Source organism: Dasypus novemcinctus, chromosome 4 (genome assembly GCF_030445035.2).
Source record: "Dasypus novemcinctus isolate mDasNov1 chromosome 4, mDasNov1.1.hap2, whole genome shotgun sequence".
Taxonomy (NCBI): Eukaryota; Metazoa; Chordata; class Mammalia; order Cingulata; family Dasypodidae; genus Dasypus; species Dasypus novemcinctus.
Genome location: NC_080676.1, coordinates 17,668,957 through 17,813,135, shown reverse-complemented (window position 1 = coordinate 17,813,135; position 144,179 = coordinate 17,668,957). Strand labels below are relative to the sequence as shown.

Below are 144,179 nucleotides of genomic sequence, written 5' to 3'. Positions count from 1 at the left end.
AAGATGTTTTCCTACATTTTCTTCTAGGGATTTTATAGTTGTTGCTTTTATATTTAAGGCCTTGATCTATTTTGAGTTCATTTTTATATAAGGTGTGAGATAGGGATCCTCTTTCATTCTTTTGGATATGGCTATTCAATTTTCCCAGCACCATTTGTTGAATAGACTGTTATGGCCCAGATAGGAGGGCTTGACAGTTTTGTCAACAAATCACTTGATCATAGATGTGAGGGCCTATTTCTGAGTTCTTGATTTAGTTACTGATGTAACTCCATCTGTCTTTATGCTACTTCCATCCTGCTTTTACCACTACAGCTATATAAAATGCTTTAAAGTCAGGAAGTGAGAGTCCTAAAACTTCATTCTTCTGTTTCAAAACATTTTTGGTTATTTAAGGCCCTTTATCTTCCAAATAAATTTTATAATTGGCTTTTCCACTTCTTCAAAAAAGTCTGATGTTTGTTGGGATTATGTTGAATCTGTAAATTAGTTTGGGTAGACTTGACATCTTAATGACATTTAGTTTTCCAATCCATGAACACAGAATGTCCTTGCATTTATTTGTCTTCTTTCTTTTATTTAGAAATGTTTTGTAGTTTTTGGAATACAAATCCTTTATGTCCTTGGTTAAGCTAATTCCTATATATCTAATTCTTTAAGTCATCATCATAAATGGATTTTTTTCCTGATTTCCTCCTCAGATTTCTCATCAGTAGTGAATAGAAATGCCATTGATTTTTTAAAATTAAATTGTCTTTTTTTAAAGACACATAAATCACAAAAAATGTTACATTAAAAAATATAAGAGGTTCCCACATACCCCACACCTCACATGTGAACTCCTCCCATATCAACAACCTCCCTCATCTTTGTGGCACATTCATTGCATTTGGTGAATATATTTTGGAGCACTGCTGAACCACATGGATTATAGTTTGCATTGTAGTTTACACTCTCTCCCAGTTCGTTCAGTGGGTTATGGCAGGATATATAATGTCCAGCATCTGTCCCTGCACCATCATTTAGGACAATTCCAAGTCCCAGAAATGCTGCCACATCTCATCTCTACTACCCTTTCCCTGCCCTCAGCAACTACCTTGGCCACTTTCTCCAGATCAATGCTACAGTTTCTTTCATTACTCGTCCCAATAGTTCTATAGTAGAATACCAGTAAGTTCACGCTAATCCATATTTTATTCCTCCATCCTGTGGACCCTGGATTGGTGATGTCCACTCCACCTCTATATCGAGAGGGGGCTTAGATCCATGGTTGATGGATGTGATTCTCCTGCTTGGAGTTGTAGGCACTCTCAGTTCCCTGGTCTGGTGGTTGACCATCTTCACCTCCCTATTAGCCAACCTGTGCAAGTCCAACAAATTGGAGAGTAGGACCTGCAACTCTGCTGAGACTTATGGCCTAGCTGGCACATGGCCATTACAGAGATTGAAGTCTCCTGGGTATACATCAACCCCAGCACCAAAAGATTCAGTAAAAGTGACAAAAGAGGCATGTGTAGAAAGTTCATATCTGAGTTCAACTCCATCACACTCAGGAACACAAATTACCAGGTAAGGCCCACTGACAAGGTACTGAATTCCATAGCCATCTGCCATGATTGTAGAACCAGTGTGTCTCTTTAGCCCTCAGGAGCACCAGTACGTGAGATTGTACCTACTTTGGCTGTCTCTGGGATCCTGCTGAGGTGTGCATAAGCATGACCCCTCTGATGACCTCCTAACTCTTTTTTGAAGACTCTTAGCCATATAACCTAAATTTATCTTTACATTTTCCCCCTTTTATTCAAGGTCTCTTTCTAGTTGCATCACCAGTAGTGATTGGTAGTAATCCCTCGGCGCCAGGGAAACTCATTCCCAGGGGTCATGTCCCATGTTGGGGGGAAGGTAATGCATTACCATGCTGAGTTTGGCTTAGAGAGTGGCCACATTTGAGCAACATGGAGGCTCTCAGGAGTTAAATCTTAGGCACCCTGCCGCTCTAGGCCTAGTTCAAATTTCAGGCACACGGGTTCATAAGCATAATCATCAGTATGAAGGGCTCATCATTGGGCTTCTTTGCTGTCTTTGCCATTGCACTTGGGGGATTGTTGCCACTCCATTGGGGAATGTGCCAGAGCTCCCCTGGCTAGGACTCAGCACTCCCTCAGTTGTCATTTGTAACTGTAACTACTATGAAAATACCCAACATATATTCAACAATTTTATGTACCCTATATACATGTCCTGGAGAATTTCCTCCCAAACATGTATTCTCCATCAATAACACCCCACACCAAAATTCCTCCCTTGCCATAGTTGAACCCTTCTGTGGTCCAAAATTTCTTAAAAAGGGTCCAAAACTTCTTAAAAAATGAAACCTAATATATTGCCAAATTCACTTAATAGGAAAATTAAATAGTAGTGATAGGTTTAAAGATTAGAAATAGAATACATACTAATTTAGAAAAACTAAAATAAAGTAAAAATAATTTGGGGTATTAAAAATGAAAAATATCATAAAAACTTTGTTACTGACATTTTGCCTTCCATCACTGTAATAGGTGTTGTCCTGTATGTACAGTGGTAAGACAATTTCTTTCATTTCTTCCTCAGTGTCTGCATCCTTTCTTTTCTTTTTTCTAATTTTTAATTTTGCCTTCAAAAAAGTTTTTGATCACAGTACAGTCACATATACAATATAGGGGACTCCCATATATATCCAATATCAAACCCTTTCCCCTTTAATTTTTTTGCATTAATCTTGTATCCCACCACTTTGAGGAAATATCTATTCTAATATTTTGTTGTGGATTTTTCAGGATTTTCCAGCTATAGAATTATAATCATCAGTGAACAGTGAAAGTTTTATTACTTCCTTTCCTATTTGGGTGCCTTTTATTTCTTTATCTAGCCTAATTGCTCTGGGTAGAACTTCTAGCACAACATTCGGTAACATCAGTGACACTTGGCATCCTTGTCTTTTTCCTGATCTCAGCAGGAAATCCTTCAGTCTTTCACCATGGTGTACAATGCTAGCTGTAGGTTTTTCATATATGAACTTTATCTTGTTGGGAAAACTTCCTTCTATTCCTTTCTTTTGGGGGTGTTTTTATCAAGAAAAGATGCTGGATTTTGTCAATTGCCTTTTCTGCATCCAGCAAGAGGATCATGTTTTTTCTGTTTTTGTTTTTTCCCTCAGTTTATCAATGTGGTTGATTACACTAATTGATTTATTGTATTGAACCACACTTGCATACTGGCATAAAACCCACTTGATCATGACATATAATACCTTTGATGTGATTTTGGATTCTGTTTGCAAGTATTTCATTGAGGATTTTTGCATTTATATACATTAGAGATACTGGTCTCTATTCTTCTTTTTTAATAATATTTTTATCTGATTTTGGTATTAAGGTGATGTTGACTTCATAAGATGAGTTTGATAGTTTTCTTTCTTGTTCACTGTTTTGGAGGAGTTTGAGCAAGATTGGTATTAGATCATCTTTGAATGATTGGTAGAATTCACCTAAGTAGAAGCCGCTTGGTCCTGGAATTTTCAACTTTGGGAGGTTTTAGATGGCTGTTTCAATCTTTTATTTGTGATTGATTTGTTGAGGCCTTCTATTTCTTCCAATGTCAGTGTAGGTTGTTTTTGTGTTCCTAGGAATTTGTCCATCTTGTCTACATTGTCTAATTTTTGGCATACCGTTGCTCATGGTATCCTCTTATGATCTCCCTTATTCCTGGGGATCAGTGGTAATGTTCCCCCTCTCATTTCTGATTTTTTAATTTACAACTTTTCTCTTTTTTTCCTTATCTTACTAGCTAAGTGTTTGTCGATTTTGTTGATCTTCTCAAAGAACCAACGTTTGGTTTTGTTGATTCTCTGTATTATTTCTGTTGTTGTTAGTCTCAATTTCATTTACTTCTGCTCTGTTCTTTACTATTTCTTTCCTTCAGTTGGTTTGGGATTAGTTTGCTGTTCTTTTCTAGTTTTTCCAGGTGTGCAGTTAGATCTTCAATTTTAGCTTTCTTCTTTTTAAACTTAAGGATTGGGAGCTATAATTTTCCCTTTCAGCACTGCCTTTGTGGTGTCCCATAGTTTTGATATGTTATATTCTCATTTTCATTCATCTCAAGATATTTACTGAATTCTCTTGAAATTTCTTCCTTGACCCATTGATTATTTAAGCGTGTGTTGTTTCATCTCTATAGATTTATGAATTTTCCCTTTTTATGTCCATTACTGATTTTCAGCTTCCTTCCACTATGATCAGGGAAAGCGTTTGTATAATTTCAATCTTTTTCTATTTATTGAGATTTGTTTTGTGACCCAATATATAGTCTATCCTGGAGAAGGATATATGAGTGCTTGAAAAGAATGTATATTCTACTGTTTTGGAGTGTGTTGCTCTATAAATATCTGTTAGGTCTAGTTATTTATCATATCATTCAGGCTTTGTTTCCTTATTTATCCTCTGTTCAGATGTTCTATATAATAGTGAGAATGGTGTATTGAAGTCTCCAACTATTACTGTAGAGGCATGGATTTCCATTTCTCAGTTTCTAACATAAGATGTATTTTTGTGCATTTCATGTTGTCAATGATTCCCTGAGGACTTATTCTATTCTTTCCATTCTTTTCACTTTCCATTCTCCTGTCTTTTCCATTTCAGACTTTCTGTCCTTGAAATAACTAATTCTGTCTTTGAGCAATTCAAATAACCTCATATGTGCCTCTAATATATTTTAATCTCATCCATCATGTCTTTCATTACCATAAGCTTTGTTTCTTTTGTTTGCAGGCCCTCAAATTGTTCTTTATGCTCATCCAATGTCTTCTTAATATCCTTTATCTCATTAGTCATATTTTCTTTCAATTCTTTGAATTGATTTAGGATACTTGCATGATTATTATTGATTAGTTGTCTTAAATCCTGTATCTCATTAGGATACTTGGTTAGTTCCTTTGGCTGGGCCATCTATTCATGTTTTCTAGTATGACCTGTAATATTTTGCTGATGTCTAGGCATCTGAATATGTTGGTGAATTTACTCTGGTGGTTGATTTCTCTTGTCTTTTTTTTTTTTTATGGCTCTTCTTTGATATTTGATTCACCTTATTTTAAGTCTTTAAAATTGCCCAGGTAAAGTTATCAAAATTAAGCTAGGAACTAATTAATGCAGAGCAGGTTTTCTCCCAGGAAGATTAAGAGACCTAAAAACAGTTTTTCTGCTTGCAACTTCCTGGCCAGGCAGCAGGTGGCACTTGCTGGTGAACCTTTCCATGGAGGTGTTTCTTTTAATCTCTGCTTTCCATTGTACCTGGTCTGACTGGAATTGAGGTTCAAAGCAAGCTCTGCTGTCTGAATTCACTGTAGAGAAGCCTCCAATTCACCCTCCTTCTTATTTTCTAACAGCTATTGGTGTGGAAGATATCTTTTACCCTCTCAGTCACCTTCAGTGAGTCAGGGGTTTCATCCAGGCTTAATGTCTTCAGGGTGATGGATGGGAGCCCTTCCCAGCTGCCATGGAGATTTGGTAACTCACATTTGTTGTTTCAGGTTCTTCATCTCTCTGTCCCTTGCCCTCTTGGGAGTTGTGCAACACTGTCCTGGTCTGCTGGCTCCCAAAGCAGGTCCTTCAGACAGCTTTTGGCACTTTCTCCATTATTTTTTTGAGAGAATTGAGATCTGCCTGCCTACTCTGATGCCATCTTCCCAAAACTCCTCCCCTATATTTTTGATATAACTTTTCTGTAATCTAAAACTTCTCTAAAAAATAAAGTTTATACTGATTTTTCAAAATATATAGGAAAATGGTGAATTCTACAAACATTTCCAGTAATTCAGGCAGAAGGAAAGGATGCCAACTCCATGGCTCCCATTCAACAGCAAAATGTAGGTAATGGTCAATGCAATTTTCAGAAATGATTGCAGAAAGAAATAAAAGGAAAGAAGCTAGAATAATAATATTAATTACAAAGGAAGGCAAACAATGGTCTTTATTTGAAAAAGATATGATTATCTCCATGCTTCATGGAAAATTCAAGAGAATCAGTAGACAAATTATTAGAACTAATCAACATATAAAAGTCAATAGCCTTTATAATGATGCATATGCTAATAATAACTAATAAAATTCAATCAATACAAAAGAACTTGCTTAAATAAGGAAAAAATGTATCGAGTGCAAGGCTGAACAGAGAAAAATTACTGTAGATCATACAAAGAAGACCTGAATAAATGAAAAGTTATATCATACTCATTGTTGGGAAATCTTAGGGTTATAAAGGATGATGCATCCTTAGTAATCTCTTAATCTAATATAATTTCAATAATGATATTTTTAGGGTTTTTCATATGCAAGGGCAATGGCCAAGAATAACTAAGACAATGTTCACTGAGCGTAAGAAATTATTTTATTAGAAAATCATCTTAAAGTAAGTGAAAAGTCAGTATTCCTTAGAAGATACAAAATATCAGGGGAAATCAGACAAGTCATCATAGCCTGATACTAAGACAATTTTAAGAAAATACAGGATAGTTGATTTGACCTCCTAGATATAGGACTTTTATAAAGGAATAATGAAGATAGTGGTAGAGGGATAAACAAATAGACCAATGGAATAGAAAGAGCCTTGAATCTGACTCATACATGACAATAATGAATGAAAGATGTGACATTATAAATCAATGAGGGAAAGGAAGGGCTATAAGATAAATGGTGCTGAGAAAATTGGTTATTCATATAGAAAAAGTAAAATTAGATCACTAAAAAGTTTTTGAGGAAAATATAGAATATATCTTTATGACTTTCCTGTAAGAAAATATTCTTTTACTCATGACAAAAAATGTACAAATCAGAAATGAAAATTCTAATATATTTACTACATTATAATTAAAACTTTTTGCACAAAACAGAGTTGTAAACAAGAGAAAGACTAGCCATAGACTGAGAGAAGATGTTTGCAGTAAAATGGGTGGTAACCAGAAGTAACAACAGCACAATGAATATATGCAAAGAATATGGATAGACAATTCACAAGAGAAGAAATAAAAATGGCCAATAAATGAATAAAATGTTGCTTAACTTCACTACTAATCAGGGAAGTGCAAATTAAAACTATAAGAAAACATTTTACAACCATGATTGTCAAAGATGAGAAAAATATCTGACAATAACTTGATGCAGAGACAGAAACTCTAATACGACTTGTAGGAGTGTTAAATAGTAAAAATTCTTTGGAGATCAGTTTGATAATGTACAGTATAGCTTATGACATAGGAAGCCCACCATGTATACCATATACACCATGGAGAAATTCTTTTATAAGTTAGTAAGGAGGCACATACAACGATGATCATTGTGACATAATTCACAATGGCAAAAATTAGAAACAATTAAAATGTACATCAACTGGAAAACAGATAGGGAAAATATTGGGCATTCATATAACCAAGTAAAACAAAGATTTAAAAATAAGTAATCATATATATGTATACCATATATTTAAATATCTATATAGAAATACATATGTATATATACATATTATATAATATGATAGGGGCAGTTCTAGTTTTGTCTACCACCTTTTTCTGGAATCCACAAATACATCCTATGCTCAGTACCAGGTATGTTGTCCTGTTAGGATAAATCATAAACCCCTAGCAGATAAGGGAATTACTAGCAGAAACAGCAGGAATTAGAAAAAGTTCTGAGCATATGTCAACATACTGGAGACATCCTTACTCTGGTGGACATGGGTTACGACATCCAGCTCACCACTCTAACCAGTGGTAGATCTGTCCCTGGGGAAGGAACCTGGTTCTTCCAGAGTGGCTGCACATGAACACAATAGAATATCACCCTGCACTGGCCATCAATTGAGACCTGATGGCTTTAGGTTACCTATGCCCACCAGTGAAGCTGCCCTTGCTCTGTTTCTTCTCGATGTGACTAAAATGTCTTTCCACCAGAGCCTATGTTGTCCGTGCTTCTGCTGGCGATCCTGACACCTGTATTGGTGTGAGTTGCCATCCCTTTAGGTGTCTCTCTTCCTGAACAACATTTAAACACACACACATAGATATGTTTATCCATGTTAATATACATACGCCATATATATATATCTTTTTAAAAATCATATTTAAAACATGAGTTCTAGACTATGTGAAGAACTATATACCACATATAAATTTGTAATTTCTTCAGTGTAATATAAGAGCAAATAATGTATTAGTATTAAATTTTTTAAAAATAAAGAGCAAAATGATGGTCTTTCAAAAACATTGTTTTAAACTTGCTATTAGATAAGCATATTTTACAGTATTTAAAATATATTTGAGTTGGCCCTTTAGCATTACCATTTATCAATAAGGGAATAAAATCTTGTTCATTAAATTAAGCTGAAACATAAATTAAGGAAGAAGCCAAATATAATAGAACATGGAAATCTATAAACAATCCAGGTTAATTCTTCCAAATTCTGTCTAATGAGAATTTGTCAGGATTGCTAACAAGGCAGAGCATAGCATGTTTTGTGTAATTTTCTCTACCCACCATTCAGCAGAGAGGCTAATTAACGGTAAAATGGCCAAAACTCAGGAGCCAGGGGAATAAGAGAAGACCAAAAATTCCCTAGATAATTTGCAAACTAGATAATCATCTCCTGACTAATCAGGATTTGACTTTAATAAATACCAGTTCACACAATGAAATTAAATCAAATATGTAAAATCGCTCTAGGGTTGTGCTCTTGAATCCGTCTGGTCTCCTTGAGTGGCAGATATCCCTACCACTGTCATCACCAAGATGTAGAACAGGTGCAGATCTGTTGTTTCCTAGCTTTCAGCTTTTCAATATAACAAACATATATATTGATCCCTTTCTATGATTTAATTTGACAACTCTTCATAGGCCACTATAAGTACTCTTTTCCAACACAACATGGGATTTTGTGTGTGTGTTTGTACTCTTCTCTTTGGAATCCTAGAAGTCCAATTTAATCCTTTCAACATTCTCTTTTGAACTAAAAAAATGCAGACTCTTTTTATTAGCTTTTCTAAATATTTTATCAAGAAACTTTGGAATGAGCCATTTTAACCGTAAACATTATAAGTAGGGCTTTCTGTAGAAAGTAATAAAGAATTCTACTAAAAACAATTGCTTATTATTACTGCCAAAGTTGAAAACTATCTTTCTGCCTAGATATGTGCATTTGCACTAAAGAGAATGAGTATATAGGGAGGTTGATGTGGGGCATTTACAAGGGAATAGTTGACATATGGTTACAGAATTATGCTTAATGATTATAGAGCACTTTAAGGTTTTAGAAATGCTTTCCTATTTATTATCTTATTGGATTCTTAAAATCAGTCTATAAGGTCAAAATGCAGAGTTTCTTATTTTGCATATGAGGAAATTGATGCCTCAAAAGGTTATGTGCCTTGACAAGATCCTCTAGCTAGTAGGTAGCAGAACCCATTCAAATTCAAATCTTTTGAGTCTAAATGCAGGGCTCCTTCATCTTACTTGAGGGTGTCAACACCATCCCACACAGTATCCAAACATTTTTCCTGGAGGATCATACAGGATTTCTGGGCTTCTGGATGGGAGCTTGTCAATATTGGAGTGGGCATGGGGAGTAGACTGAGGGCTAGGTGGAGTTTCAAAGAACATATAAGCATCAGGCTAAATTAGATGATTGTCAGAAATGGGCTGACCCCTGGGTTCAGACTGCCCTGGCTGGCCTTTACCATAGGGAGGCTTTGCACTGAAACTTTCTTATTCACACACTCCCTACATGATTCCTAACTCTATTCTTCATCTCTGCCTATAATATTCTTTGATCTAGTCTTTAGGAATAGGGCAAATCTGTATCAGAAATTCTATTTGTCTAGAGATGGGGACCAAGAACTTTCAGTATAATAGTCACTAGTGCTAACATTTGATGTTTCCTGTGTGGCAAGTACCACACAATATTTATTTACATCAATAAAATACACAGTTTTTAATCATTTAAATCCTTATAACAACCCTGTTTTGTATGTGAGGAAACTGAGGCACACAGAGGTTAAATGACTTGACTCAAATTATTCAATTATCTGCTTACAAAGCTAGGAATTGAACTGAAAGAGTCTGGTTCAAGAGTCTACATTCTTAACTGCTTGGTCACATTCCCTTTCAATAATACAACTTAGTAGGGGACCATGGTGAGACCTCCAGTTCTAGCTGCTCAGGATTGGAGTAGTAGGTGCAGAGGGGTGTTAAAAAATGCTTTAAATGTAAAAGAGAAGGAATTGGTGAGTGCAAAAAGGGAGAAAACATATCAATTCATGCCTCAAAATAGTAGCATCCACAAATGAATATTAATATTACACATAGTAGGCCAAATATAGAGTGATATCATATTGGATGTGATGTCTTCAGCTTTTCAAGCAGGGGGAATATGTATTTGTTTTCATATCATCATTTTTACAAGATTTGAATTCAAACTGCATGTCTGCGAATTTTCCACTTTGCAGGATTTGAACAAAACTTCTAATTCAATAATGTTGAAATCAGCTAACAGATTTTATAAAAATAGGTGACTACATGATGAATTATCTAATTTGGGCAGTATTTTAGCTCTTGTGAAGTACTCAAACTCAGAATACAGCTTTTTTTTTTTTCCTCCTCTTTTTTTCTTCTCTTCCGTGTATGTAACCATATGAGAATGCTGATCTTTCATTTCTTATTGGAATATATTGTTAAATCTGGATCTTTCAAATATTTTTTTAATTTTAAAATATCAACTTGCACTTATATATGTAGCTGAGCTAGATTTTGAATTCTCAGTTGAATTTTGTATTGTACTCATATGATGGACTATGAATTTAAAAGTATACTAGAGCTAGTACATAAAACAATCTAGTAATAGTCTATTACTTTTGTGATAGTTGCATTACTGTTGTAGTGACAAGAGTTGTCCTGATGAACAAGAGTCATCTCATTAGTCACCCATATATTTCAAGCATTAGTAAATAAAAGTCACAGTTCTGGGTATAAATTAGGAATGGGTGAATTGACTGCACCAAATTAGTATTCCACTTTTACTATTCTATCTTATGAAATAATGTGGCATAATTCAGAGTCACTTTTTGAAACACTTTTCCTTACTCCTTTTGCTTACCACTTTTAGTCCCTTAAATGATTACCAAGTAGTGATTTTTCTTTCTATAAGGAGAATATTGCATGCTCCTCTTTCCTTCCTCTTTTTTATGTTTCTCTGAACTTTTTAAAGACCATGCTTCCTGAAGAACTCCATTTAAAGGTCATTTTTATGTTCCATTTACCTTTTAATGACTTCTATTTTGGTGATATTTTAAAGATTATTTCTTATTTTTCCCACCTCAGGTTTACTCATTCATCTTCACACAAGGAATTATATGTAATTGTATTTCAGAGAGTGAGGTGGAAAGAATTTTTCAATACCCCTCAAATAAATGCAATTTGAAATTTTAGTGCTTGTTTCTTGATCATGTATGGTTAGCTATAATTACAAAATCAACGTTCTGAATTATTTCTTAATTATTTCATACTTCTTTTTAATGATTTCCACCAAGCCATTTTATAGCTTATTAATTATATCTTAGATTTCAAAAAATGTCCAATGACTTTTGATTTACTCACTCAGTATTACTTCATTTTTCTTCCAATCTTATAATCATAGACCATAAAGAAATGTCCCAAGCTTTATGTTTTTATGGGTATAATGAAACATGTACTATGGCCAAAGCTCTTAATTACAAACATTAGAATCTACTCTAGGATTAAACAGAAAAATAATATGTTAAAGGATGTTCGACAACTTAGAGACTCTTCAGAAGGTCTGAAAAGTCAAAGATCCAAAACTAAGTTTCCAGAAACAATGTTCAGACCAGAGTGCATTGGCCTTTTGAAGAAACCACCACTGGCACCACAACTACCACAGAGAAGCAAAGGCCAAAAACAGGATTTTTCTGAAACTAATCCTGCCACACAAGGATGTCACTTCTGTTTCAGGAGCTCAACTTTGCCAAATACTCTTGTACAAATTGCACCAACTAAATAGAAGCTCTGTGCAGCAACATGCATAGTGTTTATCATGTCTAAAATAATCTCATGTAGGTTTGTCTGATTGATGTCACTGAAGTCATATTTCTGGGCCATAGCTGCAAGGGAAATAGAATATTTGGGTCCTGCCTTCCATACTGGGGAGGAAATACTTAAATGTAAGTATTCAGAAGATGATGAGCAGTCAAGAAAATGATTAATATTCACCAAGACATCTTGTAGAATAAAAAGTGTAATATAGCTATTACTTATCTTCCTTTTAAACAAACTGAATATGTGGTGATCATAAATTACCCAAAATACAAATTTGAAAGTCAGTTCTTATATAAAGAGGAAGCTCCCATTGACTTTTCTTTTTTTGATGTACTTGAGGAATTGAACCCAGGACCTCATGTGTGGGAAGCCAGTGCTCAAGCCACATTGGTTCCCCTAAGTTGGTTTTTGTCATTTGTTTTGCTTGTTGTTTGCTTTTTGGTCATTTTTTAGGAGGCACTGGGAACCGAACCAGCAACTTCCCATGTCAGAAGCAGCTGCTTAACTGCTTGAGCCACATCAGCTTCTTCTATTGACTTTTTTTAAAAAAATTAATTTATTGAACTACATCACTCATACATAAACATACATAAACAATAAGTGTATAATAATAGTTGTGAACTTTTAAAACAAACATAGATAACATTATACAGGACTCTGATAACTCATCCTACAACCAATAACTTGCATTGTTAAACCTTTTTAACTAGTGATTAAAGAGCATTGTCAAAAATATTACTACTAACCAAAGTATTTTCCCCCAACCAACCCTATTATTACTATCTTTATATTATTTATATATGAACATACATAAACAATTAAGTGTATAGTAAAAGAGGTAATGAACTTACAAAGCAAACATGCATAACATCATACAGTGGTCCCATACATCAACCCCTCACCAACAGTTTGCATTGTTTATGAGATATTTGTTACAAATTATAAAGAGTATTGTCAAAATCTTACTACTAAGCCTACTCCTTATCTTACATTTGGTGTGTTTTTCCCCCAACCCACCCTATTATAATTTTTTAAATATGTATTTATTACAGAATTTGTAAACTTCTAAAACAATCATGCACATGTGCAGAATTCCCAAACAACACCCCTCCATCAACACACCACACTGCTACAGATAAGATGATATCATCTAATTGTTACCATGTCCATAGTGTACATTTGGCTCACATTTTCCATACTGCCTCATTATCAACACAGTATATCTTTCACGTAGATGCAAAAATATTATATTATTACCACTAACCACAGTCCATAGTTCATTCCAGCTATAATTTTCCCATGCTTCTCCACATTCCCTGCAGTCGTGACGTATATTTGCTCTAGCTCATAAAGGACACTCTTCCATCTGTACCATCAACCACAATTCTCATCCACCTCTTGGTTTACTGCACTATTCAGTCCCTAGATTATTCTCTAGCATTCTGTCAATCTACATTTACATACTTAAACTACCATTTTCAGCCACATCCCCATTTATAAATTAGCTGTTACTCACTATGTGTTACCATCCACTCTACACATTTCCACACTTTTTCAGTAAAGTTAATTAAAACTTCTACATGCATTAAACATCTGTAGTCCAGCTTAGTCCTCCTCTTATCTCCTTAAGAATCCACCACCTACCACCAGGTCTTTTTATTTTTTTTTAAAGATTTATTTATTTATTTATTTCTCTCCCCTTCCCCTCCTCACCCCGGTTGTCTGTTCCATGTGTGTATTTGCTGCATCTTCTTTGTCTGCTTCTGTTGTTGTCAGTGGCACAGGAATCTGTGTTTCTTTTTGTTGCATCATCTTGTTGTGTCAGCTCTCCATGTGTGTGGCACCATTCCTGGGCAGGCTGCACTTTCTTTCATGCTGGGCAGCTCTCCTTACAGGGCAAACTCCTTGTGCGTGGGGCTCCCCTACGCGGGGGATACCCCTGCATGGCACAGCACTTCTTGCGTGCATCAGCATTGCGCGTGGGCCAGCTGCACATGGGTCAAGGAGGCCCCGGGGTTTGAACCGTGGACCTCGCATGTGCCCTAACCACTGGGCCAAGTCTGCTTCCTACCACCAGGTCTTGAAGATATTTTCCTGCAATTTCTTCTAGAAGTTTTATGGTTCTTGCTCTTATTTTTAGGTTTTTCATCCATTTTGTGTTAATTTTTGGATAAGGTGCGAGATAGGGGTCCTCTTTCCTTCTTTTGGCTATGGATATCCAATTCTTCCAGCACCATTTGTTGAATGCACTGTTCTGCCCAAGCTGTGTGAGTTTGACAGGCTAGTAAAAATCACTTGACCATACCTGTGAGGGTCTGTTTCTGAACCATAAATTTGGTTCCATTGGTCTATGTGTCTGACTTTTTGCCAGTACCATGCTGTTTTTACCACTATAGCTAGGTAACATGATTTAAAGTCTGGAGATGAGGGTTTGCTTTTCCTTTTAATGATGTTTCTGGCCATTCAGGACTCCTTACCCTTCCAAATAAATTTGATGATGTGTTTTCAATTTTTTTTTTTTAATGCTGGTGAAATTTTTATTGGGATTGTACTGAATCTATATATCAATTTGAGTAGAATTGACATCTAAATGATATTTAGTCTTCTAATCTATGAGCATGGAATGTTCTTCCAGTTATTTAGACCTTTTTTTATTTTGTTTAACATTGAGTTGAAGTTTTCTGAATACAAGTGCTTTACATCATTGGTTAAGTTTATTCCTGATGATTTGAGTTTTATCCATCATATTTTATTTTCACTACTCTCAACACTTTCAGCTACTTTTATTGATATACTCTTCATTTCTAGACTCTCTTCCAGGCCTCTCTCTCCTGTCTTTTCTTTTCAGGGTCTAACACACCCTTTAGTATTGCCTGAAAATCTGGTCTCTTGTTTAGAAATTCTCCCAGTTTCTGTTTATCTGTGAATATTCTAATCTTGCCCTCATTTTTGAAATCATTCTTGCTGGATATAAGATTCTTGGCTGGAAGTTTTCTCTTGTAGTGTCTTAAATCTATCAGACTGTCTTCTTGCCTCCATAGTTTCTGGTGAGAAATCAGCCCTTAATCTTATCGGATATCCCATATATGTTATGCATTGCTTTTCTCTTACTGTTCTCAGAATTCTCTCTGTCTTTGGCATTTGACATTCTGATGAGTATGTGTCTTGGAGTTGATCTATTTGGATTTTTTTCAGATGGGAGTATGTTTTGCTTCTTGGACATGTATATCTATGTCCTTCAAAAGGGTTGGGTAATTTTCTACCATTATTTCTTCAAATATTCCTTCTTCCCCTTTTCCCTAATATTCTCCTTCTGAGACACCGTGACACATACATTTGCATGCCATTTGCTGTCATTTAGTTCCCTGAGACCTTGTTCAATTTTTTCCATTCTTTTTTTCAACTGTTCTTCTGAATGTTCATTTTCAGAGGCCATTTCTTCAAGTTCACCAATCCTTTCTTCTGCCTCCTCAAATCTGCTATTATATGATTCCAATGTTTTTTTAATTTCATTGATTGCATCTTTCATTCCCATAAGATCTGCTATTTTTCTATATATGCTTTCAAATTCTTCTTTGTACTCATCAAGTGTCTTCTTAATACCTTTAATCCTTTAGCCATCTCACTGAATTTATTAAGAAGATTTGTGTGAACGTCTATGATTGGTTATCTCAACTCCTTTATGTTATCTAGAGGCTTATCTAGTTCCATTAACTGGGCCATATCTTTCTGTTTCTTGGTGTGGATTGCTATTTTTGTTGGTGTCTTGGCGTCTGGATTACTAGAATATTTATTCCGGGTGCAGTTTTTCTCTTTATTTTAGGACTTCCTGCCCTTTTTCCCTTGCTGGTTGTGCACTAGGAGCCAAGATTGTAATTGGTGCTATAAGCTGTGGAGGCTCAAGCTGCCCTCATTGCACCAGGGACCAATGAAGCTTCTCCCAACTTTCTCCTTTGCCAGGGGTAGGGCGGACCCAGGCAGATTCACACCCCAGTTGTTCACAGGGTTATATCTAAGGCAGCCAAGTCTACCAATCAATAGCTGACATTGACAGCCAACTGACTCCTCCTCCCCTGTTTTTGGGAAATGGAACTTCCAATTCCAGCCACAGAAAAGCTCCTGGGGTGGCTCATGCCACCAGAGTAGGATAATCACCGACCTCCACAGCTTGGCTGGTAGTTTCCTGGAGAGGCTGGTGCAGGTCCCCACCACTTCCTCCCTGCTGTTTATCCTAAAAGTTTAATTTAATGCTGTGATGGTTTGAAGCTGTATGGACCCCAGGAAAGTCTGATCTTAATGTTAATCCATTCCTGAGAGGGTTGACCCATTGTCACCCATTTTGGTGAGTAAGATCTTAATTTATATTAAGATGTGAACCACCTCATTCAGTGCTGGTCTAAATCCTCTTACTGGAGTCCTTTGTAAGAAAATGGAATTCACATGAAGAGAGAAAAACCATGGAAACAAGAATCTGAGAGCAACAAACTCTGAAAGAGAAGGGTGAGACCAGCAGATGCAGCCATGTTCTTTGCCATGTAACAGAGGAGTCCAGGATTGCCTGCAGCCAGTACTCAGGAAGAAGGCATCATCTTGATGGCCCTTGATTTGGACTTTTTCATGGTCTCTGAACTGTGAACTTGTAAGCTAACAAATCCCCATTGTAAAAGCCAACCCATTTCTGATATATTGCTTTCAGCAGCCTAGCAAACCAGGACAAGTACCAACACTTTCTGAAATATTGCTGAAAAATCTATGTAATCTGTTGTTGGGATAGAGAAATCATGTTTTAAAGAATGACTAGCAAAATTTTGATTAAAAACATTAGTGATATAATATTAATGCACATCTAAACTTTAAACCACTTATTTTAATATAGACTCAGTCCTTAGAGGTTTATTCATATTTAATGTTTTAAACCTTATTCAATATTCACCTTGGGCTCACATTTCACAACAAAGTACATAGTATGAAAGTAATGAGATGAACTCTACTGTCTATATTATTATTTTGGAAATTGAAAGGCACATACATTGGAACATAAATAAGAACAACTACCGGGGCTTTGCATATATTGAATAAACAAAATTCCCTCCATCTTGGAGGAGTTATATCATATCGGAACATTTAGTGTAGTGTTTTTGAGGCAGGACTGGAGGCAGTTCCATGAAAGAAACAATTGTGGATAAAACCCAAAGGATGCTTTAATGGATCTTTTTTATATCTCTAATTGCAGTAATTCTGTGGGTGAAAAAAAACAACACATGAGGCAGTAAGAAGGAAAACTTGAAATACTTATGTTTCTAAAAACATCATTTAATAAATTATAAGAAGACTAAGAGGAAGTCAACGACTGAGTGGGAAAGCTGGGTTTATTCCCCAGATAGTCCTTAAAAGATGGGAAGGAGAGGAAGCTGAGTGTGGACTGTGGATAAAATATTTACAAAACAAACCCCACAGGCAATAATAATTGAATATTTTATATTTTGACTTATTCAACTTTTATGATTTAATTTTTTTCTTCGTTGAGTTTAATTAAGCTTTCCCCAGGGTCACGAGCCTTGAAAACTTTGAAAAAAATAAAGCCATTCTGTTTACCAGGAAGGTTTTCACAGCTCTCTTTAAACTGAAGTATGCATTTTGTTAAAATATCTTTCTAAGGGCTGCTGCTCAGCGTTTTTTAAGGTGTGTGCTGCTCCATTAAAAAATTAGCCTTTAATGTTTGGAAAAGACAGTGCCTTTTGGGCTGAAATATGTCTCTAAAATTTTCCACACTTTGTTAGTATTTTTCCTTATCAAATATGAATAACACCTGCAATACTTATATATGGAAATGTATAATATTTTATAAATATCTTCTACTGCAAGATAACTAAATGTGAGTGCTTAATACAGAAAACAGCTGGATGGGACAGATACTGAAAAATTACTTCATTCATTTATTCCAAATATTAATTCATTCATTCATCTATAGATCCATTCATTCATTCAAACACAGCCCACAGTGTGTCACAATGCTATGAGGTACTAGAAGGAGAAATAGGAAAATTTTTTAAATGGCTGAAAAATAAGTTGTTGAATGCTCCTAGATATTTCTCTTTCCCATAAAATGGGATCAGCTGTGTGTACATGTTTTAGATTTTTTCAGAACAAGTGGGCCTAAATGGGTCTGGGATAGATGTGGACAAGTAGGCCAAAGGAGAATGCTCTCCAGCTCTTGCACTTCACCCAAGAACTCAATTTTCTAGGTATAAAAATAGAGTGACTGGGTATGACTCCTTTGGCTATCACCAGGAAGAAATGTAGCTATGATGAAACAGAGAAGCGTAGGTAAAGAAAGAATCTTGTTACTTTTTAAATAAAGTAGGCCATTGTAATATTTACGTCATCTAAGATTCTATAATATTTTATTTGGAACTAAGTTCAAGGATCAGAAAGGAATTATTGGAGGATCAGCAATGATGAACATACTCTACCTTCTTGTTAAGTACTCTCATCTCCATTAAGAACATTATCTTTTCTGTCATCTTGATGCTACCCAAAATGGTTTTTAAAAATTAAGTTGAATGTTTGTGGCTCAAGTAGTTGAGTGCCCACCTCCCACATTGGGAGGTCCTGGGTTCAGTTCCTGGTGCCTCTTGAAAAAAAAAAAAACAAATAGCAAATGAAAAGCAAACTATAAAAGCAACTGAGGGAAGTTGATTTGGCTCAGTGGTTGAGTGCCGGCTTCCCACATACGAGGTTTCAGGGTCAATGCCTGCCCTCTTCAGGTACCTCAAAAAAAAAAAAAAAAAAAAATTGAGTTGATAGCCACATTAATTTTAATGATATTGAGGAGTTTATTACTAGTAAGTGAACTGAAGAAATAAAGACTGGCTTATGAAAAATAAGTCATAGAAGACTGAGTAGAAATAAACACGGTGCGGTAAACTGAATTGTACTTTCAGTTTGGACATGTTTATGGTCTTGTTCTGCATTCTGCTGGGGATGGAGCAACTGTAATTAAGATCTCTTCAAGATGTCACTTCAGTTAAGGTGTGCACCAACCAGGCTGGGCTTTAATCCAGAGCGCTGGAGTGTTTTATAATCAGAGTGAAAGTCAGATGGCGAGAGAAGTCATGGGAGCAGCCAGAAGTTGGAGGTTAACAGACTCTAGAAGCAAAGATTCTGTTTACTTCTATGTGCTTTGCCATAAGAGAGAAAAGTCACGAACCAGGGATTGTTGGCGGTCAGCCCCAGAGTGAGCAGCCTTCCAGAAGGAAGAATCACCTTGCTGAGGCCTCCGTTTTGGACTTCTCCTAGTCTCAAAACTCTGAGCTTATAAATTCCTGTTGTTAACCCAACACATTGTTTGGTAGTAAGCAATGGCTATAAGGAACAATCTAAACATGACGATTCTACAAGTTATATATATTTCTGTATGTGCAAAAGGACCACAGAATTAAAAAACTCAGTTCACTGGTTTAATTTTTTTAACGGAGTATATTTTCTTTTCTCCTTACGATTTTGAGACCTTTTTATATGGAATCAAAAATCTTGATCACACAGTAACAGAATCCAGATATCTGAGTAATTTTAAATATTTTTGACCCCATTATTTATGAAAAGATCTCTAATTTCTTCTTTGAATATTCATCCATTCCATTGATAGTTATTGACTGGAACCTCTGAGTAAGGTAGTATGCCATTACTAAAGGGACACAGCAGGGAGGAGAACTTAGTTTTGCTCACATGATTATCCAAACACATTCATATATTTTACTAAATAATTACAATTTGGTTTGTTTTCATTGTTGTGGAAACACAGAAAGTAGCACTGGCAAAAGTGTTTGGTAAGCCTTATAGGTTTAGCAACCAAAAAGCTATCTATCTATCATGCAGATTATATATATATATTATATATATATACACACACATACACATATATGTATTTATATAGATATGCATATATATTTGTATATATGCACATACATACACACACATATATTTCCAAAACATTTGTTAAACTGTTACCATCACTTCTTTACCACCAATAACCATGGCAGGAAATACTAAATGTTAACAGTAGGCTGTTTATTTTTTCTCCTTAATTTGAATCAAGTGATCTCAGAGACCCTTAACCTCATCTTCCATCCATGAATGCCCTTTCATTGAAAAAAAAAAAAAAAGGATAGAAGTTAATCTCTGAACAGACAGATCCTTTGGAAAAGGTGACTTTTGACACATTGTGATACCATAAGATTTATCACAAGAGGTTAATCTTTTACACATATGCACATATATAATCACACACATACACATGATGTACTTTTGTATTCCCTATTATACAAGGATTCCCTATTATTTTCCTGACACTTCTGACATGCTGTAATGTCCTTATTGGACTCTGAAAATAAACTGCTATAAATAAAACAACATAGAAGACTTGAGAGTTATTTTTTTCTTGTGCAACAGCCAGCCTCCTTCTATGGAAGCTATCCTAAGGTCTTGTACTATAGCTCTGTTGAAAAATTGCACTGGCTTGCCAAATATCTTAATGACTTTTCTCTCAGCAGTTGGTAATGGTGAAATGTTATTCTAGTAACCATAATGTCTCTCATAAAACAATTGCATACAATATGTACTGTACTTCTATTTTAGTGAGCTCTTCTGTCAGAATAGCAGTGCCAGTAACCATTTAGCATTTCATAGCAAACTGCTTACCAGTCCTTCAAGTGTAATATTGCAGAAAGAGTGAAGAAATGCGTGATTAAAAACGTTCACTGAGAGTAGACCATTTAATGCACCCCGACGCTGCAAAATAAACCAGCCTTCACATATGTAGGCGCTCATCATATAAATGACAGTTCTATGTGGTCATTTAATTTTACGATCTCAATTCTCGCATATATTGCTCACATAAATATAGTGTTCTCCTGCAGGGAGGTCTGCTGGGTGTTATAAAATCAGTGAGACCTCAATGGGTTCAAATGGACATCTTTTATAATTATTGCTATAAAATTTCTTGACAATGCATTTTGTTGTCCAATGGCTAAAGAAAACGATTTTCCAAAAGAATGGGTTTCAACAAAGAGAGTAACAGAGCCTGGGAATTTGTTCCTGTATTCAACCATATTTAAATTACCTTAGTTACTCTCACCTATTGGAGGCCTTTCTGCTCTTTGAAATAAGTTTTTTAAATGTGGCTTCCAGTCAGATGCAGGCTAGGTTTGAATTGTTTTCTGGTTTGATGAAGCAATGTGAATATCTAGAGGGAAGGATTAATTTGCTACTAAGTGCAATTAAAATCTATTTGCAGGGGATACTTTCATGCACTTGGAAAGATAAAGAAAGGATAGGGAAAAGAGTTCCATAAACTCAGGATTAGAAATGGTTTGGGAAAACACACATCAGCTTTAAAAGGTGGTGTGAATAGTACAATGCATTACTTGAAGGTTTCTATTACTTTTTCTGACTTCTTTTGGGTCATGTATTTGCCATTATAGAGAAATTAATATGGCAGATTTTCTCTAAAATATATTGGCATATTTTGATTGCCTCTTGGTTTTAGTATTTCCTCTAGGACAATAAGTTGTAATTATTATCGTTGCCTTGTGTGACAAGTGTTTAATGGCACAGTAATTGGATTTGGGCATTTGTTTCTTATGATCATCCTGTAACTACTGCAGCCAATATTTATTTGTTGGTTTAGAAATGCAATTAAATATTCACTTTTCATTTATTGTAGAAAAGGCAATGCATTTCTTTTAAGTTTTAAAAAATTTAAGATAGTATCGGGCATCTCCTTTTTTTCGCTAGAAGGGAGGGAATTGAGCTATTTGTCATATTTAAACCCTTGTAGAGGAAAAAAAAAAAAAACCCTTGCAGAGAAGCTCCAGTGGAGGAAGCATGTGCTGAGGGCATTCAGGCCCTGGGTTATTTGTCCGTAGGTCAGCTCTATGACCACCTGTAGGAGTCATTTGTCCTTTGCCTCTACTGCTTTCAGTGCCAGTTTTGGCAACAGTGGTAATATTGGTATGGAGATTTTTCTTTCTCCTACTCTTTCTTCAGAGATCCAGACAGGGTTCTACCACCCCACCCCACCCCATTCCAGGAAGGGTATGCAATATAAGCTTACTCAAAAACTGATTTGTATCCTTTTCATCACAGTAATGGTTCAGAGAAGACAAATGACCTAGCTCAGTTAAATCATAGTGGATTTCAGAACTTTTATAGAAAGCATTGGAAAGAAAAAAAAGTTGCTCCAGTAGATGACCTGATAAGGGACTTTATGTCCCCATCTTACCACCCAGTGGGGCCTGAGACTGAATTTTTCACATCCAGCCTTAGCTATAAGACCCACTATTTTTTAAAAAATCACTTTGGGACTTGTAGTTTGAATGATACTCCCTTCCTCCACCTAGAGCCACAGTATGTGATCTTATTTGGAAATATGGTTTTTACGGATGTAATAACTTAAACATCTAGAGAGGAAATCATCCTGGATTTGGGGTGAGCCCTAAATCCAATGACTGGTATACTTATTAGATGAGGAAAGGGTACTGAATCACACAGAGAAGAAAGCTATGTGAAGATAGAGGTAGGCAAAGAATGGAGTTATATTGTCACAACCAGAAGCTGAAAGAGGCAAAGGATTCTTCTCTTAAGACTTCATTAGGAGTATGGACTTATGGACATCTTAATATGGCCTGTGCATGAATTCAAACTTATCTTAGTCAATATCCAAGTATGCCTAGTTCCCAGAAAGCTAATTCAGTGATATAGGCTCTATAGGGAGGATGCAGATTGAATTTGTAGTCGAACTTACACCCAGACGGAATGTGGGGGATATGTTAATTCAAAACTTATCTGGTACTCAGACAAACTCTTAAAACTCTAAGAAACTAATAAAGAAAGTCCTTTTTGCATAAGAGCACCATTTGACTCACTACTCCTACATCCTCTGTATAAAAGGGACCCAAAAATCCTATTCCGGGCTCAGCTTTTTTGGATAGGAGTCTGCCAGGCCTGGCCGGTTGAAATAAATCTTCCTTCTCAGAATTTTCTCACATCCTGGCCTTCAATACCATGATCCCCCAACTTCTCTCTGCTGCAACATCTCTGGGGACTCATTCGGGATTCACTGAGAAGGTCAGAGGTGGCAAAGTGTTGATTACAGTACTTTGTGAATTAGAATGGCAGACTTTTGTTGTGGGCTGCTCCAGGAGAACACCTTTGACCCCTGGATCATCCATAAAGACCATGACATGGTAACTGTAAAACCAGGGCATCCTGACCAGTTCCCCTACATCAATACCTGGCAGGATGCTGTGAGTCAAAGTTCACCCTGGTTAAATAAATGTATGACTAAAGAAGGCAGGATTTGCCTGATACAAAAGTCCAGGGGTGCTGTTCCAGGAACCAGACCCAACAAGTGCTGTGCGAAGGGTCCAGAGGAAGTGAGCCCCAAATCTAGTGCCAACCCATGCATTCTAGAAGGGTCAGACGATAATGACATCCCCTGTCTTAGATGATTGCTCCTACCATGCCAGTGCTGAGGAGTGGGGATGAGACAAATTTCCTGAGCAGTACATCTTCATCGCCTCCACAGCCTTCTCCACCACCGTCAACCCTGAGCAGAGCTACCCTGCAGGCACTTCTGCAGCCACTGACACAGCTGCTTTCTCAAGCATCATGGAGCAGCTGCCCCCACCCCCCTAGCCATTTCCACAGCCCCTTTCTCCAAACAATGCAGCCTCTTAACCTCCACAACCTCTATCTTTGCCAATCATGGCCTCTGGCAGTGTAGTGCCAATCATCAGTAATTAAGGAGTCCATGAAAGATGACAACTCAGACCATGGGAAGCCCTGGGGACACATGGAGCAGGGAGAAGGGCCTCCCTAGAGCTTCCTCTCCATGACACCCAACTTCCAATTTATTATGATGCACCTGGCCAGATTCAAAGAGAAAATTGAACATTCATGTACCAGCCCTTCACCACCATCGACCTCTTTAACTGGAAAAGCCACACCCCGTCATACTTGGAGAAGGTTCAGGCCATGACAGACCTCTTCCTGTCCAAGATACAGACCCACAAATCCACCTGGGCTGACTGTAATCAACTCCTCATGATGTTACTCAACTTCAAGGAGAGAACACAAGTCACACAAAGGGCTCTAACCTGGCTCAAAGAGCATCCATCTGAGGGAACCCTGGACAGTGACCAATATGCCCACACACAGTTCCTAGACAAGGATCCCCAATGGGATCCCAATGACATGACCAGGCTCAACCAACTAGAAACTTTCCATAGGGCCTTAGTTGAAGGGAGCCAAAAAGCAGTAAACATGGCAAAGACCACCCAAGTCCTACAGACACTTGATGAAAGTTTGGCCCAATTCGATGAGAGACTGTGTGAGGCATTTTGTGTATACATGCCCTTTAACCCAGAAGCTCCTGAAAGCCAAGCAATGGTCAATGCAACATTCATTGCTCAATCACAGGCTGACATCTAAAGACAGCTACAGAAGTTATATGGGCTCACTGGTATGAATATTTCCTAGCTCATGGAGGTAACCACCAAGGTTTACATCAACCATAATGTAGAAACCAGGAGAGAGGAAAACTGGAAAATGAAAAAGAAAGCAGACTTTCTCACAGCAGCAATAGTCGAAAGAAGCAATCCTGTGTCGAGGAAAGTAAACTGGGAAGTCCCAGCCCCAAGGAGGGGGGACCCACCCCTAGGACAAAATCAGTGCACATACTGCAAGGAGGAGGGACACTGGAAGCAGGAGTGCCCCAACAGGCCACTCAACCCCTTCGCCCCCAATAAAGTGGCCAAAGCATTAGCCAGGAGAGCAAGCAGAGCATTGCAAACTAAACCCTGGGTTTGCAAAAATTCAGAAGGAAAATCTACAAATCAACTCATGGGACTTGTGGGAATAGAGGGCTCTGATGAGGATTATTAGGACAGACTGAGCTCCTATTCTCTTGGCCTCATGGAGCCTATGGTCAGAGTCCAAATTGGAGGCCTCACTATACATATGATGGTCAACACTGGAGCTCAACACTCTGTAATGACCAGGCCAGTCAGGCCATTATCAAAAGACAAGCCACTATCGTAGGGACAACTGGTAAAAGCACCCAGTGGCCCTACCCCCAAGCCAGGACCTGTAACACTGGGGGTAAAGAAGTCACTCATGAGTTCCTGTATCTCCTAGAATGCCCAGTTCCCCTCCTGGGTTGGGACCTGCTGTCCAAACTACAAGCTCAGATTACCTTTGATGGCACAGGGCAGTCCACATTAACATTGGGACCACCAAACTGCCAAAAATAGTACTAACTCTCCCTCTGCAGGAGGAATGGAGACTCTTCTGCCTCAGCAAAGCTGGTCAATCTAGACTGCACAGCTCCCCTTCGAAGATGTACCCAAAGTACTGGCAGAGGGCAACCCAATGGGGATGGCACACATCATTCCTCCAATTATTGTTGATATAAAGCCCACAGACAGCCCAGTGAGCATAAAGCAATATCCAGTTTCATGTGAAGTACAAGAAAAAGTCCGACTACATATTCAGAGATTGCTGAATAAAGATATACTAAAGCCATGTCAGTCTCCATGGACTACCCCACTCTTTCCAGTTAAAAAGGCTGATGGAGATTACTGCTCGGTCCAGGATTTGAAAGCAGTCAACTCAGCAATAGTGACCCTACACCTGTTGGTCCCCAACACTTACACTCTCCTCAGCTTGATACCTTATCAGCAATCTGCTTTTCATTCCTGGATCTTAAGATGTCTTCTTCTGCATTTGGATAGCACCCCAGAGTCCACCGATTTTCACCTTTACATGGACAATCCAAGCTCTGGTGAAAAGCAATAGTCTAACCTAGACACGGCTTCCTCAGGGATTCAAAAATGCACCCACTATTTTTGGACAAGTCCTGGCCAGTTATCTCAAACCCTTTAAACCAGAAATCCATAAATGTTTTCTTATTCAATATGTAGATGACCTCATCCTCAGAAGTCCCATCTACCAAGACAGTGGGAGTGGAGCCTGTGCCCTCTTAAAACATCTCCAACAAAATGGTTATCAAGTGTCCAAAAGGAAAGCCCAAATCTGAATACCTCAAGTCAAATATCTAGGTTATAAAACAGCACAGTGGCTCCATGAATTAGAACCTGAAAGAAAAGAAGTAATCTGTAGTTTCCCTGAGCCAAGCACTAGCTGAAAGTTGCGAGAATTCCTTGGAGCAGCTGGATTCTGCCACATTTGGATCCCCAATTTTGGGATCCTCATGTGACCTTTGTATGAAGCCACAAAGGGGGGAGATCATGATTCCCTCCCCTGGGAAAGTCCACAGAAAGACGCTTTCACTGTTCTCAAGCAGGCTCTGATAAAAGCACCAAGGCTCAGGCTTCCAGATCTCAGTAAACCATTCTGTCTCTGTCCATAATTGTCAAGGCATCGCAGTAGGAGTACTCACTGGGTTCCTGGCAAAGATCTGTAGCCTATCTATTCAAACAACTGGACACTGTTTCCGAGGGATAGCCCTCATACCTGCAAGCTGTAGCAGCTGCAGCAATGCTAACACTAGAAGTCATAAAATTAATTCTTGGGCAGCCTATAATTGTTTGGTTTCTGCAAGCTGTAGTCACAATCTTAGAAACCAAAGGAACACACTGGCTTACTAACAACCACCTGGTTAAATATCAAACCCTATTATGTGAAAATCTACCCATCCACCTGGAACTTGTAAAAATCCCTGAATCCTGCTACCCTGCTACCCATGGAGCTGGGGATTCCAACCCATAACTGCCTGAAGACATTGCAAGAGGTGTATTCCAGCAGGTCAGACCTCCAAGACCAGCCACTACCAAATCCTGACATGGAGTTCTTCACAGATAGGAGTAACTTTGTTCAGGGCAGTGACTAGCAAGCAGGATATGCTGTGGTGACCTCCGAAACCACAGTGGAGGCCTAGCACCTCCTGGATAACACATCACACACAGAAACCAAACTCATTGCCCTCATCTGAGCCCCACAACTTGTGGCTGGGGCCAAGGTTAACATCTACACAGATTTCAAATATTCCTTCCTTACCTTTCACACACATGGAGCCTTATACAAACAAAAAGGACTCCTTAACTTGGGAGGAAGGGACATTAAATATGGCACACAGATTCTGGAACTACTAGAAGCAGTTTGGGAGCCCATCAAAGTGGCCATGATGCACTGCAAGGGATACCAGACAAGCCACAGCCCTGCCACTCAAGGAAATCAGAGGACAGACACTGAAGCAAAAAGAGTAGCATGGAAGGGATCACTATTTGAGGACCTGGCCACTGCTCTCATTCCCCAAACTCTTAATTATCAGAAACTTGAGTATGCGCTGCCTGTTCTCGGCCTGCAGCATCTGAATCACTGAGAACGGCAGTAGACTCGAGCCGAGAGAGAGAGGATCCTCTCTGAGAGCTAGACATGAGGAGAAAATGGCTGGTGGACATTGCCTGATCATAGAATAATTGTGCCTCGACTGTTAGCTGCAACTGTAGTTCAGGACTACCATGAAAAAACACACTTGGGAAAAACCCATCTATGTATGTGGAGGTACTAATATGGGAGACCAATGACCCTGGGAAAATAGAGAATACAATTACAGCCAACCATATAAAGAAACTGGCCTCCCAGCCATCCCCCAGGATGGTATGTGGTGCTTGCAAATTTCTGTTATAGGAAAATATTGTGCTTCAAGGGTATGCCTAAACTCCTCTATATCTGTTGGAAACCTACCATGTATGAGGGGGGGAGATTCCAAAATCACACCTCCAATACAATGGAGCCTTGGGGAACGTGGAATGAATCTGACCTTATTCTCATAAATTGTACTTACCCTAAATTAATCACAGTATGGAACTCCACCACAAAGGGCCTCTTTACTGCCCCAGTCTGTACTGGATTTGTGGGAAAGTCACATTCCAAGAACTTCTCCAAAATTGGTGTGGTATATTTATGGTCAGTACAATAAAACCCACCTTCTTCCTCATTCCATTAGCAGAAGGGAAAGAGCTGAGCCAGCCAGTATATCAAAACATAAGAGAAAAAAGGGCTGTCATGATGTGGGGAGGTGAAGAATGGCCCTTGAGCATATAATCCAGTACTATGGGCCAGCAAATTGGGCAAAGGATGGCATGTGGGGTAATCAAACCCCTATCTATGTGCTAAACAATCATCTGCTTGCAACCTGTAGTAGAAATAATAACTAATGAGCCTGCCCATGCTCTAAATTTAATAGCCCAACAGCAAACTAAATTCAGAAATGCTATCTATCAAAACCATCTCTCCCTAGACTATCTCCTGGTAGCTGAAGGGGGAGTTTGCAGAAAATTCAATCTCTCTAATTACTGTCTTGAACTAGACAGCACTGGAAAAGTTATCGATGAAATTACTAACAAAATGGTAAAAATTGCTCATGTTCCAGTGTAGACCTGGAATAGCTGAAATTTAAGTTATCCTTTCGGAAACTGTCAGTCAATAGCAGACAATTTCAAGCTTCTGGTGGGAATAATTGCCTTCCTCCTAGGAGGATGCACTATACTTCCTTGCCTCTTTCCTTTCATTGTAAGCAGGATATGCACCCTAATAAAAGGTATAGTAAAGACAGAGACCACTGCCCATCTCATGGCTCTATATACATACCAGTCAGTCCAGAGAGACTGACAATAGTGATGCTGAGGCTTAACAGCCTGAAGCAGGCATCAAAGGGAGAAAGTAATATGGCCTGTGCATGAATTCAAACTTATCTAATTCTATATCCAGGTATGCCTAGTTCCCAGAAAGCCAATTAAGTGCTATAGGCTCCATAGGGAGGAAGCAGACTGAATGTAGTTGAACTTACATACAGATGGAATGTGGGGGATATGTTAATTCAAGCTTACCAGGAATGTGGGGGATATGTTAATTCAAAACCTATCTGGTACTCAGACAAACACTTAAAACTCTAAGAAACTAACAAAGAAAGTCCTTTTTGCGTAAGTACTGTTTGGCTCCACACTTCTACATCATCTGTATAAAAGGGACCCAAAAATCCTTTTCCAGGCTTGGCTTTTTCGGACAGGAGTCTGCCGGGCCTGACTGGTCAAAATAAATCTTCCTTCTCAGAGTTTTCTTACATCCTGGCCTTCAATACTGCAATCACCTGACTTCTCTCTGCCGCAATGATCTAAAATTTGAACTTCATGAATGGAGTAGCCATGGTGACAGGGAAACAGCATATGCATTGATCCTATAACCTAGGCTTCTTCTCACCAAAGCTGAAGTAACTACTGCTGTTGCTGAATATCTGACTGACATGCAGCAGGGACCAGCAATATGAGATCATTAATTTCTGTGGTTTTAAACTTAACATCTAGTTTGGTGCTTTGTTATGGCGGCCCTAGAAAACTAATGCAGGGCTAATAATACATTCTAGTTTGCAATAAGAATCTCAATAGTTGAATATATTTAGTTCATGATTAGCCATAGGTGAATATATATGTCTCTGTGTCTACAAATGGATTTTAATTACTATTTCTCCATTGGTTCCTTAGGTAGAATATATAGCTATGTGTCATTTTCAAGAAGGACTCAAGAGAAATAGTTACTTGAGTTAATACATGCCTCAGTTTGCCAGAGATGCTATGACAGACATCATGCATTAGGTTCACTTAAACAAGAATTTATTGGCTAATGGTTTTAGAGAGCAGCAGCCCTAAATCAAGGAATGAGCAAAGCTTATCTTTCTTTTGAAGAGTGTAGTGTTCTGATGAGGAGTTATCACAATCCTGGGAGTTCCCTAACTTGCATCTCTGCCTCTGCACATGGTGATGTCCTGTTCTCCTGTGGGTTTCCTCTGACTGACTGTATCCAAGTTTCCACCCTTTATAAGACTGCCACTAATATGGATTAAGGCCCACTCTGAACCAATTCAGCCACAATTTAACTAAAAAGAACATCTTCAAAATACTTTCTTTACAAATGGATTCACACCCAAGGGAACAAACATTATAATTTAAACATGTCTTTTGGGGGGTATATGGTTCAATCCCTAACAATACATATTAAAAATTATAGGCTTTTACTTTAAAACTTAAAAAGCATCCTGCTTGGTTATAAAAGTATTGATAATCTCCCACTTATTTTCTGTCTTTACTCAACGGTCTTGTAGCCTTGAGTGTTGCTATAGAGATGCAGGACACAAACCTACCAACCCTCTCTCAGGGAGGATTGCATTCTTTTTCTAACTGCTTATTTCACAGTCTTAGATTTCAGGGTTTGTCTCAGTGTTTAACACTTTTGTATCAAAATTTTCTCGAATATGCGGAATATGTTTTGCTCATTCAATCAATATTTGCAATTTTTCCAGTTACCTTTTATGATATCTTTTTTTTAAAGATTTATTATTTTTTTATTTTTTATTTCTCTCCCTTTCCCTCCTCCCCACCCCTGTTACTGCTCTCTGAATCCATTCACTATGTGTTCTTCTGTGACTGCTTCTATCCTTATCAGTAGCACCGGGAATCTGTGTTTCCTTTTGTTGCATCATCTTGTTGTGTCAGCTCTTCGTGTGTGCTGTGCCATTCCTGGGCAGGCTGCACTTTCTTTTGTGCTGGGCGGCTCTCCTTACAGGGTGTACTCCTTGCACATGGTACTCCTTGCGCACATCAGCACTGCGCATGGGCCAGCTCATCACACAGGTCAAGGATGCCCAGGGTTTGAACCGCGTACCTCCCATGTGGTAGGCGGATGCCCTATCCATTGAGCCAAGTCTGCTTCCCTGATATCTTCAAATACTTCTGTCTCTTCCATTTGTTTTTTTCTTCAATTCAGAAATTGTATATACATTGAATCCCCATTGTCTATCTTCCTTATTTTATCTTTAATACTTTTAATTTTCTCCTTTTCCATTTTGAAAGATCTTTCTTTCTTTCCTTTCATGTGTATATGTCAGCCTGCTCATCTTTTCTGACTTAGCATTAGGGAAATGGTAAAGTCTGCATTTTAGTTTAGGTCTGGCCTTCTTAGGTCTGGCCTAAGGCAAGTGCCACAAAGGCTATGCTGCAAACCAGGTTTATTGTAAGAATAGATACGCCTCTAAAAAGAAGCCACTTGTGTGCCCTGCTCCCTTAAGAAGCCCATGGTGAAGGGCGATCATAGTTGTTTTTTTTAAAGATTTATTTTTTAAATTTATTTCTTTCCCCTTCCCTTCCCCCCCCCCCATTGTCTGCTCTCTGTGTCCATTTGCTGTGTGTTCTTCTGCGTTTGCTTGCGTTCTTGTCAGTGGCACTGGAAATCTGTGTTTCTTTTTCTTGCATCATCTTGCTGTGTCAGCTCTCTGTATGTGTGGCACCATTCCTGGGCAGGCTAGGCATTTTTTCACACAGGGTGCCTCTCCTTGCAGGGCGCACTTCTTGCGCATGGGGCCCCCACGTGGCAAGGCATTCCTTGTCCTCATCAGCACTGCATGTGGGCCAGCTTAACCACATGGGTCAGGAGGACCTGGGTTTGAGTCCTGGACCTAACATGTGGTAGGCGGGTGCTCTAGCAGTTGAGCCAAATCCACTTCCCAATAGTTTTCTAATCACACTTTTTTTTTAATCTGCAAGGCTGCCAAAAGCAATATACCACAAATGGATTGGTTTTTAAAGTGGGAATTTATTGGCTTGCAAGCTTACAATTCTGAGGCCATTGAAAAATGTGCAAATCAAGGCATCATAAGGGGATGTTTTCCCCTGAAGACTGGCTGCCAATGATCCTCGTCTGTCGTAGGACAGCATCTGCAGGTCTCTCCTTTTCTTCTGGGTTTCCTTCCTTCATTTTCCAGCTTCCTTTGACTTTCTCCTCTCTTTGAATTACATTCCCTTATAAAGGACTTCAGTAAGAGGAATAAGACCCACCCTGTGTCATGCCTTACTGAAGTGACCTGATTAGAAGGCCTCTAGCTGAAGTAACCTAATCAAAACGTCCTACCTACAATAGGTTCCCACTCATAAGAATGTACCAGCTTTAAGAATGTGATTTTTCAGAGCCTTTTGTGGTTCATAAACATGATGAATGGGTGTTCACTTGCTTGTGTGAGGTGTGCCTCCCTTCAACTTTGGTACGATGTAGGCACATTACCCGTCTGACGTGAAAAATAAAAAAAAAATTTTTAAAAGAATTTGATTTTCTGAGGTACATACAGTCTCAAACCACCACACACAGCATCTAATAGGGCCCATTTCTCACCATTATTTTATATCCAACAACTTGTAGGTGACAAAGAAGAATTCTTTATAATAATTCTTAGAAATTGTATATTAATGATCAATGCCAACAACTGCTGCCTCATCAATTACCCAAATCATTATTTTGGACAAATCATTCATTTGATTTGGCAAAATATTAAGATGTAAATCAGATATTTAACTAAAACATGTATCTTTTTCCATAACAGAACTCTCCTACTATGAATACCTTTAGTATTTCCCTTTAATTAGATCCTTTCAATAAACATTATATTAATTTCTTCTAATTCAGTCTCTCTTTACTTGCTTTAAATACTGGACTAAAGCTCTTTTATAATTATGATTTATGTGATTATTATAGAATTCTATATCTGTTCTTCTAAATTTAAGAATAGAAATTTTTTTAAATCTAAGAAAAAAATTTATTCTTGTATATATCTTCCAATTGCTTTATGTGGGTTGACAGTCTTTCCATATTTCTGCAAGAGTGTCTAAGTTTGGTGCTATAGTTTGCCAAAGAGCTGCCAATGTAAAGTGCCAGAAATAGGTTGGCTTTATAATGGGAAATTTATTATTAGTAGAAACTTGTAGTTTCGAGGTCATGAAATGTTCAAATCAAGGCATCAGCAGAGACGTTTTCTCAGGATCCTGCTATATGATGAAGCAAGATGGTTATCAATCTCTGCCAAGTTCTCTGCCTTCCCCTCCAAAATTTACCATCTCCTGGAGCTCAGCTGGGAGCAACCAGGTATAGGTGTTGTCTCTTATCAGGACTCTTCTCTCAGTCTCAGGGTGTTACAATTTCTTTCTGAGTTCAGCTGTGAGCTATCTGACATATGGCTTATCTTTCCTTGAGCTTCCACTATTTGAGTTTCTCAGGGTTCTCTCCTTAAGTTCAGCTGTTGGCGAACCTGAAGTCCTTTCTCTCACGTTGCAGGATCAAATAAGGTAGAGCTACTTTTTCCTGTGCATCTTCTTTTATATCAGACCCAACAAAAGGGTTGAGGCACAACCTGACTCATACCTCATTGACATAGTCGGATCTAAAGGATCTCACAGACACAGGACTAGATTAGTTCAGAAACATAGTTTTTTTCTTTTGGGGATTCATAAAAGAACTTCACACAGTCACAGTTGGCTTCCCCCAGAACACAGCCTGAGACAAGGATTTAAGTAAAGGTAATTTGATGGGCAAAAGATTCAAGAACTTGAATCTGGTATGAGAGAAGAAAATAAGTCAGAAAAAATCCCATTGAAGAGTGAATTTGTTAGCAGATTGTTACTGTTGAAACTAAAGTTGAATCCTAATGGGAACCCCTGAGACTATAATTCATATTATCCTATGGTAGAAAACTAGTGTATATATTCTTCAACTTTCAGTCATCATTGGTTGAAGACTTCTCCTGGGGGCATTAGTACCCCAGCATATTTAGACAACCAAATGTGGTTTAGTATGCTCCTCAGCATATATAAAGCCTTGGGCTCTTAGAGTAAGAAGCAGTCTGGAACAGTAAGTGCCATGGATAAATGGGCAAGGTAATAACAGGGGCTGCTATGGTCCACCCTAGTGTTCTTCAGATTCACTCACACTCCACTTTAGTTTCCCTGTGTTTGATCATTGATTCTTCAAGATGATGGGTAGTCATTACCTCAAAAATAAAATATTCTAAAAAATGTTAGAAAACAAAGGAACAAGTGAAGTTACGATTTTTCCTACTGCTACAGTTGGTCCCTAGGTTGTAATTTGTAAGCAAAATTCATCTTCTCAATCCTCTACAACCCAATCTTTATTCCCCTTACTCTCAGCCTGCACTTCCTATCTATGTTGCCTGCCCAGTGGATATCACAAACCTTCATTCTTTATGGGTGTAAGCCTCTGGTTACTGATGATAATTAGGGCCAACTACCATGCTGACACAATGGTTTTTTCCTTTGCCTGATGGTCTATCAGGATGAGGATTCTAAGAAGACCAGTAGAAGGAATGGATTTATATTTAATGGAATTTTTCATCTCCTGAAAGAAACACACCCCTCTAGGAACCAGGACTTCTAATCTCGCAGTCTCTAACATTTTGGGCAATGGAGGCAACATCATCCAATCTGCTAATGGAGAGTGACAGTAAGGAGGGCCACTATGACATCTGCCTGGTTCTAAGGTCATTGTATTCCAACTTTTAGGACACAACATTATCATATAATAGTGATTAAATGGAAGTATATCTCACATTTTGAAAAATAGTGTACTGGCTTTGCAGGTGCCTTATTTGAGTCTTTTAAGATGCTATCAAGATGTACTATAAAGTTGAATCAGTGGATCCTATGACCACTGCCCATTTCCCCACCCTAGATCCAAGGCCATAGAATTTCAGGTCTTATAACAGACACACTGTGAACTCTCAAATATGGTGCTAGGGAGGCATTGAAGGCAGATCCATAGTAGAAGTCAAACCACATCTACCCCAGGAAGGATGAAACATTCCCTCCTCTTGAGGGGAAAAGGGTCTAATGTAACCAGTTTGCTATCATCTGGCTGGCTGGTCCCTTCAGGGGATGGTACTATACCAGGAGAGTTAAGTGTTCAGTGTTGATCACTGTTGTTTGTGGTTTAGCTATTCAACAACAATAGTATCTACAATAGCCTTGGTGAGAAGAAACCCAGGATATGGGGACAATACATAACCTCCTTCTCAGTTACCATGGTTACTCTGTTCATGAAGATAAGCACTGGGATGGCCAAAGACCAAGCCTGGCTGATATCTACTTATCAAGTCATTCTGTTCTTTTGGTTTTCAAGTTCATCTTCTATTGTGGATGTTCTCTGAGGCATAAAGATCTATATATTTTGTACCCATTCCCTTTGGCTTCCCACATGCCTCTTTCCCAGACCTGCTGGTCTCCATTTTTCCAGTCTCAATCTAGGTCCATGAATGTCCTGGTTTGAATATTTTGTGGGCCCAGAAAATTATGTTCTTTACCTAATCCACTCCTGAAATTATAAGCCTATTGTACGTGGAAACTTTTGGTTAGATTCAGTTAAGGGACCTTTGATTAGATTGCTTTCAATGGGCTTACTTTAGCTAAAGGCCTTTGATTATATTGTGGGACCCAGGGTGTGTACTAATACTCTTACTGGAGTCCTATATAAATGAAAAAGAAATGAACAGAGCTGTCATTTTATCCTGCTATGTGAGAGAGGACTCCAGGTTCATCAGCAGTCACAGAAAGAGAAAAAACCTGAGGAGGCTGAGAGAAAGGCAGGAGGCTAGAATCAGTGGAGCAGCTAAGCTGAAGCAGTGGGGCCCAGAAAAGACAGAGATGAACCATATACCTGATAACTCACTGCTAAGCTCTGGGAGAAAGTGAGCCAGGAGGAGAAGGCAGAGACTGACTACCATTTTTCTTTACAGGAGTCTAAGAGTGCCAGCAGTTGATCTTTTGTTGAGACAGCATCTCTGATGATATCTTGATTTGGACATTTTCCCATCCTCAGAACTATAAGATTTTAACCTAATAAATTCCCATTATTAAAGTCAACCTAATTCTGGTATATTGCATTGGCAGCATTCAGCAAACTCAAACACTGACCTACAAACCAAGTCATTTGACACTTCCCAGGAATCTTAGATATTCTCATCTCAGGCCATTTGCTTTCCCAACAGAGTTAATGACCATGTGTACTGCTAGGAGGATTTTACCTGGCACCCTACATTAAGGCCACCCATGTGTGGGGCTGTAGTTTGCAGAAATCCATTTTTAGATTTATAAAGATATAGAGCCTATGCATCTGTGAACCAGGCTTGGGTCTGATGTTTGTCTTCTGTCAGTTAGTCATAGAGAATAACTCCCATACCCCATAAGGCCATAGAAGTGAGCTAAAGGAGAGAAGTCAGAGCCTCAAAGTTAAGTGATAGTAGGTATGGGCCAACTGTTTATAGAATTTGGGCCCATAAGTTATCAAAGGAACCACTTCCATTACACGATACTCTGCCTGCTTGATCTTTTCATTTGGTGAGTCTGATAATACACAACTCCTAATGGGCTGTTCCACTTGGATACTCACTTGGTGCTTCTTGATCAGGAAATCCTCAGCCATTAGCCTATTTTCCTTTATACCAAAAGCCCCCTAATTGCCATTCCAGCATTGTTGCCTGTTACGGAAGACTGTAGCTACTTTGCCTCTGTATTGCCACCTAGCTCTGCTATTCTGCAATCCTATTACCCCCATAGACACTAGAGAACCCAATAACATAACAGCATTTCCTACTGTCAATTGCATCTTAAGAGAACGATCAACTTTGAGCTTCTCAGTCATTGCCCCTCACTAAAGGATTCTTTATTGTTTTAGTAAAAGGAATTACCTCTGAAAGCTCTCCTGGAACAAAGTCAGCAGATGGGTTCTCTGGTTTCATGCAATAAATTCTAATACACCTAACTCTCTGGACTCTTTCACTTCAACCTATTAAGTCAAGGTATAACTAGCATCTCCCCCCTCATTTATAGTAGGTTAATTTTTTTTCCCAAAACTTCAAGGGTACATCTTAGAAATGGACACCTCCAGGTGTCCGTGATAGGAAATTAAATCCTGAGTCACAAGAGAGTGACTCCATTTCAATAAATTCAAATCAATCAATATCCAAAAGCCTTATCATCTACTCTTCAGGTATAACATCCTCAATATTCATCTGCAAACTTTCTCCTGGCAGTTCCCATTACAAATTTTCAAGTCCTACATCTCTATTGAATAATCCATCTCCTCCCATAGCAGGTACTTTCCCACACAGACCATACAGTAACTTACTACTTCCCACAGTCACACAGCAACCCACATTACCATCCCCCTCTGCCTCTGGAGTACCGAACAGAGACCTCTCTGGGTGGATCAAGGCAATCTTCCTTCTTCCTACTGTCCTGGCACTTTCCCTAACCTGCCTCTGTTCCCTCTTTATAATCACTGAGGTCTGAGGTCCAGATTTGAAGGCAGCAGAATGCTGTGGGACTAGGTAGGGAGAGGACCAAGCCTGGATGGACTTGGCCTTGCTCCCAGTGAGTTACAGACTCGGTTCTCTCCTCTTCCATTAAGGGTGTGGTTGCTTGGCCCAGAAAAGCATATTCTTAATCTTAACCTATTCCTGCGGGTGTGAACCATTGTAAATAGGACCTTTTGATGCATTTACTTTAATTAAGATGCGGCCTAACTGAATCAGGAAAGGTGTTAATCCTATTGTTAGCGGTTTTATAGAGAAGACCACAGGGGAAGAAACTGGAAGTCAGCTGAACCAGAGAGAAAGGAGAAGACGTCATTGTGTGCATTGCCATGTGACAGAAAAGTCAAGGACCAAGGACTTCTGGCAGCTAGCCCCAGAATTAGACAGTCCGTAGGGAGGAAACATTGCCTTGCTGGTGCCTCAATTTTTTAACTTCTCCTAGCTCATGAGCCAGTAACTTCTTGTTTAAGTCAACCCATTGTGTGTTATTTGGTTTAGCATCTAGAAAACTAATAGAAAAGGAGCCAATCCTGCTGGGTGGCATCACAGTGCTCTCAAACCTTGTTTGGCCTCACTAGGAAAAGGATAGGCAAAGGCTGTACTCCTCCATCTATGCCAGAGGGGTAGGACTCTATGTCTGGGTCTCTAGGTGTGAGTTAGCTACCCATGTTCTATCTTCTTGGAGGTCAATTTTATTTGGTAAGCAACTACTTTTATATTAACAGAAACAAAACTCCTTTGTGAAGTAGAACACAAAAATTTTTTTGTGTACTTTGTAAGTTTATGTTATTACCCATATATATCTATTATCCTCTTACATAAGTATAGTATAGTAAAAACTTGGCTAGTTTTTATCCCTAGTTCCTGAGAAGCAACCTCTAAATCTTGGGAATTTCCCATAATAGGAGTGTCTTTTGTTCTTCCTGGTGGACCCAATACTAATCTGATAGTTATAAGATGGGGCCAACCACACCTGGGGTTTTAGGATGGGGACTGGCCACACCAGAAAGACTAACCATGGTATTAGGGGATTAGAGTTTTGAAGTAGGTCATATCAGCCCATATCAGCAGCCCACATCAACCTATATCAGCCCACCTCAGCCCACTTTGGCCCAACTTCCTGACTTCTGGGAGGGGAGGGGAGCTGGAGATTATGCTCAACCATGTGGGCGTTGATTCCATCAGCCATACCTATTTAATGAAAAGCCCTACAAACTTGGACACTGGAAGCTCTGATCAGTTGGGACACTGGAAGCTTTAATCAGCTTCCACAGTTGATAAGATACACTTCATTGCTAGAATAGTGATATGTTCTGACTTCACATGGAGAGAACATTCAGTTTTGAATTTGAAATCCTCCCATACCCCAGCCTATGCAATTCTTTGGGCTTCTTATTTTTACCCTTTTGCTAGAATAAAGCTTTAATCATAAGTATAGAATTATCAGTGATTTATGTGAGTCATTACATTGAATTATCAAACCTGAGGAGGTAGTGGGAAGCCTCAAATTTGTAGCCACTTGGTCAGAAGTGCAGGTGGCCTATGTTCCTGAACTTGGGACTGGTGCCTGAAGGACTATTCTGTGATGTTTGCCTTTAACCTAACTACCTCTGGGTAATTAGAGTCAGATTGAGCTGACTTTGCAGTTGGTGCAGTCTTTGCAGTTGGTGTCAGCAGCTTTTGTTGAAAGTTGTAGAAGTTTTTGATAGCCTTGATAATAAGTAATAAAATATTTCTAAAGAAAAAAGACTTCATATTTTAGTACCTTAAATGGCACTATTTTCCTGCTTTTTGAACAAGGGTTCTGGAAACAAATTATGAATGAAAGCTTCTTGAAAGACCTCAATGAAGGAAAGGAGATTGAAGGATAAATAGGAAATCAGGGAGAAAGAGTGAGAGAGAAGAAACCTACAACACAATTATCTGACACAATTATAAAAACACTCATTATATATAAAGATGTTTTGTGGCACATGTGAAACAAAAGTTAACTGCAATGTCAGAGTTAATTATTGTTCATAAATAGTGGTAATCACTTTGTGACCCTTGAAATTGGTTTTGTTAACTATCAAAGGCACTCTTTTTTTTTTCCATTTGCCTTTAACTAAGGTTTGATTTTGATGCCACTTAATTGATGCTTTTATTAATGGCTTAACTTTCCAGAAGTTGGAGCCAAATACATTTGCCTTGCAATCAATTAAAACAAACTGTCCATTAACCATAGAAACTATGCATCAAACTCTACATTGTATTGCGGACTGCCAAGAAAAGCTTTATTTATTCAAAATCTATTCAAAAGAGAAAAGTGAAAATTAATTGCCCTTCCCTTTTTTTTTTTAAATGGAAATAATCCAAGTGTAAGCAATTTTACTTGGACATTTTATAAAAGTAATTCTTTCTGGAGATAATAATTACAGGTGTACCTCAGGAAGGTCAGTCAGTCAGGCAGACACAGGAAGTGAGGGGAACAAGATGAGAGACGAATGCTGGAATTGCAGAGTGGGTGAATGGCAGTGTGGGTGTTAACTCCATGAACAATAGAAGACTGGGAAGGAAAGTGGTGGGAGGGGGCAAGGCTAACCAAGGGCTCTTTGAAATGCCTCAGTATTTGTGGGAAAGGATGGAACTCCCATGGAACAAGACTTATAAACCAGAGCTTATCAAGCAGTCCTTCTTTTCTTCCTATATTCTCTTTCCAAATTTCTCTCATATTTTCTGCTCAATAGGGCTGTCCCACCAGCATGTCTCTTGATCTTCATGTATTGCGTTTTCCTTGATTCTTTTGCCCACCTGGCTTCTGTATTTTCTTTTTTGTAACCTCTTCATTTGCAGTGGAATTTGATCTGTTTTTACTACCGAAGAAAACGAGACGCTTAAGACAGATGGAGGTTGGAGTAAACCTGACCAGGAATTGTGTTAACAAAAGAGTAATAAAGAGAGAACGTAACTTGGGTGGATAAAAGCATTTTAGAAAAACAGAACCAATATGTCAACCAAAACACAAACAAAAAAATGAAGGACTGTCCCCTGGTAGAAGAAGTTTAATGATGGATGATCATGTATGTGATAATCTCAAGGGAAGAGGGTGGTCCTAGATTGCTTTCATTCCCACCATGCCCACTGCCTCTTTGTTACACAACTGTGAAAGACTGCTATCAAGACAAAACTGATAAATCTGGCTTCACTGATGAAAGAAATAAAATTCAGACCCAGTGAAAAAATTTATGCCATTCTTCCCTTAATTGTTTTAGTATAAAAACGGGTGACTTTTTGTAGAAGGCCGTTACTGTGCAGAGAAATGCTGCAAACAAACCTTGTCAACAGCTTTTTTCCCAACCGTCCAGGTGTGTGAAGATTTATGTAAGACGAGGTTCTGCACTGATTTTAATACATCTTGAGTATGGGTGATAAAATAATCGCCTTTTTTTTTAGGGGGCAGTAGCAGTTTCACATGGTTAAAGCATTCTTATTTTAATGAACATGAGAGTGAGTTTCCCTAATTCTCTTTCCAAAACTGAGTTCTGTACACTTGAACTAAGCTTTGGTTATTTTATAGACCTGCGTGATAAGTATTTTAACTTAGGTAGGAATTTCCCATTATTCTTTCTCAGCTGGTATAAAATGCCAGTTACAATTTATATTCTAACTATTTCACAGAAGGAACTGGGAATAAAATCAATTAAAGTTGAAAATTGAACAGAAGGGACACAGAATTGAAATTAGCTTAATTTAATTGTACTTTAGAACTATATATATAACTTTAAACACTTATTTGTACTTTGGTTTTAGCAGAATAAGTATTGAGGATTTAAAAAATTTTTAAATGTGACAGGTAGTTTGGTTTTATTTTTAAATGCTTAGAACAGTGCCTGGTCCATAGTAGGTGCTCAAGGATGCAAAGTCATCGTCATTACTATAATTTTGTTAAAATAAAGATTTTTTTTAGCAAAAAATTAGAAAAATCTGCAGATTTGGCAATTTGTAGGTAATCTCAGTGTACTGTCTAAAAGAAGTCCACTATTTGCTTGAGAAAGTAAGGGTTTTTTTTTTTTGATGGACCCAGAATACACATGTAAAATGCCAAATTTTAAAATTGGGAGTCTGCTGGGATAAGGAAGTTATTGGCATAGCTCAAGTCCCTAATATTTTCATATTCCTATCCAATTTTTACCAAGTTTAAATTGTGTTAAAGTGATGAAAAAATGTCTTAAATGGTAACAAAAACTACAGGAAAGAGAGGAACATATTAAATGACATCACAAGGATGGGATCAGCAAAAATTTTGACTATAGAAAACCTTACAGCACTAACCAACTGGTTTCTTAAATGAATAAGTTTCACAAATGAACACATGTAGAAGAAAGAGAAAAGACAAAGACTGAGGTAGGACTATATTTAAGCAATCTTGAAAGACATTTCAACCAATATCAGAGTGTAGATATGATATGGCTCCTGATATGAACATGTAAGTCTATAAAATAGTATTTATTGGGGAATAGATGTGGCTCAAGTGATTGAGTGCCTGCTTTCCATGTTTGAGGTGCTGGGTTTGAGCCACTGTACCTCCTAAAAATAAAAACAAACAAACAAGCAAAAAAATGAAAACAACAACTCGGGGGATCTGGTATAGATCAGAGGTTGAGCACCAGCTTCCCACGTAGGAGGTCCTGGGTTCAATCTCCAGCCCAGTATCTCAAAAAAAAAAAAAAAAAAGGATGGGAGTGGATGTAGCTCAGTGATTGAGTGCCTCTTTCCCATTTACAAGGTCCTTGGTTCAATATCCAGCACCTCCTAAAAAAATAGTGTTCATGATGCATTAATACATAAGTTGTTTTTAGGTCTTATAATAGTATTGTGGCTATGTTTATAAAAAGAGCCCTTACCTTTTAACAGCATATGCTGAGGATTTTACAGATGAAATTATAAGATATATGGTATTTATTTGAAAACAACCCATTCTAGGAACCCTCACAGGCCCTCTGGGTTCTTGCTGGGAGCAGAATTAACTTGATTTGGGAGTGACAGTTTAAGTCTCCTGCCAAAGGTCTAATAGTGAGCCATTTGAATCTTGCCTCAAAACCCATGTACAATGGGGAACAGCCCTGGGATATAGGAGACCTCATTGGGCCCAGGCTTAAAGAAAATATACTGGAATAGGTTTTACTCGCCTGAGGTCCACATGAAAGTTAAAATGGAAAATAAGCAGAGCTCTGAAGTACAGGAAAATGTCCTCTAGATTGTAATTTAAAGCACTGAGAACAACTTGGTTATAAGCCAATGACTACAAAGAACGAAATTTTTGTGCAAAACTGCATAGCAACAGTGCAAATTGGAATGTTCAGAAACAGACTTCGAAGAGATCCCTGGAATATAAAGCTATTACAGTTAAACTTGATTTGTATGAAAATGGGAAAATGAAATGAAATCACATATCTACAATCTTTTATGTCTTTGGATCAGAATAAGAATTTGCAAACAAAGGGGCAAATTATGATTCAAACTAGGAAGCTCTGTATTTCTGTGTTTCTGTTTGTGTGTCTTGTCCATTTGTGTCTGTCTGGTTTGCCCAATGTGTATCTTCATTTCATACCTCTGGATGGTAATACCAATTTAACATATGAACATTCTTAAGAGAGCTCTATTCAAATTGCTAAAAATTAAATAAGTGCATATATATATATATAAATTTATATATATATATATATAAAATGAGTACTGGATTCCCAAATTAGAAGTTCTGAGATTCTGGTGCTCTTTTAAATTTATAATCTAAATACTCAGATCTTGGCCAATTAATTTTTCAGAATGAAAAGTCATATAGAAATATGAAGAAAGAAACTATTGGCAGAAGGCAAAGAGGTTTTTCCTAGGCTCCTTGACCTACCTTGCCACCCCCCACTCCCCAGGGCCTTCTCCTAACCTTTCCTAAATTCAAGATACTCCTTAAAATGGGTTTGAGAAACCAAGTGAGGAAGAGTTGGGTGGCGAAACATGGGAAAGATATGGGTTTAGCTTAGGATTCTGCCTACCAGACTTGGAAATGAAGAATGACAGGGACAAAGGGAATATTACAGAATAAACTTTATTTTGCAAAGTTTGTCCTATAATTCCCCACTTTAAAAATTTTAACATCCTTGATATAAGAGTAATTAATAATCCAATTGCCAAATTTCAGTAAAGAAAATGTCCTTAAAAGCTATAAAATGTTTTTTCTGAATTATGATGGAAACAAATTAAACAATTACAATGTATTTCCCAGAACCTGATAGTATGTTTTTGAAGTTATTTATAATTTTAAGGTATTATGGAAACAAAGAGGTTTTAATCTATGGAGGAAAAGGAAAATAGCATTTCTTAAGTAAACTACCATTGTTTCAATTTTATTCTATTGGATATTAATCTCCCTAGGTTAAAGCAAATACCATTAAAATAAATTAGCATTATACTTATTAAATCTTTAAGATGATGAATATATAAGTTTGTGGTTAATGGAATTAAGTTATTGTTTTTGCAAACTTTTTTTGAAAATAAATGTTCTGTAGAATACATGAAAGCAGTTCAAAGATCTTTTTTGGTAATTTAAAGCATGAAGTATGCAGGTCTGTAAAATGTGCACAATATGCTTTGAAGGAGGAAATGCAGTTTTGTCCTATAGTGAAATGACTAGTTTTTCTTAGAAGTGAATGAAGAATGTGAGACAAGACTTAGTGGGATATGGAAAGAAGTAGAAGATTTGTGGAAGCTTGTTTAAAGGAGTGTGTTTTGTCTAAGATAACATGGCTGGATTTCATAAAATCAAGGTGCGAATATGTAGGACAAAAACTAAATGGATATGAAAGGTTGTAGAGGGTTTGTGGAACTAAATTTCTCTTGTTGCTGACTGCATTTCAATAAGCTTATTTAAAGGTGAGATTTGTCTTAAGGGGAAGTAGTAACTAGGCTACATGTTTATGAATGGTTGTAGGATGTTTATAAAAACATTTTCTAAATTGAGGAATTTCAATGTAAACGGCTGGTTGTGGGACGCCATTACCTACTGGAAATCTATGAGCTGATATTGATAACAAAAAGTAACTTCATGGCAGAGAAACCTGTCAGGCGCCACATCAATCTGTTATTACCAATGTAAGGTAGGATTTGTTTGTCGGATGGTGCACTGAAGCACAATTACAGGATGATTTTCTTTGTTAAAGTGACATAAATTTTCTTAAATTTTTGGTGTGTTTTGACTGGAAGGATATAAAAGTCCTTTTGAAACAATCAATATAAAAAGGACAAAGTGTCTGTGCCTGTTTTAGTTTGCCACAGGGCTGCCGATACAAAGTACCAGAAATGGGTTGGCTTTTATAAAGGGGATTTATTTGGCAGTAAAAGGTTAAAGTTCTGAGGTCATGAAATGTCCAAATCAAGGCACCATCAGAGACACTTTCTCACCAAAGTCAACTACTGGTGATCCTGGCATCCTGGCACGAGGCCATCAGACAAGACGTCAGTACTGCGGTTCTCTTTCTACTTTCTCCTTTAACTCTTCTGTGGTACATCAGTCATCTTTCACTGGCCCTAGACTCATTGAGCCTCTTGGAGCTTCTCTCCTTGAGCCTTGGACTCGCTCCTAAACCCCATGGGTCCCTCACCTCCTTATGAGGGTGGCATGGAGGGTGGAGAAGGAGACAATCCAGAACTACCCTTAGAGTCCCCAAAAATGGCCTCTACCACCTCATTCCTGGAGCAGTGCTCAGTTTAGCCAGGAAGTGCCTTCTTCAGCTGGGCAATTTCCATTAAGGCAAGTGCTGGCCGGCATTGATAATTAAGGCCAGTGACTGTTTAAGACACCCCCATTAATGACACTTATCCATCGAGGCATTCTTGATATAAAGAGAAAACTCCAGAAACAGGAAAGGGGATTGTCATACCTATGTCAGAAATAATAGAGATTGTCTTTAAAGTTTTTCACAGTTGGGAGACTACTCGTGAGATGCAGCAGAAATGTGCCGCCTACAAAGCCAGCCACATAAAAGCAATAATCAGCAAAAATTTCAGACACCGAGGTGAGGAAGAACATGGAGATGACAGGTAAGACCCCCATGGGCCCCCAGAAGACAAATTGGGTCCCCAGTCATGTGCTTATATTGGGAAGAAGGACATTGGAAGTGGAGATGCCTGAGTCTCACCAGGAAGAGAGGAGCTAGGACATCCTATCAGGTTCCCAATTTCCACAGTAAACAGGTGATGAAGACAATGACTTGGAATGTGGGGCCCAGGGGCAACTTCCACCAGTCAGGAAACCATCCCAGTCACCAACAGGTGATCACCTCAGGTCTTGTTCCAAGTGGGTAAAAAGTTAATTGACTTCTTGGTGGACACTGGAGTCACTTATTCAATCTTAAACCGGAGACTAAATAAAGAAACTGATGGATCAGTCCTTATCATTGGTGTTTTGGGACCTAAACGGCTTAAACCAGTCTTACAACCACTGTAATGTCAGGTTGGAGAGACTGAACTAACTCATAAATTCCTCTATCTGCCCACATGCCCAATCCCCCTCCTCAGCCAAATCACAGGCTTCACTTTGATTTTCACCTAACAAAGTGGACACAGCTGTCCATGCCTGTGTCCACTAAGCAGTCCTGTTAGGCCTGGCTAAAAATACTGCCAGATGTTTGGAGTACCTGAAAAATATAAAGCAGTCAGTAGCATCTGAGGTAGGGGCTATCAGGGGATCCCAGGACAGACAGGTGAAGCACTGAAAGTCAAGGTGAGGTGGTGGCTACACCACCACATCTAAAACAGTACCCACTCAGAGGGGAGGCTAGAGCCCACTCAGTGGGATGCCTTCTATTCATCCCACTAGAAAGGGAATTACAAAAACTTTAAGAATGCCCCAAGCTTGTGCTTGAGACCAAGGGGTTGAGCTAGGAGTCCTAACCCAATCTTTTAAAGATAATACTTGACCAATGTCCTATTCGTTTAAGCTGTTAGATACAGTAGCCAAAGCTGACCTGTTTGCCTAAGGTCTGTGACAGCTACCTGTGATCTTTTGCAAGAAGCTGAAAAGTTTGGGACAGCTTACAGTGCTCTTCACTCCTCAAATTAACTCCACTGTAATGCCCAAAGTGACCAGAAATTTCTTTTTCTTTTTTAAGATTTATTTTTATTTATCCATCTCCCCCACCATTGTTTGTGCCCACTGTCTGCTCTCTGAGTCTGTTCATTGTGTGTTCTCTGTTTCTGCTCATTTTCTTTTTAGGAGGCTCTGGGAACCAAACTCGGCACCTCTCATGTGTGAGGGAGGTGCCCAATTGCTTGAGCCCTCTCCTCTCTCTGCTTGTTGTGCCTCTCATTGTGTCTCCTCATTGCATCATCTTGTTATGTCAGCTTGTCATGCCAGGCCATCACATTTGCTCACTGTCTTGCTTGTCTTTTTTGGGAGGCACTGGGAACCGAACCTGGGACTTCCTATGTGCTAGGTGGGCGCATATACTGCTTGAGCCATATCAACTTCCCAAGAAATTTCAAGCACTTGCTAGTTTTTGTAGCCACCAGATGTGTAGAAACCTTCCCTTGCCAGCCAAAAAAAGCTCAAGAAGCAAAAAACATTTTAAGGAAATCATTCCAAAGTTTGGACTTCCTATTACTACACTATGCTATAAAGCAGTCTTTATCTCTAAAATACCCAAAGATGTATCTGGGCTATTAGGCGCAGACTAACTCATGCTCCCCCTGGAGGCCTTAATGCACTGGAAAGGCTGAACAAATGAATCATACCTTAAAAGAAGTCATAGCTTAAGATGTGTTAAAGAATCATCTCAAGTGAGATAAAGCCTTACCCCTTGCCCTGCTGAGAGTAAGTTCTGCTCCCTAAAGAGGACTTGGTTTAAGTTCTTCTTATGGAACTTATGGACTTATGGAAGGTCATTTCTAAAAATGAGTATATAAGTTACATGCATGCTATTTTTGAATTAACTACTATCCAAGATGTTAGGTGTTTGGGGGCAACCCAGAATGAGGTCCAATGCTTTGCCTCTAATGGCCTTAAATTCCCACAGATATCCAACTGCATAGAGTTGAATAGGAGATAGTGTAGCTTGGCATCTGAAAGTTCACCATCCTGAATGTCAACTCAGCCTAAGTGAGCTGGGCCCCACCTAGCGTTATGTGTCACTCATTCTTCTCTCAGGCTGCAGAGAATCACGCCATGGATCCACCACACCAGGGTGAAAGGGCAGACATTCCAGGGTGGAGGCAAAATTACTTTTCAGGAAACACTCTCATGCCCAGATGCCCAGGGAAACATTCCAACCTGAATATTTAACTAAGCACCTTGCAGGCCTTGCTCTCTCATTATCATCTCTCTTCTAGTGGCAGGGATTATCTGGAGCCTAGTGAACCTAGACTTTTGGATTTTCCTCAAAGACAGAACCCACTAAACACCAGAATAGCTCCCTTTATTTGTTCCTTGAAATTCTGTTCCAACCCAGCTTTCCTTGCCTCATGCTTATATGAAAAGAAGATTTCATCATCAAAACTTCACAAGCCTTCACCTAGGGTAGAGAATTAATAGGTTACGATATACAGAAACTATATAAACAAGCAACCTGGCTAAGTGATTTTAGCAACCCCTTTGTCCAGTCAATCTGGAAATCAATAAAAGTTTCCCTTACATGGACATCTAATTGTCAATAAGTTTGCGTGACCCTATAATAACTGTTATTCTTGTGTTTCTCCTCACCCCAATTATCTTAAAACTGAGAACATTTTTTGTTTCTAAGTGATTGCAGCCTTCTGGATTCTTTGTAGCATACCAGACTCCCCAGACCAGTAACCCGGAAAAAGGAATGTCCCATTCACAATATTTCCATTGCGTGGATCTTACCTTCCACCAGAAAACTACCTAAAACCTCCCCTTACTGGTGGGCAGCAGTTAAAAATGGTCTTCATTCCTTTCTCCAAGATTGGTGAATGATCCTATTTGAGGGGGGAATTAAACCAAAGCAATTTAAATGCAGCCACACCTTGGTTTTTGCAAACACCAGGGTCTTGATTGTGGCAGTCTTGTCCTTCATAACCTAATGTTAAAGTAGTTTTAGTTGCTTAGTTGATAAACAAAAATGCCCAGCCACCTTGTTTTGAAGCACAAATGAAGACTGAAACTGTAACCAAGAGTTGAGAATTAACAAATGATTAGGATTACTGAAACATATAGATGCTTTTGTTACCTGATTTTGTCTAGGTTCTTGACTATGCTGCAGAAATGAATTTCAAGGGAGAGTTAGGCCAATAATTTATTCACGTAAGGAAGGATGAAAAATGGAAGAAAATAATAGATCATGGGTCTCAGGTGAAGAGGATGGGACTGAAAAGTGATAAAGTGGGCTGATTTACAGATTACGATTCCCCATTATAGATTATAAATGCCCAGGTTTTGATGTGGGCTATGGGTGGCAGGCTCTTTGTCTCTTCAGAGATAACCTAAACTATCTGTGACTTGTGGGTGTGGGATGATGAAAGGTTGCAGTCCTGCCCTTTGTGAGCAGGAGACAGTTTAACAATGGAAGGTCTATAAACTTTAAGTATTCAGGGGAAATGCAAAGCAAATATGCTAAAAGCTTATCGAATGCCTGAGGTCCACGCTAAAAGCTTACTAAGATGTGGAAATATATGCTAATTCAAGCCTATTGAGAACTGAAACAAAAGGACCCTTTGGCCTTTCCTCTCTGTATAAAAGGGACTAAAAAATCTTGTTCGGGGCTCTGGATTCAAACAGAAAGCTCCCGAGTCTGGCCGGCCGTCAATAAACCATTTTTCCTTCTCAAAATCATTCCTGAGTCCTGGCCTCTCTATACTCAAATAATTGAACTTCTCTCAAATTCTACAAAAGTTTTACTTGTGCAATGATCCAAGAAGGGGAGAAGGTGGCCAGAATTGGGGTCCAAATGTGAGAGTTCATGCCTTGTGCCTGCTCTTTGAACCATTCATTACTCCATCCCTTTGCTAATGGCAGGGGAGGAGTTCTAGCTCTTTGCTGTTTTGATTGATTACCCCTGCCATCAATCCCCCATGAGGGTCCAATGATAAAGTCCTTGAGGAATATCCAGAGCTTCTCCTGGCTTCCGGAGAAAATCCCATACCAAATGGCAGAATCTTGGGGAGGGTGTTCCAGCAGCCATCTTGGGGTTTTTGATGTCCACGTGGACTTCTTGCCAGGTTCCAGATCCATCTATTGATGGGTTACTTACTAGCCAGCTTTACTTTGTCATGCTTTTTCCTTACCTTTGTTTACAGTTATTTCAAAACTAGACTTACTCTTGTTGTTTGACGTTCTCGCACAAATCCCAAAAAAGATCATGTTTTTGAGCTAATCCATTATTGTGGGTGTGAGACCCTTTTGTTGGGCTTTATCAGTGAGGCATGACTCAGGGTGAGTCTCCACCTCTTACATGGGCTGATAAAAATGGAACCAGAGAGGCAAACACACAGGAAAAGGGAGTTCTGCCACATCTGACCCTGAGTGAGGGAGAAAGGACTCCAGGTTTGCCCATAGCAGAGTTCACGGGAGAAGCCCCAAGAGGCTCAAGGGGAGACTGAGTCCCAGGGAGAGATGAACCATGTGCCTGATAGCTCACAGCTTAACTCGGGAAGAACATGGAGCAGCTGTGACTGAGAGGAGGCCAGAAAGAGACAGCTGAACTCTGGGAGCTGGGCTCTGAGACCTGCAGATTCTATGGGGGTGGGAGGGAGACAGAGATGTAGTGCCTGCTGTCTTTCTTTACCATGTGGCAGCTGACTTTGGTAAGAAAGCATCTCTGCTGACACCTGGATTTAGACATTTCATGGCTTCTGAACTGATAGATTTTACCCTAAATAATATTCTTATTTTAAGAGCCAACCCATTTCTGGTACTTTGCATTGGCAGCTTCTGGCAAACTAATCCTTAAAAAAAAAAAAAAACATCTACCTCCCTTGTTCGGAGAAGGCAGATTTGAGACATCCGCATCTCCTGTCCTTGTGCTGGCTTTAATAAACCTTCTTTCTCTCACAACCATCCCAGTGTGGACTCCAATTCATCTGCTCTGGGCAAGAACCCAGAGGGACCCCTGCAGGGTTTCCTGTACATTGGAGAACAGAGCAACAAGGGGGATAAGGGATTTGCGGGGCATGGTCTTTGCAGTGAGGTTAAGGGAACATTATTTGCCCAATTTTGCTTAGAGAATTGACTGTACAAATGGCCATGATAGAGCACAGATAGTTGGGAGGTGATAACACCCAAAAGGAAGAGGCATTCTTTAAAGTTGTTAAGGGTAGTATAACGAGGTGTAACAGCCTGAAACTGCACCATTAGGTTAGGCATTAGGAAAGCATTTCTAAATGTGGGGTTGATTAGATTTTGGAATAATTTGCTAAGGAAAGGTCACTAAGGTGTCATCACTAGAAATACTCAAGAGTAGATTAGATGAAATTGTATATTGCTATTTATGGCCACAGTGACAAGGTCAAACCTACAGTAATACAGAGAAGCAAACTCTGTGACACTGGAAATGTTTTCCCCTCTTTATGATATGATCCACCTGATTTTACAAAACAACAAAAACAAAAACATCATAATTTGTAATATTGAGTCTCAACCAAGTATTCACACAATAAAATGCATTTCTCTTTATCCTGTTTTCCTTTATATTAGCTTTCAGTGTAGAGATGTTTGTATCAGTGAAGAGAATGAAAATGGTGCCCATTTTACATTATAAGGAATTAATTTGCAGCCAATGTGCTTATATTAACAAATTGTTATTTGGTTAGAAAATAGCCTGAGCAGTGCTTTGTCTCCTTAATGGCCCTATTTAACAACTCAGTTTAGCTGTATTTGCTTAATTTTCATGCTAATTTTAAGCTATTTTCATTCTTTTAAGTTTTAACAGTATTTTAAATTTAACAGTTTATTGACATTTGCATGTAATTTTTACTTGATTTAGTTTATTTTATTCAACAGGGCTTGAGTGGCACTTGATTGTTTAACTAGTAATGCAAAGCCCTGGTTTATATTCCTATACACTGGTTTCCTATTCAAATGAATGCCGTGGCAGAACCTCCTATTGGAGGGTCAAATGTAAATTCTCTGTAGTAATTCTGAATATTTCAACGTATCATCTTTCCCGTCCAAATAGGGGAGATTCGTATGTGAAGACTGACTGTGGATTTTTGTCAGGAATGTCGGTTCATCTTGCTACTGTAGTGCCTCTAGCTCTTTCTTGATTATTACATTTAGCCATTTAGTGAATAGTAAAGAGCAGACTTGTGTATGGGGAGCTATCCTAGATGTTGCACCACACAGCAATAAGCAAGAGCAACACAGTCCATGCCTTCGTGGATTACATCCAGCGGGGAAGAGGACAACAGTCAATCAGGGCTGGGGAAGGGGCATGCGGATTAAGAAGAGTAAGGGACCTCAGGTGGGATGGGGTACGTTTTAGGTAGGTAGTGAGGCCTCTCTAAGGAGGAGACACTTAAGCAGACACCTGCATATCTCAGGGTTTGACCTGTGTGTGAATGTGATGGACTGGGTTCCAGGCACAGGGAACAGCCAGCGTGGGTGTCCGGAGACTGGTTGGAATGTTCCAGGATCTGCAGTTGTGGATGTGAAGAGAAGAGATTGCACTTCTCAGTTCCCCTCTCTCAAGAGTGCGCTTGAGAGATTGAACTGAATATAAATATAGACCACACAGGTCCTGCTCAATGTACTTAAAGAAACAGTTTTCTTTGTGTGAAAATCTTTTATTTCTTTTCTTTTCTTTTTTTCCCACTTATTTCTTGCCAGGGAACAATTCAAACTCTTTTAATTTATACGGTTTAAATTAAAGTCCCCTGATGCTATTTACTCTTTCACTTATTTATTCATCCATTCCACAAATATTTACTGATTACCACTATTTTTCTAGCATTGTTTGAGGACTTTATAGAAAGTTTCTCTTAAAACCAGAAAATTTCTTCTTTGGGTACAAATTTAATTCCATATCATATATATAGGTTTTTAATTAAACTTGTAAGTATATAGATCTATATAGATCTTATGAGAAACTGCCCTGTGGCTATGGTTCATTTATAATAAAATGTTGCTTAGTCCCAATTGTTATTTGAAAAAGATACCCAATACGTGTTATTTTGCAGTGCCTCCTACATTACCTTGAATGTTATTAGAATTTACCTTTATCCCTTTTAAATAAAAATTCATCTCATCTGGATTAGTGCAATTCCCTTCTGACTAGCACTTCAGACATTTCAATTATAAGTCTTTAGTTAAGGAAGAATTATTACCTATTTTAAATGTTCATCTCCCATTACTTCTCAAATACTAGCTTTAAGATTAGTTCACTTAAGGAACTAATCTGCTTTTCTGTATTTAAATTAGGTGAATTTTGTGGGATCTCATCTCTGTCAGATTGAGAAAAATTTTTATGGCTGCATGCACTGAAAATATGGTTAGCTGGCAGTACTCAGATATTTTACAGCAGGAAAAAAGATAAGCTTGCCCACTGAACTTGCGAAAAGGAGACCAGGGTTTAGTTTTGACTCTGCCACTAACTAGATACAATATGTGGGTGAGCTTTTTAAGCATTTAGAGCTTCAGTTTGCTACTATGAATAATAAATCCTCATTTCACAGAATTTTTTTTTTTTTTTTTAGGTACTGGGTGCCAGTGATTGAACCTTGGACCTATGTGGGAAACCTGTGCTTAACCTCTGAGCCACATCAGCTTCCTTGAGTTGGCTTTTTTTTTCACCTGTTTGCTTGTTGTTTGTTTTTTATTTTTTTTAGGAGGCCCCAGAAACTGAACCTGGAACCTCCCATGTGGGAGGCAGGAGCTCAAATGCTTAAGCCACATCTGCTCCCATGGAAATTTTATAAGGTTTAACTGAAATTGGAGAAAGGTTGGTGCAGTAGTTAATATCATAGGCTTGGACTCAGTCCTAGCTTTCAATGCCAGCTCTACCACTTACTGGCTGTGTGTCCTTGGGAAAATAAATTGACCTTTCTGAGCCTCAGTTGCCTCATCTATAAAATGGGTCTAACAATACTTTCTTTGTTCTGGTTGTCTATTGTTGTGTAATGAACCAACCCTGAGCTTAGCAATGTAAAACAACCATTTTATTATTGTTTTGTGACTCAGTAATTTGGCAGAGTACAGTGGAATTATCTCCTCTTCTGCTCCATGATGACTGAAGCCATAGCTGGAGAGGCTTGAATGACTGTGGGTGGCATACTGGGGGCCATCGATCTGTCGCCCTTGTTCTGGCTGTTGACTGGGTTCCTTTGTTCTTCATGTGACACCTTCTGAAGACTTGCCTATCACTTCAAGATGGCTTTCTTCACTCTGCAGCTTGATCTAGGTTAGAGAGAACAGCTGGAGCTGGCCGTTCTCAGTGCATAGCCTCTCCACAGGGTGTGCTCCCATTCTTTACAGCATGGCGGCCTCAGGGAGGCAGTCTTATTCAGAGAGAGAGAGAGCTTCATGGAAGTCATGGTAAAATCCGCAAGGCTTCTTATGACCTAGTCTTGGTGGCTTCAGTAGTCACTTCTATCACATTCTATTGTTCAAACAAGCCATTAAGGCCAGCTCATATCAAAGGGGAGGGGAAGAATGGAGTCTCCTTCTCAATGAAGGAATGTTATGATCTTGCATGGAGGGCAGATTTGGGGGTGGCCATCTTGGAGATAAATTCTAACATTCTACTTTAAGAATGTTGTGGGGATTAGAAGAGTTAGTTTATGTTATGTATGTTTCACTCAGTCAGTGGTAGCTAATTACTATATCACTGCATGAAAAGTCACTTTTTAAAGAAGTTGGTACTTATAAGATGGCATTATTATTATTTGTGGAAAATGGAAATGCAATTATTTTTCCTTTTCTTTCTCTTGTTTTTTTTTCTAATCAATAAAACATAGTTTGAATAGTCAGTCTCATGTGTAAGTTAGTTAGTTTCACATCTTACTACAAAACTGGGAAGAAACAAAGATCATTGTAGTTTACCTCCTTATATGAGAAAACTGAGCCCTTGGAAGATGGAGTTTCCAGCTGTATTGGTCAGCCAAAGGGATGCTGATGCAAAGTTCCAGAACATTGTTGGCTTTTATAAAGGGTATTTATTTGGGATAGAAGCTTACAGTCACAAGGCCCTAAATAGTCCAACTCAAAGTACCATAAGAGGTACTTTCTCGCCAAACTCTGTTGCCACATGTTGAGGTATGATGGCAGGTGATATCTGCGGGGGTTCAGCCTTCCTTCTTCCTCTTAAGGTTCCGTGGCCCCAGCTTCTTCCAATCTCAGCTGTAGGCTGGCATAGGGCTCATTTGTCTCCCCAGGGCTTGTCTCTTTCCGGACTCAGCTGCTCAGGTCTCATCACATGGTCACCTCTAGACTATGGGGCTCATCTGTCTTCCCAGGGCATCTGCTGTGTCTAATGAGCTGTCTCTCTTCCTCTGTGTTCTTCTTTGTGCATTTACCTCCCTGTGAAAATCTGATTTATCCCCAAAGGGGCTAGGACTTGATGCTGAGTCACACTCTAATGACATGGTTGTATCGAGCCCTAATCTTAACATAATTTAATCAAAACCATCTCATCTGAATCTAACACAATCAAAGGGTATCACACCCAAAGGAACAGACCAGTATGCAAACATAATCAATATCTCCTTTTTGGAATTCATAAATAATATCAAGCTGCCACACCAGTCATATTCAAATTATAATAATAGCAGATGGTTTGTATTTCTTTTGAGTTAAAATGATTATATTGAGGATGGAGAATATAGTAAATGCTTGGCACACAAGCACTGCTCCCCCTTTCCAGCCTCCATGACTTCCTCATTACTCATAATACTGTGATGCTAAGGCAAAAGTCAGCTAGAGAGTCCTTCTCAACAGTGTTTTAGGCATCCACTACCATAGACAAACAAATTTACTAATATCCACACACTGGCACGTGTTCAGGAGTCACAATGTAGCACACACACACAACACACACTGAACTGGGAGTTAGAAGACTAAGGATGAAGTTTTATTCCTGTCACAAACTATTCATATGACCTTGGACAAATCATCTCACAATTTTGTGTCTGAATTAGATTATCTATAAATGATGTGTAATTTTATGAAATTGGGGATTTCCATGTGAATCATTTCAAAAGGGCCTTCTGATCCAAAGTCACAAGAAATGTACATGTTGAGAATATTGCTTTATGAGAGACCTTCTGCCTTGCAGCAGTCATTTGAGTAATTACAGCTCGATAGTAGTGATGTTATGTTCCTATGTTTTAAATTGGATATAAGAGAGCCATAAGTCCAGAATAGTACTCTATTTTGTGAATTAGATCAAAATGGTATAGGACAGTAATATGTGATGATTGGAAGATTGGATGATTGGAAGAATTATTTTTCATTTTTTCACTTATTCTTTTGACAAATATTTATTTAATAAATAATCATGGTTGGTAGAAAGCATTTCAGACAGAAGAAGAAGGACAGCAAAAATCAAGAAAGCCAAGATGTAACTTGACATGTGCAAGGATTGCCTGGAGAGCTCAACAGAGATTTGATTATGTGGGAAATTTTAGGCCAAGTTAAGAAACTTGCAATTTATCTGGTAGGTGATGCCCATGAAAAACTACCATCTAATTTTTTTATGCAGGGTGTAAATGTGAAGTAAGATATGTATTTGAGAGATATATGGGAAATAAAATCAGAATGACCTGGGGATTGATTGGATGTAGGGAATGAAGGAAAGAATGAACACAGAGACTGAGTCTGCTTACCAGATTGTGACTACGGATAACAGGAAGCTTGCTGGATCCATTTGTTATGGAATGCATGAAAAGAGGCAGTAGTTGGAGAAATCTGTGCTTTCATTATTTTGTTGGCAAGGATTCATGAGCTTCTTATGGACTAAGTGGATTCCAAGGAAGGTAAGAATGTTCAAGCTATCTCAATGGGACCTGCTAAGAAAGTAGCTTATAAGGAAGAGGAGACCTCAAGAGTTAAAGGCTATGGAATGGACTGCCAAGACAAGAGCTGAGGGGACTAGGCCCAAGAAGTCTGTAATAAAATGTATTGCCCATGTCTGTATAGGGTTTTGTTTTAGTTTTCCAAAGTGCTGCCTGTGCAAAGTACTAGAAATCTTATGGCTTTTATAATGGGGATTTATTTGGGATAAAAGCTTACAGTTCCCAGGCCATGAAATGTCCAAATCACAGGCATCAGTGGAGATGTTTCTCACCAAAATCAGCTACTGTTGATCCTGGTGTTGTTGCCACGTGGTGAAGCAAGATGGCCACCAATCTCTACGGAGGTCTCTTTCTTTCCCTCCAGAATCTACAGTCTCTTGGAGCTCAGCTGTGAGCAATCAGACGTAGAACTTGTCTCTTTCTGGGCCTCTGCTCTTTGAGCCTTTCAGGGACTTCTATTTTCCTGCAGTCCTCTCTCTCACATGGCAGAATCAAATATGCCAGCTCCCTTTTCCTCTGTCTATCTCTCTCTGTGATTCTGTTTATATCAAACCCAGCAAAGGGGCAGAGACTCAACCTGAGCCATGTCTCACTGGTCCAATCAAAAGCCCTAAAGCTCTCTTATCAAGTAAACTAATCAAAGGCCCCCCTGCTGAATATAATGCAATCAAAGGGTGCCACACCCAAAGGAACAGATGAGTTTATAAACATGATCTTTCTCTTTGGGGATTCATAAAATAATCTCAAACTGCCACACCATCTCTAAATTCTTGTCTAGATTTCTAGGGATTCAGAGTTGTATAGTATAAAGGGCAAAACTCTTTAGATGAGTTGTTTGAATTCAAATTCTGCCACTGAACCACAAGTTTCATATCTTCTGTTAGCCTCAATTCCCTCACCTAAAAACGAGGGCATTAATACTTATCATAGAATGTTGACTTGAAGATTAAAGGAGAAATAATGCACTTTAATATTCAGCATAGCATAGCAAGGTTCAGATAGTACAATAGCATTCTACTCGTTTAAATTCCACGAACCCAATGACATGAACTGAAAAAATGGAGAGAGTGACTGACCAAAGGATTTTTCCTAGTTCAAATTACACCTTGACTTAAAAGATTCCAGAAGAGGCCACAACTAAAATATAAAGAGAAGCAAAACGAGACAACTTCTTGCTCTTCAACTTTATAAGGAACTAAGTCCTGGAGGTTCAACAGCAGCTCAAGAGGTTTTCAAACGTTATTTGGACTTCACCAGATTCTTATCTTACTTCCTGACTTCAGAACTCAATTCCTATATAAAAGGGAATGCCTATTTAATGTGTTGTACAAGTTCAATTTCAAATCTTTCATAAAGCACCCCATTCAAGGTAAGAGGTTGAATCTTATAACGGCCAACATTAATACAGTCTGTAGACATAACCAGATTTGACAACCAGCACCCTGGATTCAGATATCCCCTGTGGGTGGTGGAGATGTGACCTTCGTTTAGATTCTTACAGGCATCTAATTAGAGATCTTGCAGATGAGTGTGGTGGTGTCTTTCCCTGTTTCTGTGCTAGCATATCTGCAACATCTTGCTAGTTGTCTTATTACAAAGGCTATGATCATTAGGTGAATTATTACATTGCATTGAACTGTTCTTTTGTGTGTCTGTGTGTTTTTTTAAGGTGAATCAATACCTAACATTTAACAGCCAATTTTTTATGATTAGGAATAAAACAAGTCCTGTCTGGATAGATATAATGTGGTAACATCTGATGTAGTCATTTTATTTCTCTTCATGCTTTTATTGTGCTCTATACACAGATAATATATGTATCTCTTGATTTGCTTTGTTAGAGATTGTAAATGAAACTTCACAAAACCATCTTGAAAATCATATAGTGAAACAAGAGTTGGAAACATTTTTTTCTCCTTATCATCATTGTTGCTTTCAGTTGAATAAATGTACATTTCTTGCTGACTGCAAAAAAAGCCATTAAAAAGCTGTTCCCAGCTAAAAGGTTTCAACACATAGGGAATTATATCACTTGCTTTATTTTCCCCCCTTAGCACAGACAGACATGGTTATAATAGCCAAATCAGAGAGCATTTGTTGAATGATCTATAATCAGCATTGCTGTTGTCCATGGAAGTTGTGAATAGTTTTACAGAACCCAGAAAACTGCATGATTTTATTTCAGTTTAAGCATATTTTCTTAAAATAAAATAATGGGAAAGTACAACTCTGACAAATGTAAATGCAATATGATGATTAAAAATGCAATCCAAATAACAAATACCAGAGATACATGGTAGAAGGGGAACAAACAAAACAAACAATTAAATTCAGTGGTTAACTGGTACAGCCTGAAGTAGTAAGATAACAGGGTACTAGAAATTAGACACATTATCACACCATTTTTCCCTATGAACTGCACAATTTCTTGATAGAAAATTCAGGTTATTATCTCTTTATCATCTCATTTGAAACACATTGCTTGAATTCTAATTTTAAAATAATGGAAGAATTTTACAAGTGAGCATACTTCTATTTCTGATCAAATTTAGTCAGCTTAAGAAAACATTTAGATTAGGTTGTCAGGTGCTGCTCTCTTTTTGCTCTGTGCCCATACACATTATTCAGAAAGACCAACACTTGCATTGCACTTTAGAGTTTACAAAATTTTTCCATCTGAAGTCTCATTTTATCTTCACTATAATTCTGTGAGGTAGTCATTACTTTTCAGGGGATAATATATAATTGATTTATCATCATATATCCTCTGTCTCTGCCAACTTGACTTCTTTGAGTCATTCTTTTCTCTAAAAGACAAGAGACTTTCCAGGGAGAGTTTCCCCCTTAGGTTACTTCTCAGTGTGCAGGTAACATTGATATATATTTCTGTTAAAATACAATATAAGAAAAAGGAAAAAATAAAACTGTAAGCTCGGTCACCAGGAAGAACTGTATAGTACAAGAATGAGAAATACCCACATTGTGTGGATTTAGCAAGAAGTTGGATATATATATATATATATATATGCAAGAATTTTGAAATTAATACCTTCTAGCTTTCAGTTATTATGGGATCCATTGAATTTAGGAATGGTAGGGGAGAGAATGCAATATGCTCAATCTTCACAAAATGTTTTTATTCTTTTTCTGAACTTTTATTAAAAAATTAAAGTGAATTTTGCAGTAAGAAAAAGAGCAGTGGTTATAATTGAAATTATAGTTACATTGCTCTGGCTGAATGCCTTTCTCTTTTTTTCCCCCCACAAAGTCAGAATGCTGACCACAATAATTTCCACTTGTAAAAAATAAAATCAAAAGATGATTAGCTGGGAAGCGGACATGGCCCAGTGGATAGGGCATACCCCTACCACATGGTAAGTCCACAATTCAAACCCCAGGCCTCTTTGACCCTTGTGGAGTTGGCCCACATGCAGTGCTGATGTGCTCAAGGAGTGCAGTGCCAGAAAGAGGTGCCCCCTGCATAGGGGAGCCCCATATGCAAGGAGTGCACCTCGTAAGGAGAGCTGCCCAGCACAAAAGAAAAGGCAGCCTGCCTAGGAATGGCGCTGCACACTTGCTGATGCAGCAAGATGACGCAACAAGAACAAAAAAAGAAACTTAGATTCCCGAGCCGCTGACAACAACAGAAGCAGACAAAAAGAACAACACACAGCAAATGGACACAGAGAAAAGACAACTGAGAGGGGCAGCGGGGAAGGGGAGAGAAATAAATAAATCTTTAAAAAAAACACAAAAAACAAAAAACCTTATCTTTAAAAAAAAAAGATGATTAGCTGCTTACATGGAGATTAGCATGGGTGGAAGGAATGGTTCATAATGCATTTTGGTTTCGTTATGCAAATCTGCTTATCTTAAATCTCAGTAGTTGGCAAAATTTGGTTTCCTTTCCTCCATTCCACTTAGAGTCCAGAAATATGGAAGTACATGTTTCTATAATCATACACATGTATATATTTAAATTAATTACAAAAGGAAGGCACTGTTTTTTAGATCTTTTAAAGTTTGGAATTAAAAGTTACAGTTGATTTTATCTTTATTAAAACTGCTTTATATATCTTTATATAAAACTGCTTCCATAGGATTATGGATAAAAAAATAAATAACTCAGGCATAAGGGTTTAAAATTAATCACTGCTTTTTCAAAATGTAAATAGTATTATTTTTTATTATTAAAAATGTATTACTTTTGTGACTGTTTCAAGGAGGTATAAAGAAGAAAGTGAATCATGAGTGATCCCACCATATAGGAAAAATGACTTGGAATATTGTGTATAATCCTTCCAAAATTACAATGACTTGGAGAAGATGGCAACATAGGAACCTCCAGGAATCAGTCCCTCCACCAGAACAACTATTAAACAAGCAGGAATTATCTGAATTAACTATTTTGAAACTCTGGATTCTAGAAGAACACTGTGCAGTATCCAGGGAAGAGTGGAAGAAACTGGTAAGTTGCAGGAAACACCAGGGAATCGCACTCTCTGGGCAGTGGCTATCATCACTGATCCCTCAGGCTCACTGAATGCTCTGTGTGGTACTCAACCTAGGTCCTGGTACTGATATAGGCTATGGGTGGGGGCTGTTCCTCTCTTTGTAGCTAACCTAAGCTGTGTGTGACAAACAGTGAGAGCTGCAGCCCTGCCTTTGGTAACCATGGCAACAACGCCAGTCCTGGAAGAACAATTAAGCAATGTAAACTCTATAAACTTTAAATATTCAGGGAAAATGCAAACCAAATGTGTTAAAAGCTTACATGGAATGCATAAAGTTTCATGCTAAAAGCTTACCTAGAATGTGGGGTTTATGTGTTAATTCAAATTTATTGCACACTGAAACAAAGGGCCATTTAACTCTTCCTCTGTGTAAAAGAAACTCGAAAATCTTATTTGGGACTTGGGTTTTGACAGAAAGGTCCCAAGCCCAGCTGGTCGTAAATAAATTCTCTTTTCCTTCCCAAAATTATTACTGAATCCTGACCTTTCCATACACAAATAATTGAACCTCTCTCAACCTCTATTACATCTGTGGGCTCTCCTGGGATTTGCAAATGAAGACCAGAGAAGGCAGTATTTTGCTACCCCTTCTGGATCCCTGTGGAAGCCAGCAGGACTCAGGTGAACCCCAAATCTGGGTGCCCCTGGACTATATTTAGTTCAGAAAAGATGTGGGCTACACCAGAATCCTCCTGATGAAAATCAGGGCAACAGAAGCTCTGTAAAAATTCTGGGAATGAAAAAAGACTCCAAACATGGAAAAAGGTAAGACTCCCCCGGGGGAGCATAGTATCAGGAAAACCCTAATTTTAATTGTTAGGAATGGAAGTCTAATCAACTTCCAGGAGAGCCCTTTACCCCCAGAAATTTGGGGGGAAGCCATTCTTTCCAGGTTTGAAAGGAAAGGGAAAAAAGCCTGACGTTTGGGTTTGGCTAGTTGAGTGTTAGCATCCAGTTCTGGTCTTGTCTCCACTGAGGTAGTGAAGGCTTGATTGTAATAAGAAAGGATGTTTATAGGTTTGAGTTCTAACATCCTAAAAAGTGGTGTTTTGTTTTGGTGCTGAATTGCAGATGAATTTGCTTTATAGACAGTGAGTTTAAGCAGGAAATCCTGTTCAATTTTAGCACTAAAACTTCTCTCTTCTAAGGTTTGTAATGGTTGCAGGAGCAGCCATGTCCAGAAAATAAAAATTGTATGTCAGATTAATAGGCTTTGTGCTTCTGTCTGTGTCTGTCCAGTGCTGGTGTTAAATTATATAATTATGTAAAATGGTGAACTTGGTTAAGCTGGAACACTCCCTTGCCATTAGCAAAGGAGTGAAATAATTATAGTTTATAAAGCAAAACTGCTGAATCCAAATGTTTGTACATATTCTGCTGTCTTGCCTCTCTGGGTCCACCCCACTTACTGGTGTTTGGGGGATTGTCTGTGTCTGTGTTATGCACCCAAGTTTATTAAAATTGGCCCCAGTCAGGATGGCTGATGAAACCAGTAATTTAGATCATGGCCTTGACAGGACAGGGGTCTGCCAGGAAGATGCCAAGCCTGAAAAATTATTTTCAAGCCATTTTAGCAGCCTGGAACTTGCTACCATCACCTTCTCTCCCCTCTTCCCTTCAGGAGGATGCACAAAGTGGGGAGCTAGGGAAAGGGAGGAGTGGCTTGTACCTTTCCAGTGAGTCCACACCTTCTATTCATAAGTCACATTCCTATGGGGGAGGGGAAGGGAGGGAACCTAGCAGAATCAGGATAAATGCAATAAAATTCCCTCCCAAAGGTATCAAGGGCCAAAAATAAATTTGCGTAATTGACTTCTGCCCAGGTTCTGCTTTCCTAAATCTCTTTCTTTGCAAATCTATGTAAAATGCTTTGAAATATTTTAAAGCTGTAAAACTGGTAAAGTACCTTTATCTAAAGGAAGGAGGCTATTGCTTGAGATAATAAACCTCAAATCACTTGATAGTTCTTTTAATGGTTTGGCTGAAAACTATCAAAAGTAAAGGTCATAAACCTATGAAAAAAAAGGAAAAAAAAAAACAAAACCCAATTCGGCTTGACAACATCATGACTAAATTTAATCAGCCCATTTCCCAATGCCCTGAAAATGCTAGAGATATGGAATTCCTCTGTTTTGATCTGTGCTTAACTTTGGGTTCAGCTTTAAAATCTGTGTTTGGCTTTGTCAGTTTGCTTGTGCCTAAGGAACTATGGTAAAAAGTAACTTAAAAATGAACCAAATGCAATGAATGTCTCATGATGATTGAGGAGGTTGTTGTTATGGGGGGAGGAGTGGGGTGAGGGGGGTGGGGGGTATATGGGGACCTCATATTTTTTTAATGTAACATTAAAAAAAAAAAGACAAAAAAATGAATCTTTAAATGCCAATGCTGTCTTGCTGATGAATTGAATGCATAGCTCACAGATAAATTTGTTCAGTTACTAGAAATACAGGGAAGCTTCACAGGATTGTTCCTAATAAGATTCCTGTAATTTAATTAATAAAGGTATCCAATTCATCTTAAAGTAAAAACATACTAAAAACTGTAACCAAGAATTAAAATCATTGTATAAGTACCTTTATATATATATAAATTTATAACTAAAACTATTACAGTGGAGTAAATGTGGTCTGGATTGCAATAATAATATTAAATTAATTTGCCTCTATTTATGGCTACTTCAGGTTTATCTAGTGCTTACTGTGATAGTGGTAGTTATTACTTAAATTCATCCCATAGTTATTTTATAACTAATTTCACCCCTGGTCTTCAACTATTATAATAATAATTATAAACTGCATTTGCATTTGCCTTTACTTACAGTTTCCGCAGTTCTGGCCCATCCCGTAACAATTCAACTTGATAATTAAACTTTAACTTATAGTTACATTTTTTTAAAAAAGGGAGTTTATGCATATCACTTTTGTGCCATTCTTCTCATTTCCTCTTTACCCTTTTAAAGGAAAACCTGCCTTTTTCCATGACCTTTAAAATAGTATAAATTAATTCTGATTGGCCATTTCCACCGGGAATCAGAAATAACTTTTGCCAGGTTTTCCAAAAGTAGGCAATGCTCTTCCCAGTGTGCCAGGCCTTACTAAGCAGCCCCCATTGTTCAGGCTGTCTCAGAGAAAAAAAATGAGTAAAAGCTACCTGGTTTCTTTCCAGTCAAAACAAAAGCCCAAATGCTTGCCAGGTTCCCTCCAAACAGCAATGTAACTAGGAAAGTCAGTGAGGGAACTATATTTTGAATTAACCAGCAAAGAAAAAGGTTTTAAATAACTAAATGGTGTTTCCATATCAAACTATTCATATCCGCCTATCTCCCCAAATTGTTGAAGTTAAATATGCAGTTACATAAGTAATATATATTTAATGATTGCTTTATATTCCAGGGCCTAAAAGTTAGTATACTATTAAAATATTCACAGTTTTAAAATTATAAAAAAAAAACCCTTTTAAGCCCCTGTAAAAAGGAAAACAACATTCTTTGTTTAATCAATAACAAATTCCACTTTTTTAGCTTAAATATTACCTCTTGAGTTTATAGAACACCAGGTTAATAAGGTAACATTATATGTTTAAAATTTTTAAAATAATAAAAACTGTAAGCATGTATTTAATGAAATAAATTAAACATAGAATGGTTCTTTCTGAAATGCATATGGTAAATTCCATTAGTCACTAATTGTAATCTAAAATAAATTTGCCAGTCTATAATTGTGGTCAACTGTAAAATGTTTGTAAAACCATCTTCCAAACTGAAGCATTTAAATGGTTCTAGTTCTGAAAAGCCATTATTAACTAAATACCTGGATTAATATTAATAACAAGAAGTAACTTCATAGTAATAAAACCTGTCTAAAATCACCACAAGGTGCATATATAAGTAATGGTAATAAAAGGTTACCTTAATTTCATTAGAAATCTTCCATTTTCATTTTAACAATGAAAAAATAGTTTTTCTTCTACTACTAAGGTAAAATGCTTGCTAATATCTTCATGGTGAAAGTGTAAAAATAAGCAAAGTCATGCGATATGTGATGTGTTGCATTAAAAATGTTTAAAAATATATAAAATCAAGGGATAAACTTTAACATTGTCAAACTCTCTTGTACATTCAAACCAGGCCTTGAATATATTGCAGGTTGCCTCTCCATATGAGTTATTGGCTAATTTGGTCACTGACCTTTAAACAATAAATAACTACACCTTTCTGGTCATGCTCCTGAAGTGGATGGAAACTACTTTGCAGTTTTGAGCTCCTCTAGCAGCCAAAAGTGGTTAAGGACAGTTAACTCTACAATAAATATCGTCTTCAAACTGGCACTGTTTCTTAGTGCCAGAGAGTGCTATGCACCAGGCCAGTAAAATCTACTCCCTAGTTTCTCTCTATGATTAATGGTACTGCAGCTTCTGTGAAGAACATACGAAGGGGAGCAATAAATACCAGAATACGTAAGTGGAACTTAAACACAATTGGCATTATGGCTTGCTCCCATGGAGAGATAACATGTAAAGCATTACAAACCTGATACTTGAAACTGGAACTCAGAGTCCTTATGCAATAAGTAATATATTAATTAATATTAAGTGCTGTATCTTTATACTGTTCTAAATATATGACTAATAATTATAATGTTATCTTTTCTATTCAAAATCATGTATAGAAGTACATTAGACATGTTAAATTCCTGGTAAACTTCATTTTCTAAATAGTTAATGAATATGTCTGTAAAATAAAATCATCATCCTAGCTAGGAACAATGGGGCTACCAGTGGCTTACAGGTAACCAGTTAATATCAGGCTAGGCCACCCTACTACTTTACTCTATTCTACTCTGTAACAAAACAAGGCTTGCTTACTAGCAGTGGGTCACCTATTAAACAGTCAAAATTACCAGAAGTTATTCAATTAAAACCAAAATGTAAAAAACTTTATTCTGTAGTTCTGATCACTCCCACAGCTAAAAGAATTTCCTATTAGTGCACTAATTCTGAATGAAAACAACTGCCCAAGAAGGTGCCAGTTCACCAGGAACACCTGACAAAGCACGTAAGTGCCAATCATTCAACAGCCTGAAATGCATCTTCAGAACAAAGCTAAGTACCTAATACTGTTATCTATTACAATATCTCTCTGAACATAAAGTAACTTTATATATATATATATATATATATATATATATATATATATATACTGTTCCCCACCAAGTTTTAAAAGAAGTGCTATCTTTGCAGTAACCTACCTTTGTAATCCAGTGTCCTCTTTTAACAAACAGATTTTCCAAAATTCTAATTAAATTTGTTTCTTTCAGAATGAACATCTTATTAGCCATATGAAAACTTCATCCATCTTCATACAGAATGCCAGATCCATCTTTCTCCAGTCAAAATAAATAACAAAGTTTTTATACCTTGTTAGGCAAGGATGACAACCCATGGCCAGCAGAAAGTAGTTACAGAAAAAAGATCATCTCACTTCAGCACCCCTTTAAGATTAAAGGTGTAAACTCTCTAAGGGTAAAATAAAATTAATAGATGGATCTGGAGCCCAGCAAGAAATCCACGTGGGCACCGGTAACCCCCAGGATGGCTGCTGGGGGGGCCCCACCCCCAGGATTCTGCTGTCCAGGACGAAACCTTCTTCTGGAAACAGGATAAACCCAGGATGTTGCTCAGGCACTTTGTCTTTGGGCCCTCACTGGGAAATTGATTCGTGGGAAAATCAATCACAACAATGAACAGTCACCCATCTCATAACTCCAACAGTAATTAGGCCAAAGCCTAGCAAGTTAAGCTGGTATAAAGGGGGGAATGATATAGGCTATGGGTGGGGGCTGTTCCTCTCTTTGTAGATAACCTAAGCTGTGTGTGACAAACAGTGAGAGCTGCAGCCCTGCCCTTGGTAACCACGGCAACAACTCCAGTCCTGGAAGAACAATTAAACAATGTAAACTCTATAAACTTTAAATATTCAGGGAAAATGCAAACCAAATGTGTTAAAAGCTTACTTGAAATGCATAAAGTTCATGCTAAAAGCTTACCTAGAATGTGGAGATTATGTGTTAATGCAAACTTATTGAGCACCAAAACAAAGGCCCATTTAACTCTTCCTCTGTATAAAAGGAACTCGAAAATCTTATTTGGGGCTGGGATTTTTTTGTTTTTTGTTTTTAAAGATTTATTTTTTATTTATTTCTCTCCCCTTCCCCTCCCCCCAGTTGTCTCCTCTCTGTGTCCCTTCGCTGTGTGTTCTTCTGTGTCCACTTGTATTCTTGTCAGCACTGGGAATCTGTGTCTCTTTTTGTTGCGTCATCTTGCTACATCAGCTCTCTGTGTATGTGGCCCCAATCCTGGGCAGGCTGCATTTTTTTTGTGTTGGGAGCTCTCCTTATGGGGTGCACTCCTTGCACATGGGGCTCCCCTATCTAGGGGACACCCCTGTATGGCACAGCACTCCTTGTTTGCATCAGCACAGCACATGGGCCAGCTTCACCACATGGGTCAGGAGGCCCTGGGTTTGAACCTTGGTAGGCAGATGTGGTAGGCAGATGCTCTATCCATTGGGCCAAATCCACTTTCCTGGGGTTTGGGTTTTGAACAGAAAAGTCCCAAGCCCAGCCAGTCATAAATAAGTTCTCTTTTCCTTCCCAAAATTATTACTGAGTCCTGGCCTTTCCATATGCAAATAATTGAACCTCTCTCAATGTCTACTATAGTACAAGCTTCCTGGTGCCAGAGTAGGATGTAAATATCTAGTTTCTCAAGATCCAGGCATGTGCCACCTGATCACTGATCACTGCCTTTGAGTAGATATTTCAGATCCCTGAGGTGCTAGGCTTGGGAGGTGGGGGGCATTGTTCCAACATAAATCAGAAAAAGCAGCAGAGGAGCCTTAAAGACAATACCTCCCTCAAAACTATAAAAAATAGTTAAAGGCTACATTTACTGGGCAAATGCTCATTTAAGAAAATGCAGCTTGAAAGAGCTATAAGAGAAGCTCTTGGCACTCTTGCTGGCCCTTCTCTCACTCCCTCTCCAGGGCATCATGGACCCAGACAGTGCTCCTTTCATGGGTCCTAGGCTTTCTTCCATCTAGAAAAGAATAACCTAGGAAACTCCTCTCTGGCTTGATCCCTCCAAAATTTGTCTTCCAGAAAAAAGCAGCTTGAGACAGTGAAAGAAAGTAGTATAAGAAACAATTGAGCCAGATGGCCTGGGGCATATGTTTATGAACTTTAAGTTCTGCTGTGGAACACAGAGAGGGAGAAGGTCTGTTTCTTGGTGAGAAGAGGGAGACATTCAAATTCCTGAAAACAATGAAACTCCTAAGACTACTAGCAAGCACAAGTCAAAGACTCAGAAAACACAGGGAGGACCCTGCACTTTGCATTCATCTTGAGCTGAACTTCCTGTGAGGAGAGCTGAATACTGAAGGAGAGCACCAGCCAATGCAAATCCAATTTGCAAAGACTGTGAAAGGTATTTTTGCATTGGTTTGTTTGATTTTAATAGCTCTTGACACTCCAGAAAAATCTCTGTTATATTAGTAGCTGCACACAAACTCAAGAAACAAATCTCAGGGAATAATTCCCAGAGTTAACATTTTAAAACATTACAAGACAAATGAAAAATGATTGCTCATCTAAGGAAGAGAATAAAAATCCAGAAAACCTCAGTGAAGAAGACCAGACTATGGATATACCTAACAAAGACTTCAAAAATATAATCTTCAATATGCTCAAGGACGTAAAGGAATATATAGAGAAAGAACTGAAGACTATCAGGAGAACAGTTAATGAACAATATGAGAATCTCAATAAAGAGAAATTTAAAAAGAAATCAAATAGAAATTCTGGAGTTGAAGATCACAATAATTGAAATGAAAAAGTCCCAGGAGGTTTCAATAGCAGATTGGAGCTGGCAGAAGAAAGAATCAGTGAATTTGAAGACAAAACAATTGAAATCAGATAGGTAGAGGACCAGCAGCAAAAAGAAACAGAAAAAGAAAACAGCCTAAGAGACATGTGAGAGAACATCAAGTATACCAATCTATGCAATATGGACATCCCAGAGGGAGAAGAAAGAGAGAAAGAAGCAAAAGTAACTTTCAAAGAAAAAATGGCAGAAAACTCCCCAAACTAGGCAAAATATGTGAATACGTACATTGAAGAAGCCTATCTAACACCAATCAAAATAAACTTAGAAAGAAATATTCCCAGACACATGGTGTTCAAAGTGTCAAATGCAAAGGACAAGGAAAGAGCTCTGAAAGCTGCAAGAGAACAGCAATGTTATATGTACAAGAGAGCCCCAATAAGGTCAAGTGCCATTTTAAAAAAATCAGGACCCCCCTTTTCCCCTATTGTCCTAGTCCCTCTGACTTTCCTCCCTCTTGCTCTTCTTTATACCCTGTGGACTCCCTTGTCTCTCTACTTCCAGGATTGATCTGTCATGTTTCATCTATTCAGAGATTGAAACTGAACATGAAATGATAAAAATTATGGCTCACTTTTAACTTTTTATTGCTCATTTTTAACTTCAAAAATAAATGATAACAAAACCTCCCCATGTCTTCTCAGTGCCTTCTGTGTCTCTCTCTATCTATCCATAGAGTTTTTAATAAGACTTTTTTTTTATGGATATTTTAAGACTGATAAAGATGATTGGAAATTACAAGGTTTGTGGGATTTTTTTCTTTTTTTTCTTTTTTTCTTTTTTTTAAAAGAGAAAATGTTTTTCTGCAGGAGTATTGTGCTTTAATTTTTTCTTTGTTAAATAAAATTCTCCCTGTTAATTAAAAAAAAAGACTGTGAAATGAAATACTTAAAGTACTGAGAAAAAACAATTTCCAACCAAGAATTCTATATCTGGTGAGATTTCCTTTTAAAGATGAGGGAGATATTAAGATATTTCCAGATAAACAAAAGCTGTGGGAAGTCATTTCCACTAGACCTCCTTATAAGCAATGTTAAAGGGAGTTCTTCATACTGAAGAAAAGAATGCTAGGCAGCTAGATCAAAGGGGCTTAAGTAAAGATCTCTGATAAAGGTAACCATTTGGATAAGAATAAATTGCAGTACTTTGTTTTGTATTTTTGGTTGTAACTCCACTTCTTACTCCTTAAACTAAAATACATATGTATAAAAAGTAATGATAAATCCTTGGTTTTTGACATTCAATGTACAAAGTTATACATTGTAACAAGTACAAAAAACAGGCTGGGGGATGGAGGGTTTTACGAACAGTATACGTGTATGATACTGAAGTTTATGGTATCAAATAAAAAATGTTCATAGTATCCTCTAATAGCCCTTCTTATTTCTGTGGGATTGGTAATGATGTCATCATTTTAATTTCTGATTTTAGTTGTTTGCATCCTCCCTCTAAAGGTGCCAATTTTATTGATCTTTTCAAAGACTCATTTTTGGTTGTGTTGATATTCTCTATTGGTTTTTTTCCTTTATTTTCTTTTAAATGTTATATTAAAAAATATGAGTTCCTCATATGCCCCCTAATCCCCTCACCCCACTCTTACCACTCAACAACCTCTGCCATTGTCGTGGCACATTCACTGCACTTGATGAATACATTTCGGAGCACTGCTGCACCACATAGACAGTGGTCTACATTGTAGTCTACACTCTCCACCAGTCCACCCAGGGGGCCATAGCAGGACACACAATGCTAAAGCAAAAACAAGCAGAGGAAAGGAAATAAAGATTAGAGTGGAGGTAATTGAAAGAAAGAATTAAAAATCAATAGAGTACCAGAGACAGCCAAAGTAGATAGAAACCCAGGTACTGGTTCTCCTGAAGGCTACAGAGACCCACAGAGTCTATGGTCATGGCAGATGACTCTGGAGTTCAGTGCCATGTCAGTTGGCCCTACTTTGGAGTTTATATTCCTGAGCGGATGGAGTTGAACTCAGATATGACCTTTCTACACATGCCTCTTCTGTTACTTTTACTGGACCTAGGTTGGCATTGGAGTTGGTGTATACTCAGGAGACCTAAATCTCTGGACTGTCCATGTGACAGCCAGGCCCTGAGCCTCAGCAGACTTGCAACTCCTACCCTCTGGATTATTGGACTTACCCTGGTCAGCTAACAAGGAGGTGAAGAAGGTCAACCACCATACCAGGGAGCCAAGAGTGCCTACAACTGCAAGCAGGAGAATTGCATCCATCATCCATGTGGAATCTAAGCCCCCTCTTGATGTAGAGGGGGACTGGACATAACCATCCCAGGGTCCACAGGATGGAGGAATAGAGTATGGATCAGAGTGGACTTACTGGTGTTCTACTGTGGAACTATTGTGATTAGTAATGGAAGAAATTGAACATTGATATGTCAAGAAACTAGATAACCTACACAAAATGGACAAATACCTAGAAACAAACTACCTACGCTGACAAGAAGAAATAGATTTCATCAAATCAATGCCTAGAGATTAAAATTCAATCATTCATCAAAAGCATCCCATTGAAGAAAAGTCAAGGAGATGGCTTTGCAGTAGAATTTTACCAACATTCCAAGAAGAATTAACATGAATCCTGCTCAAATTCTTCCCAAAAATTGAATAGAAGTTTGCACTACCTAATTCATTCTACAAGGCTATCATCATTCTTATACAAAATCCAGATAAAGTTCAAAGAACTTTAAAGAAAATTAAAGGCCAATAACTCTTAGGAAGATAGGTATAAAAATCATCAACAAAATACTAGCAAATTAAATCCAACAGCACATTAAAAGAATTATACACCATGAAAAAGTGGGGTTTATCTCAGATATTAAGGGTGGTTCAACATAATAAAATCAATTAGTTTAATACAGCATATTAACAGAATGAAGGGAAAAAATGCTTGATCATCTCAATCGACATAGAAAAGGCAATTGGCAAAAATCCAACACCACTTCTTGATAATAACACTTAGGAAACTAGGACTATAAGGAAAGTTCCTCAACAAGATACAGGGCATATTTGAAAAAATCCACAGCTAATACACTCAGTGATTAAAGATTAAGTTTCCCTCCAAGATCAGGAACAAGGCAAGGATGCCCACTGTTACCAGTGTCAATTAACATTGCACTTGAACTTCTACCTAGAACAATTAAACAAGAAAAAGAAATAAAAGGCATCCACATTGGAAAAGTAAAATTTTCCCTATTTTCAGATGACATGATCTTATATGTAAAAACCCTGAAAATCTACAGTAAAGTCCTTAAAACTAATAAAATAATTTGACAGAGTGACAAGGTACAAGATAAAGTGCCTATACAGTATTAATGAACAATCTGAAGAAGAAATGAAAAAAAAAAGCAAAAAACCCATCCTGTTATAACAGCAGCTAACAGAATCAAATATCTAGGACTAAATCTGATGAAGAATATAAAGGACTTGTACACAAACAGTAAACCATAGAGTAGACCAAGGACTGTAATTCATGGTGCAGATATAAAATATTCTTTCATCAATTGCAGCAAATATACCACACTAATGCAAAGGGTTAATAGTAAGGTAGTTGTGGTAGTATGAGACTTTTAAGATGTCAAAAAAATCATTTTGTTGGGGCTAACCTATTCCTGTGAGTGTAAACCTGTTGTAGATGGGAACTTCTTTTGATTAGGTTACTTCAGTAGGATATGACCACAGTGGGTCTTAATACTTTTACTGGAGTCCTTTATAAGTGGGATGAATACAGACAGATGTATAGATAAACCCACAGAAGACTGAGAAAAAGTGACAGGAACAGAGAAAGAAAGCCATGAGAGCAAGGAGCAGAAAGCAATAGAACCCAGGATGCCAGAAGCTAAAGCAATGAAACCCGAAAAAGAAGGGAGAAATCTAGCAGATACCTCTGTGTGCTGGTCTCCAGGGAGAAAGCATCACCTGATGATGCCTTGATTTAGACACAACTACAGCCTCAGAACAGTAAGCTTGCAAACTAATAAATTCCCATTTAAAGGCCAATCCATTTCTTTCTTTTTTTTTCTTGCAAATAAATTCCCATTTAAAGGCCAACCCATTTCTTTGTTGTTTTTTTTTTAAGATTTATTTTTTTCTCTCTGCTTCCACCCCCCCCCCCCGCCCCTCGGTTGTCTGTTCTCTGTGTCCATTTTCTGCGGGTTCTTCTTTGTCTGCTTCTGTTTTTGTCAGCAGCATGGGAATCTGTGTTTCCTTTTGTTGGGTCATCTTGTTGTGTCAGCTCTCCGTGTGTGCAGCACCATTCTTGGGCAGGCTGCACTTTCTTTCACGTGGAGCACCTCTCCTTACAGGGTGGACTCCTTGCGCACGGGGCTCCCCTACACAGGGGGGACACCCCTGCATGGCAGGGCACTCCCTGTGCGTGTCAGCACTGCGCATGGGCCAGTTCCACATGGGTCAAGGAGGCCCGGGGTTTGAACAGTGGACCTCCCATGTGGTAGATGGATGCCCTAACCACTGGGCCAAGTCCACTGCCTCAACCCATTTCTGGTATATTGCTTTGGCAGCTTTTAGCAAACTAAAACAGTAATATATGGGAGTCTGTATTTTATGCATGATTTTTCTGTAAACCTACAACTTCTCTAATAATAAAACTAAAAATCTGGTGACTTCTATGTTTTGCAAATGTTCCTTTGAATCACAAGTTATTCTATTGCATTGGTTTGAAATTATTTTATGAATCACAAAAAGAGACAGATTGTGCTTGTGGGCTGGTCCACTTGTGGGGTGAGACCTTCTTTAACTGGATTACCTCAGTAAAGCATGGCTCAGGTTGAGTCTTTGCCTTGTCCTGGGTCTGATAAAAACTGGAGACACAGGAAAAGAGAGCTTTGCAGACTTTATGCTGTCATGTAACAGAAAGGAGAGCCTCAATGAGCTGAGGTCCCAGAGAAAGACGAGCCATTTACCTAATAGCTTGCAGCTGAAATCAGGAGGAAAGCAAAGACGCTAAGCCTGAAAGAAAAGGCCCAGTAAGAGACAAGCCCTATGCCAGGTTCCTTCAGTTGAGATCCAGGAGATGGTACAACCTGGAGGGGAAGACAGAGAACAGGCAGAAATCACCATCTTGCCTGCTATCTTGCTTTAAAAGGTGGCAGCTAATTTAGTTGAGAAAGCACCCCTTATGGTGCCTTGAGTTGGACTTTTCATGGCCTTAGAACTGTGTGCTTTTAGCCCAAATAAATACTCTTCATAAAAGCCAACATATTTCTGGTACTTTTTATCGGGACTCCTTTGACAAACTAAAACAACTATTTACAGTGTAGTACAAGATAGTAAGAAAGAGAATAAAAACTAATGAAGCAGAAGAGGTCCAGAAGAAGTAGCAGCATTTAACACAAACATAAGTTTTTATGTTATAAATCAAACAAGAGTTTAAAAGCAGTTGAAGATATGATACCATCTGCTCTTATTCCAGATGTACCCAGGTAAGAAACAGGAAGCTTTATCTTATGACTATAAAATACCTGAGAGCATGTAAAGATTATGTAAAAGAATGGAAATAATCTTACAACATTGTAAAGAGATATGGAATTGAAATATACTATTTTATTACTGAGTATTTTAAAATTTATTTAAAAACCAAAGTTCTTATAAACTGTTACCTAATTTTACATTCCATCAATGCAAATACTTAATCTCAGAGCTTATCAACTTATATAGGTACTTTAGTTTGCTAAGGCTGCAGATGCAAAATACCAAAAAATGGGTTGACTTTTATAAAGGGAATCTGTTAGATTAAAATTTTACAGTGCCAAGGCTGCGGAAATATCCCAATCAAGGCATCATCAGAGATGCTGTCTCACCAAGGTTGGCTGCTGGCAAATCCTGGACTCCTGCCATGTGGCAAGGCAAGATGGTGGCTCTCCATCTGGGTCTCTGCCTTTTCCTTGCTTTGGGCCTGGTCTGTTGATTATAGCCTCTCTCTCAGCCTCTCAGGTTTTTCTGTCTTCATGTAGCCCCCTCTCTCTTACATGGAATAGTCAAAATGGTGGCTGTCATGCCTCAGTGACATAAAGTCCAATCAAAGGCCCTAAAGTGATCTAATCAAAAAGTGATCTAATTAAAGGTCCCTTAACTGAGACTAATCAAAGGACTCAATCTGCATTGCATTTATAGGCACTGGAATGGGTTAGCTTTAGAAAATAATTTTCTGTGGTCCACAAAAGGCAAACCATGGAATTCTACTCTCTGAACCCCCAAAATACATGTTCTTTCCATATGCAAAATACATTCATTCATCACAATTTTTCAAAAATCTTGACATATTGCCTGAGAAGATGTCTTATGCCCAGACCTCAGCTTCCATGGTTTTTCCCTTGAAGTGATTTTTCCTTCCATCTCTCCCCTCCCTGTCCCTTTTAGTTCAGACTGACAATGGTTCCACTCACACAGATCTTGCAAAAAGCTTGTTGGTTTTGCATGAAGTTCACAGGGGTCCCAACCATCAGACAGCAAGACTTTCCAGAAATCCTTCCTGGATACCTGCATTTGCAAATGGCTGCCTATGTTCCTGTTCAGTTAAATCCTCACATGAGGAACTATCCTCTGAGCTTTCTGGAAGCTCAGAATTTCCTAAACTGTCAACTTCTGATTCTTTGAGTTCAGTTCTCAGCTTATCCCTTTCCTCTGTCATTTTATTATAAACTTCAAGGAGAAGCCAGCCTGCGCTTTTTACATTTAGTTTGGAAATCTCCTCAGCTAACTGTCCAAGATTGTCACTTTCAAATTCTGCATTCCATCGAACATCAGGAGTCACTTTTGACAAGTTCTCTGCTATTTTAAAACAAGGATAGGCTTCCTTCGAGTCATCATTTCCTTCTAAGTTCTCATCAGAAGTACTTTTAATGTCCATATTTCTATCAACAATCTCCTCAAACAATCTAGGCCTTTTCTATCAAGCATTTCACAATTCCTGCAGAATCTTCCCTTTACCCATTTATAAGAACATTCCAACATTTTTGGTACTTGCAAGCAACAGCCCTCTACTCTCTCAGTATCAATTTCTGCTCTGGTTTGCCAAGGCTGCTGATACAAAACACCAGACATGTGTTGGCTTTCATAAAGGGAAATTATTAGGGTTAATGCTTGCAGTTCTGAGGCTGTGAAAACGTCCCAATCAAGGCATCATTAGAGATGCTGTCTTACCAAGATTGGTTACTGGCAGATCCTGGACTCATACCACATGGCAAGTCAAGATGGCGGTTCTCTTTCTGGATGCCTGCCTTCTCTTTCCTTCAGTCCTTCTCTGCTAATTCCAACCTCTGGCCTCTCTCTCAGCCTTTGGGTTTTGCTGTCTTCCTGCAGTCCTCTCTCTCACATGGCAGGGTAAAAATGGTGATTTTCTTTCTCTGTGTGTTTCTACTTTCAGTTCTCCACTTATAAAAGACCCCAGCAAGAGGGGGAGACCTAACCTAGGTCATGCCTCAGTGACATAGTCCAATCAAAGGCCCTAAAACTATCTAATCAAAAGTGAATGATCTGCCCTGTTGTTAAATCGGAAATGAGTAACAGCTATTAATCTCCTCAAGTATGTACAAAATACTGAACTTTGCAGAAGGTGAAAGAGATAGCTATTCAATGATTTCAATTCAAATCATTATTGTATATCCCATAGCAAGTTAGTCCACAGGCCAATATCGAGCTCTGGTCAAACATCAATCTTACAGTATTACAGGTTGCAAGAAAGGATGGATGGTCTACCATCAAAGACAGAGCTTCAGAGAACAGCAGGATGCTGGGCTTGTTTTTTTAAGGATAGGCAATTTACAATGTAGGAAGTCATAGATTTCTATCAGTAGCTGGTGAAGGTTTGTTTTTCACCCCAGTGCCTGTCGTCAAGCACTTACTTCATCTATACCTGGAACTGTGGAAAGAGATACCCTAAATTACTCTCTTGCAATTCCCTGGCTCCAAAAAAGAGCAAAATTAAAAATACTATAAATATAAATGATACAAATAGAAGGGAATGTCATCATGACCTATTGACAAAGCATTTTTGCCATCGACACTTCAAAACTATTATTACATTACTGATATATCTGAAAGGAGCATGGACCTTTTGGAGGAGATCATCATTCTTAAATTCTACGGGCTGCAATTCCTTTTATCTCTTTTACATTTTAAAATACTGTTAGTTCCAGATTTGTTTGTGTTTTTTTTGACAAAATACCACCTATATTTACTGTTTACAGTAACAAAGAACAGCAAATAATATAAAAATTGATGAATAAACACAACAGCCAATGAAACAGCCTGCCTTAGACAGTATAGCAAAATGCCAAAGAAGTGAGGACATTTTCAGCAAGATTTCGAGCAAGCAAGAGAAGATCCATTGCTGTTGAACCGTATCACCATAAGCAAGCAGTGGCTCTTGATTGAAGGACAACAGGACGAACTATGGAAAAATTTAATTGCCATAGATCCCAAAATATTTCACAGAACTGAAATCACCATACTAAATAAGTTTAATACATATTTGGAAAGCAGCAGAGCAAAGTCCTTCTGAATTCAACACCTTGCACTGCACTGGATAGGACTTGCTCCCCTAAAGGTCTTTGATGCCCTTTTCACATCAGATCAAAATATGTTCTTGGTCCTCACCATTCATAAACCATTTGTGGTATTTGACATTCATGACCTCACAGCTCCCCTAAAGGTCTTTGATGCCCTTTTCACATCAGATCAAAATATGTTCTTGGTCCTCACCATTCATAAACCATTTGTGGTATTTGACATTCATGACCTCACAGCTTTGAGTGTCCTCCTGATTGGTCTTCTTTTTTACTGACTTCCCTTTGCCAATCTTATACTTGTAAACCTGCAAGAAATCTTAACTCCTTTATTTTCTTGGCCTATCTTCTCTCTCTGGGAGATCTCAGTCATATAATTTATACTATGAATTTAATGGAGATGAGACCCAAATCAAAAAGTCAATATCTTTATTTCCTTTCTAAGCTGCACACACACACAGACACACACACATTTCTCTAGCTTCTGGCTACATATCCAACGTTTTTCTAACTGCCCTGACCAGACAACACTTTCTCTTGCTTTTCAACCCATTCATGTTAATGTTTCCAATATCTTTCAAAAAATATTTCACCTTTTTGGCCCATAAATCCAATGGTAGTTCCTGTAAACTTTACCAACATCTCATATCACTTCTTTACATTTCTTTTATCAATTTCCTGGTTCAGTCCCTCCTTACCTCTTTCCTGTTCTAAATATTCTGTCAACCATCCTACTAGTCTTTTTAAAAATTTATTCTTTTTTAAAATATATTTTTATTTATTTTTAAAATATACATAGATGACACAAAATGTTAAATTTAAAAATATAGGAGTTTCCTTTATACTCCACTCCCCACATCCCCACTCTTCCCATATCAACAACTTCTTTCATTAGTGTGGTGCATTCATTGCAATTGATGAATACATTTTGGAGCACTGCTACAGAGCATGGTTATAGTTTATGTTGTAGTTTACACTCTCTCCCAGTCCATTCAGTGGGTTATGGCAGGATATATAATGTCTGCATCTGTCTCTGCAATATCATTCAGGACAACTCCAAGTCCTGAAAATGCCCCCATATCACACCTCCTTTTCTCTCCTCCTACCTTTAGCAACTCCTGTGGCTACTGTCTCCACATCACTGATATAATTTCTTCCATTGCTAGAGTCACAATAATTCTATAGTAGAATACCAGTAAGTCCACTCTAATCCATAATTTATTCCTCCATCCAGAGGACCTTGGGATGGTGATGCCCACTCTACCTCTCAATTGAGAGGGGCCTTCAATCCCACATGGCTGGTGGATGGGATTCTCATGTCCTAAGCTGTAGACTTTCTTAGTTCCTTGGTGTGATGGTTGACAATACTTACCACCTTGTCAGCTGATCCTGGTAAGCCCAATGAACTGGAGAGTAGGTGCTACAACACCACTGAGGTTCAGGGCCCAGCTGGCACATAGACAGCCCAGAGATTCAAGTCTCCTGGGCATATACCAACTACAGTGCCAACTACACATTCAATAAAAGGGACAGAAGAGGCATGTGTAGAGAAGTCACATCTGAGTCCACCTCCATCACACTCAAGAGCACAAATTCCAAAGAAGGGCCCACTAGCAAGACACTGAACTCTGGAGCCATCTACCATGACTGTAGGACCTGGGTGTCTCTGTAGCCCTCAAGAGCACCCCTACCTGGAGGTGTATCTACTTTGGCTGTGTCTGAGATCCTGCTGAGATGTGCATAAATTGACTCATCTGATAACCTCCCAACTAATTTTGAAGTCTCTTAGCCATATACACTCATTTGTCTTTACTATTTCCTCCTTTTATTCGATTTCTTTTTATAGTTGCATCACCAGCCATTGCTTGTTAGTAATCCCTTGATGCTAGGGAGGCTAATCCCTGGGAGTCATGTCCCATGCTGGGGGGAAGGTAATGCATTTATATACTGAGTTTGGCTTACAGAGTGGCCACATTCGAGAAACATGGAGGCTCTCAGGAGGTAACTTTTAGGCACCCTGCAACACTAGGCCAAGTTGAAATTTCAGGCACAACAGTCTCATAAGCATAGTTACCAGTATCAAGGGTCTATCATTTGACCATCCTTCTTCACTGGCCATTTGCCCTTACACTTGGGGGATTGTTGCTCTTCCATTGGGGAATGTGGCAGAGCTCCCCAGGATGGGTGCCCAGCACTCCCTCAGTTATCATGTGAATCTCTACCCACTGTGTCAATACCCAACAAATAGCCAAACATATCTATATATACCCTACATGTATGCCCAAACAAACTCTCTCCCATGCATCCCGCATCAATGACACCCCACACCAATGTACCCCCCTGCCATAGTCAAACCCCTCTGTAGTCACATATATAGTCATCTGATATTCAACAAGGCCACCAAGCCAACTCAACTGGAAGAGAATGGCCTCTTCAACAAATGGTGCTTGGAGAACTAGGTGTTTATATGCAAAAGAATGAGACAGGGACACCATCTCACACATTACATAAAAATCAACTCAAGATGAAGTGAAGATCTAAATGTAAGAGCCAATACCATAAAGACCTTGGAAGACAATGTAGGGAAGCATCTACAGGACCTTGTAATAGGAAATGGCTTCATGAACTTCAGATCTAAAGCATGAGCAACAAAAGAAAAAAATAGATAAGTGTGATCTCTTCGAAATTAAAATCTTTTGTACCTCAAAGGAATTTGTAGAGGTGCAATGGACACAACCAATCCAATGTCCACATAGAAGAGGTGGCATTGGATTGGGAAAAGTGGACATGGTGGCTGATGGGTATGGGGAAAGGCAGGAAGAGATGAGAGGTGGAAGCGTCTTTGGGACATGGAGCTGCCCTGGATGGTGCTTCAGGGGCAATCACCGGACATTGTAAATCCTTACAGGGCCCACTGGATGGAATGGGGGAGAGTATGGGCCATGATGTGGACCATTGACCATGAGGTGCAGAGGTGCCCAAAGATGTACTTACCAAATGCAATGGATGTGTCATGATGATGGGAATGAGTGTTGCTGGGAGGGGGGGGAAGAGGTGGGGTGGGGTGGTGGGGTTGAATGGGACCTCATATACATATTTTTAATGTAATATTACTACAAAGTCAATTAAAAAAAAAAAAACATAGGGGATTCCCATATACTCCCTCCCTTCTCCCTCCCAGACATTTATCCTTAACTTGACCTTTTGTCCACACTCCTTCCTCCTCCCAGTTATCCTTCTTCTCCCTGAAATATTTTTATAATTTAAAAATAATTAAATAATTTTATTTTAAAATTTCCTTTGCTACACACTTCAAATTATTTTGAGAATGAACGGAACAAATTAGTGGGAAATGCATTGCTTGAATTTGAAATCCCAAATTTCTGTGTGATTCAAATATTTTCACAACAATTAATCCTTAATCAAAAATTCCACCTATGTCAAATAAACGCCAAGTTTAATAAATGTAATAAAGATCAAATCATAAAAAAAAAAAGAAAGTGAAAAGACGCCTATCCAATGGGAGAAAATATTTGGGAACCATATATTTGATAGGAGCCTGATATCCAGCATATAAAAAGACAAACAACCCATTTAAAATTTGAGCAAGAGATTTAAGCAGACACTTCTCCTAAGAAGAACTACAAATGACTAAAAAGCACATGAAAAGATACTCAGCATCACTAGCTATTAGGGAAATGCAAATCAAAACTACAATGAGATATTCTCTTACACCCATTACACTGGTGAGTATTAAAAAAACAAAGGACTGCAAGTGTTGGAGAGAATGTGGGGGCATGGGAACTTTCGTTCACTGCTGGTGGGGATGTAGAAGGATCCAGCCATTGTGGACAGTTTGGCAGTTCTTCAAAAAACTAGCTATAGATCTGCCATATGACCTAGTAATTCCACTGCTGGGTATATACCCAGAAAAAATGAAAACAAGGACACAAACTGATATATGCTTACCAATGTTCATAGCAGCATTATTCACCATTATCAAAAGTTGAAATCAACCCAAATTCCCATCAACAGATGAATGGATAAACAAAACGTGGTACATACATACAATGGAATACTACTCAGCTATAAGAAGGAATACAGTACTAACACACAGGATAACATGGATGAATCTTGAGGACCTTTTGTTGAGTGAAGCAAACCTATCAGTCTTTTTGCCACTTTGTTGACCTTCCCCAGTCCATCCCTCTTCCTCTTGTAGATCAAGATCTTTTGAGTGTTACTGTGATCTTTTCTTTTCCCTACTGAAAAATTTTCAGTGGTCCTCCATTGCCTTTTGAATTCTTTAAAACCTTCTCATTTCATGTAATTTGGCTCTTCTAACATATCATGAGACTCTTATGACAATTATCATATTCTATCATCTGTTACAACTTCTTATATCTATTTCTTACTTTTCCTTGAGAGCAACATTTATGACTTAACATGCTTTTTGATCCTTGAGTATGATTAGTACCATGCCTTACCCAAAGAAGATATTCAGGAAATTAAAGAGATGGATGAAGAATATTTTATGCATTTGAAACTGTGAAATCGTTTTAAGCAAGTAATCATTCAAAAATGCCAATTGTCATATTCAATATCTTAACAAAGTTTTAACAAATAGAAAGGAAAAATGTTTACAAACCTACCTCTTTGTACTCATTAGATACCTGATGCTAAAAGTCGGTTAAGGTATAATTAGAAAGCTCATGCTCTATGTAGATTACTGTGTAGTTATAGTGCTATATCACTATAAATAATGTTATAATTTATGTTTCAAGTATATCATACCATTTGTATTAAAGCAGTAATCTATTCCAAATCCAAACAATAACCAAAATTTTACAGTAAGACCTTTCTTTTCACTGTCATTTTACAAAAAACTGTGATTTAATATTTTATCTGATATTCCTCTAAAGGATAAGTATGTCAAAAGAAAATTAGGAAAAATATATGAATAAGATAATTGCAAAATAATAGAAATAAAAATTTTGGTGGGTAAAAGGAAATAAATTCAACCTTTTAGATACTAGTAAAGCAAATTAATATTTAATATTATCAAATTAAAAATAGATAATCCCAGATATTGGTAAGATCCCCCCAAAAAATCACTTAATGCAATATTGTTGCGACATTTTGGTAAAAATGTATTTTATAAATTATTTAAAAACAATATATTTGAAAACCTTAAATATATGCAAACTCTCTTTAATCCATGAAATCCACTTCTTAAAAAAGGTATCCTAAAAAATTTGGTTGAGATTTTTACTCAAGCATTAACTTTCAGGATGTGTATTATAACAATGTCACTGATATAAAATTGGGAATAAAACATGAAAGGCATAAATATTGGAAGGGAAGGTATATTACGGTCATTATTTGCAGATGACACAACCAACTGTGTAGATAACCAAAGAGATCAAGAGGTAGGCTCTTAGTTTTAATGACAAAATTGTCCAAGTTTGCTGAATACTCGATCAACTAAAAAAAATGAAAATAAAAATAACAGCAATAAATAGGTAGAAAATATAGTCGACACCGATACAACATTTACAAAAGCAAAACAACCTACAAGTGTTGATGGGAGAATAATTTGAAGAAACATATATATATCTTGACACACCTTCTGATAATAAAACATAACACAATTATAGTAGTGGTATAAGACTATACAAGACAGAATAGACCAAAAAACAGATAGATGACTGAGAAACAAATCCATATATATGTGAATTGATGATATAAAGGTGACAATGCAAATCAATGGGAAAATAATAACTTATTTACATTAGTGTTAGAGAAACTGTTACACTATATGGGAGGAAAATTTCGAATTCCTTTTTCACATCATATACAAAGGCAGACTCCATATGGATTAAAGACCTAAGTGATAAAAAGAAAACTATAATATTTATAAAGTATAAGAGACTCTCCTAGCAACCCTGAGGTGAGGAAGGACTTTATACAGAAGACTGCAATAGTACAGATCTTAAGGAGAAAAAATAGTTGATTTAGCCATGTCAAATAAAAGACTATGTTCAATGACACATTTAAAATGAACAGATGGTTGCAGGTAGGAAAAAGGTATTCGCAATATATAAAAACACTAAGAGGCTAATATCCAAAATATTTTTTTAAAAATCTGTAAATCAGGAAGACAGGAAACTCAGTTGAATAAATGGGCAAAGGACAAATAAATTGACAATTCATAAATTGAGGAAACTACATGGCTAACAAGAATATGAAGAGATGTTTCAAATCCTTAGGAATAAAAAAAATACAAATTACAACAATAGTGAAATATGACTTTTCACCTATTAAATTGTAAAACTTAGAAAACAGGAAAATAGGATAACATTAAGGATTATCAAATATGTTGTAAAATGTGGTAGGTGAATGCTATGGAATAGTATACAATAATTATTAGACATTAACTAGATAAACAGAGTCATATACATAGCCCTAAAGTGGTGTTTTTGAAAAAAGTATGTATAAACTCTTAATATTATACCATTTTTATAAATTTAATCTTTCTCTCTCTCTAGATATATAATTATAAATAATCTAAGACATAAAACAAACATTGTAGGGTCAATGCTGATGAGAAGGGGGAATAAAAGTAGAAATTGGGCATAAAGATGAAATTAATTAATTAATTAATTAAAAATTTAGGAGTTCTGCAGACACTCATAGGAAAAATGAACTATGAATGGAAGCTGTGATAAACTCAATTTTCTACTTGAATGAAATTGCCTAAATATTTAACAATAGGGTATTAATAAAATAGATTTAATACCTCGATATATTCAGCATTAAGATGATACATAAAATTATAGATGATTGATTTTTGAAATGTCATTAAAAATATATTAAGTGACAAAAAATAAGAGATCACATGTTGCTATTAAAAAATCCCATATTCTTAAAAAAACACACTTGTATGTCTTGGTGGTAGACTTTTCTTTTTGTTATTTTCTAATTTTCCCTCAGTATTATTATTCCAGAAGAATAAAATGCACTTCTTCCAATTGTAGAAGTACAATATTATAAAAAATCATTTCATTTCTTCTTCATTTTATAACATGTTTTTCCCCCTATATGCTGAATATTACTGACATATGAGCTTTGGTGAACTCTAGGCTCCATTTAAGTGTTCACTGGTTGTAGCTCAGCCTCTCACCTTTGCTTGCTTGTTTGCTGTAAAACAATCAGCATGTAGCATTTAGTCCTTTTGATTTTCCAGGAATTTGGCTCTGAACTCTGGGTTCCTGCTCTGGAAGCATTAATAGCAATGTAGGTCATCAGATAGAAGGAGACGGTATGAAGGAAAGAATCCTTGGGAAAATGCCATCTACCCAACTTACCCTCACCTGTATATGGGAGGCAAAATTGTACCTTAGAGAATCTCCAGAAGTGGGGCTACCATTTAATTCAGTGTAGAAAGAATAGGCAGGGGTATGGAGGTTAAGAAGCTAGCACACCTCTTGGTATCATTCCAAGTGATGTGGATTCACTTGGGGAAAGGTGGAAGCACTGACCCAGCTTGTTTTTCTACTATTGATATACTATTTCTGTTTAGGCACTATGGCTCCATAGAAATAAGAAAACAACCTGTATTTTAAAACATTAGATGTGGAGGTTTCTTCCTGGCATTTTTTTTTTAATTCGAAGACTTGTCTCTTAAAGATTCATGTTCACATATAAACATGTGTAGGCTCATTCCACTTCTGAATTTGTGAATATATTCATTGTCTTATATTCTAACAATAAGAAACTTTAACACAGTTCCCTAAATGGTGATATTTCTGTGGTCCTTAAAATACCAAGTTTAAAATGTTAGCCAGCAGGTAATTTTTTTTGGAAAGGATTCTATAGAACTCTTACATATAGAGCTTACATTATTTGATTTAATAGGACAAATATATGTACCTCATTTTCTTATACCAAAGATATGTCTTTCTAAAGAAACAATGCAAGAACAGAGTTATAGTGGTGAGTTCTTTCTGTAATTGGTAATTCTAGACTGTTTCTGGCCCTTATTTTAACAAATTGAAGCAGGAGCACAATTTTTTAATAAGAAAAGGACCTTGGCAAAAATCTTCCCTCTGCATTCTGCCTTTTGTTGGCTAATAAGCTATTAATGATAATGAACATATACTGGGTGCTGTGTGGAGTCACAAAAAAGAAAGTGTTGATGGCACCCAAAACAGGGAATGGTCATGACTTGAATATTGCTTGAGTCAAATAGCTCCTCTCATACCGTCAAAAGACCAGTCTTTGAAAAGACTGTTCTAATCTGAGTCCATGGCCTCAGAAACTCATTTTAATGGTAGATTTTTCTCCTTCCATGTTTCTTTTTGTACTACGACTCTCAATCCCCCACCGAGAAATATTTCCTTTCCTATTCAAATCTCTGCTTTAGGGATTGATGAATGGCAAAAAATGTAGGAAGTTTGAAGAGCATGAAGGAGCTAATGAGAAAGTGTGAAAAGTCAATACACTAACTTTTATATTCTTGTCCATATTTGATCACAAATATTAATTCAATATTTTAGCTTATAGGGGTTTTTTTTATTTGCTTGATTTGGTTTTATTCTTTTTTACCATCAGGGCTTCCAATCCATTGACATTCATTTTTTAAACTGTACCTTATTCCCTTACCAAACTTGGATTCTGTAGTCAACTATTATAAACACTTCTTTGCATGGACCCTCAACTCCTTTGCTAATCTACTCCCACATTTTATCCACCCAGAAAAGTCTCAGCTCCATTTAAATCTAAACCTTAAATTACTTAGTACTTCTATTTACAAGGTTGAGCATGACTAGAGTAAAACAGAACCACACTGACCAGTCTCACACTAAATTCTTGACCACTGATCTTCAGTGGAACATTGGTGCTGTCTGAAAGACAGTCCTATTATACATTTCCCTAAATATCTCATTCTCCATCACCTTTAGATAAGGATGATTTCACACCTTTCTTTTTCTTCCAATCTCCAACACAGGCTCCTTTCCACAATATCAGGCAATGACTTATTTCTTCTTTTCTCTGAGAAAACAGAATCAATATGGGAAAACTTCTTCTACCTCCTCCCATTATTTTGCTGGCAAATGTCGGGCATCTATACCCATTTATTCTACCTTCACTCTTGTGGTAATGTGTGAACTACCCTCCCTAATGGTTACCTCCCTACTAGTGCTTTTCTTCTCAGCCATTCAAAGCCTTCACTCCTGCAATTGTTTCTCCTTTTTCCTACGTCATCAATATTTCCCTAACTACAGGGTAATGACCATTACCTTGCAAACATGTGGCACTATCTTCTGCTGGACTCACATCTGTTTTCAACCACTTCTCCATTTTTCTGCCTCCCCTCTTTACTGAAAAACTCCTTGAAAAGTGTGTCTAAATTCCATGTCCTATACCTTCTACTCCTGCTAAAAAATTACTTAATTGTGAAATATAGCATACATAAAATACTGCAGAAAACACAGCATATATGAATAATGCTGATGACTAATTATAAGGGGACTACTCCTGTAACAGTAACCTAAGATAAGAAAGAAACATTGCCAGCATCCCAGCAGCCCCCAGAGGCTTTCTCAGTCACATTCCTTTTCCTCTTTTTCAGAGGGAACCACTATCTTGACTTTTAGGGTAATAATTTTCTTGCTTTTATTTATAGTTTGACTACCAATGAAGGCATCCCTAAATGGTATCATTTTATTCTGCATAGTTTTGAACATTTTTTACATGGAATTGCATTGTAGATACTCTTATGTCTTGCTTTTGTGCTCAATATGATGTTTTTAAGATCCATCTTTGCTCTTGGTTGTAGCTCTAGTTTGTTCATTTGCATTGCTTTTTAATATTCTACTGTATTACTATACCTCAGTTTATTCATTCTACCATTTATATTTCTGTTGCTTGCCATTTCTCTCTTTATGTCATGGCATCAGTCCAGCTTTTGTCTCCCTAAGCCAAGGACTTCACATTGCCAAAGCCAATAGTCAATTCCTTCCTTATCTTACTGGACTTTTTGGCATCATTTGGCACACTACGTCACCCTTTCCTTTTTGGAAAAGTTTCTTCTCAGCTTCTGGGAAATATTCCATCAATATTTCTTTTACCTTAGTAGCTACACTTTATCGGTATCTTTTACTGTCTCGTCCTTACACTATAAATTTTTAAGTGTTGGAGTGTCCAAAGAATTAGTCCTTGGCCACTTTTTTCTTCTGTTTCTATATGTCTTAGGAAAGCTCATCTAGTCTATGACTCAATGTAATCTATATGCTCTCTTTCAAATTTATTTCTCCAGGCAAGGTTTCTCACCAGAACAAGTGACTCTGCTTATTAACTGACTCCACCATAGAAATTTAAATGCCTAAAATAAGACTCTCAGTTCCTACCCCCAATCCATCCTGCTGCACTGGCATACTTTCCCAACTCAGAAAATGGTAGCTACATTCTTATTTATTTATTTATTTATTTATTTTTCTTGAACTACATTCTTTTTAATGCTTACACAACAATAATGTGTCCTGTTTTACTTCTTTCTTTCTCTTATTCATGTTAAGCAGGAGTTCTTAACCAGGCGTCCATGGACCCCAAAAGGGTATGTGAAAAGATTTCAGAAGGTCCGTGAGCTTGAGTTGAAAATTCAGAAAAGCGTTATTCTTGTGGGGATTTGTTGGTACGGGTGTGAGATATTTATTAAATAATACACAGTATAGTGTGGACATAATATTGTTGTAGCAGAGAGAAGTCAGGTGTTCGCGGTATTGAAGGCCAGGACATGAGAATTCTGAGAAGGAAGATTTATTATGACTGGCCGGACTCCGCGGACCCTTGTCCTAACGAAACCCAAGCCCCAAATAAGATTTTTGGGTCCTTTTTATACAGAGGATGTAGGAGTGGGGTGTCATATGGTCCTTCTATGCAAAAGGACTTTTTGTTAGTTTCTTCAAGTGTTTTATCTGAGTATCAGATAGGTTATATCCTCCAGGTGAACTTGAATTAACACATATCCCCCACATTCCAGGTAGCTTTTAACATGAACCCCCACATTCCAGGTAAGCTTTAATTAACACATTTAGTTTGCATCCTCCCTGAATATCCAAAGCTTATAGAGTTCATACCCCTCAACTGGTTCTCCAGGGAACTAGGCATACTTGGATGTAGAATAAGTTTGAATTTATGCACAGGCTTTATTAATGCCATCAGCATCTCTTGCCTGGAGTTTACAAGTTTGCAAGTGTCCCCTAACTGGCCTCTTGACTTTTGCCCTTGCCCCTCTACAGTTTATTCTCCATTTAGAAGGCAGAGTGATCCTGACTGTTTCAACAATTCCAATGCTTTCCCATCACATATAAAATGTGAAGCTCCTTACCAGCCTCCTTGCTTTTCTAAGAGAACAAGTATCCTGACTTAGGGTGCATTTTTTAAGAAAGTTCTTATTTCTAGCTCTCTGTATGGCCCTCTCCCTCACTTTCTTGAGGTCTCTGCCTAAAGGCTACCTTTTAAGATAAGTTTTCTCTGGTTCCCTGTTTAAAGTGCCCTCCTATTCCCCTGTCCTGATTTCTTTTGCTTTATGGGACAGCATATTCTAAATTTCTGTTTTTTGCTGCTGTTTTTCCCTAGTACAATACAAATTCTATTGGAGCAGGGACTTTGTTTTCATTTCAGTAAACTCAGTACATGGTAGGTCTTACTACATACATGCTGCATAAATGAATATATAGATGAATTTATGAATTCTTCCTTGGAAATGGTCTCATGGAGGGGCTTTGACTTTCAATACCTGTCCTACTTATTGTCCATCTCATTTATTAACACATGCAAACCCACATTTGCAAGTGTTGCCCTGCTGATCATAATTAGAAAAGCCCCTCTTTATAAAATAAATCATGTTATAGGAGCCACAGTTTTTGTTTTGCTATAATTCCTGGAATAGGCATTAACATCCAGGAAGAAGCAAAAATAAGAGTCCTGGAAGCAGAAGAGATTGACATTCCCATTTAGTCCAGGTGTCAGCAGTTTTAGTCCAGGTGTCAGCAGTTTAATCTGCATTCAGTGAGGTCCCAAGCCTCCTGATGATGAACTTTTGTTTTTTCTTTCCCTGCCACATTACTTTGGGCCAGCGGTTCTCAACGTGTAGTCCCGGGACCAGCAACCAGCAGCAGCAGCATCTGAGAGCCCGTTAGAAATGCAAATATTCAGCTTTACTCCAGACCTTCCAAATTAGGAACTCTGTAGGTTGGGCCCACTGTGTGGCCAGTGTTGTAGTAATGCTGATGCTCACTTAAGTTTAGAACTGCTGCCTTGGGCAGTTGGTTTCTATACTTTATGAGGCAGTGCTGAAGTTGTTAAATATACTTGAGCCGGCCACCTCAAATCTAATGTGGCTCTTCTGCTGCTTTTTAACTCTGTGACTTTAACTACATTACTTTACTTCTCTGTATCTCATTTTCCTTGTGCATGAAACAGAGAAATTAATAGTACCAACCTTGTAGGTATCTTATAAGGATATCAATCAATGCATGTTAAACACTTAAAACACTATCTGGTACCTAATAAGAGCTAATGGTAAAGTAGATAAGTCTATTGGCAATATTTACATGTTATTTCTATTTCTTAAAGCTTTTTGTATTGGTTTCTACATTCTTTTGAGGCAAGATTTTATTTTATAGTTCTGTACCCCTATAGACTGAGCATATCATTATTAATATTACCATCACTTATTGAATGCTTACTATGTACCAGGTAATGTGCTAAAAGCTGTAATTTTATTTAATCCTTGTATTAACTAAATGTCATTATCTTTTTATAATAAATACCTTTGGTTGTTTGAAGTATTCTGCTGGTTCCTCAAACTGAAGAAGTCTGCATTAAAATGTCCACTGCAATTATTTCAAAAAATTGTGAATATCATAACAGCTAATGAGTCTCAACCATTACTTACATAAAGATAAGTCACACAAATTGTAGATTTCTTGTAGCCTAATTATTTGAGTTGTATAGAATTTCTGCACACCCATGTATTTATATATCTCATTAATTTGTTATAAAGAGCAAAAAAATTGTTAATGTTGAGTCAAATTGCCTGTAAATGACTTAAGGAATATGTTAATGATCTTGTGCCAAATGAATAATTATAAAGCAGGTGCACTTGAGATATGATCATTTAACTGACAGCAAACAGCTTCTAATGGCTTCAATAACCAAGATAATGGTGATATTAGAGAAGCCTGTTAAACTCATCGTTCATACCCACCATTTAATACACAGGAGAACTTCAGCTGGAATCTCATGTAGACACGTTTTCCTGCTTATTTAAATATCAGTTAATTTAAACACATACACACAAAAGTCAAAACTCCACTGTTTATAATATGCCTTTTTCTTAAAAAACTACATTCTCTTGTAATAAAGACCATGACTGAGTGAGACATTTCTATATAGTTTTATGGAAGTCGTCCTTTTGCTGTTCAGATTTATTCCCCCCCAACCCACCATAACATTAGTGGTTGAAAGGCACAGGGAATGGGAAATCTGGCAGTACAAGTCCTACAGGGTGGCTGCTGCTGTGTTGCTCAGGTTCCAAAGAGTAAAGAGGTGGGAGCTAATGTGGCTCAGTTGTTGAATGCTGGTTTCCCACATACGAAGTCCTAGGTTCAAGCCCCAGCCCTAGTACCTTAAAAAAAAAAATGAAAGGAAATATTTTCCCACAAAGGGAAATGGGCAAAGTAAGTAGATGATATTTCAATTTTCTGTGTTTAGGACTCTTAGTTGAGATGAACATGGCCTACACCTCTAAAAACAAACTAAACTAACACCAATGGATACAAATATAGGGAAAAAATGATGCTGGTATCTGCCTCAATTCATCTGAACTTCGAACTTTTTTTTCCCAGTAGGAGTCTGGTATAAGTGAGAGGAATCAAACTAAAACTAGTTCAAGCAAAAAACATAATTTATTTACTCAAATATCTGAACAGTCCAGGGTCAGATCTGTTTTCAGCCATGACTAGACTAGGTGCTCAACACTTCCTCTGCCACTTGTTTCTCCTCCAGACCATCTCTCTCATAATGTTAGGGTTAGGGTTAGGGTTAGGGTTAGGGGAAAGATAACCAGAGGGCAGCAAGCAGCCCCTCAACTCCCCCCACCTCCCACCTCAATGATCCCCTTTAAGCCAGTTTAACAATCTCAGCAGAAAGCTTGTTTTTTCCTTGTTTGGCTCTGCCAGAGAAATTGTGGTGAAGAATTTGGCCTAACTTGGGTGGTGTGCCTACCTCTATATAGAGGAATGGGAAATGGGACAATTGCTTTTGAACCCAAACATGGAATCACTATACCACATGAAAGCAGGGTTTTGTTTACCAAAAGAAGTGGGAATGCATGCTGAGCACCTCAAAACAACAGATTCCTTCACTTGTGGGTTACCCAGCATATATGCATTCCCTTTATATTCTTACATACTTTTAAGTACATAATACATAGTAACCTCCATGTAGCCTCTGAAAGTACACACCCATTGTTTGGTCTAACATTCAAATTCTGCATCTCTCTCCAAATTCAGGATTTCTCTGGTTTATGTGCATTCTGTCCTCAGTTAGGGACACGGCTGCACACGGTATGGCCACCTATTGTTAATGGTCTGCTCCATTTTCGAGGCCAGTTTCTTGCAATGCAACATTCATAACACAAGATTTTTGTAGTTTTCAGGATTCCTCTTTAACAGCGACAAGTCCAGTCCAGGACTGTAACATTTTTGCTCTCATATAATGTCTTCAGAGTTCCATCTCTTGGAAGTGTCTCCCCATATGGAGGGTTTCAAGCTATTGACACCCCAAGTCTCACCTCTTAAAAGCTTAGTAGCCTCAGAGAAAGGACATTGAGAAGTAAATGAAGAACAGTGCCTGGAATATAGAAATTACTTAATAAGTGATGGCTTCAAATATTGCAACTTTTATTATTCTTTGATCATCATCATTACCATCATCATCGTTATCATCAATATCATTGATAGCCTCTGGCAGGTAAATCCTGACTTGACTTGATTTAGATTATGTGATCTCCCCTGTGGTAGGAGAGAAAGGAGATGGAGTCATATAACATCTCCCCTCCTTTTCCCTTCCCCCATCAAACTTAGGGAATGGGTTACTCCAGGCTAAATGAGCTCTTTTTCTAGATGAAGGAATAACAGATGCCAGGCAAGCAAGAACAACATATGTCCATTAGAATTCGCTTATAAACTAAGTGACCCTTTCCTTGAATATTTGTTTTTGCTAAAGATTTTTACACTTGTTCAAATTTACAAAGTTTTCTGATATTAAATTTCAAAGCTCTGGATAACTTACCTTCACTGGACTAATTTTAGACATGAATGTTTAAGAATATTGGTAATACTAGATTTGGAAATACTATTACTAGATTTGGAAATTGATATCAAATTGTGTGTTCCCAGGTTCATAAGCTCCAGCTAAATTATATATCAAGATATTGATATTTAGGAGCTGGTTTATAAGTTATTTATAAGAAGTAGATTAAAATTCCTTAAAATGCAATACTATTTTGACAGACAAAATTCATATAGAAATATGATCTATACATATAGTCTTCCCTCTTTTTTCACTATATTTTTAAGAGTTACTTAAACTATGATAGTACAAGGAAGAGGGAAAGAAAAACAACAGTATTGTGAAGATATCTGCTCTGAAGCATAATAAAACAGGTGTACTTTAATAGGTCTACCAGGAATGTTTTAGCTGTTAGCATTGTTTAAATGCTTCTGCTGAGAAACCATGTTTTCATAACAAGGTTGGTGAGTATTAAACCTGTGATAGTTCTTTCTGGGATTACTATAATTTACAAAAACAATAAAAACCTGCTAAAACATTTATGTATTTTTAAATGTTGTAATCTAGGGATCCCACTGATATTTGTGGTGAAAGATTTGCCCAGGGCTACATAACCCTGCTTGTACATTGCCAGGACTGCAATCTGTTTTATGACAAAACAGATTCATTTATCTCCAAATAAATAAATTACTTTTGTGAACATTTAGAAACATTTGCATAATTAGCCTGTAAGATCTTAGCAGTCTTTTTCATAATAATTAAACTAATCTAATCTTGGACAGGGTAAACAGACTTACTAGGATGAGAGCAGCCTTCAGGCAAGGAACTTACCGCATTCTACAGGAACTGTAAGGCTGATGATGTTTGTTAATTATGCAGAGCTTTTACTCCCCAGTAATAGCAGCGTTTGGATTGCCTGAAGCTTAGATAGCTACTCCCAGGCACATAAAATTAGACTCTGCTTTTTTGACATTCTCTTTAAAAAAAAAAGAAAAAAAACAACAAAGAAGATACTTCAAAATGATTATATGCTTTCAACAAGGAGGGCATTAGCTTTCCACTGATGGATCTTGGATCTGCATACAATTGGCCCATTCTTCTGTCATGTGATCTTGATTCTCTTTAGATCTGGAGCTGTTCAGACTGTGTACAGATACACAGAGCTGAGGCTTAATAAAGGAGCAGCAAAATGAATAACTACATTTCAGTCTTCAGAACTTCCTGGAGTCCCAAATTTGGTCAAAAAAAAAGGCACTTCAGCAAATAAATCATTTCATAGACTGCTCATTTTAAGTATAATTACCAAAAGAAAACAGTGTAATAAAGAAATCAAATGAAAATGAATATTTTGCAAAATTTCCATTTTTTTAAAAACAGTTTCTTTATCATCCAGTTTGGCTCCTGTGGCGGTTTTAATGAGGATTTAGCTGGAGGAAACCACTTTCTGTTTTTCTGGTCATAACCAGTATATCTACTTTAAGGATGAAAAACTTAAAAGTAATTTGTCAAGCAAATAGATGAATTTCACCAAATTAACTGATAAATATTTCAAGTAAATGCTTATTATAGCTTTCGTTGCTAAAGAAAGGTACTCCTGTATAAATTTTTTAAAGTGAATTCAAGTAACTAATGATTCCAAAATCAAATCTTAAGAACATCAGCGAATAAAGTTTATCAGTGGAGTAAATGTTCACTGAGCTCACTGGTGACACAGCAATATTTAATTCATTTATTATTTTTCATATGAAATATTAAATAAAATTTGATTGCAGTCACAATAGCCATCAGAAGATGGGCCTTATTATGTCTTTTATACTTTCATTTTTCCCCTTATTTTATTCATTTATAAGCAAAATAACTTATTTTCACTTGTATTTCAATGGGATTCTAGAAAGATTATTTATTATTGAAAGGTTCAACCCTCACAGTACATTTAATTAAAATATCAAAAGCCTTTCTCTCCATGGGAAAACATTTGTGATGTCATAAACATGGGGCAATGAGACTAACAATAAGGAACTAGAAATTAAGGATGAATGAAGTGTCTTTTAAGTTCTAATTTTCAAGGTGATAAGAGGGAAAGATAATGTTAAAGGAAGCAATTTTGTTAACTTGGAAGTTCATCAAAATATTTATTGGAAATATTGGATTAAAGTCACAAATTTAGCCATGAAACATGGTTTTAATTAAAATATACTGCTCCTATTATGTTAATTTTTTTAAAAATCTCTCACATTATATTAAGATTCTATTTTTCTCTTTTGCTACTTTCAGAAATGACAGCCATAAAAACTATAGTGCTACAGAAGAAGTCCAGGTCTGGCTGAAAAACCCAAGTGACTCTCAGAGAGATGGAGGAACTCAGGTTTATTGTGTGCACAGACCCAGAGGAGAGTTCAGTCTCCAAATTCTGGGCCCCAAGCTGCGGTTTCCAGAGGCTTATATAGGGGGTGGGAAGCAAGCAAATTTTGCTGTTAGCTGAGATAAATGGATACAGGCTGAAGCAACGGCTGCTAGCCCAGATTAGCCTGCTGGCTCACACAACCAAGCTCTTACAGGTGCACGCACACCTTGCAACCCACAGCACACACACACCCAAGGACTGCATTATCAGAAAGCAGTTCATTTCAGCATTTGCACAATGGGAATGAAGGAAGGGGAAGGGGATTCCTTCAACATTCCCCCCTTTGATGCCCTTAATAATTTTTATGGCATCACCCTTTGACACAGAGTACTGTTCCCTTGTGCCTAATGGTTGATATCTCACCTGAGACATCACTTGGCATTTTAGATCATTTGAGCAGGAGATGATGCACCACGTCAGGTATTGCAGGATGCATGGCCCAAAGGTTATGAGGAAGAAAATTGTGGATATTACCAGCATGAATGGCCAATAATAGCCAGGAGAGGAGATATTGCAGGTAGCTTCCACTGGCGGCTGCTTGGTAAGATCTATCTAAGTGGGCTTTAGCTCTTTCTTTTAGAACAGTTATTTTGTCTCTGACTATACCTGAAGAGCTGGCGTAAAAGTAGCACTCTTCTCCCAGGGCCTGACAAATCCCCCCTTGGCTGGCAGTCAGCAAATCTAATCCTTGTCTATTCTGCAGTACCACCTCTGCAAGTGAGCCTATTTCATTTTGAATCCGACTGAGGGCCCTTGTTATTTCCTCAAGGTCCTTGGATGTTTCCTGTGCCAGGTTTGCAAGCCTTGCTGACCTATAGTGAGAGACACCCTGGCCGCTGCCACACTTGCAGCCATCCCCAGTCCCAGGAGTATAGGGATTGCCTGAACTGCTAGTTTGGTTCGGGAGAGTTCTCCAGGCGGCTCATTCCCATATACTGAGAATGATGGTACTGGCTAAGCTAGGTAGCTTATGCCTTGGCCTGCTGAGGGCAAACATCGGTACCCAGAATGTGGAGCTCTTGGCACACCATACAGTTCCCTTAAATGGGTAAGTGGTGTTGCAGTCTGTTTCCCTGAGAGGAAGGGCAGCTGGCACAGGTGTGGGTGTGGGGCCGGTCCTGGGGTCACATTCATACAGATAAGTAATTCCCCCAGTGGCTCATTTACATACATGGGGAGGGGTTTATTGTCAGTCTCTGAGCCACTCCCAAGATATGAGGTTATGTCCTTGAAGATGGGCACAGGAAAGATGATCAGGCTGGGAGAAGTGCATATCCAGCAGGAGGTTGCAACACTGGGCAGGGTCTTGTTCAGGAGCTGATGGAAATTTTGGACTTGGCTCAGGAGTATATTTCGGGGTATATTCCTGAGCTTAGCCTCAAGCTTTTGAGTGGCTTTACTTACATTTCTTTGTAGGACCTTTGCGCCTTTCCAGGGGAGAGGACATTCTGAGCTAAGGGGGCCACTGGCACCTGAACCTGAACTAGCTGAATTAGCATAAAGTCACCTGGGTGTTTACCTACTGATATTGAGTCTTTCTCCTACCTCAACTCTCTGAAAGGTGTTGGTCCAATTTAAAAGGGTGAGATTAACTTGGATGCAAAGGTCCCGGTCACACTGGGGTGGGTTGGGGTGTTCTGCAGCAGGTAGTGGGAGTTGCTTGGAACCCATGATGGTCCTCAGGCTGTGGTGGCTGCTATCAGATATGACCACTCACTGCAGAAGTGTTCCCCACCCAATCCTTTGCACAGATACTTCTCATAGGTGCGATAAACTGGGCATCCTAAGTGTTTGTCATCCTCTCTCCTTATTGCTTGACATATGTCAAACAAAATGGAGGCAGAAGTGGCCCCTGCTGGAAAAGGGGCCAAGGCATTTAGGACTTCCTTACTTCCCAAGACCTTACTGGCCTGTAGCATCCAGTGAGTTGAAGGTTTGGTCTCAAGGGACCAGGTTAGGAGGGGAAGCAGAAGCAACTCAAGGTAATGAAGCATCCTACTATGCTCCAATAAGCGATAGCAATCAGGACCCTATTCCCAATAGTCCAGTCCTTGGGGGCCACAGCAGTGAGCCTGACTCCAAATGTCATGGCGAGTAGGCAGTACAAGGATAGGCTCCACCAGGAACAGGAGTCCATTCAGCTGTCACTCCATATGGCCGAGGTCTGGGGTTTCCGAGTGATCCGCACCCTCAGGGGATGGTTGGGCACAGGTCAAGCTGCCTAGTCATCTGGCTCTTCACTGGGATGTGCCTTCTTGACTCTGGAATGATGGACCCAAGGGACAACACCTGCAACCTTAAGAGCAGTGGGGGTTACAAGGATCACTGTGTGTGGCCCTGTCCAGGAAGGTTGGACAGGGGTTCCTTCTTCTAGTCTTTAACCTAGACTTGGTCCCCGGGTAGGTAGGGGTGAACTGGGTATCCCAGGGGAATGAGGTTCTGGGAAAAAACAGTTTTGTGTATCTTGGCTAGGACCCTCTCCCCCCTCAAATGGCTGGAGGAGGGAATCCTGGTTATCTTCCTCTAGGAGCCTAGAGTACCCCTTAAGTGCTTGAACAATTGGGGGTGGCTGTCCAAACAAGATCTCTAAGGGGAATAACCAGTGGGTCCCTCTAACCTGGAGAAGGGCTAAGGGAAGCAAGTCCACCCAAGGGAGACCAGTTTCTTGGCAGAACTTGGCTAGTGTGGTTTTGAGGGTTTGATTCATGCGTTCAACTTTCCCTGAGCTCTGGGGTCTGTAGGCGGCATGAAGTTTTCACTTGATTGCCAACATTTTTGCCAGTTCCTGGACTATGGTTTCCACGAAAGCTGGGCCATTGTCGCTTTCTATTGACATTGGCAACCCATGCCATGGGACAATTTCCCTGAGTAAGGCCTTAGCTACTTCTCTTGCCTTCTCGGTGCGGGTGGAGAATGCCTCAACCCAACCTGAGAAAGTACATACCATTACCAACAGGTATTTATACCCCTGGCTTGGTTTCACTTCCGTAAAGTCCACTACTATGTCCTCAAAGGGGCTGTGCCTGAGTGCTGGACTCCTGCCTGAACATGTGGGCCCTGCACAGAGTTGTTTTTAGCGCAAACCTGACATAGGTTGCTGACGGTGGCACAGAGGGAGGCCAGTTGCGCTATGTGGTAGTATCTTCCCAGCAGGTTTTCTAGCACAGTCTTTCCCAGGTGAGTGAGCCAGTGGTACTGCTGGACTAGAGCATAGGTGGCTCCCTTGGGCACAAAGACCCTGGAAGTATCCAAGCTCCTTTGGAGGTTCGGCTTCCTCCCTCTCCCTCAATCCAGTACTATTCTTCTTTGGTGTAGACCAGTTGGTCGGGCCTTTGTCCTAGGAGAGACAGCTGTGGAACTAATTCTGGGGCCAGCTTTCCAGTCTTCTCCTGCCACTGGTTTCTGAGCCTCGTCCGAGAACCTGTTTCCTCTGGTGACCATGTCTTCACGCCTTTGATGCCCCTTGCAGTGGATGACAGAGACCCTGGCTGGCTCCCAAATTGCCTCTAGCAGCTGGAGAATTTCCTCTTCGTTCTTGATTCCCTTCCCCCGGGCAGTTAGGAGTCCTCTCTCTTTATAAATGGCCCCATGGATATGGATGGTTGTGAAGGCATACTGTGAGTCAGTGTAGATGTTGACCATTTGTTCTTTGGCTAATTACAGTGCTCAGACCAGCGCCCAGAGCTCCGCCTGCTGTGCCGACCATCCTTAGGGTAGGGGCGCCACTTCTGTTACCTCCTCAATAGTGGTGACCACACACCCTGCACATCTCTTTCAGTACTTAATGAAGCTACTCCCATCGTGAATGGTGTTCGCTCGGGGGAAGGGAGTGGTTTGTCTTGGACGTCTGGGTGACTGGCATAGACCTCCTCCATCACGTCTATGCAGTCGTGTTCGGGAGTTCCATCTTCTTTGGGTAAAAACATCGCCGGATTCAGGTTGCGCATGGTTTCTGTGGTTATCCCGGGATTCTCACAGAGCAAGCCCTGACAGTGTGCAAGCCGGGGGTTGGATATCCACCGGTGTCCATGTGAGTTCATCAAGGCGGTGACAGCATGGGCGACCATGATATGAATAACCTGTCCGAGTGTCAATTTGTCAGCTTCCTTAACCAGTGTCACTGGGGCTGCCAAGGCCTTCAGGCAGGGCGGCCATCCGGCAGCTACCGAGTCCAACTGCTTGAAGAGGTAAGTGAAGGGTCTTTGCCAAGGCCCGACTGTCTGTGTGAGGACCCTCAGGGCCACCTTGTTTTTCTCGTGCGCGAAAGGTTGAAATCCAGAGTTACATGTGGGAGCCCTAGGGCCGGTGCCCTTCCGAGGTGTTCTTTGATTTCCTGAAAGGCTGTTTGTTGGGCCTCTCCCTAGATTGTGGGGGGTCCCTCTCTGGGCCTGCCAAAGCGTCATAGAGAGGCTTGGCTATGACTGCATATCCAGGAATCCAGATGCGGCAGAAACCCACCGCTCCAGGAACTCGGGGAGCCGCCTCTTCGTGGTGGGGGTCGGGATGGTGCAGATCACCGTCTTCCTCTCGGGTCCGAGGGTCCAGTGCTGGCGAGGAGGAGATCATCGATGAACTAGAGGAGGGTGCATCTGTAGTCCTCCCAGGGGTAGGTTGCCAGGTCTGCTGCCAGTGCCTCTCCAAAGGGTGGGGGAGAGTTTTTAAAGCCTTGCGGGAGCCGGGTCCAAGTCAGTTGTGTTTTCTTTATAGTATTGGGATCTTCCCACTCAAATGCAAAGAGAGGTTGACTCACAGGGGCCAGTCATAGGCAGAAGAAGGTGTCCTTCAGGTCCAGACAGGTAAACCAGGTGGCTTCCGGCAGCAGCTGCCCCAGTAGAGTGTAAGGGTTGGGGACAACTTGGTGCATGGATGAGGATGGTGTTGATGGCCTTTAGGTCCTGCACTGGTCTTTATCCAGTCCTGTCTGGCTTCTTTACTGGTAGTAGAGGGGTGTTCCAGGGTGACTGATACTCGACTAGGAGCCCCTCTTTCCTTAGACGGTCTATATGCTCGGTTATGCTCAACCGTGCCTCCAGTGGAATCGGATGTTGTCTTTGTCGGGTCGGGAGTGCTCTGGGTTTTAAGTTGACGATGACTAGAGCATGATTCCGTGCCATCCCCGGGGGGTTGTTTTCTACCCAGACGTCAGGAAACAGTTCTCATAACTCCTCCAGGTTCTGGATCAGGTGCTCCTCTGAGTGTAGCCTCCATCCTTCATCCTGGGGAACAGAGACTAGGAGAGTGAAACTAGTCCCAAGACTTAGGGTCCCAGGCCCCTCGGGTTTCAAGGTGATCTGAGCCCCCACTTTGGTCAAAAGATCCCTTCCCAGCAGGGGTATTGGGCATTCAGGCAGATATAAGAATTTATGGGTCGCCTCGTGGCCACCAAGCTGGCAGGGCCTCGATTGGCAAAACATTCGCGAGTCCGATCGGGCCCCCATCACTCCTATGATGTTAACAGGTTTTCCACTGTAGCGGGTGACAGCTGTCGTAACCACAGAGTGCTCTGCATGGGTGTCTACCATAAAGTTCACTGTCAGGCCCCCAACCTGTAACCTGACCATGGGCTCGTGGGGGCCAAGGTCCAATGGGCCCGGTCGCCCCTATTCAGTGTCCAGGTTTGCCAGTCCGATCAGATGATCCTGGGGCTCAGGCCGATATTTTCCTCTGGGACTGCCTCCTTGGTGCACCTGAGTCTTTTGGGGACACTCATTCTTCCAGGGTCCACTCTCCTTGCAGGAAGCACATTGGTCTCTGGCCAGTGGGACCCTCTTGGCACTGGTTCCCCCTTTCTGGGGTGGCCCGTCTCATCCGGCGGGGTTAGGTTTCCCCAGGGCTGCTGCCAGTAAGGGGGCCTGCTGCTCTAACTTCTTCCTGGCTTCCCGTTCAGCAACCTTGTCTCGATTGACAAAGACCTTGCTCACGACTTCTAGCAGCTGGGTGATATTCATGCCTGCGAAGCCATCGAGCTTTTGCAGCTTCCTCTTGATGTCTGCCACTGCCCGAGCGGCGAAAGCAGCATTCACCATCCTCTGATCTTCCGGAGCTTCTGGATCAAAGGGAGTGTCAACCTGGAAGGCCTCACTCGCAGATCTGTTCATAGTAGTCCCCTGGAGATTCGTCAGGCTTCTGAACAACCAAGGTCATCTTTGTCACGTTTGTTGGTGGCTTGGCTCCCTCTCAGACCCCACGAGGGATCGCCTCCCAGTAGTGTCGGAGCGCGGCTTGCCCTTGCCCGGTGTTGAAATCCCAGTCGGGCTGGGTGTCTGGGGCCTCATCTGGGCCCATTCTTCTGGGTCCAGGACACCGGGTGGGGCGTGCTCCTGCAGCCACTTCCGGGCCTTCGTCAGGACTCGCCGTCTCTCCTCCGTATTGAACAGAGTTGGAGGAGTTGGCAACAGTCGTCCCAGGTGGGATGATGGGTCTGAAAAATGGACTCCATGAGGTCAATGAGGGCCTGGGGCTTTTCAGAGTAAGAGGGAGTGTGATGTTTCCAATTCAGGAGGTCTGTGGTTGTAAAGGGCTGATAGTTGAGGGTGGGCCGGCCAGGCTGGAGGGTCCCATTCTTGTCCAGATGGGGAGGGCCCTATGTCTCCCAGAGGGGCATCTGGAAGACTGGCTGAGCTGACTGGAGCCTCCTGCCCACCGGGGTCCCTGAGTCTCCCCCCGAGGTGGATGCGTGGTCCCAGGCAGTAGCTGGTGGGTGCAGAAGAGCAGGAGGGTTTGCCCTTGTTTCTAGGCCTGGAGGAGAGACTAAAGGAGGGGGCTCTCTGGGAAGCCTGGTAATGCACCAGAGTTCGGGGGACATGGCGGTGCAGTAGGGGTGTATGGTGGTGGTGGAGGCAGGGGGTCCTCTTTTGCCCATCCTTGGTGAATGACTGGCTTCTGAAGCCTCGCCTCCTGAGTTACTAAAATCCTACTCTGTCCCTTTTTCCCAGCTCATAGTCGACCATGGGGGCAGTGTTTGGGCAATTTCTAACCAGGAGTCAATGTAGGGGAACTGGTCAGGATGCCCTGGATCTCCAGTGACCACTAACCATACTGCACAAACCCTGGGTATGTCCAGGGTCCCCTCTGAAGTCAACACTGAAAGCTGGCCACTCCAGTTTGGAGTGTTTGGAGTCTTTTTGGATTCATCTAGATGCCATAATCTCCAGAAAAGCCCTTTTAAAAATTCTTAAGCATGCAGGTCAAAACAGTGGGTTTTGACTGTGACAAACCCATCCTTGTGTCGGTGGTGCAAGACAGACAAAGGATGGGGGTACCCTTTCGAGGCCTCTCAGATGCCCTCCTGTCCATGTCTCTCACGAGAACATAGGCTCATCTTGGCTAAGGTGTCCATGCAGAGTCCGGATTGGCTGTTATGCTGAATGATGTAGCTGCAAAATGCAGGTGAAGGCCCACTCAGACTCCAAAGCACGAGCCGTGGAGTCACAGAACTGGTATGACAGGCACAAGCCCTTGCCATCCTCATTCACTCACACTCACTCAGAGTTTAAATATGGCCTCTGTATTCTCGTTAACCAAGAAATTAGGAGGTGATCAGTCTCCTCTTCCATCTGGAGATGGGCCTGACTGAGACTGGACTCAACACCTGGGGCCTTACCTTTTCCAAAGTCTGCCGGTATTGTTCGGTCCCTCTCTCCACTGAGTCAGGCCAGGCCACAGGGATGTGGCCCTGTGCAAAACTCCTCAGAAGGCGGTCCCATCAAGTGGACAGGCGGCGCCTACATTTGGCCAGAGCACATTGCCGGCTGTGCCCACTGTCTCCCAAGCTGGAGGTGCAACGGGCCTGCTTGGTTGTGTTTCCCGGCCAGGGAACCAAATGCTACAGAAGAAGTCCAGGTCCAGCCAAAACCCAAGTGACACTCAGAGAGATGGAGGAACTCGAGTTTATTGCATGCACAGACCAGGGGAGAGTTCAGTCTCCAAATTCTGGACCCCGAGCTGTGGTTTTCAGAGGCTTATATAGGGAGCGGGAAGCAAGTGGAAGTACAGAAGCAAATTTTGCTGTTAGCTGAGATAAATGGACACAGGCTGAGGCAACGGCTGCTAGTGCAGATTAACTTGCTGGCTCACACAATCAAGCTCTTACAGGTGCACACCCTGCGGTCCACAGCACATACACACTCCAAGGGCTGTATTATCAGAAAGCAGCTCGTTCCAGCATTGCACAATGGGAAAGAAGGAAGGGGAAGGGGATTCCTTCAACAATAAGACCTATAATCTCTTTCTTTTAATTCAATGAGCATTTATATAAAATGAATATTAAAATTGAAATTAGTCTAATAATTTTGCTCTCTGTTATAACAATTCTATTGCACAATTAAAAATACTAATTGTATATTCTGTTTTAGCAGTAGGAACACTTGACCTTCATTAAAGATTAAGTTTTTCAAGAATTTATGGTAACTGAGGCAAAGAAAACTAACTTATCTGCCTTTGTTACAAAGGAAGACTAGGGTGGGACCCAGGTCTACTTAATTCCAAATTCTAGGTTCTCTGGTTTATTCTCTCTCATTTTGGGGGACTTTTAGTCACTCTCTTTCAAATTGTTTTTCAACATCATGATTGCTTCAAATAGTGACCTCCCAAATTTTATTGTTCTTATACTTCTACTTGTAAAACTTTCTAGAGGGTGACCCATCACTAACATACACAGGCATATACATTTTTAAAGTAGATTCATGCACTATTATCACTAACATATCATTAATAATACAAATAAAAAAACAAGTTTCAAAAGAATGAGATAAATATGAAATACAATTTAAAATATCTAGAGTCATAGGATAGAAAAACAATCTAAAGCTTAAAGAATCTGAATTTTAAGCATCCTTTGAATGCGGGGAGAAAGGTAAACAGATTGAATCTCAAAGTTCTTTTGCCGTCATTTCCCTGCCCTGAAAATTAGGAACTTACATATCTCAGCTACTGATTGTTGTAGACTGTTCTCCATCCAGATCAAAGGGCAAGTTTGTTTGCTGTCCAGTATAGTAAAGATACTGCCTTGCTCTGGGGCAAATGTCAGTTTTGCTTGAATTCCATTTTGAAAGATTGGAGCTTCCTCAGGTTGGGTTTCCATAGTCGTGACACAAACCTTCTGAGCATGTAGCATCCACCTGGACTGCTTCCCATCACCTCAGAGGAACTTGGGGAGTGATGGAAGACTGATGTGAACATGAGGTGCACACTGCCTACTGTGCTTTGGATAATAAAGTCCTTTGTCTGTGATCCAGGGGTCCTGTCAGCATTTATGAAAATTTGGAAGTCTTTTTACCCAACAAGTAGGGTAAAACCTCAGACTCTTCACAGTCTGGACAATGGAATAACAAAGCTCTAACTTGCTAATTAATTGAGCTCAGAGATTGAGAGCTATGGTCCACAGGAAACAGCTTCAAACCTTTGGAGTCCAAAGGTAAACACAAAACCCTAATAAATATCAAAATACATTTAAATAAGCATCGAACAATAACTGGTGGTTTATAAGACACAATAGAGGTGTAAATCCAATAAGTCTGTTTGAAAAAGAGAAAGGTTTTATATATTTGAAATCAAGTATCTTGGAGAAGCTCCTCAGCCTTTAGTTTTATTTCAAAAGATGCTAAATTGTGGCACTGCTAAGAAATGAGACTTCTGAGTAAATAAATTTTACCACAAGAAAAACCTTTCACAAATACCTTGGCTCATCATCTTCAATCAAGATTCACTAGTCACTATTAGAATATATAAATACCAGAAAGAATGTTAACGTAGAAAGTAATACTGTACAGGGATTACAATTTTTATAAAACAAATACATAAGGGTTATAATCTTCTGTCTCTACAATACCATTAGTATCTAATTTCTCGAAGTATAATAAGTACTAAAGGCAAAGTTCATTTTTATCAATAGTGGAAGTAAAGCATATTTCAAAAAGTCTTTTCTACAATTTTCAATCTTCATTCAACTTATTGCCCATTCTGATTAAATCACCACTGTTTACCTTGTAAAATGCCTGATGAAAACACTTTACTAGAAATAGCTCTGTCATTTTCCCATTGTTTGCTTGTGCTTGCAATATGAGTATCATCACTAATCTTTTAAATCTAGTGTCTACTTTGTGTGGATTAGTGTAGTCAAAATTAGGTCCTACAAGCCATAAATCCAGGTAGCCAGGCAAACACACTGTAGAATGGTATCCTATGCTAAAATAAAACAAAGGAGTAAGCCCCTTCCCACTTGCACATCAACCTATCCTGAGTGACTGTTTGTCTCACACTCATTTATCATATAATTTCTCTTTTATACAGTTTGTTTTTGGAAATCACTAAGATACAAGTGTCAGTCATCAGTTTATTTATTCTTAGGTCTGTTCCCTGACCTTTGCTCTCCTCTTTACCATGTTGAGCTACATTTCAAAGGCCTCCTTACTTTGCCTTCAGAAAATCTTGGCCATGGGAGCGTGGGAGTTGGAGAGAAGTCAAGATATTTCTCCCCCACTTTCTGCTTCATTTGGTGGTCCTGCAGTAAGTGAGTCTTCTCTGTGCCTCTGAATCCTGTTGGATGTAGCTTCTACCTCCTTGGTTCTAGCACTCAGGAGAGGGGCCTCCTACTCCCAGCTTTAGCAATCATAAAATTGTCTGCTTCTAGTTTCTTGGTAACCCCATTTCTTCCATTACTCTTCAGGCAAAGGAGTTTTAGTTAATTTTTGCTGTTGCTAATCTCTGGATTGCCTTTCAGCCTATTTTAGCAATCCCTCATGTTAAAATCCTTCTTTGTAAGATTTAAAGTGGTTTGTTTTCCTCACCAGTTTCTGAGTGATAAAGCAGAGTGTATTAATTAAGGGTTACTCTACTTCTAACAGATTTGTTTAGCTAACATGGTGAGAACATTATCAGCAGAATTGAAGATGGAAATGCATAAGGATATTGAAATAAGTGGATGAAACAGCTACCCGGATGATCACATTTGCTTAGTTGGGTCCCCTGGAGAAGGATTCAAGAATCTTCATTAAGAGAAAATCCACTCTGTCACAAAGCCAGGAATGGTATCAAAAATCTCCCCACTATTAAGCCATAGTTCCTAAAGAAGTAATAATGCTAAGATTCCACTATTCTTCCCATGGAATACTTGAGAAATCTAAAGCTGTGTGAAGCACCAATAGACAGTCACTTCTGGGGCACCATAAGTCACCAGTGAACCCCAGTGTTGTTTTACCAACACATTGACCATCTCATTTATGTGAATTAAAGACAGCAAACCAGGAGTGAGGATAACTGAGAAATATGCCAACTATATAATACTGAATAAAAAACAAAAATTCCAGTTTAAGAAGAAACGAAATAGCTGTGCTCTCTTTGTTTCACAACGTATAGCAAAACATCTTATCAATGAGACTCCCACAGATTACTCTTTAAATTTAAAATATCTTTCTCAGTCAGAGAACAATTGAATAGTATAGATGATATAAAAAACCCTGCTATCTAATCACACTGTTTAATTTCTTCCTAGGCACTCAGCAAGGTGTTTGTGGCTGCTCAGTAAATGCCTCTTGTGAATGTTTGTTAAAATCAGGATAAGGTAATGGCCTGTTGAATGTATAAGGAAAAACTTTGCTCTGCTAACATGGTAATGCTCTTTAGTCCTTTTTCCCTGACATTTATTTGAGGGTCTGTCTATGTGCTGGGAATACAAAGAGAAAAGAAATGGGACCCTGACTCTTAAGAAGCTCCTAGTACCATGAGGAATACTTACAGTCTAGTAAACATACAAACTGCCATAGGGGATATGTTATTATTTTGTTCTCTCAAAATGAGCAACATTCTAGTGGTGCAAAATCACCTTATGTTTTGTATCTCTTGCTTTTGGGTGGGCAGCATCTCTGAAAATGCCAATATTTTCATTGTTGGAAGGTACAGCATTCTGTTCTATAGCTGTTTGCCAAAGCCATTAGCATTATGGCTTGGTACATATTTGTTTTTCAGCACTGATTTTGACTCTATAGTCTTCCTAGAAAGACTGGATATATTTTCAAGTTCTATCTAGACTTTGCCAATAGAAAAATAATTTCTTCTTACAGACATTTATTCCAAAAGAACCTTATTCTACTCTATCTGATACTTGATTTTCTTTGACAACACCCTAGCAAACTGGCAGTTTGGCCCAAAGCTCTCCATTTCCTCTGTAAAACATATTAATCAGTGCTTCTGTATTCTATTAAGTTATTCTCAGGAAAGCACCCACTTTTCTGTTCCTTCTAACTGTGTTACACGAGTCATGTGTGTGTTTCCAAATCTGTATATGTCTTTATACTTTTATAGTAGTTATAAAATATAATTAAACTTATAAATGAAATCTATATAACTATTTTAAAAACCCTTATTATTCTTGTGAAAACTAATTAGAATGTCCTGGGATCTAAAGCATTACTAGTTTGATCACCAAATTTACACTCAGGGGAAAGACCTTGGTTCTTGGTTCTCTATCAATAGAATAATCATTTACTTGTAGCTTTTTAATAAAGTAAAATATCTAAGATATTTAACTGAATTTTCAAATAACCAAGTAACACAGGCTTACTTTTGTGAAATAACTGGGATTTTATTGTAGTTCTCAGAAGAAAATACCTCCCACACAATTGTATTCTCTTTGAAAGTATATTTTCTTCATCTTTGAACGAAGAGACCATTTAATAAATAACTATTGAATAAATGGGCAACAGATTTTAACATATTTTAGGAATTGGGTTACTGTCGTTTTAGGGAAAGGTAAAGAAATCTTTTTGGAAAGGTAATTTAGAATTGTTCTGTGTATGCTGGCAATCATTGCTGTATATATGTTTAATTGTCTCCAATTTTCTTTTTCTCTTCTGCCATTTTCTTCAGATTGAACATTCTCCTCTGATCTAGATTAAAGGTTATATTGGAATATTGTCTTCATAGATAAAACATTGCTGAGCATTATAATATTAGTAGTGCAAAAATGTATTTATATAAGCTATTCTTTATACTAAACTGAAGTGTGATTTCATCATTTCCAACACCTGCTATCAGCCCCTCATGGAATCAGTAAACGAACTTTCTAAAAAGCCATGTTTCTTCATAAGATTTCCAACATACCAGTTCACTTAAAAGAAAGGAAAGCCTTGGAAAGCAGATCCATGAATTCAGCACACTAATCAAAATGCACTTGGCACTTTTCCTGTGGCCACCCCAGGGAAAATATGTCTGCCACTCCACAGCAAGCATAAAATTTCATCCTGACTTTGAGGCAAAACACCAATGTAATTGACATGTACTACTAATCAGATGAGTATAACACATGATAATATCTTTTCCTCTGTGACAAGAGTGATATGCTTCAGTGGTTATCACAGCATTCACCAGGCTGCCCTCTTTATATGCACATAGGTGTTCAAGTAATGCGTTTTGAAAACCAGCATGAGGCCCTCAATTCATATGTGGTTAAATAATTGAAGCAATTGCCATGTGAGTTGCTGGTCACCACATCTGTATATTTCTTTAGGCTGTAATCAGCACCATATGTTCTGCCAGATGATGGTTTATGATGCCACAAGGTGTTTCTGATGGTCCGAGTGGGGGTGCAGGCCCCATGTTAATTCATCCTGCAGCATGACATTGAGAAGCAGGAGGAGAACACATGGTGACTGAGGACGCTCCACCCATCTCGCCAGGTTAACAGACGCAAAGGGATAAGAAGTGCATCTTCCTCCAAATACTGTAGACATTTCTAGACTTAATGAAACCCTCTAATGGCATACCAACTTGCAAATTTCTTATCATTGAACTCGCCATTATGTTAGCCATTGGTGAATATTTTAGGTTTTTTTGCTTAAACATTTTGATTATTTTGCTTTGGTACTAATGCCTTGATTTTACAGTTGATATCTGATTCATAAGAAAGAGAAGGTCACTGTCCTTTTAATTAATAATGTGCTTTTATAATTTTATTAAATCCTAAATATTGTGCTATCAGCATCACCATTCATTATCAAAAGTTTTCCATCACCCCAAACAGAAACTCTGTACATATTAAGCAATAATTGTTCATTGCCTCCTCTCCCCTTGGTAACCTCTAATCTGCTTTCTGTCCTTATGATTTTGATTATTTTAGATGTTTCATATACATGGAAACATACTGACTCTCTATATACATATATTTAAAGTTAGTGTGCTACCTACTTGTTAATATAGTTCCATGTAACTTCTTTTTGAAAAATAGCTTATTTTTAATCATTCATTTTATAAATATTTATAGAGTACCTGTTATGTGCCAACACTCTTCAAGGAAATGAGAACATAGCAATAAATAAAACATGTCAATCCCCCCCACACACATATAGTTAAAATGAAAGCAAGGATGATTACTTTCTACTGGGGAAGCTTATATTCTATTTAAGAATTATATTCCAATGATCTATTATAAAATTAATAGTATTTTAGAGGAGTACCAAAAAAACTACGTGTGACCGGGAGGATGACAAGGGCTCCTACCACCCAGGAAGTTGACCTGGCTCCTCAAAGCAATTGTTTCAGGAACAAGAATGAGGTTGGAAATATGTATGCTTTTGTTCTTCTGGTACTCTGTGAGTACTGAAGGAAAGGCACTGTTACCTTAATAGTGGACAGCATCTACTCTGATGCTTCTCCTTCAGGGAGCCTAAGCCCTCCACTGGGGTCAGAATCCCTGAAGGCCAGACACTACCTGTGTTGGGCCTCAGGTGATCTGACCTTGAGCAGCCTCTGCCTGGGATATCTCCCACAAATATGGCCTGACGACCTCCCCTCTCCTAAGGCCATAGGAAGAGGCTTCCCCCATGCATCCCCTTCTCAGAGTTGAAATGAGGTTGACTATACTGGCTTAGACATTGGTTAGTACTTCGAGTTTAGCCAAACTTCCAGGCTAAATCTGCCCAAGATTTATGATACCAAATACAAATTAGGGGATTTCCCAACACCATCCTCAGTTGTCATAATTTGCTAGAATGCTTCATAGAACAAAGGGAAAGCTATTACACTCACTATTATGTATATTATAGGGGACGTATACATAGTAGAACCAGCCAAAGGAAGAGACACATAGGGTAGAGTCTGGAAGGATTCCAAATTCAAAGCTTCTTTTTCCCCACCACAGTATGTGATGATATACAAGGCCTGTGCCAGACTGGAAGTTGCAGAAGAGACCTGAAGTGAAAACAGGTCTTCTCTTCAGCAAAGGCCCTGGCAGACCCTGCTTTGAGCTTTGAGCTTACATCAAAGCTCACCCAAATTCTTGGTGTCCAGAGCTTATTTGGGGTCTTATGATAACGGCATGATTGATTGAATAATTGCTTATGGGGTTGCACTTAATCTCTAACCCATCTCCACCCTGGAGGTTAGGATGACATCACATGGCTTGAGGGGCTCACCATAAACTATCAGATGTGGAAGTGGCCCACCATGAATAAAAAAGACACTCCTATCTTTCAAGAAATTCCAATTGTTTAGAAATTACCTTCCAGGAGCCAAGAACAAAGATCAGGCCTCTCTTTAGGGCTTGGGTTAAGGAAAATTCCTTAGTACAGGAATAGACCTCCAGTTCTTCCCTAGCCCAACTCCATTAAGGTCTATGATTCCATTTTCTCCATATCCAGTGTGTTTGCTGACTTCAAATCCCAGGATAGGGAAGTTCCTGGCTGACCAGAGGCCTCAGAAACTGTCTTGCAGTTTCCAGGGAAAACAAGAATGACTAGAGTGCAGCAGTGAGTTAGGCCTGGAATGCCTTCAGTCCTCAGAGGTATAGGCTCTATGCCAGGCTGACTGCTGCAGAAGAGACCTGAAGCGAAAGAGAATCCTCTCCTTGCTATGTGCTAGACTAGATCCTTGACAGTGGACGTTGACTAATGGGTCCTGGCACACTCTGCTTTGGTTCCTTTAGAATGTAGTTGTCTGACAGAAAGAATGATCCTCAAGGAGTTGCGGGATCTGTGGAATCCTGCCAATTGAGAGAATCACCTAGGAAGTGATCAGGGTTGTAACCTGGTGGGAAATATATGTTTCTCTAAATAGGAGAGATGTTCCAAAGGTTTATTGCAAGGAAATGGGTTAATGATAAAAATCATTCAATGGATCTGGGGTTAAGGTGGAACAATATCTCAGCAGGTCAAGGGACAGAACCTCATTCTGAGGCCAAAGGCGCTCATGACTTTTACAGGACTCAATCTAAAAAAGTGTTGTGGAACAGATGTTTCCTCACACTCAGAACACTGCCTTTACCCCTTCGGATTTTCTCTTTTTTTGAAGCATTAATTTATTTATTACCTAGTTCCTGAGAACATGTGGTGTAAGAATTGAGATGCAGAGAAATAGGTGCTTCTTCTACCTTTGACAGAACCTGGAGGCATGGGCTGTCTGAGAACCAGGAGGCTGTGATATTTCTATATCCCCCAAATATGAGTCACTTCAGTAAAATGGGGAGAGAGGGAATCTGCTCTGGGCTTGTCTTTTACTGATCCAATCAGTATAGGCTCAGCTGGCAGTTAACTTGCCCATGGTCATAGAGAAACAATTTGGAGTAGCAAAGAATTACTGTACCCTTCCCCTTGATCTTCAGCCAGCTCTATTAATGTGGTAGATTGAATTATGTACCTCGATTTAGACATAATCTTAATCTGCATTCCTCTAGGTATGAACCAATTGTAAATAATATCTCTTGAAGATGTTATTTTAGTTAAGGCATGGCCCAACTAAATGAGGGTGGGCCTTAATCTAAATTACTCAAGTCCTTTATAAGCAGAAGAAATTCAGACATAGTAAAAGAAAGCCACACAACGAGAGCCAGAAGCTGGAAGGCAGTGGAACCCAGAAGAGAAAGGAGAGTACATCTCCATGTGACATGAGGCAGGGACACAAGCTAAGAAATTTCAAGGGTTGTCAGCAGCCAACACCAGAATGTTACAGAACTTCAGGAGAAAGCATAGCCTTGCTGGCACCTCAATTTGGACTTCTAGTCTCAAAACAATAAGCCAATTATTTCCCTTATGTAAAGAAAGCCATTGAGTGGTATTTGTCATAGTAATATGGCCTGTGCATAAATTCAAACTTATTCTATACCCAAGTATGCTCATTCCTGGAAAGCCAATTAAGTGATGTAGGCTTTATAGGCTTTGGATATTCAAGGAGGATGCAGACTATGTATGTTAATTGAAGCTTACCTGGAATGTGGGGGATATGTGTTAATTCAAGCTTAGTTGGAATATGGGAGATAGGTGTTAATTCAAGGCCTATCTGATATCCAGACAAACACTTAAAACTAAAAAAACTAACAAAGAAATTCCTTTTACGTAAAAACCCTGTTTGACTCCCCACTCCTACATCCTCTGTATAAAAGGAACACAAAAATTCTATTTAGGGCTTGGTTTTTATTAGGACAAAAGTCCTCTGAGCCCAGCCAGCTGTTCTAATAAATCTTCCTTCTCAGATTCTTGTGTCCTGGCCTTCAATTCTCTGTATACCCCACTTCTCTCTGCTACAACATCTCTGGGGGCTCATCTGGGAAATTGCTGAGAAGGCCAGAGGCAGAAACAGTTGATTGCCCCTCTCAGATGCCTCCGAGAAGGCCTGGGAAAACCCCAGCCCTGGGTGCCCCTGGACTCCCTTTAGTCCAGAAAGAGGTTGTAGACTCTGCCAGAGCCCTGCTGGAGAAATTGGAGGCACCAGAGGGTTCAAAAGAGACCCTGAGAATGAAGCAAGGAGCTCTGCACACTAGACAGTTAAGACATCCCAGGGGCATAGTGCAAGAAAAGCCTAATTCTGAAAAAGAAGGAGGGGAACCTGATCAACTCTCAAAGAAGACCCCAGTACTCCTGAGGGGAAGGGAGGAAGCCATCTTCTCTAGGTCTGAGAAAGGAAACGAAAGAGGGTGGTTGTGTGCGTGTGATTGGGGAGACTGAGTGAGATGCAGAGACACATTTCTGTGGGGCAGGTGCAGTGATCTGTGGTTCTGTGGTAACCTCATCTTGTCAAGGAAGTCTGGAGGGCCTCCCTGCAAAGGGACTCTCTTCCAAGTTGAGGGTTTATACTGAACTGCAAAGGTTAAGAGGTACTTTAAGCTACCATGAGGGACACAGCCAGAAACGGATGAAGCAAAAGGCTGAGTGAGTGCTGTGCAGTGTCAATGCAGGGTGGAAACATGGGGAACACACGAAGTAGGACCCTGTTAGGTTGTAGCTGAAAAACTTTCACCGAATGTTCCATGGAAATGTATACAGCATAAAGTTCCAGCCAGGAAAGCTTAGAATGCTTTGTGAATTAGAATGGCCAACTTATGGTGTAGTCTGGACCCTGGAGGGCACTTTTGATCCCTGGATTATTCATAAAGTCCACGATGTAGTAACTGGAAATCAGGGCACACTGACCAGTTCTCCTACATTAATGCCTGGCAGGACACTTGAGTCAAAGTTTGCCCTGGTTAAGGAAATGTACTACTAAAGAAGTCAGGATTTGCCTGATACAGAAGTCCAGAGGGGCTGTTCCAGGAACCAGGTCAAACAAGCGCCATACAAAGGTCCAGAGGAAGTGAGTCCCAAATCTAGTGCCAATGCATGCATTCTAGAAGGCCAGATGAAAATGACTTTCTGCTGCCTTATGCAATTGTTCCTACTGTGCCAGTGCTGAGGAGTGGGGATGAGCCAATTTTCCTAAGCAGTGCTCCCCTGAAACTGTCTCTGCCTCCATCCTCCCTGAGCAGTGCATCCCTGCTACCTCTGCAGCTGTCTCTACTGCCATCCCCCCTGAACAGTGCTCCCTTGCAGCTGCTTTCTCCAATCAATGCATCCTCTTCACCTCCACTACTACTGTCTCCACCAATCATGGCCCTTAGCAGTGTAGTGCCAACCATCAGTCAATAAGGAGTCCCTGAAAGACCATGGGGAGCCCCAGGGACACATGGAGCAGGGAGAAGGGCCACCCTACAGCTTCCTCTCCATGAAGCCTGAGTTCCAATTTATTATGATGCTGATGGCCAGATTCAAGGAGGAAACTGAACATTCATATACCAGCACTTCACCACCACCAACCTCTTTAACTGGAAAAGCCACACACCACCATACTCAGAAAAGCCTCAGGCCATGAAGGACCTCTTCCAGTCCATCATACAAACCCACAAACCCATCTAGGCTGACTGTAAGCAACTCCTCATGACCTTACTCAACTTTGAGGACAGAACACAAGTCACACAAAGAGCACCCACCTGAGGGAACCCTGGACAGTGACCAATATGCCTGCACACAGTTCCCAGACTAAGATCCCCAGTGGGATCCCAATGACACGACCAGGCTCAACTGACTAAAAAGTCCCATAGGGGCTTAGTTGAAGGGTTCAGAGCTGGGAGCAAAAAGCAATAAACATGACAAAGACCACCCAAGTCCTACAGACACTTGATGAAAGTCTGGCTCAAGTCTATGAGAGACTGTGTGAAGCATTTCACGTACACATGCCTTTAACCCAGATGCTCCTGAAAGCCAAACAATGGTCAATGCAACATTCATTGCCCAATCACAGGCTGACATCCAAAAAAGACTAAAAAAATTATATGGGTTCGCTGGTATGAATATTTCCCAGCTCAAGGAGGTAGTCACCAAGGTTTACATCAATCACAATGTAGAAACCAGTAGAGAAGAAAACTGGGAAATGTAAAAAAAAGCAGACCTCCTCATAGCAGCAATAGTCAAAAGAAACAATCCTGTGTCAAGGAAAGTAAACTGGGAAGCCCAGCCCCAAGGAGAGGGGGCCCACCTGTAGGGTGAAATCAGTGCACATACTGCAAGGAGGAAGGGCACTGGAAGTAGGAGTGCCTCAACAGACCACTCGACCCATTGCCCCCAAGAAAATGGCCAAAGCATTAGCCAGAAGAGCAAGCAGAGCATCATAAACTAAACCCTGGGTTTGCAAAAATTCAGAAGGAAAATCTGCAAATCACATTATCAGACTTGCAGGAATAGAGGGCTCTGATGAAAATTATTAGGACAGACCAGGGCCCTATTCTCTCAGCCCTGCAGAGCCTATGGTCAGAGTCCAAATTGGGGGCCACATCATACATATGATGGCTGACACTCGGGCTCAATACTTACAATGTCAGGCCATTATCCAAAAGATAAGCCACTATTGTAAGGAAACTGGTAAAAGCACCCAGCGGCCCTTCTCCACGTCAGAAATTGTAACACTGGGGGTAAAGAAGTCACTCACAAGTTCCTGTATCTCTCAGAATGATGAGTCCTCCTCCTGGGTCAGGACCTGCTGTCTAAACTACAGGCTCAGATTACCTTTAACAACACAGGGCAATCCACATTAACATGGGGACCCCAAATCCTTCAAAAATAGTGCTAACCCTCCCTCTGCAAGAAGAACGAAGATTGTTCTACCTCAATGAAGCTGGCCAATTTACAGCCACACAGCTCCCCTTCAAAGATGTACCTGAAATATGGGCAGAGGGCAACTTGGTGGGGATGGCACATGACATTCCTCCAATTATTGTTGAAATAAAGTCCATAGCCAGTCCAGTGAGCATAAAGCAATATCCAGTTCCACGTGAAGTGCAAGAAAAAGTTCAGCTACATATTCAGAGATTGCTGAATAAAGGCATACTAAAGCCATACTAGTCTCCATGGAATACCCCACTCTTTCCAACTTAAAAGACTGATGGGGACTACCACCTGGTCCAGGACTTGCAAGAGTCAACTCAGCAGTAATAACCCTATGCCCAGTGGTCCCCAACACTTACACTCTCCTCAGCTTGATACCCTCATTGGCAGCCTACTTTTCATGCCTTAATCTTAAAGATGCCTTCTTGTGCATTCAGATAGCACCCCAGGGTCCATGGATTTTTGCCTCTATGTGGGACAATCCAAGCTCCAGCAAAAAGCAACAGATAACCTGGACACGGCACCCTCAGGGATTCAAAAATGCACCTACTATATTTGAACAAGCCCTGGCCAAGATCTCAAATCATTTAAACCAGAAAACCATGATTGTTTTCTCCTCCAATATGTAGATGACCTCATCCTTGGAAGTCCCACCTTCCAAGATTGTGCTAGTGGAACCCTTGCTCTCTTAAAACATCTGCAACAAAAGGGTTATTGAGCGTCCAAAAGAAAAACCCAAATCTCCCTACCTCAGGTCAAATATCTAGGTTATAAAATAGCACAGGGGCTTCGTGAATTAGGACCTGGAAGAAAGGAAGCAGTCTCTAGCCTCTATGAACATAGCGCTCACCAAAAGTTGTGAGAATTCCTTGGAGCAGCTGGATTCTGCTGCATTTGGATCCCCAATTTTATAGTCTTCACACACCCTTTGTATGAAGCCACAAAGAGGGGAGATTGTGATCCTCTGCTCTAGGAAAGCCCACCAAAAGAAACTTTCACTGCTCTCAAGCAGGCTTTGATGGAAGCACCGAGTATCAGGCTTTGACATCTCGGTAAACCATTTAAACTCTACATTCATAATTGCCAAGGCAGCATAGTAGGAGTACTCACTCAGTACCTGGGTTCCTGGCAAAGAACTATAGCCTATCTATTCTAACAACTGGACACTAGCCCAGGGATGGTCCTCATGCCTGCAAGCTGTAGCAGCTGCAGCAATGCTAACACTAGAACCCAAAAAATTAACTCTGGGACAGCCTATAATTGGTTGGGTTCTACATGCAGTAGTCACAATCTTAGAAACCAAAGGAGCTTGAGGGGGCAAGATGGCGGCTGAGTGAACATCCCTGTTGGAGTCTTCTGCAGGGAATCGGCTGGGCGGCGTTGGAGACTCTTTGGGACCGGATTGTTTCGGGATTTTTGCTGGTCCGGAGGTGTCTGGACATCGATTTGGAGGGAAGGTGGCAGAGAGGATTCGTCTGTGAGATATACACGGAGATCCCAGCTACCTGTGGAGGATTCCCTTCTTGGTATACAATAGGTGCTACAGGGAACACCTCACATTTGCTGGGTTTTCCCATCCTCCACTGCCTCATTTCTGTGTGAACTGATTTAGGCTACCTACACTATCCCCCTTCCCCTGCATCTTGATATCCACTATCATCTACTGTCTCTCCTATATTCCACCCCCCACCTCCCATTCTTTGATCCACAAAGTGTCTAACTCTTAATTCCTAATACCTTTGCTCTGTTTTCTGTCTATTATCCACTCTTGAAACTATTACCTTTCTTTTCTTTTTCCCTCTCTCATGAAAACAATAGCTGTGTAGTTCATACCATATTCCTCCCAAATTCAGTCATCAACTTCATAAAAGGTACTCTACCTACAGCTATAACTCTATACAATCTACATGAATCTAACCTCCATCCTTCCAGATCTCATATTCCTGCTTTATTAACATACATCACCAATACAACTTTACACTTTTCCCTTGCTTACACAATTGCCTTTCCCCAACAATAATACTTTCCTCTAAAGTGAACTTAACCAACAACAAGTAACTAGAATAAGAAGAAAAAAGTGACAAAGAGAAGATATAACACCTGTGCAAAAATAAAAACTAATTAACCTCCAAGAGCAGACAAAGAAGCTAAGGAACTGATTAAATTCATCAAAATAAAGAGATGACCAGGAAGCAACAAAAATCTACGAACCAAACCAATAATCAGGAAAACATGGCTGAATCCAATCAACAAACCAATAATCACGAAGGGGAGCAAAACTTGGCACAAGCAATGAAAGATCTCAGAACATTTATCACCGACAAATTTGATGCAGTAATGAAAGAGGTTAACAACATGAAGACATCACTTGGAGGGGAAATTGCAGACATACGCAAAAACATAACAGATATGATGGGAATGAACACCACAGTTCAAGAAATCAAAAATACACTTGCAGCAAATATCAGCAGACTAGAAGAGACAGAGCAGAGAATTAGTGATGTGGAAGACAGTACATCAGAAATCAAACAGATAGTAGAAGGGGTCAATAAGAAGATAGAAAAAATCCAATTAGGATTTAGGGACCTGAATGACAATGCAAAACGCTCAAACATACGTATTATAGGCATTCCAGAAGGTGAAGAGAAGGGAAAGGGGTCAGAAAGAGTGTTGCAGGAAATAATGGCTGAAAACTTCCCAAATCTACTGAAAGAGACAGATGTACATATCCAAGAAGCACAGCGCACTCCACAAGTCATAAACCCCAACAGGCCCACCCCAAGACATATACTTGTCAAATTATCCAATGCTCAAGACAAAGAGAAAATCCTAAAAGCAGCAAGAGAAAAGAAAACCATCACATACAAGGGAAGCTCAATTAGATTAAGTGCTGATTTCTCTTCTGAAACCATGGAGGCAAGAAGACAGTGGTATGATATAGTCAAGGTACTAAAGGAAAAAAATTTCCAACCAAGAATACTCTATCCAGCTAAACTAGCATTCAAACATGATGGAGAGTTCAAAATATTCGCAGACAAACAGAAACTGAAAGAGTATACCAACAAGAAACCTCCCCTTCAAGAAATTCTAAAGGGAGTTCTGCAGGAAGAAAGGAAAAAACAGGAAAGGCAAAGTTGGAGGAGAGTATAAGACCAACAACAACAACAAAAAAGACAAAAAAAAATATACAAACAAAATATGACAAACACAAATCCAATCAAAATATGGCTAACACAAATAATTCCTTGATAGTAATAACACTGAATGTCAATGGATTAAACTCACCTATCAAAAGATTCAGACTGGGACACTGGATAAGGAAATATGACCCATCCATATGCTGTCTACAAGAGACACATCTTAGACCCAGAGACGCATGGAGATTGAAAGTGAAAGGCTGGAAAACAATCATACAAGCTAACAATAACCAAAAAAAGGCAGGAGTAGCTATATTAATATCAGACAAAATAGACTTTAAATGTGAAACAATTGTGAGAGACAAAGAAGGATACTACATTTTAGTCAAAGGGAAAATCTGTCAAGAAGATCGAACAATCATAAATATCTATGCCCCTAACAAGGGTGCCTCTAAATACGTCAGGCAAACGCTGGAAAAACTAAGTGAAAGAATAGATACATCTACAATTATAGTGGGGGATTTTAATACACCACTATCAACTCTGGACAGAACATCTCAAAAGAGAATCACCAAAGAAACAAAACATCTGAATAGTATATTAGAGGAGCTCGATCTAATAGACATATATAGATCGCTACACCCAAATACAGCAGGATATACATTTTTCTCAAGCGCACATGGATCATTCTCCAAGATAGATCATATGCTAGGCCACAAAGAAAGGCTGAACGAATTCAGAAAGATTGAAATCATACAAAACATTATCTCTGACCACAGTGGAGTCAAGCTGGAGATTTGCAAGGGAAATAAGCCCAGATTTCACACCACAATTTGAAAATTAAACAACACACTCTTAGAAAAACAGTGGGTCAAAGAGGAAATCTCAAAAGAAATCAATGACTACCTTGAAACAAATGATAATGACAACACAACATACCAAAATTTATGGGATGCAGCAAAAGCAGTACTGAGAGGGAAGTTTATAGCCATAAATTCATATATCAAAAAAGAAGAAAGAGCAAAAATTGAAGAACTAACTGCACATTTGAAGGAATTAGAAAAACAACAACAAAGTAACCCAACAGGAAGAAGAAGGAAGGAAATAACAAAGATAAGAGCAGAACTAAATGAAATAGAAAATAAGAAAGCACTTGAACAGATAAACAAGACCAAGAGCTGGTTTTTTGAGAAGATTAACAAAATTGACAAACCTTTAGCAACACTAACAAAGAAAAAAAGAGAGAAGATGCAAATACACAAAATAAGAAATGAGAACGGCGATATCACCACTGACCCCACAGAAATAAAGACTATCATAAGAGGATATTTTGAAAAACTATATTCCAACAAAAACGACAATCTAGAGGAAATGGACAAATTCCTAGAAACACATAAACAGCCCATATTGACAAAAGAAGAAATTGACGATCTTAACAAACCAATCACAAGCAGAGAGATAGAATCAGTTATTAAAAATCTCCCAACTAAGAAGAGCCCAGGGCCAGATGGCTTCACAGGTGAATTCTATAAAACATTCCGGAAAGAACTGACACCAATCCTGCTGAAACTATTCCAAACCATCGAAACAGAAAGAACATTACCCAACTCCTTCTATGATGCCAACATTACCCTAGTACCAAAGCCAAACAAAGACATCACAAGAAAGGAAAATTACAGACCAATTTCTCTAATGAACCTAGACGCAAAAATACTTAACAAAATACTTGCTAATCGTATTCAACAACACATTAAACGAATTATACACCACGACCAAGTGGGATTCATCCCAGGTATGCAAGGATGGTTCAACATAAGAAAATCAATCAACGTAATACACCATATAAACAGATTGAAGGAAAAAAATCACATGATTATATCTATTGATGTGGAAAAAGCATTTGACAAAATACAGCACCCTTTCTTGATAAAAACACTCCAAATGATTGGAATACAAGGAAATTTTTTGAACATGATAAAGAGTATATATGAAAAACCTAAAGCCAATATTGTTTACAATGGAGAAATCCTAGACTCCTTCCCTCTAAACTCAGGAACAAGACAAGGATGCCCACTGTCGCCGCTCCTATTTAACATTGTCTTAGAAGTACTTGCTTGAGCACTGAGGCAAGAACCAGAAATAAAAGGCATTCAAATTGGAAAGGAAGAAGTCAAAATTTCATTATTTGCAGATGACATGATCCTATACATAGAAAACCCTGAGAGATCTACAACGAAGATTCTAGAACTCATAAATGAGTTTAGTAAAGTCGCAGGTTATAAGATCAATGCGCAAAAATCAGTAGCATTTCTGTACACCAATAATGAGCAAGATCAGGAGGAAATCAAGAAACAAATACCATTCACAATAGTAAATAAAAAAATCAAATACTTAGGAATAAATTTAACTAAAGAGGTAAAGAACTTATACACTGAGAACTATACAAGATTGTTCAAGGAAATCAAAGAAGACCTAAATAAATGGAAGACTATTCCTTGTTCATGGATAGGAAGACTGAACATTATTAAGATGTCTATCCTACCAAAATTGATCTACACATTCAATGCAATCCCAATAAAAATCAATGCAGCCTTCTTTAAGGAACTAGAAAAACTAACTATGAAATTTATTTGGAAAGGAAAGAGACCCCGAATAGCCAAAGACATACTGAAAAAGAAAAACGAAATTGGAGGAATCACACTACCTGACTTCAAAACATACTATAAAGCTACGGTGGTGAAAACAGCATGGTATTGGCATAAGGAGAGACATATAGACCAATGGAATCGAATTGAAAGCTCTAATATAGAACCTCACATATACAACCACATAATATTCGATAAAGCCACCAAACCCTCTCAACTGGGAGAGAGTGGCCTATTCAACAAATGGTGTCTGGAGAACTGGATAGCCATATGTAGAAGAATGAAAGAGGATTACCATCTCACACCTTATACAAAGATCAACTCAAGATGGATCAAAGACCTAAATATAAGAGCCAAGACCATAAAAACCTTAGAAAGCAGTGTAGGGAAACATCTACAGGACCTTGTAATAGGTAATGGATTTATGAATATCTCACCAAAAGCACGAGCAGCAAAAGAACTAATAGATAAATGGGACTTCCTCAAAATTAAAGCCTTCTGCACCTCAAAGGAGTTTGTCAAGAAAGTAAAAAGGGAGCCCACACAGTGGGAGAAAATATTTGGCAATCATATATCTGATAAGAAACTTATAACTTGCATATATAAAGAACTCCTACATCTTGAAAATAAAAAGATAAACAATCCATTTAAAAAATGGGAAAAAGACTTAAACAGACACTTCTCCGAAGAAGAAATACAAATGGCAAGAAAGCACATGAAAAAATGTTCCAAATCTCTAGCTATCAGGGAAATGCAAATCAAAACCACAATGAGATACCATCTTACACCCATAAGATTGGCAGCTATGAAAAAAACAGAAGAATACAAGTGCTGGAGAGGATGTGAAGGAAGGGGAACACTCATCCACTGCTGGTGGGAATGCAGAAGGATCCAACCATTCTGGAGAACAGTATGGCGGTTTCTCAAAAAACTAGCCATAGATTTGCCATATGACCCAGCAATACCACTGCTGGGAATATACCCAGCAGAACTGAAAACAAGAACACAAACCAATATATGTACACCAATGTTCATAGCAGCATTGTTCACCATTGCCAAAAGTTGGAATCAACCCAAATGCCCATCAACAGACGAGTGGATCAATAAAATGTGGTATATACACACAATGGAATACTACTCGGCTGTAAGAACAAACACACTACAAACACATGTGATAACATGGATGAATCTTGAGAACCTTAGGTTGAGTGAAGCAACCCAGACATTGAAGGACAAATACTACATGACCTCAATGATATGAAATAAACAAGCTGCCCTAGATAGCAAGAGACTGAACGATAGGCTTGCAGGAAATCGGAGGGTGGAGGAAGGATATGAGCCGATGTCTGCAGGGGTGGAATTTAAGACGAGATGGTGGTAAGTATGAACACAAAGAAGAGATAAAAGGGGGGCAAGGGGTTGCCTTTGCTTGGGGCTTTGCGGGTTTGAGGGTGGCTGGGGAGGGACGGGTGGGTAATGTTGCCCAAAAGTGGGGGGAGGGAGGGGTAGCATACGAAACAGGAGAGGGTCAGGTGTTGGTGGAGAGTAAAATGCCGAGAAAATCATATCAAAATATAATAAAGAGGGTTACCTGTTTAGAATGCTCGGAGGGGAGGGTCTGATGCAGGACGGGCTCCTGGGGAATGTCTAAATGCTCATTCTGCCAGAGTGGGTGACACCATGGGGTAGAAACCCAAGTAGTGAGAGTGGGGGTGGACCCACATCCTGGGGAGGACTAATGCCATCCAATAGAGGGAACTGTATCCCTCGAGAGAAAGGGTGGCTCCCAGGGCATTGGGGCAGTTGAGCAAGTTAGGCCCTGAACACTATTCCATCTATCTCTGGAAGTGGCTCCTCAGGAAACGGAGGTTGGCTATCACTGTGGGCACCAAGGTGGAAGGAAAAATGGACGTTAAATGTGTGGAACCAAAGTAAATGGGGGGTAAGAGAGGAGTTTCTTGAGAGTACACAAGGATGGATATAAAACATGTAATATTACACCATAACATATAGGAGATGACAGACTGATAATGTAAACCATAATGTAAAACATAGGATAACTAAAAATGTAAAGAACTGTGTATCCTAAAGTATGCACCATAATGTAAACACAGATGTCACCTTGTTAGAAAGCTAATGTCTCAGACTCTGTACATCACTTTAAGTAAATATGATATGAATAGGGCGTAAGAGTATCACTGTGGAAGGGAAAAGGTTTTCTGGTGGATGTGTGGGAGTGCTGTATATTATATATATACATTGCTGTGGTCTAGGACTCCTGTGAAGAAAAGCTGAATAATTAGGGGGGGGGGGGGGAAAAAAAAAAAAAAAAAAAAAAAGAAAAAAATAGGATGTGGAATTTTTTCAAGTCAACATTCTTTATCTAAGTTCTTTATCTAACTTTATCCAAGTTCTTTATCTATCCTTTAAACTCATCGCTATATGCCATTCCCTAGTAAGGGACCATGACATTATATTGGGCTTCAAATTTCGGGGAGTTCTGGATCACAGAGTGTTTCAACAATGGCAATGGAGGGATACTGGTATGGGATACCAATGACAGATGATATATGACTGACAGGGAGCTGTACAGAACATATGTCCAGGGTGCATGGTAATGTTTGGATATACTCATAGTGGCAACAATTAAAAACCACAGTAGGGGGGGTACTGGGTTCCTGGCCAGTGGTGCTCTGTCGTGGTCCCTAGGGGAGCAGCGACAGTCTCCCAGGTACAGTGGTGGGGACCGGGAGGGAGTGAGGGTTCAACAGTGAGCCCCTGATACTAATGACTATGCTTGTGAGCTGATAAACCCAAAATAATAACAAGGCCTAGAGCAACTTTGTGCCTGGGAATTTCCTTCTGTCAGCCTTCATGTTACTCAAATGTGGCCAGTCTCGAAGCCAAACTCAGCATGTAAATGCAATGCCTTCCCCCCAGCGTGGGACATGACACCCGGGGATGAGCCTCCCTGGCAACGAGGGACCACTATCAACTACCAACTGATGATGCAACTGGAAAATGACCTTATACGGAAGGTTCAATGCGGATCAGCAGAATATCCATGTCTACATAAAATACCATGACTTTAAAATGCTGTTTGACCTAAAGTAAGGGGGAAATGGAAAGGAGAAATGAGTTTATATGGCTACGAGTTTCTAAAAAAGAGTCTGGAGGCTGGCAGAAGGTTTGCCCTCATGCACAACTGAGCAGAGTCAGAGAGACAGATAAAGCAGATACAACCCCCAGATATTGGTTCCTTTGAGGGCTAAAGAGACCCATGGGAGTTATGGTCATGGCCGATGGGGTTAACTACCAGGGCAGATGGCCCCTCTTTGGAAATGGTGTTTATGTGTGATGAATCTGGACTCAGATGGGATCTCCCTTCATAAGACTTTCATGCTAATGTGCTGGAGGTGCAGTTAATGTTGGGGTTTAAGATATATTTAGGGGATTTGAATCTCTGGACTGACAATGTGATAGCCAGATCCTGAGCCTCAACAGACTCCAGCACCTACAATCTGATTTATTGGACTTACCACACTCAGCTAAGATGGAGGTGAAGAAGGACAACCACCACACCATGGAGCCTAGAGTGATTACAACTGAAAATGGGAGGATTGCATCCAGCATCCAGGTGGAATCTGAGCCTCCTCTTGACATAAAGGTGCAATGGACACAACCAATCCAGTGTCCACATAGAAGAGGTGGCATTGGATTGGGAAAAGTGGACATAATGGACAAAGGGTATGGGGAAAGGCAGGAAGAGATGAGAGGTGGAGGCGTCTTCGGGACATGGAGCTGCCCTGGATGGTGCTTCAGAGGTAATCACCGGACATTGTAAATCCTCACAGGGCCTACCTGATGGAATAGAGGAGAGTATAGGCCATGATGTGAACCAATGTATATGAGGTGCAGAGGTGCCCAAAGATGTACTTACCAAATCCAATGGATGTGTCATGATGATGGGAACGAGTGTTGTTGGGGGGGGGGAGAGGGGGGGTGGGGGGGTGGGGTTGAATGGGACCTCACATATATATTTTTAATGTAATATTATTACAAAGTCAATAAAAAATAAAAAAATTAAAAAAAAAAAAAAAAAAAAAGAAACCAAAGGAAAACACTGGCTAACTATCAGCCACCTGGTTAAATATAAAACCCTATTATGTGAAAATTCACCCATGCAACTGGAACTTGTAAAAACCCTGAATCCTGCTAACATGCTACCCATCAAGCCAGGGGTTCCAACCCATAACTGCCTAGAAACATTACAAGAAGTGTATTCCAGCCAGCTGCACCTCCAAGACCAGCCACTACCAAATCCCGACATGGAGTTCTTCATGGATGGGAATAGCTTTGTTTAGGGCAGTGATCAGCAAGTGGGATACACTGTAGTAATCTCCAAAACCACAGTAGAGGCCCAGCACCTCTCAGATAACACATCAGAACAAAAAAACCGACCTCATTGCCCTAACGTGAGCCCTACAATTTGTGGCTGGAGCCAAGGTTAACATCTACACAGACTCCAAATATGCTTTCCTTACCCTGCATGCACATGGAGCCTTATACAAACAAAAAGGATTCATTAACTCAGGAGGAAAGAGCATTAAATATGGCACACATATTCTGGAACTACTAAAAGCAGTTTGGGAGCCCATCAAAGTCGCCATGATGCACTGCAAGGCACACCAGACAAGCCACAACCCTGTCACTCAAGGAAATTGGAGGGTAAACACTGAAGCAAAAAAGTGGCATGGGAAGGATTCCTATCTGAAAACCTGGCCCCCGCCCTCATTCCTCAGCCTCTTAATTATCAAAAACTCCAGTATACACTGCTTGCTCTCCTCCCGCAGCCTCTGAATCATCAGGAACCACAATATACACAAGCCAAGAGAGAGTGGATACTTTCTGAGGGTGGGACACAAGAAGAAAATGGATGGTGGACATTGCCCAATTACAGAATAGTCATGCCTCAAATATTAGCCACAACCATAGTTCAGGACTACCATGAAAACACACACTTGGGGAAAAGCCATCTTAAAGAAGTGTTAGAAAGATTCTTCTACATTCCAACTCTAGCCACTATCACCCATGCCATATGCCAGGGTGTGTGACATTTGCAAAGACTAGCTCTCGCCAGGGACCCATGGGAGCCCCAGGAGTCCAAAGAATCAGCAATATTCCTCTTGAAGATCTGCTAGTTGATTTCACCAAAATGCCATGATCCAGAAGCTATAAATCCCTCCTAGTCTTCATTTTCACCTTTTCTGGCAGGGTGGAAACCTTGCCCACTCAGACTGAAGAGACTGAAGAAGTGGCCAAAGTTCTCAGAGAAATCATTCCTTGATATGGGCTACCCCTCTCAATTGGCTCTGACAATGGACCCACCTTTGTCTCCAAAATCACTCAAAAGATTGCCAAAGCACTGTGCATCTGCTGGAAACAGCACACTGCTTACCATTCTCAAAACTCAGGAAAAGTAGAGTAAATGAACTATACAATAAAAGCTTATGTTGCCAAAATTTTCCAAGTAACTGGACTAACATAAGTTCAAGTACTCCTGAGTGCCTTCCTCCAAGTTTGGGCCAGCCAAAGCCAAAAGCTAAACCTAACTCCTTATGAAATCCTCTTTGGGAGGTCCCCCTTATCTGAAATATGGAAGGGGATCTCAGAGAAAGAGGAAATGTATCAATAGCTCAGCAAATGATCAGCTTAGGAAAAACCCTACAAATTCTGCATCACTGGGTCCAAGAAAGGGTCCCCATTAGTTTAAACAGCTCCATACACCCATACAAGCTAGGAGATGCAGTCTGAGTCAAAGACTAGAACTCAGCTCCACTAACCCATCAACAGTGGGAACCCTGTCTTATCATTTTATCCAATCCCAGTTAAAGTAGCTGAAATCACCCCATGGATACACCACAGCCAAGTCAAGTGAGCTGCCACAGAGTCCTGGACCTGTATTCCAGATACCCACAACTCAACCAAACCTGTCTTGCAAAAGAACAAAACGCCAAACACTGCTCCAGTCATACTCTGGAAGCTAACCTGTCCACACAGCACTGAAGGTTGAGGATAGAACACCGAGCTCTTCTCCAATCACATCCCAGAAACTGATTGGTCTACACATAGACAAAGAGTAGGAATCTGATTTAATCCCAGTTACAATGCCTCTTCAGTTATTTTCCCTACTCCTTACCCTGACCCTCCCCTGGCCCCAGGTCAGCACCACAGAGTGTAAACCATGTATCCAGGAAGGGCAAATGGGGGCCCATGTCAATACCACATTAATATATCATAGCCATTACACCTGCAAGGGCCATATAACCACCTGCTCATTTCAAGGAATCTCCTATAATGTCTGTAACGTATCCAGCCAAATAACCTGCTATGACCCCAAACCTCCAACAGTCTCCTGTAAATGTGAAATAAGAGTATTTAATCAAGACAGGAAGCTACTGAACTCCACCCCAGTCACTAGCTGGAATCAATGAGTGTCCCTCTTGTTTGACACATGTCAGTTTATAGACTCCAGGATACCATGGAACACCGACTATGGAGGGCTCAACTGGAAGCAGGAATACACACATAAAAATAAGTATTTGTGTGCTCCAGAAATGAAAAGTGCAGACCAAGAAGGGGCTTCTGTTGCAAAATACACAGGTGCATACTACTGCCTCTATTAGTCCTATGTCACCTGGGCCACCTGGAACACAGACACAACTGAACAAACAGCTGTTCTCACCAAAATAATGGCCCTGACTAACTGTCCACATGGTCAATATAACCCCATAAACCCCACCATCCTTAACCCTGAATCCTGGCAGACTCAGGAAGTCCAAATGGGCCTCCACTTTGACAGTAGAGGAGTTGACCCAGGAGCCTACATCTGGGTTGGGTATTGGGAACACCCACTCACAAGTAAAACCCACTTTGTGTTTCACTCCTTCTATGAAGGAATGGAAAAGCCCTTTTCCATTCCACAAGTAGCAAAAAAACTCTTTATAAACCTAGCTGAAGTAGTAGGGGCAGTCTTCAATGTCTCCTCATGCTATGTATGTGAAGGTACTAATATTGGGGACCAATGGCCCTGGGAAACTAGAGAATACAATTACAGCCAACCATATAATGAAACTGGCCTCCCAGCCATCCCCTGATAGTATGTGGCCCTTGCAAACTTCTGTCATAGGAAAATATTGTGCTTCAAGGGTCTTCTTAAACTCCTCTATATCTGTTGGAAATCTAACATGTACAGGGAAAAAATTTCAAAAATACACCACCAATAAAACAGAGCCGTGGGAAACATGGAATAAATCTGACCTCATTCTCAAAAATTGTACTTTCCTCAAATTAATCACAGTGTGGAACTAGGCCACAAAGGACCCCTTTACTGCCTCAAATGGTCTGTACTGGATTTGTGGAAAAGTTGCATTCTGAGAACTTCTCCAAAACTGGTGTGATACTTATATGCTCAGTAATAAAATCCTCCTTCCTCATTCCCTTAGCAGAAGGGAAGAAGCTAAGCCAGCCAGTATATCAAAACATAAGAGAAAAAAAGGGCTGTCATTACCTGGGGAGGTGAATAATGGCTCCCTGAGCATATAATCCAGTACTATGGGCCAGCAAATTGGGCAGAGGATGGCATGTGGGGTTACTGAACCCCTATCTATATGCTAAACTGAATCATCCACTTACAAGCTATGGTAGAAATAATAACTAATGAAACTGCCCATGTTCTAAACTTAGTAGCCCAACAGCAAACTAAATTCAGGAACACTATCTCTCAAAACCATCTCACCCTAGACTATCTCCTGGCAGCTGAAGGGGGAGTTTGTGGAAAATTCAATCTAATTGCTGCCTTGAACTAGACAGTATGGAAAGGTTATCAATGAAATTATAAACAAAATGGTAAAAATTACTCATGTTCCAGGGCTGACCTGGAATGGTTGGAATTTAAGCAATCCCTTTGGAAGCTGGCAGTCAATAGCAAACAATTTCAAGCTTCTGGTGGGAATAATTACCTTCCTCATAGAAGGATGCACCATACTTCCTTCTCCTCCCTTTCATCATAAGCAGGATACGCACTCTAATAAATGATATAGTAAAGACACAGAGAGCTGCCCACCTCATGGCTCTATATACATACCAGTCAGTCCAGAGAGACTTTGAAAATAGTGATGTCGAGCCTTAACAAACTTAAGCATGCATCAAAGGGGGGAAGTAATATGGCCTGTGCATAAATTCAAACTTACTCTATATCTAAATATGCCTAGTTCCCAGAAAGCCAATTAAGTGATGTAGGCTCTATAGGCTTTGGATATTCAAGGAGGATGCAGCTTTAATATGCTAATTGAAGCTTACATGGAATGTGGGAGATATGTGTTAATTCAAACTTACCTGGAATGTGGGAGATATCTGTTAATTCAAGGCCTATCTGATATTCAGACAAACACTTGAAATTCTAAAAAAACTAACAAAGAAAATCCTTTTACATAAAAACACCATTTGATTCCCCACTCCTACATCCTCTGTATAAAAGGAACCCAAAAATCCTATTCAGGGCTCAGTTTTTATGAGGGCAGAAGTCCACGAAGCCTGGCCAGCTGTTGATAAATCTTCCTTCTCAGATTCTTGCATCCTGGTCATCAATACCGTGAACACCCAACTTCTCTCTGCTACAACAATAGTAACCTGGGAAAATTAAGGCAGGAAAATTTTAATACTTCCTGGTACTCTAGTACTTTTATCAGAGAGAAAACTGTATTTTTCATTCTTTAACCTTAATAAATATACAGTTTCACAATCTGCTTTTTTCAACTTATCATTATGCCTAAGTATTTTCCTACATTCAAGCAGTGCATATCCAACCTTTTAATAACTATATCATATTCCATAGACCAAAATATACTTACCAATTCATTCATTGTTGGAAATTTAGAGCATTTCTAAATCTCTACTCTGAATGATACTGCAATGACCGTATTTTGTGATTACTATTTGCATGGAATATCTTTTTCCACACCTTCACTTTCAGCCTGGTTGTGTCCTTACAAATGAGGCAAGTCTCTTGTAGTCAGGATATAGAGGGGTCATAATTTTTTAAATCCATTCTGTCAGTCTACATCTTTTGATTGGGGAATTCAATCCATTCATATTCAGTGTTATTACTGTAAAGGCATTACTTACTTTGTCCACTTTATCCTTTAACTTTCCATTGTCATATCCTACTATTGTCCACCTTTTTTACCTTTTAATTTACCCTTCCTAATAATTTTCATTTCAACATTCTTCAAGTCTCTCACCATTGTTATTTTTCCTTTCAAACTATAACACACCCTTTAGTATTGCTTGTAAATATGGTCTTTTGGTAACATATTCTCTCAGTTTTTGTTTGCCTGTAAAAGCTTAAACTCACCTTATTGAAGGACAGTTTGGCTGCATAAAGAATTCTTGGCTGGCTCTTTTCCTCTTAAATACATCACGCCACTTTCTTCTCACCTTCATGGTTTCTGATGAAAGATCAACATTTAGTCTTATTGAAGTTCCCTAGTATATGAAGCTTTGCTCTTCTCTTCAGAATCCTCTCTTTATCTCCGGTTTTTGTTATTCTGAATAGTAGGTATCTTGGAGTAGTTCTATTCAGATTTAGGCTATTTAGGGTGTGTTGTCCTTCTTAAATATTGATATTTATGACTTTCATAAGGAATTGCAAGTTTTTGGTGATTATTTCCTCAAATATACTTTCTGTTCCTTTCCCATTCTCTTCCCCTTCTGGGACACCAATAAGGCATATGTTTGTGTATTTCACATTGTCATTCAATTCTTTGAGACCCTTTTCCATTTTTCCCATTCTTTTCTGTTTACCTGTCTTTTCAAGTTTTATCCCCAATTTCACTAATTCTGACCTCCATCATTTTGAATCTGCTGTTAAAAACCTCTAAGGTATTTTTTACCATTTTTTCTTTTTTTGTCTTTTTTAAAATGTTACATTCAAAAAATTTGAGGTCCCCATATAGCCCCCACCCCCCTCACCCCACTCCTTCCACATCAACAACCTCTTTCATCATCATTGCACATTCATTGCATTTGGTGAATACATTTTGGAACACTGCTGCACCACATGGATAGTGGTTTATATTGTAGTTTACACTCTTCCCCAGTCCACCTAGTGGGCCATGGGAGGACATACAATGTCCAGCAACTGTCCCTGCAATACTACCCAGGACAACTCCAAGTCCTGAAAATGCCCCCATATCATATCTCTTCTTCCCTCTCCTACCCTCAGCAGCTACCATGGCCACTTTCTCCACATCCATGCTACATTTTCTTCCATTATTAATCACAATAGTTCCAGAATAGAATATCAGTAAGTGCACTCTAATCCATACTCTATTCCTCCATCTTGTGGACCCTGGGATGCTTATGTCCAGTCCCCCTCTACATCAGGAGGGGGCTTAGATTCCATATGGATGATGGATGCAATTCTCCTGATTGCAGTTGTAGGCACTCTTGGCTCCCTGGTGTGGTGGTTGACCTTCTTTACCTCCCTGTTAGCTGACTGGAATAAGTACAATAAACCAGAGGGTAGGAGTTGCACATCTGTTTAGGTTCAGGATCTGGCTAGCACATGGACAGTTCAGAGATTCAGGTCCCTGGAGCATACACCAAACCCCAGTAAAAGTTAACAGAAGAGGCATGTGAACAAAGATCACATCTGAGTTCAACTCCATCACACTCAGGAACACAAACTTCAAAATAGGGCCAACTGATAAGGCACTGAACTCCCTCTGCCATGACTATAGAACCTGCGGGTCCCTCTAATGCATTTTTAATCTCATTTATTGTGTATTTCATTTCATTCCCATAGTTCTGCTACTTTTCTTTACAGCTTTCAAATTGTTCTTTATGTTCACCCAGTGTCTTTTTAATATCCTTTATTTCTTTTGTCTTAGTTTCCTTCAACTCCTTGAATTGATTAGGAAATTTGTGTGATTATCATTGATTAGTTGTCATAAATCCTGTGTCTCATCAGGATTTTTGGTTTGTTCCTTTGGTTGGACCATATCTTCCTGTTTCTTAGTACGGCTTGTAATTTTTTTTGTTGATGTCTAGGTATCTGAATATGTTGGTGAATTTATTCTGAAAGTCAACTTCTCTCTCTTGCCTGGTGGTTTTGTTTAGTGGCTCTTCTTTATTTTTGTTGTTATTATGGTCTTATTATTTTTCTGGTTCTTCAATGGCTTCATCTTTTGCCCATTAAATCTTCCCTAGGATGATTTTTTTTTCACTCCTCCCTTATGTCACAAACTCCTTTTGTGATCTTAACCATTCCATGATTTCAACCACTACCCAATAGCAGTTACATTCAAATATATGTCTCTACTTCAGTCATCTTCCTTGAGCTCAGGCTTATTTTTCTCTTCAATAGATCACCAGTGCATATTCCACAGGCAAATTTGGGCAGGATGGCCAAAACAGAATTTATCATTTTCCCCTTAAATTGGTTCCTATCCATGTATTCTCTTCCTTGGTTGGGATAGCCCCATTTACCCAAGATAGACAGGAACCAGAGAAGTATGCATTATTCTGCCATGATCCCCCTTAATCCAATCAGTTAATCACTAAATTCTTCATTTAAGATGTTTCTTTAATCTGTGTCAGCCTCTAGTTTTCTACTGGTATTGTGTCTATAGCTCTTACTCCTCTGTCATCCTGGCCATTGTTCCTCACTGCCTAATACCTGGAAGGTTTCCCATTGCCTGAGGGTCTAGCTCACTCCCCTTAATCTGATTTATACATATTTGCCATCCACCTTTGTCCCTATCAGCATTTTATTCTCTAGTCTCAGCTTCTTACTTCCTAGAATTTTCTCCCCACTCAATCCAAAATATTTTCAATTCCCTAGTAAATCCTCCAGCTCTTTCTCTTTGCTCAGTCACCTTCTTTGTCTACTTTGCCCTTAATTATCCTTTAATACCATTTCTGACATCATCTCCTCTAAGAGGCCTTTCCTGAACATTTGAATGTGTCAAGTACCATTTCTTTTATCATACTCTGTGCATGTTCCTCTCATAGTGACTACCACACAGCACTACATTTATCTATTCATGTACCAGCCCCCCACATGAGATTGTCAGTTTTTCAAGGTCAGGGACTGTGTCTGATTCATTTTTGTATCTCCAGTAACTATTACAGTCTGTTTGATAGTAGTTTTCAAGAAAGATTTCTTAAGTTGAAAAATGAAATTGATTCTGTAAAGAAGACATTAAATGTAAACATGCTTGAGGCCAGGTTGGTACTCACAGGCTGTCATTAATTTGGGAGATGCAAGAGGGTCCAGAAACTGGTTCTCATATTTGTACGTTGCTTGGTGATCATAATGGACATGGAGGGTTGTCTAATTAGCACCAGGTCTACTTTTTTACCTCCCTAATCAATATCTACCCTTCACCTATGCCTTCCCATGCCTGGGACTACAGTACAGGGATGGGCATAGCTGTGTTTTCATATCTCCTTTGATAATGATTGATTCCAAAATGTGCATGGGACTCCTTTGGGGCCACTGAGGTTGGAATAGTCTTCTTCCACTCCACTCACAGTGGCCTTTCCTAGCTGATCCTCTCCCTCTGAATGTTGTATTGGGTGGACATAAGGTCCCTCCTTCTACTGAACTACCTTGATCTGTTATCTCAGGCTGGGGATAAAGATAATACACAGAGGAATGATTAAATGTGAGAATCCTGCGGGAAAAGAATTGGAATTACATCCTAGTTCTGTACTTGATTATAATCCATGTAAATGTATTATTGATTAAACCAATTTGAGATGAATTTTCTGATATTTGTAGTTGAAAAACAACTTATATGATGAGGTTATCATGAACTCATCAGAGAAGATTCATCTAGGACTTCTTGCCATTCCTTAACACACCAAGAGAAAGGATGTATGAAAAGCACTTAGAACTGTGCCTGGTAAGTAGTAAAAATTCAATAAATGTTAACATTTGGTTATACAATGGCTCTCAGTTACTTCTAAGTAAAATGTGGATTCAACCCATGGCTTGCTTTGTCAGCTAATATTGCAAAGAAGATAATGAGCTTACCAGTGCTAATTGATTAGAGCATTCTCTTATGTGGGAAGAAACTGCCTGATTTATTAGACATTCTCCAATCCCATTTTTCTTTTATTTCTGTCAGCACCTTCATTGCAGTCAGTTATGTCAATAGCAAAGGTTTTTCTATTTCCATTCTCTTAACCCTCAAGAGAACAAATTCTGATCACACAAACATTCCAACTATTTCTTAGGTAAAGTTTCCCCTTTCTTTCTCTTTCCTCTCTTACTTTTATGTATTGATCACCTTTAGTTTTGCTTTCAGAAGGGTATTTCAGTAGAGGGTGATAAGTGATGATATTATTTCTTTGGCTACTCAGGCAAATACCATGCAATGGATCAGCTTAAACAATGGTAATTTATTAGTTTATGGTTTTAATGCTGAAAAAAAAAGACCCAATCAAGTCATCATCATGACAGTGCTGTCTTCCTGAAGACTGGCATTCTGGGACTGGCTACCAGCAATCCTTAGCTTTTTCAGTGGCAAAGCACATGGTGGCATCTCCTATTCTTTCCCTTCTCTTCTGGATTCCATTGATGTTTAGCTTCTGGCTGTTCCCTGTGACTTTCTCTGTCTCTTCTGAATTTCATTCTACTTATAAAGAATTCCAGTAATAGAATTAAGACAAATCCTGATTGAGGCAGGCTATACCTTAACTGAAGTTACCTCATCAAAAGTCCTCCTTACAATGGATTCACACCTACAGGAATGGATTAAGTTTAAAAACATGTTTTCCTCAGGTTCAGCACTCCACAAACTGCCCACCACAAGTGAGTATCTTGCATCAGTTTCCTGCATCTTCATCAAAATCATAAAAGTGTTCTGCCATTGATTAGTATTTTCATTGTCTACCAACCATGAATCTAAAGATTGACGATTACCACAAAATTTCGGAAGCTTTTGACCACCTTTTCTACAAGTTCCTTAATTGCACCAAATGCTCCATTTGATACACCCCAGTTTTGGTTTGACCTTCATTTCTTAAATCTGATTTTTTTTTTTTTAATTTCTCTCCCCTTCCTGCCCCCCCCCCCACCCCGGTTGTCTGTTCTCTGTGTCTATTTGCTGTGTCTTCTTTGTCCACTTCTGTTGTTGTCAGCAGCATGGGAATCTGTGTTTCTTTTAGTTGTGTCATCTTGCTGCATCAGCTCTCCATGTGTGCGGCGCCATTCCTGGACAGGCTGCACTTTCTTTCGCGCTGGGCGGGTCTCCTTACATGGTGCCCTCCTTGCGCATGGGGCTCCCCTACGTGGAGGACACCCCTACGTGGCACGGCACTCCTTCTGCACATCAGCATTGCTCATGGACCAGCTCCACATGGCTCAAGGAGGCCTGGGGTTTGAACCGCGGACCTCCTATGTAGACGGATGCCAAGTCCGCTTCCCCCTGATTCTTATTATATGCAAACATGGGGCCACCGCAAGACCAAAAAAAAAAATGAACTGCTTGAGGTGAAACAAAACTTTGTACTAATCAAACTAATAGACCCAAACAGAAAGGTGTATTTGAGTTAATAATGTGGATAAATATTGGCCCAGGTAAAATGGAAATATTTTGGAGTCTGACAGGCTTAGTTTAAAACCTGACTCTGTTCATTCATTCTGTGTAATGTTTGGGCAAGTTTCCTGTTGATAAAATAAAGATAATATTGCAGGAAACCAATGAAACCATATGCAAAATCCCAAGCAAAGTGTCTACTACCTAGTAGAACTATTAATTTTAAAACTTTTGATTTTTAGAACTATTATGTAGTAGGTTCTGCAGCATAACAAACTACCCCAATACTTAGTTGCAAAAACAATAAAAATGTATTATTTCTCATGAAGTTGGATGGCTGGGCATTTCTTCTAGTTTGGGCTTGGTTGATTGGGACTAGGTGATGTAGGGCTTCAACTGGAATGGCTAGAATAACTAAGGCTTTTTCTCATCTTCCAGTAGACTTGGCTGGGCTTGTTCAGATGGTGACAGCCAGCTTCATAGCAGCAAGAAAGAGCAATCCCTGATTAATAGAAACTAGTCGAGTCTCTGCTAACAGTCCATTGATCAAAGCCAGTTCCACAGTCAAGCACAGATTCTGTGGGTGGAGAAAAATCTCTACCTATTGATGGGATAGGGTATAAAGTCAGGTTGTAAATGGACATGCATAGACAGTGGGAAAGAATTTACAGTCATTCTTTTACAGTTCACCATGCAAAAGAAAAAAGAAAAAAGAAAAAAAAAAAAGAAAGCTGATGGATACATTCCAACTCTCTAATTAGAGGAATAACTAGTACAAAACTGTGAAGGATATGTATTTATGAAAATGTATAAACTGTACCAGATAATTCATTCAGAAAAAAGGCAGCTTTGGAGAATCATCTAATTCATATGAGGGAACATGACTAATTTAAAAATTAATAGAACCCTGTGTGTTCCTCCAAGAGTAGAATTTGACCTGGTGTATATGCCATTCACTGGCTTTATTTGAATTATAAATTACCATAGTTTATTATGTCTACTCCCATATAATTTCCATTATAATCTATTATTTTAATGTAACTCATTAAAATGGAATGATCAATTAAATTACCACACAATTATTTAAAATCTTATGGTGTTTGATCTTAGTCTCTTGAATTAGGAGGATTTGTAAATGATTAAACTTCTGTGCAAGTACTGTGATATATGGATTCCCATAATTGTACATAAAAATATTTACTAGATATTGATGTTTTGAAATTCCTCTTCAATTCTACTCATTTCTCATGGGGGAGTTTACGTCATATTTGTGACATCATTTGAGTTCTTATTTAGATTTACAGTTTTTAAGACCTATGCCCAGTGGGGCTCATATTCCCCATTTGAATTCACATATCTCCAATGTGTTGTTTGTCTCTTCTTTTTCTTCTTTTAGGACAATCGGCACCCTTTATTTCCTTGATTTTTCCCTCATCCATATTTTGCAAATATTTTACATGAATATGCATTCATTTTGTAAAGAAATGGGGGAAAATATACATATAGTCCTATAGCATCCTCCAGCTGACAGTTTCTTTTTAATAGCACCGTTTGCTAGAATATATATCAGTTTTGTTTTGAACCTTATCCTAGTACGTTCACCATCACATTAAGAGAGAAAGGAATGAAGCCTCCTCATTTTAAGATTCATAGGGTGTCTGGGAAACCAGCATGTTTCTGCCTACCTTATTTTTTCAATTAATTATTGATTTATTTTTATTAGAGAAGTTGTAGGATTACTGCAAAATCATGTATAAAATTTAGAGTTTCCATATACTACCTTATTATTAACAAGTTCCATTGGTGTATTACATATGTTGAAATTGGTAAAAAAACATTTTTATAATTGTACTATAGGACATGGTTTACCCTAGGATTCATTATTTATGTTATAGAGTCCCATGAATTTTTAATTAATTTTTATTCTAGTAACTTATATACTGCCTAAAATTTCTCCTTTTAACTACATTCAAATGTTTTTATTTCAGTACTGTTGATTACATTCACAATGTTGTGCTATAATCAGCACAATCCATAAAAAACTTTTCCATTATCCCAAATAGGAACTCTGTACAATTTAAACATTGACTTTCTTACCCCTACCTTCCCCCCTAGTAACCCATGCTCTAGTTTCTGGTTACATGAATTTGCTTATTCTAATTGTTTCATGTAAGTGGGATCAAACAAAATGTGTCCTTTGTGTCTGGCTTATTTCATAAAACATGATGTCTTTAAGGTTCAATTGTGCTGTTGCATATATATTAGAACTTCATTCCTGTTTTACAGCTTAATAATATTCCGTTGTATGTATGTACCACATCAGTTGCTAGACACTTGGATTATTCCTATCTTTTGGCAAGTGAATAATGCTGCTAAGAGCATTGGTATGAAAATATATGATCAAGTCCTTGCTTTTAATTCTTTTCAGTTTATACCTAGAAGTAGGATTGCTGGGTCATATGATAATTCTATATTTAATTTGCTGAGGAAATACCAAAATGTCTACCACAGCAACTACACCATTGTACATTACAACTAACAATGAATGAGTGTCTTGGCTTTTCCATGTACTCTACAACACTTGCAATTTTCAAATTTTTAAAGTAGCCAGTCTAGTGGATATGAAGTGATTTTGATTTATTTCTCTAATGGCTAATGGCGCTTAACATCTTTTCATGTGCTTATTGCCCATTTGCATATCTTCTCTGGAGAAATGTCTATTCAGTTCTTTTACCAATTTTTAAATTGGGTTGTTTGTATTTTGTTCTTGAGTTGTAGAATTTCATTATATATTCTGAATATTAAATTCTTATTGGCTATATGGTATGGTTGTTTGAAGCTATATGTACCAAAGGAAAATAGGTTCTTATATTTAATCCATTCCTGAGGGTGTGAATCCATTTTAAATGGGATATTTTAATGAGGCTAATTCAATTAAGGTATGGCCCACCTAAATCAGAGTGGATCTTAATCTTATTACTGGTATCCTTTATAAGCAGAATGGAATTCTGACAGAGAAAGCTACAGGAGCAGCCACAAACTGGACATAATGGAACCCAAAAGAGAAGGGAGAGACCTGGAGATGCTACCATATGCCTTGCCATGTGACAATCTAAAGACCCCAGGATCGCTGGCAGACAGCCTCAGAATGCCACAGTCTTTGGGGAGAAAGCATTGCCTTGATGATACCCCAATTTGGACTTTCTTTTAGCATTAAAACCATAAAGTTAAAATTCCTATTGTTTATGCCAACTAATTGCATGGTATTTGCTTAAGCTGCACAGGAAGCTAAAACAGATTTTGGTACCAGGAGAGTGGGGTGTTGTTATGGCAAATACCAAAAATGTGGAAACAGTTTTGGAATTGGTTAATGGGTAAAGGCTGGAAGAACTGTAACAGGCTTGATAGAAAAGGCCTAGATTGCTTTAAAGAGACTATTCATAGAAATATGAATGCTAAAGCTTTTATTCAGTGAGGCTTTAGATGAAAATGATGAATGTGTTTTTGGAAACTGGAGGAAAGGTAATCCTTGTTTTAAAGTGGCAAAGAACTTGGCAAAATTGTGTTCTCATTTTTTATGGAAGGCAGAATTTGAGAGTGATGTACTTGGATATTTAGCTGAGGAGATTTCCAAGATAACTGTGGAAAAAGCAGCCTGATTTCACCTTGCAGCTTATAGTAAAATGTGAGAGAAAAAGTATAAGCTGAAAACTGAAATCCTAAACACAAAGAAGCCAGAAATTGATGGTTTAGAAAATTCTGAGTTCTGAAAAGGAAGTCCCCAGAGAATAACACTCCATGTGAGGGTTTAACTGAATGTGGATCCAGTCAGCCATTTCAGTGCAAAGCAAGGTTGGAAATGCAGTTCTCCAAGAAGGATTTATGGAAAGTTTTTTTCCTGCTGGTTTGGACACCTGTGTACTACATGCAAGGTCAAATTTTTGCATAAATTTTATGAATGAAACCATGACCAGCCTGGACTAACAGGGGTAAATTGAAAGAAAAATCACTTCTCTTCAAGGTCAGAACAATGGAAGCTGAGGTCTAGACTGAAGACAACTTGTGCCAAGAGAGCAAGTCTACCTAACTGTGTGAAAGGGATGAGTCTGCCCTGGAGCTTGGATAGGGTAGACCTTCCATTCCCTTGTTCAGGAAAAGCACTACCTCCCCAGTGCTCAGAGAGGGTGGAGCCTTCACCCAGTGTTTGAGGAAAGCATGGCTACTGGTGAGGTATTTGGAAGGGGAGTGGCTGACACTTCATCAGCCCAGAGGACAAAATATCATTGTGTAGATGACTCTCAGATATTGAAATATAATGTGGTATGTCCTGCAGGCTTTGGGGATTGTTCCTGTTTTATAGGAATTTCTAATTTCTCCCTAAGGGAATGGGAATGTTCCATGCCTGTCCATCCATTGTATAATGGAACCAAACAACTTGTTCTCTAGGTTTCACAGGTTCACAAATAGAGGAATTGTGCCCCAGGACACACCACATCTGTATTAGTTACTAAAAAGGAGGTGCTGATGCAAAGTACCAGAACTCCTTTGGATTTTATAAAGGGTATTTATTTGGGGTACAAGCTTACAGTCACAAGGTCCTAAAGAGTCCAACTCAAGGTACCATAGGAAGTACTTTCTCACCAAACTCTGTTGCTATGTGTTGCAACATTATGGTGGGCAATGTCTGTGAGGTTTCAGCCTTCCTTCTTCCTCTTAAGACTCTGACTCCGTGGTCCAAACTTCATCCAGTCTCAACTGTAGGTTGGCATAAAGCTTGTCTCTCTCTCTAGGACCCATTTATTTCAGGCTCAGCTGCTCTGGTCTCTTAGCAAAGTCAGCTGTAGATTATCAGGCTCAACTCTCTTCCCAGGGCCTCTGCTGTGTTTAATGAGCTTTTTCTCTTTTCTTGCATGTTTACTTCTGTGTGTCTATTTCCATGTGAGAGGCTGTTTTATCAGCCCAAGAGGGCCAGGACTCAACACTGAATTGAACTCGAATCATGTGATTGGATCAAAGCCCTAATCTTAACATAATTTAATCAGATGTCTCAGCTGAATCTAATACAGTCAAAGGGTTATTACACCCCGAGAAACAGAAGAGGTTACAAACATAAGCTATATTTCTTTTTGGAATTCATGAATAATAACACACTGCCACAAAACCCATAACTGATTTTGATGAGACTTTATACTAAGCATTGTTTCTGAAATGACTTACGATCTTTTGGAAAATTGCAATGAAATGAATGTATTTTGCATATAGAAAGTGAAACAGGCTAATAAGATAGGGAATTAATAAACGGATCTGCAACCTGACAAGGAGTCCACATAGACATCAGAAACCCACAAGATGGCTGCTGGAGGAACCCCACCCCCGGGATTCTGCTACTTAGAACAAAGGCTTCTTCCTGAGAACAAGGAAAAAGTCCAAGATGTTCTCTAGAAACTTTATCATTGGGTCCTCACTAAGGAATTAATGGCTGGGGTAATCCATCAAAACAGCAAACTGCTGAACCTCCTCCCCTGCCATTAACAAAGGGGTGGAATAATTAGCAATTTGAAAGCAAACCCAGAGGCTTGAGTGCACTCTTCTCTCACCATGCTCTTCTGTGTCTGGACCTGTTCCCTGCCCTCTTTGTGCTTCTTTTGCCATTTTTCCTCTGCCATGCGGCCACGCAAGTAACCCTGGGGACTTATAATCTATAATGGGGAATTGTAGCTTGTAAATCAGCCCTCTTCCTCCCTTTCATCCTATTCTCTTTACCTGGGACCCCTGCTCTGTTATTTTCTCCCATTTCTCCTCCTTCCCTGTCGCAAGTCAAAACTTCTACCGTTTTCCACCCGACTGAGGCATCCCCCAGGCCGGTGGGCTTGAACTAGTTGGCCCTGGGGGAGTGAAGACGGATATGGAGAGTATGCACACTCCAGAGATAGGGTTCTGGACCAAGTCTAACTTTATTACATAGGAACAGTAATTTATAATTTAGGGCAATAGGGAAGGGGGGCTAGGCAGTATTTGATTGGCAGGGGCGAATATATGCCCAAACAAGAAGAGGGGTAAGCTATGGGGGATGGTTAGGTTGATCACGTAGGCTGAGCTTTTTCGCACCATACTGTCTGATTGGTGGGGATCAAACAAAGGAAGAGGGGCTCAGAGAGGAGGAAGAAGATGTGGTGTAGCTTGACAAGGCTTGGTTGCCATTCTGTCTGACTTCTTGGTCAGTGGCTATTTTGTTTAGCTGTGTGGTTGCCTTAGAGACAGTGTGTCGGCAACTGATAAGCTATGCCTTGTCGGCTGTGCACAGGGTGTTCTTGGGTGCTTTTATTCCTCCTACACTTCCCTATCTGAAAAAATTACTGGCCTAACTCACCCCGCATGCTCTTGAAATTCATTTCTGCATCATAGCCAAGAACCTAGATAGAATCTAGTAACAGAAAGAGCATGTCTTTTTGGGGTCCAGAGAGTGGAATGTGATAGTCTGAAGCTGTATGAACCCCAGAAAACCATGTTCTTAAACTGAATCCATTCCTTTGGGTATTAACCCATTATAAATAGGACAGTTTGATGAGGCTACTTCAGTTAAGGTATGATCCAGCTCAATCAGGATGGGTCTTACTGTATTACTGGAGTCCTTTATAAAACAGAATTAAATTTAGATGGAGAGGAAGCTAGAAGGAGCAGCCAGAAGATGAACATCCAACAGAACCTGGAAGGGAAGGGAGAGACCAAGATACACTACCATGTGCCTTGCCATGCAAAAGAAGGACCAAAGAGCACCAGCAATCATCCCCCCAATGCACGGTTTTGGGGGAGAATGCATTGCCTTGATGGTACCCTGATTTGAATGTTTTCTCAGTTTCAAAACCATGAGTGAAGAAATTCCCATTATTTAAGCAGAAATATTTCATGGTATTTGCTTGAGTAGCCTAGGAAACTAAACCATGTAGTTGCAAATATATTCTCCCATTGTATAGGTTGTTCCTTTCCTTTCAGGATAAATTCCTTTGATGAACAAAAGTTGTTTGTTCTTTTTTTTTTTTTTTAACTTAAATGAGTTCCCATGCTTCTATTTTTTCTTTTGGGCTTGTGCTTTGGGTATAAAGTCTAAGAAACCATCCCCTAACACAATGTCCTGAAGATGCCTCTCTAAGTGTTTTATAGTTCTGGTTCTTATATGTATGTCTGCTGAATCATTTTGGGTTGTATTTGTATATGGACTAAGATAAAGGAGGTCCATACTCATTCTTTTGCATATGGACATCCAGTTTTCCCTGCACCATACGTTGAAGAGACCATTCTTTTCCTATTGAGTAAACTTGGCACCCTTGTCAAAAATCCATTGCTATAGATGTGAAGATGGATTTCTGAACTCTCAGTTCCATTCTATTGGTTTATAGGTCTGTCCTTTTGCCAGTACCTTGCTGTTTTGATTTCCGTGGCTTTGTGATAAGTTTTAAGATCAAGAAGTGTTAGTTTTCCAACATCATTCTTTTTTTTCCATTTAGCTTTTTCTATTCAGGGTCCCTTAACCTTCCATATAAGTCTGATGACTGGCTATTCCATATCTGCAACTACACTATTGGAATTTGGTTGGTATTGTAATGAATCTGTAAATCTCTTTGGCTAGATTTGACTTCTTAACAATATTTAGTTTCCCAATCCATGAATATGGAATGTCCTTCTATTTATTTAAGTCTTCTTGAATTTCTTTTTGCAATGTTTTATAGATTTATTTGTGCAAGTCCTGTATATCTTTGGTTAGATTCATTCCAGTTTTGAGACTTTTGGTTGCTATTGTAAATGGAATTTTTGTCTTGGTTTCTTCTGATGGTTCATTCTTAGTATACAGAAGCACCACTGACTTTGTTGTTGAACTTGTACACTGCCACTTTACTAAATTCATTTATTAGCTTCACTAGATTTCCTGTGGATTTTTCAGGATTTTCTGCATATGGGATCATGTCATCTATAAACTGCAAAAGTTTCACTTCTACCTTCTTATTTAGATACCTTTTATTTCTTTTTCTTGCCTAAATGTTCTGGCTAAAACTTGTAGTGCAATGTTGAATATCAGTGGAGAGAGTGAGTATCCTTGTCTTACTCCTGATCTTAGAGGAAAATCTTTCTAACTTTCATTGTTAAGTGTGATGTTAGCTATGTTTTTTTTTTTTTTTCATATATGTCCTTTATCATGTTGAGGAAATGTCCTATTCCTTGTTTTCTAAGTGTGTTTCTTAAGAAGAGATCCTGACTTTGGGTCAAA

At 39.2% G+C, this 144,179-nt stretch overlaps 1 non-coding gene across 1 annotated transcript; it reads left to right on the top strand.

The window, feature by feature from the left end:
• Positions 1–32,167: 32,167 nt before the first annotated feature.
• On the top strand, positions 32,168–32,271 carry LOC131278396 (small nucleolar RNA U13). Its single transcript, XR_009185715.1, has one exon. It is a non-coding gene; the product is annotated as a small nucleolar RNA U13 (small nucleolar RNA).
• Positions 32,272–144,179: the final 111,908 nt, after the last annotated feature.